At 38.7% G+C, this 114822-nt stretch overlaps 11 protein-coding genes across 13 annotated transcripts; 8 read left to right on the top strand and 3 right to left on the bottom strand.

The window, feature by feature from the left end:
• Nucleotides 1-6479: 6479 nt before the first annotated feature.
• On the top strand, nt 6480-12139 carry LOC116263892 (GDSL esterase/lipase At5g03610-like). The gene is made up of 5 exons (XM_031643707.2): nt 6480-6570; nt 6707-6901; nt 9734-10008; nt 10762-11068; nt 11654-12139. The coding sequence occupies exons 1-5, from the start codon at nt 6525-6527 to the stop codon at nt 11863-11865; spliced, it is 1035 nt and encodes a 344-aa protein (XP_031499567.1). The 5' UTR covers nt 6480-6524; the 3' UTR covers nt 11866-12139.
• Nucleotides 12140-14133: 1994 nt separating this feature from the next.
• LOC116264930 (GDSL esterase/lipase At5g03610-like) lies at nt 14134-18784 on the top strand. Its single transcript, XM_031645394.2, has 5 exons — nt 14134-14266; nt 14391-14597; nt 16729-17003; nt 17093-17399; nt 18241-18784. Exons 1-5 carry the CDS (start codon nt 14221-14223, stop codon nt 18462-18464), a joined length of 1059 nt encoding a protein of 352 aa, XP_031501254.1. The 5' UTR covers nt 14134-14220; the 3' UTR covers nt 18465-18784.
• Nucleotides 18785-21599: 2815 nt separating this feature from the next.
• Nucleotides 21600-25652, top strand: LOC116263722 (GDSL esterase/lipase At5g03610-like). The gene is made up of 5 exons (XM_031643465.2): nt 21600-21747; nt 21860-22072; nt 23128-23399; nt 24259-24550; nt 25247-25652. Exons 1-5 carry the CDS (start codon nt 21702-21704, stop codon nt 25462-25464), a joined length of 1041 nt encoding a protein of 346 aa, XP_031499325.1. The 5' UTR covers nt 21600-21701; the 3' UTR covers nt 25465-25652.
• A 9043-nt stretch (nt 25653-34695) lies between these two features.
• LOC116264272 (cytochrome P450 94C1-like) lies at nt 34696-36454 on the top strand. Its single transcript, XM_050080550.1, has 2 exons — nt 34696-34812; nt 34940-36454. Exons 1-2 carry the CDS (start codon nt 34798-34800, stop codon nt 36452-36454), a joined length of 1530 nt encoding a protein of 509 aa, XP_049936507.1. The 5' UTR covers nt 34696-34797.
• Nucleotides 36455-38568: 2114 nt separating this feature from the next.
• Nucleotides 38569-61813, bottom strand: LOC116264156 (pre-mRNA-splicing factor ATP-dependent RNA helicase DEAH1). 3 transcript variants are annotated; one of them, XM_031644209.2, is made up of 29 exons: nt 61692-61813; nt 61439-61583; nt 58349-58483; nt 58088-58218; nt 56930-57127; nt 56776-56844; nt 56186-56272; nt 55977-56010; nt 55796-55850; nt 55632-55691; nt 55438-55509; nt 53736-53799; nt 52455-52534; nt 52263-52327; nt 51530-51587; nt 49047-49104; nt 48872-48937; nt 45965-46033; nt 44298-44387; nt 43835-43921; nt 43574-43689; nt 42627-42693; nt 41179-42219; nt 41010-41072; nt 40807-40930; nt 40593-40693; nt 39637-39699; nt 39484-39556; nt 38569-39144 (listed from the first exon to the last, which is right to left on the bottom strand). In XM_031644209.2, exons 3-29 carry the CDS (start codon nt 58446-58448, stop codon nt 39092-39094), a joined length of 3144 nt encoding a protein of 1047 aa, XP_031500069.1. In that variant the 5' UTR covers nt 58449-58483; nt 61439-61583; nt 61692-61813; the 3' UTR covers nt 38569-39091. The 3 variants fall into 3 exon arrangements, with proteins under 3 accessions (XP_031500069.1, XP_031500068.1, XP_049936480.1); XM_031644208.2 differs by having other exon boundaries at nt 61548-61583; XM_050080523.1 differs by lacking the exon at nt 61439-61583 and having other exon boundaries at nt 61692-61760.
• A 4674-nt stretch (nt 61814-66487) lies between these two features.
• Nucleotides 66488-72676, top strand: LOC116264566 (subtilisin-like protease SBT4.14). Its single transcript, XM_031644866.2, has 11 exons — nt 66488-66646; nt 66979-67061; nt 67176-67273; nt 67741-67884; nt 67977-68082; nt 68707-69223; nt 69915-70015; nt 70206-70430; nt 70743-70851; nt 71049-71262; nt 71885-72676. The coding sequence occupies exons 1-11, from the start codon at nt 66563-66565 to the stop codon at nt 72430-72432; spliced, it is 2229 nt and encodes a 742-aa protein (XP_031500726.1). The 5' UTR covers nt 66488-66562; the 3' UTR covers nt 72433-72676.
• Nucleotides 72677-73010: 334 nt separating this feature from the next.
• On the bottom strand, nt 73011-74503 carry LOC116264271 (uncharacterized). Its single transcript, XM_031644409.2, has 3 exons — nt 74287-74503; nt 73902-74137; nt 73011-73684 (listed from the first exon to the last, which is right to left on the bottom strand). Exons 1-3 carry the CDS (start codon nt 74462-74464, stop codon nt 73148-73150), a joined length of 951 nt encoding a protein of 316 aa, XP_031500269.2. The 5' UTR covers nt 74465-74503; the 3' UTR covers nt 73011-73147.
• A 1686-nt stretch (nt 74504-76189) lies between these two features.
• Nucleotides 76190-77504, top strand: LOC116264268 (uncharacterized). The gene is made up of 3 exons (XM_031644406.1): nt 76190-76427; nt 76576-76811; nt 76968-77504. The coding sequence occupies exons 1-3, from the start codon at nt 76190-76192 to the stop codon at nt 77502-77504; spliced, it is 1011 nt and encodes a 336-aa protein (XP_031500266.1).
• A 4294-nt stretch (nt 77505-81798) lies between these two features.
• LOC116264267 (uncharacterized) lies at nt 81799-82194 on the top strand. Its single transcript, XM_031644405.1, has one exon. It carries the CDS (start codon nt 81799-81801, stop codon nt 82192-82194), a length of 396 nt encoding a protein of 131 aa, XP_031500265.1.
• A 16246-nt stretch (nt 82195-98440) lies between these two features.
• Nucleotides 98441-99229, top strand: LOC116264266 (uncharacterized). The gene is made up of 2 exons (XM_031644403.1): nt 98441-98503; nt 98723-99229. The coding sequence occupies exons 1-2, from the start codon at nt 98441-98443 to the stop codon at nt 99227-99229; spliced, it is 570 nt and encodes a 189-aa protein (XP_031500263.1).
• Nucleotides 99230-105653: 6424 nt separating this feature from the next.
• Nucleotides 105654-107462, bottom strand: LOC116264265 (uncharacterized). The gene is made up of 3 exons (XM_031644402.1): nt 107246-107462; nt 106389-106624; nt 105654-106184 (listed from the first exon to the last, which is right to left on the bottom strand). The coding sequence occupies exons 1-3, from the start codon at nt 107460-107462 to the stop codon at nt 105654-105656; spliced, it is 984 nt and encodes a 327-aa protein (XP_031500262.1).
• Between the last annotated feature and the right edge of the window lie 7360 nt (nt 107463-114822).

The following is a 114822-nucleotide window of genomic DNA, read 5'->3' as shown; positions in this document are numbered from 1 at the left end:
ACCATGGTACCTGCCAAATAAAATAAATGCATTACATGTATGAGTACTAAACATTTAACTAATAAAGATATATAATAAAAATCAAGGTCTCATGTTTTATAAATGTAAATCCCTAGTTTCTTTATATATATATATATATGAGAGAGAGAGAGAAGAACAGTTGGTCCACTTGGCCTGCACAGCATCTCTAATTCTCTAATCCCAAGATCAACACTTCTCACCATCAAGTTTGGAACGGAAGACGTGTAGGAATTTGATCCTTTTAAGTGTTAGGGGTCTTGTATTTTCAGGTCTTTCACGTGAGTTCAACTCCTGCCGCAACATGGGCAAGTTGATGTTAATCGTTGTTCCGCAGGGTCTCATGCCCTCAGGCCGAAAGTAGTGCAGCTGCTCACAGCAAATCCGCAGAGGCTGCACAATCTGGGCGTGAAGAGGGTGGCCGTGACAAACCTGCAGCCCATAGGCTGCAGTCCAACCCCGACATATTCGACCAACTTCACTCAATGCTCTTCACTCTACAATGGTCTCTCTCAGCTGCACAACCAACTGCTCAACTACTGCTAGAGGGTCCAACAGATCTTTTAAAAGCTTCTAAAGGTCCACACATATATTTGATTTTACGTATATTTGATTCACACCAAATGAGATGGTACATGCCTATATGTAATACATGAGATGTAGGCCCAGTAGGCCCACTGCATAGCTTTTTAGCAACCAAGCGGGGTGTTTGTTATAGTCATTTTTCTTAAAAAAAAAATGCTTCAACAACAATAAAACAGGTCAAACCAACTAGTATGATAGTCGAACAAAACTGTTGAAAATCAGAATCCCTGGACTGCGAGCATAAGATCAAGTTTTCAATACCAATGTTGCAGCAATATACATCAAAATATATACTAAATAATGCAAAAAACAAGAGACACCAATTTATGTGGAAAAACCTCGAATAATAGAGTAAAAAACTAAGGGCAAGAAAGACTTTCTATATATCAAGAAAGAGAGCCAAATACACCAGCAGTAATACCCCTACTGTTTTAAGGAAAACAGTAAATTCAAGAAAACAATAACACTCTTTTATACAAATAAAAGAAAGAGCTCCAAAGAAACAAGAAAGAGATCACCCAATGAAGACTCCCTTCATTTCCTCTTTCTTCTTTGTCTTTTCTCTCTCTTCTTGGCGTACCGATCAACCCACGCAACCTTGCTGCAATTTCTCCTTCTTCTTCTTCTTGCCTCTGCAATTTCTCCTTCTTCTTCTTCTTGCCTTTCTCTTCTTCTTCTCCTCTTGTTGCGTGCAGTCACAAGAAACCTCCTCTTTTCTTTTTCCTCAAGAAAAAAAAAAAAAACCCAAGAGAGAGAGAGAGAAACGTGAGAGAGAAGGGCACCATCGGGTGACCTTACTTTTCCTCCGCCAGTCACTTAAGTGACAGGTCGGATCGAGTCGAGTCCTCTCTTGAGGCTGGACCCAACCCAACAGTGTTGATGGTGTAGTTGACTACTTGTACATCATGGTTTGGTGCGGCACAGTGGACGGCAGTGGGAACAAGCAGTACACGCTCTGCCCCCTCCCGTGGACTACCTTCTGGTGGGACAGCTGCCACCCCAGCCACTTTGCCTGGAAGGCCTTAGTCGAGTACCACCGCCCCAGCCTCGACCAGCTGCTGGCCTGAATCCAAGTTATGCACAACTTATGTATAATAACGTAGTTGAGTCTACTGGATGCATCTGTCAAGAATTGAACTCGCATCATCTTGTAGAATAAATCTAGGCCTTGTGTACCTCTTGGTCGTATGGACCATATAGCTCAATGGAGCCTTCTGAGAATTTTTCCGAGTCCCATAAATTAATAACGAGTTATCCCATCAAAAAAGTTGGGGCATGTATATCTTAAAATTGATCGCGATTGAAGAGATGAGCTTTGTTTTTGTCGTTTTCGATTCATGAGATCAATTATCAATGAAACTTGAAATAGATTGTTGACATTGTAGCATGTAACTCAATTCATCAAACCTCTGTTAGTCGTATCAGTCTCAATTAGCGGGCGTTACATGCTACAATGTAAAAGTTTCATTGTAGCAACATCAAACCTCTTCGCTAGACCTTCTCTCGCTGGTGTATGGTTCTTATTGTGCTAAAAGTTTGTACTCAACTTTTTTTTGCTGTTTGAAGTCGAAATCCAAGAGCATCTAGTTCTATTCAAAACGGGTTTTGCACAGTCAACTTTTTGCAGTTTGAAGTCTAAATCCAAGAGCATCTAGTTCTATTCAAAACGGGTTATGTGCACAAGTTTGCACAGGAAAAATTGTGCCACAGAAGTGTGCAATAACCAAAATACCCCATCGGTAAAAAATTAAAATGAAGGATTTAAAAAATAGAAAGTTTGATTTCAAAATTTTGAAAATACCCAAAACCCCTTTCATTTTTTCTTTAGTGTATGCTTGTCCTTGCACTCAACTCCGTCTCCATCTCTGTTGGATGTCAATTAGGCTTATTACTGTTATTTAGTAAAACGTCAATTTCTAACAAAAAAGAGCGGCCCCCTTTCATGGTTTCTAGTAAAAACCACGTTCGTGATTCCAATGGTCCACACTAATCAAATTCTAGAGGAAAATTCTTTGATGGTAAGAAAAACGGAGGCCAGCCAATGACTGTTCCTTTGTGTCGATCGCCAAATTTCTCCCCCCTTCCGCGTTCTCTTCATTTCCTCTGGTGGGTTCAACGCATGACATGACTTAATAGTATTATTTTTATCTATCCTAAATTCATAATGGTTCAGGAAGTAGCATGGTGTCTCCTGTTCTTGAGCAGTAATAGTGTATTATTGTTTCATGCATTTGGGCCAAAAACGCGAATAGATTTATGAAATATTTGTTAAAGTGTCCAATGCCTCTAAACCAGATGCTTTGATGTTAGTCTCCTCAAAAGACCTTTGAGAGATTAATGCACTCATTAATGCACTCATTCTTCACCCTTTGTTGTGCTGTTCAATGAACAATTAATGGTCCTCACAGTCTAAGTGTACTCAAGATCCTCATTTCATGCATGCTTTTGACTAAAGAATTCATTGTAGAAAGGACGCACTCTATGCGCATTAACAGTCTATAATGCAGGAAAGTTTTTGGTCAAGGCAGACGTTCATCGGCGCAGGCTATGCCCAGCTACTGACTAGCTCTCGCTTTTTCTCTCTCGTTTATGTTTTGATTTTTCGTTTTTGTATGATTTGCTTGTTTTTTTGTATTATAGTGACATCTTGTCACCCATTTTGGTAATGAATTTCCATTTTCTCGGTTGTTTCTCTCTACTTAACATCTGAATCTTACCGTTTAAACTGAATATTACAATTTCAAAATTTTATTTTGTTGAGAAAATTTTGACTTAATATTGCATTTTAAACTGGGCATAGTTACCAAATTGTTTACAAATTCAGATCGCAATGTCAAGAAATTTATTCTTGAATATTTTTTTAAACAAGCTTTTAGTTGGGTCTACAATTTTGTGAAAAACACAAAAATTGAAATTTTAGTGTCTTAACTATATATATATATATATATAAGTTAGCTGCTTGATGTTGCAAGATGACCAAAAACTTTCCTGAAAGGTCTATAAATTTTTCCTAAAACCACCAAAACTGTCGCCATATTACAGACTTCGCTAACACCTTTATGCTATTGATGCCTTTTATTCAGTTCCACTTTTTGATATTTTATTTTGTTAGAGAAGATTTACAGTCTTCATATTTTGTTGTATTTATTTTCGTTTTGAAATGTATACTTATAAATACTTTTTCAAAGGATCTTGCGAAATGATATTGCATGGCATGACCTTATATTATAATATCTTTTGTTGATAGGCTTTTTATAAATAAACTGCTTATCCAATCGAGTTGTGCCCCTGTCAATGACAGGGGCTAAGTAAAAATATATAAATAATGAGATTAAAAATTAATAGCGGCAGAAAGTAGCGTTAGCATCAGGTGGCCGGTGGCAAGTAGCGGACAATGCTTTAGGATCGGCAACATGCAACGTACAAGATGGATTCGAGCTCAACTTGTTTAATAAAAGAGTTGAACTTCATCGTGAGTTAAAAATAGGAGTAATAAATGAGTCCAGTTTGAGTTACATGAGTTCAATTCCGCTTGTGTCTCCTTTATTTATTAATTTTTAGGAGCATGGTGGTAATATTTAATGAATTTTAGCACCAATTTTATGGTTTTCATTTTCACTTAAAGAAAGAAAAATGTATGAGCCAAGCAACGGGAGCTTAAATGAGCTGAGTTTGAGTTTAGACTCGATTTATCTTGTCGAGCCTGAACTCACCTCATAAAGCTCGACTCGAGCTGGAGCCGAGCAATGTGTGACTCAGCGGAGCTGGAGCTCTGCATTCCTGGCAACAGTACCGGCTGCAACTAGCTGATCAGTTCAGGTCGGCTTGAAGAAAAGGAGAAAATGAAAGCAAAGAAAGGAAGAGCTACTTCGAATTTCATCCTCAAAGCAATTCCCTTGTTCCTGAAAATGCAACTCATTCCTTTAAGTCAGGACTCTCCGCACGACTGCTGATCAACCAAGTTCACCATATTTAATTTCTTCCGTTTGACAACTAAGAACGACCGGCCACTGAAGAAGGTCCCCTGCAAGAGAATGAGGATCTCATCACCGGCCTCCTCCATTTCTACATGGAAGTCTGAATTGTATTTGTTGGTGGCAGAGGCGGAGCCTCATACGGGCTGCCCACACCAGCTTCTCAGTATCTTTTCTATTCTCAATTAATAGTTCTAAATATTTGAGTTGTTACGTATGTGAGTGTTCCTCTGGTTCTAAAGCTTAAAACACAAATAATCAAACTGAAAGGTATTCATGACTTGTGAACACATGGATCTTGGTCTCAATTTTGTAAATTTTGAAAAATTTCACTTGTTTTATATTAAAAATTTTGAAAAATGATATTTCAACCTTAATCAAAATTTAGAAACTTTAATTCAACCCTCTCATGAAAAATTTCTGGCTCCACCTCTAAACATGAAGATCCTATAACTAGGTTCTGAGGTCGATCTATTATAGTAGAGCAAGGATTCGACACCAATGAGCCGCACTTCGTAGACGGAGGAAGACGCCTCTTGAGTGCGCTCTAACCGCATTGGCACCGAGAGGTCAGTCAAGCAATTGACGTCTGCTCTCTCTCTCAATAAATTTTTTTTGATCCGCCACTAGTTGATGGGTTGAAAGACTCTGAGTTGAAAACCAGTCCAAACCCTATCATTCCGTTGCCTTGGACTTGTCACGGAGTCGAGGCTTATGGTCATGGCTTCCTCATCATGAAAAAATAATCGTGTTGGAGTTTTGACCTGAATATGATACATACGTGATTCCATTGGTTCCCCTAATTTAATCCTGAAGTCAGATCGGACGGGTAATAATAAATGATCCTACGTCCTTCAAACAAACGGAGGCCGCATTTATTAGCCAATATATATGATTGGTTCGATGCGATAATGGCCGCATTCACCTCTTCGTTTTGCAGCTAAAACTTGAGATCGGTCTCCCTCTCTCCTTATCTTTCTTCTGTTTCCTTTGCCGCCTTCCGGCCATTAACTTCTATCTCTCCTTATCTTTCTTCGCCGCCTTCCGGCCATTAACTTCCTCTGTTTGGACGTAGACAAGACACGACTTCGTCGAATCAATTACTTTATACATTTGAAATAACGAAGGACCCCCAATTCCAAATGACTCCCTGGGCTTCCTTTTATATACATATTCAGAATGCCCCTCTTGTCCCCACTTCATTCACTAAAACTTTACTTGTGCCTCTTTCTTCCTTCCAATGCTTCTGTGTCAAAGGGCTGTGTTAAAACTCGGGCATGACCTCAGGGGTGGATGCTGCGACCCACCCCATATGAACCAACTAGAGTTAAAAGACGCGGCACTCAGGCATGACCTCAGTATATCGTCATCGGGTGGATGCCGCGACCCACCCCATATGGACCAACTAGAGTTAAAGACGCGGCCTTCTACTACGTTTTTGTATCTGTCCAACTAGCTATGTTAAACCCCTCGAGCTATATGTCTCGTTCTTACTCAAATTCCTAACTTTGCGCTACCTAGTGACTTATTTTGCACGTAAAGATTATTGTGGGGATAAAAGTGGGCATGCAGCCACTTATGCCACTTATAATGAGGTGTCGCACCCAATCTCAGCCTTTTTTTTTTTGGTCCACATTGGCCTAGCGCACTAGGCATCATAAAATGATCCATTTTAAAGGAGTGTATGTTTCAAAACCCGTGGTCGCTGTCACAACCCAAGCAAAAATGAGAGGCCAGTTTACTCACGCCTGCAGTCCTCATAATACGTTTCTAAGGACTTGTCTTACAAATATAGGAACATGAGGAACCGGTTACAGGATTCCGGGAAAAAGCCAGGCCCCTAATTGAAATTTTTATACATATATATCCCACCGCACTCCGGGTGCCCTCCTCCAAGTGAAGTCTCCCGCCCTCCCGTCCTTCCTCAAACTCTCTCTCTCTGCGATAATGGCGGCAAGGTTTTTCTTAAGCATCTTTTTGATGCTTCTCTTAGGTAAACTTAGTTCTCTCTCTCTCCCTAATCTTACTCTATGGAAGCCCTGATCTTAGGCATTAATTTGACATTAGGCGTGAAAAGCAATCGCTTGGATCATAATTTTTCGTTTCTTGTTTGAATATATGTATTTCAGGAAGAGGCACAGAAGGGCTTCGCCATCGCCGCCATCACTTACCGAAGAGGCTCTTTGTTTTTGGTGATTCATACGCAGACACAGGCAACATATGGAAGGGGCTGGCCAGTTGCTGGAAGTCCCCCTACGGATCCACCTTCCCCGGCAAGCCAGCCGGCAGGTTTTCCGATGGCCGAGTTATCACCGATTTCGTCGGTACATCTCTGTCTCTCTCTCTCTCATTATTCGGTTCAAGTTTAATGGATTCTCTTTTACTGTGCTTGATTTCTTCGGTGCTCCATAGGAAGGTTCTGAACTTTTTTGAAGTGGGAAAAATTTCTCTCCTAGACCTACCGTTTTCAGAAATACGCTATGTCATGCATTTGTTTCTTCAAAATCGCTGCTACGCGACATCAAGTTCTCTGACTTGCTTACATGAAACAAAGGCGAAGTATGAACCCCATTTCTTCCATTAACAATGGCTGCTGCTTACAATGTAAACATTCTAAGCAGTCCCATCCTCGAAATGCCGATCATCCCGGCGAATACCCTTTATGGCCCAGATCTGCAGTATTCTCTTGGACGACGCAGGGGCTACAAGTGTTTCATGAAGTCTCATGAATCTACCACAGAGATTGGGTAGAAAATCTCAATCTGCCCAATTTTTCCAGCAGATTTATAAAACACTCAGTATAATCACAATCGTTACAGCTGTCCAATCGTTACAGCTGATTTATAAAATAATCACCGATTTTCTTTGATGCCAAACAACCCAGAATATGATCGGTATGCTGCCTCCACATTGGACAAGGGTTTGCTCAAATAGCGTAAGCTTTATTTTTGCGCTTACGGTGGAACTTCCAAATGCCCAAATGACTGGAAACATGGCCTTCAACTTCTACCTAATGCTTTATGCATGAAATTCTTTGCCAAAAGCTGAAATATTCGACGGCAATGCCTCCACTTTGGGTTCTGATTACTCCAAACCTATCAAGTACATACTTCCAAACATTGGCCGCAACTTTACATTTAAAAACAAGTTCTCCTTGTTTTGTAACATCTAGAAGCAATATTGAATCCAAATCTACTGACACGCTCATAAGTAAGAAGTTTTTCTTGGCAACCAACTTCTATAGTGTTTTCACATGTGTACTTTGGGTTCACTTTCAGTGAAAAAAAGGAAGCCCGTTGAATATTTTAGAGTTAGTGCTACAGTTCCTGTATTGAATGCATCATTAGATCTTTAAATACAAGTTGATTGCTAAAGTTTTGACCCAAATCCAAGCTGTGTCCTGCCTTCTTAGATTTAATTGAAAGTTTGCAATTGGAGACGGGGTTGAATTTTTGGGGGAGAGTGTCAGGCTATATTGTTTTTCTCGCCAAAAAAAAAAAAAAAATCAAAAGCAGATGCGTAAAGAATGGACAATAACTGAAAAATTGCAACTTAACTTTTCTTTGTAGTTTTAAAACTTTGAGTCGATTTTTAATTAAGTTAGCGAATGATTACTCTTTTCATCTTAAAACGAACATAAAAAATATATTTAATTTTGCAAGCACGTCATGTTGTTGAAAAAAAAAACACGCGACTGCAGGTCTAATTTTGATAACAAAACAAATAATTTAGATATAGTTTAACATATAATAATATTGTTCAGTATAGTTGAAAATTGCCAAATACAAACTAATCAGCATAAGCTAAGCGTGCGTGTTTTTTGAAAGTTTCAAATAACAAATTACGGTTACAGAGACGTGTGCCAGTGTGGGATTCATCTCCTCTAAAATTAATACTGACATAAAACTATGGTTTCTTCTAGATGCTTCATTTCGATCAGCTTCGGCATCATAAAGAATAACTATTATTTTAATTGTGGTTTAACTAATTCTGCCATGACGATCTACCCAAGAAACACAATTAACAAAAAAAAAAAAAAAAAAACGGGGCCATGGATCAGGTTTTACAAATTAGTAACCATGTGAAAATCCGGTTTCAATTTTCAGTCAACACCTGGTCTCATAAGAACCAGATCCCAACCCAAAAGTTCACATATGGGTCTTTGGGTCATCCACATCACGGGCATAAAAAAAATCTTTAGGTTGCATTTGTCTTTCCATGGGTTTTAGATCGAGGGAATCTCATCGATGATAGTTGAAATCTACAGTTTTATCATACTGTGGATTTCAGTTTTATCAAACTGTGGATTTCAACATCCACACCCAATGTCTATCTCAAATCCATGCTTCAGTTTTTTTTCTTTTCTTTTTTTTTTGGAGGGGCGTTGTCGGAGATCAGAAACTGCAGATCTGAATCCGCATTAATCAAGAGCGGCTTTATCTCTAGTAAAGTGCTGGTTTCTAGCCGACTTGACCATCCCGGCCTTACCCTCATTTATGTTTCTGTTAACGTCTTTGTTTCATTAGGTTAATTATACTTAAAACTTGAGACAGGATGTCCTAGAAATATTCTATCTGCCCATTTAGTCAGCACTATCTTCTTCTGATACACATCTTTACACTACGTATGGGCCACAAAGAGAATGGAGATGCTTCTTAGAAGAAGAGGAGCACTGTGCTTTGGTGGAACCATTCTGCACTTTTATAGAGTGTCAAGTTTAGGCTTCATGAAAGGCTCTTTCTTTTTCCTGGCCAATCGATTCGGGCCACTGAAAGTGCCACCATCTTTTCTCGTTTTGCTCATGGGCTCCGCCACAATCTTCTCCAAAATGGTCCTCCATCATCATCATATCACCGTAAAATTTCTCAGAGCAATATGCTCTCAAACGATGCCACCAATGTTGTTGAAATTGGCCTAACATTACAACCAGTAAGTGGAAAAAGTTAGAGAATCAAATCGCAAAAAGAAAGAAGAAGAAAATTTTATTTGTGTAAAAAACAAGTAAAAATCAAAGAAACGTACCCTGCGTGACTGCGTCTCCATTAAATAGGTTGGTGTATTGAATGAACACGGCTTCTGGTTGGATCATAAATGGGCTGCCACTTCGCATTTGACTTTTAGAACATGAACACCACTTGATTGGCATCTTCATGCAGCTACCTATCTAGGAGTTCCGTCTCCGGTTCCTTACAGATTGAGGCGTCTCGCGGGGGACCGAAGGCGATATGGGATAAACTTTGCTTATGGTGGGACTGGTGTCTTCGACACAATTTACCCTCTGCCAAACATGACAACGCAAATCGACTTCTTGGAGGAGGAGATCAAGGCAGGCACTTACCGGCCCCGGCAACTGAGGTCATCCATGGCTCTTATCTCCCTCGCCGGCGACGATTATGTATCCTACCTCAACTTTCACAACGGCACCGTTGCGGTACGAATTCTGGTCCAATTCTTGATGTCTCGGATATTCTGGTCACGACCCGGTTTCCTTTCAATCTGTTACCAAAAGGGTTCAATTTGAGGTAGTTATGCATCCTGGTCTGTGTGCAGAAATTAATCATAATTTTCTAGAGGCCCTTTTAATTGCAAGAATCAAATTTTTGGACCTCATATATATACAATTACCAGGAACAGAACATGTGCCCCAAGGTCAAAACAGCGTTCACTTCATTTAGTGAATGTAATTTGTTTATCATTAAGAGGTTGTTAGCTAAAATTAACAGTACTTTACTGTCCCAAAGAATGGGGCGGATTCATAGGACACCATAACAAAGTTTCCATGAAGCTGGTACATTTTCTGGCAGATTATGAGACTAACAGTTGTCAAACGACCTCTAAAAAGTTGTTTGGTATGAAAAACACTATAAATGTCTCATAAATTTGTCTAAAAATTAAAGAAGGTTCATGGACCACTATAATTAATATTCCAATAAGATAGTCTAATGTTTAGAACAGATTCTTGAAACACTAGTGTTTGCTTTCCTAAAGATCATGTTTTGCATCATAGTTTTCCAACAAAATCATTCTCTTGTAAGTCGGTAGATTTTAGAAAATTAAAAGCGGTTAAACTTTGATGTCCTTGTTTTTTTCACTCTCATACGCTTAAACATGGAAACGATGTAATTCATGATCTGCTTTTAGACATACATATATATAAGATAATTTTGAAATATTGGCGATCCAGGGCCTGAGGAGCTTCGTACGTTCAGTGGTTGACCAGATTGAAGTGGACCTGCAACGTCTGATCAGGCTAGGAGTAGGACGGATAGGTGTGCTCGGTCTGGGCCCAGCAGGCTGCGTCCCGATCATGACTCAAAACACATCTTACTCCTCATGCATGGAAGCGTTCAATCAAGATGCTGCCTATCACAATGCCCTGCTCCACAAAGCCATCAATGTAATCAATGCTCATCCCAGCCGTCCATCGCGCATTGCGGTATTCGACATGTTCGACACGTTGCAGGCGCTGGTTCACCGCCATAACAAATTGAGTAAGTGTTTTGCCTTATCCAATTATTCAACTCAACCTTGTTCTTGAACGTCAACTTTGTGTCAATTTTAAACACTAGAAAACACTGAGATGCAAGTTGAAGCATAGCATAAAATAGTCGTCCTGTTGAACAGTATACTTCCTCCAAGATGGTTCAACGTCAGACTAGCAACTTGCGGAAGGCCAATCCTTGGTTTGGTTTTGTCATGGTCATGGGCCAATTTTTAGGCAATTCTTTAGACAAAGATTTTCTAAAGAGTACCACTTTCTCACGTCTCCCATACATGTTCTTTCGAAAGGAAACACTGAGATGCAAGCTGAAGCATAGCATAAAATAATCGTAAAGACTTGTTGAACAGTATACTTCCTTCCTCCAAGATCCAAGATGGTTCAACGTCATACTAGCAACTTGCTGGAGGCCAATCCTTGGTTTGGTTTTGTCATGGTCATGGGCCAATTCTTAGGCAATTCTTTAGACAAAGATTTTCTAAAGAGTACCACTTTCTCACGTCTCCCATACATGTTCTTGGAATCCCTTTCCACGTAGAATGAGAAAATTATGAGATCTCTCATGGCTCTTTTGCAGGACAAGGAATTGAGGGTACGCTTCGGCCATGCTGTATTGGAACGGCCGCAGGTAGCAGCTGCGGAGACACCGATGGGAACGGGAAACCGCTATATAAAGTATGTGATGACCCGGGAAAAGCAGTTTTCTGGGACGGCAACCACCCAACTCAGGCTACTTGGACCACAATTTTTCAATCCTTTCGCCCAACTCTTCAACATTTATTCTCTTGAAAAATAATCCAAAAACATGAAGATGAGTTGCGGGTCAGATCTAGTGTGGTCCAAGGCAGCGGTCGGACTCGAGTTTTTTCCATGTAACCTTGTTTAGGATGGTAAAAGTTCTACATTAGGAAGCTTTTCACTAAGTCTTGAGTATCAAATTTTGTGTTGAGCAATTGGTATTGTGGGTACCGTTGGGTCGTTATTGTTGGATCTGAATCTGATTTCTTATGTACTTAATAGATGAGAATAAGCTCAATAAACACTTTTGAGACTTGATACAGTTGATTTTGACCCAAGAGAATGTGAATCCTAATCCAAATTAAAAGAGGAAGACCTCAGCAAAGAAGACATAGCTCTCTGGCTCCGCCACTTGCTGTTGTTACTGCATTTTCATAGGTCAACTCGATCGGTCGACCGCAAGGGCCTCAGTCTACCTCTTGACCAACCCAAGGGTGGGCGCGCTCAGGTAATTCGATGTGTGCTGATCATGAAACTGATCTATGCTCTACATGAGTAATGAGGTCCAAATCACTCATTAATTTTTTAGAGCTTTCTCAAATGAACATGGCTGCAATTCACAGGCAAAATAGCTCCCGTAGTAAGTGGTGGAACCAGAAATTTTTTGGTTAATGGGTATGAATTCAGAAAGTCGCAGACCCTTTAAATAAGTGATAGTCACGAGGGATGTAGCATGGCTGGTATCGTTCATGCTCATCAATTGATTCTATGGACACAACTCTTTTAAACTGCAAACAATAGATGTGCGACACTTTGGTGGTGGGGTTCTGCTTCCCATCCAGATTCCAACGCAACCCTAAACACTAGGAACATGGAAAAAGAAAGAGGAGAGGTTCGGCCTCTTCGGCATATCCTCTTCTCTCCAACACATGATAAAAGGATGGAGAGAAACCACATATAAAAACGTAAATAACTAATTGGAAGTCTTTGAACTGTTAAGCCCCCATAGAAAAAAAAAAGGAATTAGGAAATGAGCTTGATTGAGGCTTTTTCGGGATATGCAAGTCGACAAATGGAAAAGCTGGCGACCCATTTCTCTAAGTCCAAAAGTGTGCTCAAGATTGTCATAGTGTTCATACATTTGCTTTATATCAACAATTATACAATGTAGATAAACGTTAGAGGATTCATGGAGTTGACTGTTTGAAGCGTCAAGCAAGTTGCTGCCCCCGGTAGACTAAGTATGTCATTGTTCTCACTCAATAAGGGCGTTATATGTACACACCAACTCGTCCCTTTCAACATTTAAGTTTGGCTCGCGCTGTCCGGACCACGTACAGCTCACTGCCCGTTGACGCATTCAAGGCTCACGCGCAAATATTGTCGTTGCCCAAATTCATATTGCTGTTTTTGATGACCCATTTAATTATGCAATGGAATATATTATTTATGTCCTGAAATGTTCGATTCAAATCAGATTGCTTCGCAAGTTTTTAAATCAGCAATATGATTTCTTCTGACTTTAAATCCTGTCAACATTTTTAGAAACAACGCTTTTGTTATTCGAATTGTGTATTAGAGAATGTCGAACTCATGCTAAATTATTCGATTAGATTTATCAAAAGTTGTGGGAACTGAATGGAACAACACAATTTAAACGGAGACTTTGTTTGTTTTTTGGTCTCTTTTTTTTTCAATATTAACCTCTCAAGGTCAAAAGTATTGTCTGCTGATAGCTACAAAATATCGTTTTCACGTTTTAAACAGTGTGTTTAATTTTTGTGGGGCATAATACAGTGAGCTTGAAAAGATGGGGAAAATATGATATTTTTTTAAATTTTTAAAAATCTTAAAAAATAGGAAAAAATAGAAACTAGAAAAGGAACATAAAAAATGAATAGATAATCCACAAATAAAAATTAGAAAATAGAAACAGTTTGACATTAAAAAAATGCCTAAAATGATAAAATGAGAGGCAAAAAATGAAAAAGCTCGTTTTTTTTAATGTCTTTTTTATTTTGGTATTTTTTTTTCAAAGAAACGACACTTTTTTTTTTTGCCTTTTTTGGTTGACTTGCTTTGCTCAATCTGAATGCATTTTTTCCAAAAAAAAAAAAAAAAAAAAAACTTGCTTTTTCTTACTACGTGTCTCTTTATTGTTTTGAAATCTAAAGGCAACATATCATTTTCGTTTCACACTTACGATATCATTGTTGCGACGCGCATTTGTAGCTAACAGGTTTAGGACTTGTCTAACTTATTTATACAAGAAACAACTGCAATAGGAGAATCCATAGAAATGTGAAGCCCCTAAATGAAATTTTATAATACTTATATATCTGCTTCACTCCCAGCCCGACCATTCTGCTCCAACTCCAAGCGCCCCTCCCTCTCTCACTTGCCCTGATGGAAGCGAGATTTTTCTTATGCTTCCTTTTGGCGCTTCTATTAGGTAAATCCGGCCCTCTCTCCGTCTCTAATTTTGCTTCATGGAAGCCTTAGATGTTCAGATGTGAGCGTAGGAGCAGTCGCTTTTATCTTAATTTTTCATAACATAATTGTGGATTGTATTTCAGGAAGCGGCACAGAAGGCCATGGCCATCGCCACCACCATCGCCGCCATCATTTAGTAAAGAGGCTCTTCGTGTTTGGCGACTCATATGCAGACACGGGCAACATATGGAGGGGGCTGGCCAATTGCTGGAAGTCTCCCTACGGCTCTACCTTCCCCGGCAAACCGGCCGGCAGGTTTTCCGACGGCAGAGTTATCACCGATTTCGTTGGTACCTCTCTCTCTCTGTCTCTCTCGTTAAGTATTCTCATTTACCGTGCTTGATTTCTCTGGTGCTCGGTAACAACCACCGTTTTCAGAAATGCGTTAAGCTATCGCTGCTTGTAAGCGCAGCATAAAGCTTCATGTAGAGGCCATGAATTGAGTCTCATGGTCAAAATATGTTGAAACGATCTTTATAAGGGCCCGTCTTCTTCTCAATACTCCTCTTGTTTAGGGCATTTTTCATCGGGAAATTGATCGGCCGACATAACAAACAACACACACACAGCAAGGAATCGCGGGGGCGGAGGGATGGGGGGCCGGCTGGGGCCTTGGCCACCTCACATTTTTAAAATTTTAAAAGTTTATTTTAATATATATATATATATATATATAAATTGAAATTTTTTATTTTGTTTCTTGTTAAAATTTTCAAACTATAATTTGGTTGTTGTAATAAAAAATTGCTGGCTTTCTCAAGAAAACGTTGTTAAATAGCTGCACCGGCAGGAACAGGGGCGGGAATGGGAGTAAGGGCAGGGTTAAAAAAATTTGGCAAGAGAGCAATAACTAATTATGTACTGTAATGTAAGATTTTTAAGAGGCACATGTATGTAAATGAGGAAAACTGCATTGTGTGGGCAATTTGCCACACCATGCCCTCTCCACATCTGCCTAGATTTAACCACAAAGCCAACTTTAATATCGAAATCCAATCCGTTCTTCTCACATTTGTTTGCTTTCAATGTCCAACTTTATTCCTCATAAAATTTAAATTTTTGTGCTTCGATTGAAAGTTTAAAAGGAAGGACACGATTGCTTCAAGATTAAATATTAGGCTGATGGACATAGAAAAGGCAAATGGGGATCCTAACACCTAAGTTGAAAAGCGTACTGTATCTCACCTACAGTTTAGAACCTCCCAATTAAAAGGAATTGGGGACGTCCGGGTCTTCTAACTTCCTGCTCACACAAAGAAAAGGGGGCATGATCAGGTAAGATTGATGTTCAGGTGAAGCAAATAGAGTGTGGTGGAGAACGGACCATGAAGGGGACCAGAAATTAAACACAAGCGGTGCCTTTAAATATGAATAAAATGATTCATCGAAAGAGAGTCATTCGTGTGAGACGGACGTGTGGGATCACTTTCAAATAAAAACCGTTGAATTTTATAGAATTATTACTGTTCCCCTGTTCAATGCATTCGAAGAATTTTTATTGGCAGCTGCAAGGTTCAGTCAAACATGACTTGGTGACGTTATTGCCTTCTTAGAAGAGTTGGTGCAACAATCGAGATGAAAGTTATTAGGCAGTGAGTTTTTTTTTTTTAAGTTATCAAAGTATCAACACTACTCTTTCTGCTGCAAAAGAAAAAAAGAAAAAGCTATTTAACATGAATATGTTGAACTAGTTCAAAATATTTGGCAAAGAGTCGGTTTCTCGATGGCTTGGGGCCGAACCTGATTATATGCACATTTACATGGCACAAGGTTTTTAATAGTGCCAAGTAAAGTGATAAAAGTGGGCGAAGATTACAGATATCTTGCCTTATAAGGCGGACAGCCGTGCACGTCACAGCCTCCTCTAAAATAGGCTTCCTTCATCATTTATAATCATAAAAAATGCCAGAAGATGCCACAAATGTTATTAAAAACGGCCTATCAGGAAGTAAACACTAATTAGAAAGATATTAATAATCGACCCTCAGAATCACCCTGCGTAAACCAAGTTAAAATTACACACTTATTCACTAACGAATCAAAAAGCAAAAAAGAATAAGAAAAAAAAATTAAACATACAAAGTCATCGAAAAACACGCCATGTGTCTCCATTCAATGCTGTTTGTTTGGTGTATTTAATGGAGAAAGGTAACCCAAACCTGCCGAGTGGCAAGAAATATGAACACCAGTAAATTTGCTCCACTGTGTGTAATGTATTTTTTTGTAACTACAGTTGCGTATATAATCAACGTTTCTAGATAAAATAGTTTTATATTTTGCAGCAGCGTGTGTCCGTAAAAGTAGAAATATGAGGTGCCATTTTGAAATTAAGCCATGCCGTTTCGTTTTCGATTTTAAAGTTTTAACGTGACCATTCTTTATCCTCAAAACCGTGCAACAATTTTAACATTTTGCATGCAGCCACCTACCTAGGGGTTCCATCTCCTGTTCCTTACAGATTGGAAAGTGTCGCTGGTCACCGAAGCCGATACGGCATAAATTTTGCCTATGGCGGGACGGGTGTGTTCGACACGGCTATCCCTCTGCCCAACATGACGACGCAGATCGACTTCTTGGAGCAGCTCATCAAGGACGGCACTTACGGGCCACGGCAACTGAGATCATCCATGGCCTTCGTCTCCATCGGCGGCAACGATTATTTATCCTACCTTTACTTTGGCAATGGCACCATAGCGGTACGACTTCTAAACCGACTCGGTTTTCTTTCAGTTTGGAGATCTAATATATTTGGATGTTTCATTCTCAAAAAACTTTGGAAAAGCAGCGCTTGAAGAGCTTCATACGTTCAGTGGTTAACCGGGCTGAAGCGGACCTAGAACGCCTGGTCAGGCTAGGAGTGGGACGGATAGGCGTGCTCGGTCTGGGCCCAGTGGGATGCGTCCCGTTTAATACTCAGAACATATCATACTCCTCCTGCGTTGATTTGTTCAACCAAAATGCTGTCTATCACAACGCTCTTCTGCAAAAAGCCGTCGATGCCATCAACGCTCATCCCAGCCATCGATCGCGTGTTGAGATGCTCAGCGTATTTGATGCATGGCAGTCACTGATTCACGGCCCTCAAAAACTGGGTGAGTTTCTTCATCTTGGCCAATGATGTACTCTACTCAATTCCATTAGTGGCGGGCAGGGGTGAACACGCTCATGTTCATTCAGCTCGAGCTCTACTTGACTAATGAAACCTCGAGCTCGAGAATAGCTTGACGGAAGCATCTCGAGCTCGACTCAACAGTTACGTGTTGAACTCGAGGTCAACTCGATTAAGGCTCGATAAACTCATTTGAATAGAATTGATATTTATTATTATGTGTTGAACTCGAGCTCGACTCGATTAAAGCTCAACAAACTTGTAAACTCGTTTAAATATATCGACTTGATTAAGGCTCGACAAACTCGACTAAGACTCGAGGTCGACTCGATAATTACGTGTTGAGCTCGAACTCAACTCGGTTATTTGAACGAGTCGACTCATGAACTCGATCTCAACTCGTTAAGCAAATGACTTGGCTTGAACTCGTTTCCGAGACGAGCTTTAACGAGTCGAGCTCGAGTAGCTCGACCCTTTGTTCACCCCTATTGAAGATAGATGGGGTTTCCTTACGTGGACCTACATCGTGTTTTATGGGCAGTTCGATAAAAGTCGTGACCAATTAAAAATTTGTTAATTGTAGTGCCCTATTTGAACAAAATTCTGGTTTCACTCATGAAATAAAAGCTTTCTTGTTCAACGAAGTCCAATCTTTGTCTCAGGTTTCAGCGATTGCCATGTTCAATCCCTCTATTGAAAACCATTTGAGAAAATGAACAAGGTTCTAAGGGATTCCATTTTCTCACATGTTCCAAACATGTCCTGGAATCACTTTCCATAGAGAGTGCGAAAAAATTAAGCTGATGTTGGTGGCTCATTTGCAGGACAAGAAAGTGAGAATCCACTCAGGCCGTGCTGCATGGGAATCACCCCGTTGAACGGCTGCGGTGACACCGACCAGAACGGAAAACCACTGTATAAAGTATGTGAAGATCCGGAAAAGGCCGTGTTCTGGGACAGTGTGCACCCAACTCAGGCTACCTGGTCCAGAGTTTTCCGATCTTTTCGCCCGACTCTTCAACAACTTGTCTCTTATAGGACTACTTAACCCAATACTTGAAGATGGGTAATAATCGGACACATCTACTGATAGATCTGTTCATGTCGCCTTATCTTTTAAGATGTTAAAAGTAGTTTTCACGATTTGAGTTTCAAACGTTTTTGCATTCAACAAGTTGTGCTATGGGTGCCGCTGGGTTGTTGCACTTTTAGATTTTATTTTGTCTTTTTCTCTTTTGGAGTGTGGAATTTGGGTCTGAATCTGATTCCTTATGTACTTAATAAACGAGAATAAGACCTGTTCTCACCCCCTCACTGTAACATCTGTTTGTTAAAAAGTTGAAGTTATTAGAGAGTTCTTGTCATAAACAGAGGTCTGCATCTTGTACTCAATTTAGAGCTCCTTCTATCGAAAATCCACTGTCGAGAAGTGTTTAAGGTATGCGAAGAAGGTCGCCTTAGTATGCCACTTAAGCCACGCCACAGGTGATTTGAGATGCTAGGATTTTAAATCTCTGGATTTTGAATCCACTGGTTTTAAATGAAAGCCCTAAATCTGTTGTTTGAAAGACGCATGTACATAATGATCGACCTAGGGGAGGGAACATGTGGGCATGTACGGGCAAGCCAATGAAGTATTCATATTTACATATTGGTTGACCTCAAATTTTTGTGTATATATATATATATATATATATATGTGTGTGTGTGTGTGCGCGCCCCTCATCCAAATATGTCCGGCTCCACCACTGGTTAGTCAAGTGATCATAATGGAAGAAGATCGGATAAGGGATCAAGAGGAGCATAAGGAACTCAACTTCATATTCATGCTAGTGGTGGAGTCACATATATGTTGGTGCAATATAAGTGTCTTTTAATCATTTGCTATGTATATACATTTTAATAACTCTAAATGTGAAAGCCTTTTGAATTAGGGAAATTCATCAGCGCAAAATTTTTGGCTCCGCCACTGAATCAAGCAGGCAGCTCTTGCCCTTAGTCTGCATTTTTAGTTAAACCTTGTGCTTCAAGCCAGACTAGTAGCCGTCATGCGCCATGTGTCGCTTTGTCACTGGTTTGTCAATAATAAAGTTATTGGGGATCATACAAAGATTCATAAAGCTTTGGGGCACAAATTCTTGAACAAGCAATCAACCAAGCAAGAGCAAACAAAACAAGAAAAGCAAATGCTAGTAAATTGTGGAAGGAGAGCAATGAATGAGGAACTATCAGCACCCCCACAATGAGTAGGCAGGTCCTACCTAGGGAAAAGGTGAATTGTCATCCTCCAATCGATGAAGAGCTTTTTCTTCACTTAAAAAAAGAAAAGATTAAAAGCAAAACAATAAATAAATGAATAAAATTCTGTCGGCGTTAACCAACAGCATCTCAAATATTGACAAAGTAACAAGAAGTTAATGGTTATACCACGAATGATGAGAAGATATGATATTTTTTAAATGCTTATTTGAAAATGACATATCAATGTTTACAACTCAATCTTGTTATTTTCTTGATATTACTACAATTTATTTATGCTTACGTTGAGGAATTGGTTCGTCCAAGACAAGTTAGACCATGGACAAAACCAGAGAACTCAAATTGCACTCCTGAAGATGCTTTTAACTTCTTCTGAACTATATATCACTATCTTATTTAATAGGAAACCTGTTTTGATACTCAAATTGTTTTAGTATAGAAAAACCTTAAGTTTTTTAAAAAATAAACTTCTGGCGTTACTAGGGATTTAGATTTTTGTATGGCTGAAAATTTGAAGGGTTTCGCATTTCTTCATGCAAAGTTAGTCTTTAAGATCATATACATTAGCAAAAAAAAAAAAAAAACTTCTGTGTCTTGCATATATAATATATATCTCTGCCTAATTTCTTTAGGATATACAAACTCATCTGCTACATTTTACTAAAAAAAATTCTTAATAAAATATAGGATAATCGGTTCAGCAACAATAGCTCTTTGTGCTGGTAATGACTTCAGATTTTCAAAATGTATACTATTCTGGTAGGGATTCCCCTCATGAACATATATAAAAAAAAAAGATAACCGAAAACCCTATAAAACCTGATGCTGCACCAATTCAGCGCAAAATATGATTAAGAAAAGTGAGACTATATGTACTCTAGCGTCTTGGCTTTTGAAGAGTATCATCCTGCAAAGAAACTTAACTGAGGAACACCACCAGCATTAAGAGATAAGCAGCAACTTAATTAAATATCTTCATGATAGAAGCATATGCAGATTAATTTAATGCTGTGAAAGACAAAAAGATATAGCCGTGTTACTAGTTAAATAGGGCCTGCTGGGATGCAAGAATAATGAAGTACGACAACTCATGACAATTACTTTGTGTCATCTGTCTATTCATGAAATGGATGAGATCATTATTCACGTGATGTCTTGTGAAAATGTAATTCCGGAAACCAAGTTTAAACCCTCAATCTAAATCTAGAAAGACTTCTTTTGTTTGAATACTCACAATAGTTCTATTGTGTTTTCACATTTCATGTGGTCCTTCCAGCGGTTCTAACAAATATATAAAAAAGTAAGTATCAAAAAGCAGTGAAAAATCATGATATTTTCCCCCAAAAAATACTATATGATCTATATTTTCCAAAACAAGTTAAGTTCAAATGGGTAGTGTATGTTTTATTTAGTATTCTACTCTATTTTTGGGTGCATATGAGTGCTTCTGATTCCACTTTTTACAGTCAATGGTACTATTGATTTCTGCACCAATTGAACCTTTAGGATGTGAAGTATCACGGGGAGCATCTCTAGCTAGCTAGCTATATCCTCAGGCAATATTCCCTCATTATTTACCAGAAATTCTAGTAATGACTTCACCCTTGTGGCAAATTAAGTTCAGAACTTTAAGACAAATTAACCGTGCTTTACTCCATTATTATTCAAGGAAATCAGATTCACATCAGGACGAACACCAATACAAAGTGGGGATTTGGTTTTGAATCGTGTAAGCGATTACAGTGCTCAAAAAACTTCATCAAGAAGGAAGCTTCGAGATCTCTGCTAAAAAGAAAGTATATAAAATTTGAGAAAACCAACTCTGTGGTCTAAAATATCAACTCTTAAAAAGTTAACAAAGCGTGAATTATTTGGTTGAGGACAACTCATGAGACCTTTTTCAGTATAAAGCCTGTAAAGCACTTTCTTGTATATATCTTATACTATTCTTCAGTTACATTGTCCCTTCGACACTGAGAAGCTCTTTCTATCTCTCTTTCTCTCTCTCTCTCTCTCTCTCCTACTTATGGGTGCAGGGCCGGTTCTAGGCTTACTTCTGGTGCTTCTCTTAGGTAAATTCTTCATTTTGTTAAGAGTTTTCTGATGTAAATCGTCACAAGTGAAGATTGGATTGATGGAGGAATTGTATGTCTCTGATGTCGGTTTTAAAATTCTGATGCTTAGGCACCAAATTGGAAGGTCACAGCCACGGCCATGGTCACCATCAACGCGACGACGGGCCAAGCCGGATGCTCTTTGTTTTTGGAGACTCTTATGTAGACACAGGAAACATTGGGAAATCAGTAGCGAACTCGTGGAAGGATCCTTACGGCATCACTTTTCCGGGGAAACCCACCGGCCGGTTTTCCGACGGCCGCGTCTTGACTGATTTTGTTGGTAACGTCTTTTCTGATCTCTTTATTTTGCTAGCTTTGCTGTGGTGCCTCGATCAACTTCATCTTTTCTTTCTGTTTGGCTTTGAATTGATCACAGAACTCCAAATTAAACCAGCTGCACTGTGTATTGTATAAAAGAAACACCCCCGTTTGTTTTCTGATTGGTGCATTTAGAAAAGTATTTGTTTCTAATCACCGTTCTTTGTTCTTGAGATGCCAATCCATTTAAATAAGGAGCTTCTTGTGCTAGGCAGCTGTTTATGAAGGGCATCTAAGTGGCAAAATAACAAGATTCTTGAAGAAAAGCATTTAGCTTTTGAAAGATTCGATCTAAGGCTTGTTCCTTTAATACTAAATGAATCTGTAGAATTGTTAAGCATGAACTTCACTACTCGCTTGAATTGTCGAAGCTCGAGTTACAGAAGCCTAATACTTCCTGCTTACAGGCACAGTTTGAGGACTATTCCTCAGTAACTACTTGTATCCATGGCTTCCATCTATCTATATATATATATATATATATATATATATATATATATATATATATATATATATATATATATATATGCCCTCAGAAAACTACTAAGATATAGTAGTTGAAAGTTTCTGTCATGCGTGTCAGAATTCAAAATTCGAATGACGCAAAGTAAGACCGAGTCGCCAACTAAACCACTAGTGCTTTATTGCCTTTGTGCTTTTCTTTTCCTCATATTAAAATGAACCGCTGCTTAGTGTTTTTAGTCGAATTCCGAAAGCATGCTGTTTCAGGCCTTCTTTTAGTAAGGAGTTATTCTTAAAGGACAAATTCTGTTGGTCTATTTTGATTTGGAGCAACTTAATTATGGTTCTCGGGTATCGTAACTTGTTCAGACTCTTAATATTTTGGATCTCATTTTGGGGATAAAAGGGTGGCCAACAGTCGGACCCTTGATAACCGGGTCCATACCCGCTTTAGATGAAGCTTCATTTTGGACACAGTTACCATTCAAACCCGGTTTCTGATGTGCTGATCCGCATGATCCTACCTAAACTTAGTGTTTGTTTTCGTGCATGCAGCTTCCTATTTGGGGATCAAATCTCCGATTCCTTACAGAGTGAGACAATTTGCTGGGAATCGGAAGCGGTTCGGTATGAACTTTGCGTTCGGAGGAACCGGCGTCTTCGACACACTTGTCTCTCTGCCAAACATGACCACACAGATTGATCTCTTCCAGCAACTGATTGATGAAGGCGAGTATCAGGAGTGGGAACTCGGATCGTCCATGGCTCTCGTATCGGTTGCAGGCAACGATTACAGTGCATACCTTGCTAGAAATGGCACCATGCAGGTATGCCTATGCAACCACAATCAAATATCAGTAGGACTCGGATTGCCCTGAGTTCAGACCAGTGTGATCTCCACAGTCAGTAGGATATCGGTTCGGTTTTTTGTTAGACTCGGTTCCGGGTATTAGAGTGAGCGTGCTTGGTCCTATTAGTACTGTTCATGTTAAAGGAAGAAGCCGCATATACTTGAAAAACCTCCTATGTATACTTATTTGAGCAATTTACTTTTTTATGAGACATATTTTATATTTTTTTTATCGAACGTAACCGAACCGAGCTCACTTAACTCGAGTTTGACTCGTTTAGGTTGTCAAGTTCATTTTTTAACTCGAACTCGACTTGTTTAATAAACGAGTCAAGTTTATTGAGCGAGGGAGTTCGAGTGGAGCTTGAGTTAACTCGACTCGTTTAACAGCCCAACCCTAATGACGCCTTTCTTATCAAGTTTCTAATTGTTTCTATTCTGGGTACTTTTGGGGTTTTATTGAAATTCAGGTGCAGGTCTTGAAATTTTTTTCGCACCCCAAGAAATTATTTAAAAAAAAGAAAAAGAAAAAAAGAAAACAAATCATGAGGCCCACCATAGTCCTCCCATATACAATAATTTAAAAGGGTAAAGAACACTGCAGTGTAGAAGTGTGTTGCTTTTCCCTTTTTCTTTCTGGGAAACATAATTATTAAAACGATAAAGTGAAACCACCGGATGCAAATCAAATAATAATGGATTTGGTTCGCTCCGGTCCAGATCTAGGGATGCATTAATTGGTTTGGTAAAATTTTCAAGCTTGAATCCGATAAACTGAATTTTTCTCTACGAACATAATTTAATGTGTTTTTTTTTTATATGATTTTAATAATTAGGGTTTGAAGGGGTTTGTGGAGTCGGTGGTGAACCGGACGGCAGCGAACATACAGAGGATAGTGCAAATGGGGGTCCGGAAAGTGGCGGTGGTAGCGCTGCAGCCGGTGGGCTGCCTGCCGACTAATACGCTGCGGACTTCCTACACGGCCTGCGATGACGCCTCGAATCGATACGTGGGCTTCCACAACGCGGCCCTGCGCGCGGCCGTCGATGCGATCAACGCTCGTCTCGGCCGTCCATCTCAAGTTGCGATCCTTGATCTCTACGGCGCCTTTTTGTCCGCATTACAAGGTCTGTGGAACGCGACCTTTCCCTTCTTCTGCCGAAGACGATTTTTTATAAAGCATAATATCGGCCGATAAATTGGCTTGACGGGAGCCGATTTTTTGAAAATGCTGCTGGTTTTGCCCAAATCTGACGCCCTGAATATGGATCGGGTTCGAAATCTTAAGGAAACGGTCGGGCCCAAAGTTTTCTTAAAAATCCGGCCAGTTGGCAGCTAAGAAACACCCGTAAGTGCGTCTTTCTGGCCAAGATGCGAATATTTTAACTTCAAATTCTGGAAATTTTCGTAAATTCGTAAAAAATTTCACATTATTTTCTCTAAATAGATAGAATATACGCATGGGTCGAGTTCTAATTTATACGGTCCAGATTGGAATCGGGTGCACTCTATCATATCAAATGTTTTATATATTGGGATTGCAGATACGCATGAACAAAGGTCTTACCATATCTGAATCTGATCTTTAAATTTACAGCCAAATCAGAATCTGACTTCCAAACCAAATCTAAACCGCATTGCGACATGTTAAGAACCAACTTTCATACATAAAGATATAAGATATTAATTTAAAATTTCATATGAATCCGCCCTATATTCATTTAAATCTGAACTCAAATCTGATGAAATCATGTTAATTCTTAAATTCAAATTCAATCCATGCAATTTCCTAATGCATGTGAAAGTTTTTTTCCATATTGCAGGTTCGAAATTTAAGGACCCACTGAAGCCATGCTGCAGGGGAGTGAGCTCGGCCAGCAATTGCGGCAGCATGGACCAACAAGGGAACAGGCTGTACCAGGTGTGTTCGAGTCCATGGTACACCTTCTTCTGGGACAGCGTGCACCCAACCCAGGCCGGCTGGTCCGTGGTCCTTCCCTCCCTCCGCCCAACTCTCCACCAACTCTTGGCCAGTTTGTGAGAGCCATTGGTGATCTTGTGTAACAAAACGTAGTGCACTCACTCCTTCGTTATTGTTCCCTCTGTACGCTCGTCAGCATGAAGATCGATCCGGCCTCTACTGCTTGCTTCTAATAGATCGGGCATGGACTCTTTGTGCCGCTTTTAATCTGAATTTAAGTATATATTCATGTCTAGATTACAACTTTACACGTCTGTTGTCGACCAGGGCAAATAACATACTTGAATAATTGTATTGCATAGAAAAATATCAAAAAACATATATTATATAAGTAATTTTATCAAAACAACATATATTATATAAGTAATTTAGTAATATAAGATTCTAATTGGGCTCGGGTGTGAGTCGAAACCGCATCCATGTTCGATGCGCACCCAACTCGATGCAGACTCTGGTACGGCAGTAAAATAGAAGAGTTCGGTGACTTAGGTAGCCGCACCTCAAATTAAAAAAGAATGTACATGTAATTTAAAAAGAAATACTTAACCCACAGACAAATTTTCAAAAACTATATTTTGGCTGCTGTTATAATTTTGAAGCTATAATTATTTTATATATATATATATATATATATATATATGTGTGTGTATAAATATATGTGTGTTTACTTTAGGTGACCAGCATATCAGTTGGATACATTTGTCATGACACTGATCCGCCCAGATGTCGTTGTAAGAGTATGCCGGATTTCACCAATTGTCAAGAATATATAATAGCTTATGAGACGCTCATACTATCACTTGCTGAACAACGTCTACGTCTGTAACTGCTGCACTTACGAGGATTGCCGTTTCCTTTATCATTTTCAAGATCAAGCTAAAAACGGGCTCATGTATCAGAGAGGAAGAAGGGAAATGATTCTCGAATGAATTAAAGAAATGCTTTTGAGGCTCAGAGAATTGAATGAAGGGCCAGTATGAACCAAAAATCTCATGTAAGGTTCGATGAGGTACTGAGTAGTGACAAGGTGCAAAGCGGTTCCCCCTGGTTGCAACTTAATGTCTAAGCTTAGTTCCCCCTGGTTGAAACATGTAATCGAATGTTGCCAACTGCGTAGAGAGAAGACTGTATTGCTTTGGGGCAACACTGACGTTACAAAATTGAAGAGAACATGAGGTACATACAACAGAATTCTTCCTCTTGGGACAGATGATAAAATGATGAAGCATATCTGGAATTATTGTTGCAATCTGATGTGTTGTTCAGCCTTTAGATCTTAATTATGTTAGAGAACAGAAGTCTAAATAATGAAGACTGTCAGACGGTTCATTCTTGTTATATTCTTTCTCTTTCTGTACATAGACATTATATTTCTCGACTCATTTTGAATAGAAGGAGGGGATTCTAAACTCCCAGCTCGGACCTGCATCGGATCGGACAACGTACAAAGCCGTTAGTTTCGCTCACATTTTCTACTATCATCACTGATCACCCCAAAACTAAAACCCGCTCTTCCTCATGCAAATTTGTGTAGATCAAATATGCATGACATTGTAGAAGATGCACTGTAGTAGAAATAAAAACTCTTTAATTATTTAGGCGTTGTTTTGCCTACTTTTCCAGGAATCAGATTTACTGAGAATTGTACCCGGAAACATAATCGACCTGGTCCTTTGTCTTAGAAACATGGCAGTTGATCTGGCGGCAGTAAAACCTATGATATGCATAAATAGTTAGGATCACATGAATTACAATTGGCCCAAACTAGCAACTTATTTTCAGTGTCACCGGCTCGCAGAGGCGATTTCAGTAAGAATTGTATATATTGACTATTTTATATATTATCAATAATAAAAGTACCTGCCCTCTGTATTCTCAGCTGTTCAAACTAAGAGAGATTGTGTTCATTTGTCTTATATTGGCGGGCACCTAGTTAAAGGACCAACCAGATTCCATGCATGTTATGCATCTTGGATATGGGACCTTTAGCATGGGAGACTCATTACCAAGAAGAAAGCTGAAGCTTTCATCCTACACCTTATCTTAATCGGCTAGAAGGCCTACTTTTGGTGTCTTAAGGTGATACTTCTGTTATGTTTTAACTTACACACCTGTAACTCCCTCACCCTCGCGCCCTTTTTTTTCTAGCATAGGATCAGTGGCGCCGGCCCCTAACATTTGATGTATATACTGTCCACATAACAGTCGTACCCCAAGCCGTTGCGCCATTCCCCATGAGGATTTTTTAAATTATGTTAAGGAGATGATTTGGATTAATGGGCAGCATTGAAGAGGTTAATCATATGACAAAGTTTAATCTATATATCACGCATTGGGCCCCAAAAAGAATTGCACTTTTTTTTTGTGCATCACTGCTACCAGTTACTAAAAAGTTTTTGCCCATTTCCCAGGAAGGACAAATTAAAGCCCACGAAATTTGAAAATGGTTGGAGATTATTTCTATCTGAATGTTATGCCATTCCTCAAGACTTGAAGACTAAGAAAAAATTGCACCATTCCCAAGTGCAACGTAAATTAATTGAACTGATAACACAATTTACTGCGACAAATTCTTACACAAAAGTAGCAAAGATGCAACTGATGTTAGCGTGATTAATGACGACTAGAAGAACTTTTGTTTTGTAAAAAGTTAAAAACATATATCGACTGAGTTCTGGGCTCTTATGTCAGAACACAAAGGCACGTCGAAGCCTAAAATAAGTAAGTGCACATTATAAAAATTGTTTGACATTTTCATATGTTCATTGCATTCAGCGTGCTTTTGACACTAAGAAAGTTAGCACATGCATTGTTCATGTTGCACTACATTATTGAATTTGGAAGCACCCAACCTACTACATTATTGAATTTGGAAGAAGCACATCAATTTTTTGGAATAAAAGTTGTGGACAAAACATTTTTCTTGGAATTTTTTTTTTTCTTAAGGCATGGATCATCAGATTTCAAATAAGACTGCATTAATTAATGAAATTTAGGAATAGCATACTACCACTTTTTGAATTCGTTTCTACTCGAAATCTAACTGTTTTCAGGAAGGTTGCTGATGAATCTATAACTATTTTGCTCATCATCATTCTTTTTGTGTGCAGTTGCTGATCATCTTTCAAAATCAAGCAGTCATCGTCATTCTCCTTAAATGAATTTGGCAATCTTCTTGCTGAAGCAAACAAGTGTGCTGTGGCAAGGAGATAAAGAAAGTGTATCTTATCTTTCCCTACTTTCCATCTTTCGTGTCCACAAAGTTCCCTTGTTCTTGATACAAAAGCTATTGGTTTGCTTCTTATCTTGCTCTAAATGCTGTTCAAAAATTATTGCAGGCTTTTGGGCATTAGGTGCCCCAATTTTTTAGCTAATAGCATACGTTTCATGCTCATTTGAGTAATAGCAATGAGATTCTCCAATATCATGCTAAGAATAGCTAGGATTTCCAGAAGAAGATGCCATTTATTTGATGAGAAATAAAAAGGAATATCGAAAATTATAGTGGCTAAAGCTGAAGCAGCTACTTTAGAAGTAACAAAAGAAAAGCAACGATTGGAGTGGGAGAGTAGGTAAGTAACTGGGCGACCAAGTAACTGGGAACTGTAATTCTTTAATTTTTATGTGTACTAGAGTAGGTAAGATACGAGACCTACTCCTTAGCTTGTTTTTCTTCTTTAGTATTAAATGCTATTAACGTCTTTAATTAGACGGTAATACTTTTATGCTTTGAGGTTTCTTTCCAAATTTCGTTCATGACCACTTGTGGGCAAACAACAAATCCGTCACTGCCTTACAGCTTACTGCTAAGACAAATTCATTCATGTACGCCTCTGCAATTATACTTGTGAATTGAAACTGCTTCTCTTTCATGGAAATAACACAATCGGACACCCTTATTTTGGAAACAAAGGAATCAAGTCACCGCCTCGTACGCTTAATTCATATTACTATAGCCGAAATATTGTTCACCGCAACATATTACAATCAATTGGCACTTAATTTTGATTGAGAGAGACGTTTCCACTGTGCTCTTCATCAATTGAAAACAAAATTAGAATAAACAACTTTTATTTATCAACATTGTAGTATTTATAACAGTTGATGAACATGTCTATGCCGCTATCAATGATCGCATGCTTCGTTGACTCGTTGTTTCTAGAAAAGTTAGGACATGATAAAGGTATTGGAAGCCACTGCTAGCTTTTGATCTTGCCTGCTGATGGTGGAGGTGATTAATTTTATGATGTTGGTGAGCTCATGTGATGATGTCGATGCAAACGTTGAGGTGCATGATGTCATTAGAATGGCGTAGCCAGGCGCCATAAAAACTAATGAAATTCCTTCTTAATTTTAATGAACTGAAACTTATTCATTTTCATTAATCTGAAAAAACAATTCAGTTTCTAAATATATCATACAACAACTCCATATAACTACTATAATAACTGTAACTTATTGTTAATGGAATTTCTTTAGATAAAAAGTTTTTTTTCTTTTATTTGTATTTAAGAGTTATAGTTATATAGTTAAGTTATTATTATGTGCTAGTGTTAATAGTCATTCGTGATTTTCATTCTAGTATAATGGTAAGATACGGTCTAGCTGGCAAATTTACATATCTCAGAATTAGGTTTGTACAAAACCCATTTATGTAAGAGAACTTAGTTTTAAATTAATGGAATTACCTTTCTGGTTGAAAATTACATTTGCAGTTGATGAACATGTCTACGCTGCTACCAACATATTTAATGGAATGACAAGATCGTGAAGCGGCAAACTTTTCAAAGAATTACCTTTCTGGCTGAATTTTCAAAATGACCTTCAAGGGTTAATTAAGAAACATTTTATGATATATATATATATATATATATATAAGTGATTGTTAGATACCAAACTATTTGGGTAATGAATAAAAAGCAGACCTCTTAAGTTAGTGTTAAAAAGTGTTTTAATTAAAATGTAAACCTTCTAATGTGTTTATAAACACTAACTTAATACAAATCTTTTTTTAATTCAAGCCATTTTAATTTTGTAAAAAAAATGATATTTGTACTATCAAAATTTTGATGTTACAAGAGTCGTCCATTTTTTTACTGTTAAAAATTATTTGAATAAGAAAACGACTAACTGAACATATACATCATAAATTAAAAATATATATTTTAATAATTAATTTTAATGGGTCTGGTTTTATCAATGACCTAAATCTATGGTTTTTACCAACTTATATATAGGGAAATTGGTGGCTCCCAAACCGCTAAATCAGGAATAAAAACCGGACCTTTTAAACTTTTGAATCTTCAGGATCATCTTATTTTTTTGAGGACAGAAAATAAGAAACAATACGAAAACACGAAATAGTAGCTTATTTTGTGGAAAGCCAATTAAAGCAAAGGAAGTTGACATCAAATGTTCAGGACAAAAGGCGTGCAATTCTCCTCATTAAGCTACATTCGTAAATATGACCGCTATGTCCAACAAATCAAATAGATCTTCCCTTGCCTCTTAAAAAAAATACAATTAGTTCAAATTTTGGTCTACACTCGGCCGTCATATTAGAGTTCTAATTGGTAGTAAGATTAACTTAAGATATTCCGTGAAATAGTAAAACTATTTGTCACTTGGACTTTAATTATACCACATGATTTTGGTAGGTTTTTTTGGCTATTATGGCAAACATGATGAGCCCAACTCTTATGTATTTAAATTATTTCAATCCTAACCTTTCATAGTCACAAAAGGGCGACAGGTATTATAAAAATGCATCCACGAATGTCACTTGCTATTAATAAACTTAAACCAACCTATGGAGGCCAAGTTTCCACGTTGACGTAGAGAGAGTGAGGTCAGGCTTATTATGAAAAAAGTGGCTCTGAGAGAAAGCGGTTGGAATATTAATGAAAAAATAATCGCATTAGAATAAAATATAAATGTCGTATGCTATTAATAAATTCAGATGTCATGTGGGCGGCAAGTTCCCACGAACTCAGACTGCATATAATAAGGTGCTATAACAGTTTCCTGGGCTCCAACACTTCAACAGGATAAGCTTTTGATCAAGATATTCCAACGAGAATGTCACTAACTTCGGACAGGATGTACCACCATTCAAACGCATACATATTTTAAAAAGGAGTCACATGTGCTTTCAAGACAGAGAGTAAAGGCAATATTTATTAAACGACTGGCTATCCTCAATTTGCATTCAATAATACGATTTTAAACGTGGGGAATCAGCATCAACTTGTGACTACCCTACCATACTTAAAAGCAATATGGAAGCATAATGTATCAACTTGCAGCCAATCTTACTAACAGAAATATAATTGTTGTGTGTAAAAATATAAACAAATCAGCGTTCAGTAAGAAAGGAGAAGAAAAAAACCCATCCATTGGAAAATTCATTATTGTTGCTAACAAATTAGGAAAGCTCATCATAAAAACTTGTAGTTTCTTGCCTGGGAAAGGTGGCTGTGCTATTGCACAAAGGAGGACCCAAATAGCTAAATTTTATACACAAAGGAAGGAGATATCTTAAACTTTTTCTCTTTAGTTAAATTATATTGGAACCTCAAAAATTAATAATTCAAGTATAATCCCACTTGACATAATCGTTGTTCAAGAAGCAGACTGGTATAGTCGTCATGGCTATTCTCTTCAAATCTCATAACATGCATGCATGAACTGTCAAGAATTTGGCATCTTATTAAACCTTTTCTGTGGTGTGTCACACACATACACACACACTCACACACACACAGAGCACCATAATTCGATTTACATCCAAAAAAAAAGACAGCTAATAACATTGAGTTTGAATTACTAGTTCCTCATGACTATGAATAGTAGGATATCTGTCGATCTAAGTATGTGCAATCATTCACTAAATGGCATTAGGTCTAACTGTATACTAGCAGGGTTCCGACCAAGCTCAATTGGCCTCTCCAAACCTGACCCAGTTTTAATTGGACTGAGCTGACCTCAACCCAAGGTCGGGTCAGCCCCAGACATCCAATAAAATTAGAACGATATAGTCCTATACTGTTAGCATCAAGGACCCAATTTCAGCTCGTTAATGGTATCTTGGTTTCCTGACGTCGGCCCGGTTAGATGAATTTGAATTTGGTCGCTGATCTACCTATACATTCTTTAATATACAACAAATGCATTATTATTATTATTCCACAATTTTCCATAAAATTAACAAGTTTATCTAGGAGGATGTTGTGCTCTATTGCATAGGCCAGAGGAATATTGTCCGGTCAGCGGGAATGAAATAGATGACATGAAATATATATGCTTATTTGTCTGACCAACTATGTTATGTTCTTTGACGTGAACGAACGGGTTCTACCCTTTTTTGACCTAAGAAGAGATGGACTCAACCTGAACAACTTCCTTGAACATTCAAACCTGACTTAAAAATCTACATTGCTGGCTTTAAGCTTCTATACCGTCAAAGTGTATGAACAAGATTTCCTGTATAATGTAGATGTTTATGCATAGGGGAAAGTTTATAAGGTCAAAGACAGAAAAAAAAAAAAAAAAACAATTGATTTTCCAATCCCTTTGGATTTCTATTCAACTCGCTGCACCACAATGGCGTAGCAATGGTGCATATGATTTTCAAGTAGTTCAATTAGATTGTAGACATTGTTCAGCTCCCAACTCAATGTCACCTACTTTCGATCATTCTCAAACAACGACTGTCAACAGATCATTATTGGATCTTGATCCAACTTGCAGTTGATCAGCCTTCAGTTGGTCCATTTACTCATGGTGATTGAAAGTGAGTTTTGTGTGTCACCCTATCTACACAATGAGCGTATGTCGACGGGTGGACCCTAATACTAATATATGAACTTTCATTATTGACCTTTATAACAAAGAAAATATTACTTCAATACTTCGACATTGCATGAGCACATCAGACATTCTTAACATGTGTTTTATCTCATAACATATGAGATAACGACATGGGTATGAGATAACGAAACACCTCTTATAGTGTATGAGATAATGACATGAGTATGAGATAACAAAATGGGTCCTATAAGATCTTAGATAACAAAAGGAGTTTGAGATAACGACGGGGGTATGAGATAATGACAAGGGTGTGAAATAACAACAAATGCAGGACCAAAAAAAGATCTTCTTCCCTTCTCAGTGGGGTATGTTGGTTATCTGACAGAATCATTCTCACCTTCAAAATCAAAAAATTCTTTACCAAGTAAATTCAGCTGCAAATTTCGATTCTATTTTCAAATCCCAAAACGTTAGGTCACCACGCAGCAACATCACAAGCCTATACACGAAATTTTCGTGCACCATAGGGCATATATAACCCGGTCCCACGGTAATCACGTCAAGTTGGAACATGTGGAATTAGATCATGTAAAAAAAATTTCTGTGGTGATTTTTCTGTTGAGCTAGAAAATAGGTCGTTGAATTAATACCTCCAAAAAACTTACATTTTATAAATATATACTCTTCCGAAAAGGGCTACATGAAAAGGGCCTCTTGGCGTTCTCCTCCAACTTATACCTTATTTGTGCGCTGGTGTCATCGATGATGTCATCAACTTAACACACTAGAAGCAAAGGAGAGGAAATAGAAGAACCTTCAATTCCCTTTTTGGGGAGTGATGAACATCTGGCTCACTCACACTGGTATGCTCCTTGTAAAAACTGGTTCCCTCGCGTACTCTCGAGATTAAGGTGAAACAAACACACAATATCAGACAGATTTATCAACAGTCTTCCTGGGTTGAACCTCTACTTAGAAACAAGACAAATATTAGAGATGCTGGCTTCCTTTAAAACAGGAGCCTAAAGCACTACCAGACTAGCGAATTGAAAAATACGATGGTACCCCAGACACAAAAAATTTCATATAAACCAAGGAAAGCCTCCTATGTGGGATCTGGCTCCACACTCCAACAGTTCTTTCGGCTGTGAGGACCCAATGCATTCCATTCCCTGAAAAGGGTTGATGGAAAATGTTGCCATCTTCTTGTTGGTGCCGCAATCAAGCAAAAGTTGCACACGATCATCTCTAAATTGAGCTTTCATTCCTTGTCTACTCCATGCGGTTGGTGCGCAACCAAGAAAGGGGAAACTTTTGTGTTTGTGTTAATTTAATTTTTTTCATTAAGGTTTTTCCTTATTGTCAAAAATATTTTGTTTCCTTCCACTGATAAAGCGTTCGATTCAGGCTTCCCTCTTCCCATGCAAATGCTGAATGAATGAATGAAAATACGGCGTCTGAAATTCCAACCATTCTGTTGATTTGGCAAGAAGAGTAAGAAACTGTGGTTAATTCAAGAGGACCATGTCTGTCTTCGACTCCATCGATCATCTAAGATGAAGACACCCTCTTAATGCACCTAAAATGTTCAAGAAAAAGGTGGAAAGATCTAGAATCCAACAGTTTAGTTATTCTACCCTTATAAGAATCATTTAGTGAGTGAGAGCGTGAGAGAAACATTTAGAGAGAGCGAGAGAGAATGGGAATGAAAGTTTCTTGGTTGCAGTGTATCTTCATTTCGTTGTTGATGTTGCTGCCCCTCTCGGTGGCGCTGTGGCGCAGGGTGAGGCCGTGCAGCATCTGCCGCAGCTACCTGACCGGCAGCTGGACCGCCGAATTTGACAACCTTTCTGACTGGTATTCCTCGCTGCTCAGCAAATCCCCCACGCTCACCATCCACAACCACCTTCTCCGCAGCATCGTCACCGCCAACCCCAAGAACGTCGAGCACATCCTCCGCACCCGCTTCTACAACTACCCCAAGGGCAAGGCTTTCTCCGCCGTGCTCCACGACCTCCTCGGCTGCGGCATCTTCAACGTCGACGGCGACCGTTGGCTCTCCCAGCGCAAGCTCGCCAGCCAAGGCATCGGCAGCGCCAGAGCCAGGGCCGCCTCCTTCGTTGTCCTGCGCGCCCTGGTCCAAGACCGCCTGCTGCCGGCTGTCGCCTCTGCCGCCTGCTTCCCTCACGGGATCGACCTGCAGGATCTGCTCCGCAGCTTCTTCTTCGAGTGCATCTGCAGGTCGTACTTCGGCGTCTCCCCCCAACAGCTGGAGCTAGACCAGCCTGCTCACGTGCTGGCTGACGCCTTTGACTCGGCGTCAAGGATCTCGGCGTGCCGGGGAGCGGCGTGGGCGCCATTCCTGTGGAAGGCGAAACGCCTTCTGTGCGTCGGCTCCGAAAGGGATCTCCAGGAGGCCGTTGGAGTGGTCCAACGGCTTGCGGACGAGATCATCCGCAAACGCCGAGCCCTAACTCAGGCAACAACTATCGGGGACCTTCTCGCGAAATTCATGAGCACGACGAGCGACGACCGCCTGCTTAGGGACATCGTCATCAACTTCATGCTCGCCGGCCGGGACACCGTCGCCTCCGCACTCGCCGCCTTCTTCTGGCTCGTGTCCAGACATCCACACGTCGAGCTCTCAATTCTCGACGAACTACAGCGAGTCGTTACGCAGCCAACCACCACCAACAGTACCACAACACATGAAGCAACTAAAGAAACCATTACCACATACGTTGAAGCGTGCAAGGAGGAGGCCGGCGGCCTCGAGTACGCGCAACTAAAGGATCTCCACTACCTTCAGGCGGCAATTTGCGAGAGCTTGAGGCTGTACCCACCTGTGCAATTCGACTCGAAGAGAGCCGTCGAGGACGACAAGCTGCCGGACGGGACGTTTGTGAGGAGGGGCACTCGAGTGACGTACCACCCTTATGCAATGGGAAGGATGGAGTCCATCTGGGGTGCCGACTGCCACGAGTTTCGGCCGGAGAGATGGCTTAAGGACGGCGAATTCGTGGCGGAGAGCCCCTATAAGTATCCCGTGTTCCAGGCGGGGCGGAGGGTCTGCCTGGGGAAGGAGATCGCCCTCATGCAGATGAAGTGCGTTGCTGCAGCTATCTTTCGGAAGTTCACCTTACAAACTGAGCCTTCTTGCAATCGATTGGACTTCTCCCCTGGCCTCACTTCTAATATTAGAGGTGGCCTTACTGTCATTGTCAAGCCAAGACCTTCGTAATATATAAAGTGTGTGTGCGCGCGCGCGCTCGCTGTGTGTGGAAATTAGATGCCCAGCAGTGTTTGTTTGTCACATCATTGATAATCTCTTCATACTTTTCTGTTTAATTTGGATGTTATTCGATGTTTAAGAGATAGTTAAGAAGGATAGTTGGGGCGGAAATGGGTTTAAGCAGTTGCATTAACCACATGCAATATTCCGTTTGTAGTTACTCCAAAAGTTTGTAGTGTTAAAATGCAAAAGACTGAGTAACTTAATTACAATCAAGCAATCATTGCATGTCCATTTACGTAAAAGCAAAGAAAAAGAAGAGATAATTGATAAACAATAAGCTCAATACTTTCTGATGGTTATAATTATGTGTTTTTACAAGGTACTGTGACAACTCCAACAATGTGTGGGTCATTCATTTGGCACCAACAGATTGGTGCGTAAAGAGTCCAATTTCCGCGTATCTTGTTGAAGATAAGGACAGAATACACGGCGTCTGTTGTTAGAAAGCATTTTGCTGGAATATCTTCTGCATTTGACAATGACAATTGTTTTCATCTTTTCTAAGTAATGGAGTTTGAATTTATTGATGCACCATGCACATGTCCAAGCTGGCCAAGACACAGCAAAAATCGCAGACATTGCGAACTTGCCAGGACCATCAGAAATGATCATGAGCAAAACCTCTTGGACCATGTCACGAAGCAGGGAAAGTCTTGGATCAATATCTAAGAAAGAAAATTTTACACAACATTCGATTTGTGAGAAACTAACAAAAAATATGTAGCGTCTATAGGTAGCTCGGAATGAAGTGCCGCCTTTCACCTTTTCATTGCGTTGTGCCTCCTCCCTTAGACAAACCGAAGGTGCGTTTTGCCTTCTCCCTCGGACAGCACCATCTGCAGGCCTCTATGATACCTAGCCAGTGCACCAACATCAATAGTGTGGGTATCAACAACGCCATTCTTGCCAATGAGATTGTCGATTCTATCCAGAAAAGTTCTTCCAAGACTTGCTGCCTCAAAATTGATTTGGGGAAGGCATACAACCGGGTGAGCTGGTTCTTTCTTCGTAATGCTGTGAAACATTTTGGGTGCGACGTAGCCTTGGTGAATCGGGTCATGGATTGCATTTCTTCAGCTTCGGCCTTGGTGTTTATAAAGGAAAGTCCTGGAGACTGGTTTAAATTCAAAGGGGCACTGAGACAAGGCGATCCCCTCACCTTATCTACTCTTGATTGTTATGGAAGCTTTCTCCGGCCACATTAATCACACACTTGTGATTAAAGGTAAGATCAAACTCCCTAGTTTTCGTAACATTGGCAAATGTCATCCTATCTTTGGCATATGCAGATGATTTACTTAGTAAATTCACCATCTTCGACTACTTCCCACTTATGAAGAATGTGGAAACCAGCGTGGAAGGATAAATGTCCTCTCCTTTACAGGCCGACTCTGTCTTATGTGGCCTGCCAAATAAGAGATGAAGTTATGGCTGCTGACAAGATGCGTCGCAGGAGACTGGCCTGAGATCCCCGATCTAGGAATGTGCGCGCAGATCATCTCAGTGCAGAAAAACAAGAGGTTTGCAGCGTATATCATGAAGAAACAGAAAGAATCTGGCCTTAACGGAATTCGGAGCTACCTCGGGAAGATCTATTGCCAGAAACATCTTCATTACAAGATGTCCTTACTAAAGCTCTCGGGCCTTCCACTTCCGAAATTGTTCTCGTCTCTAAAAATGTCCATTGGTGCCGATGGATCATTGGCAGCGGCGAGGAGAGAGGCTATTTTGTGCAACGGTACTCTCCCTTGGCCTCAATCGTTGACCCTGCTGTTGAAATGCTACAATTTTGGGTGTTATTTAATCGACTTCCTTGTTTTTCCTTTGTTGTACTTGTGGAACCTGTTTTTCCCACTTCTTTTTGTGTAACTCCAGCACGTAAGCTCCGAACTTGAATTTTTAATAAAAGGTCGAAGGCCAACCTCGGGCAAGGATGTTTGTTCATAATAAACATCTAAGATGTCTGCATCTGATGCTTCTCCATAACTGTCATATCTCTTAAGAACTTAAAGGAACCAGTTGTACAACTTACAGATATAAGAGAACCTGCTAACTGCAAGAGAGAAGATAAACTTGAACCCTTTATACATTTGACTGGTCTCCAAGATGACGAACCAATGTTGCAGATTAGCCATACAGATTAAGGAGCACGAGGAGCATCAGGAACGAACTAGACCAAGTGTAACCTCTAAAAGGAGACATTTGATGTATTGATACAAGGAAAATGAATCATAAGCATACAAGCAGCTGCACAGCGCCGGTAGAAGTTAATTGTTACATATACAGCACCAGTAGAAGTTAATTGTTACATATACAGCACCACAGCTTTCTACAAAATATGAATTGATTAATCGGCCACTATTTCTACCTTTTTCTTCATTTTATTGGGTTACGTCTCAAATTTGTACATCAGGAAAACCCCCCGCTTTTAGTAAAACACCGAAGAATGAATGCCCTCACCTTCAGCATTTTAAAGCTTTTTTATCTCCGTCTCCGATCTATAGGAACTCTCCAAGGCAAGGACATCATTGTTGCCAGCACAAAACAAAGCTTAGGCAATGAGATTCGTACACCGAGGATAAACTATGCGTCTGGAGCTGCACGACCTTGCCCACGTGGCAATTTTTGTGTCCCGGCTGTCAATGGAATTAATTAAGAAGAAAAATAAGATATGTAAGTAATAAATAAATTATGATAGTGAATAGCAAACACACACCAAGCAGAGAGAAGGAGAGAGGCCCAACGGGGTTGCCGCAATGACGTTGGCCTTTGCCCGTCAGAAATGCAATGTGGGTTCAAATTTCATAGGTACCACTCTCTATGCAAGCCTAAACATTCATAGGCCTTAAGACTGAAGCTAACCACGGGGTTTTAAGCCACCAGAATTAATTTCATCTTCCAAAGTGACTTTGTCTTCAGAAACACACACACACACACAAACACAGAGATGGAGAGAAAGAGAAAGAGGGACTAACAATCCTCAACATCTTTTAATTGGTAGTAGTGTGGAGCTATTTCAACCAGCCATTCAGGTTTCAGCTCTGTAACCTGCATTCAGTTGGTTCACATCAGAAGCTTTTATTAATTGAAATTATTGACGACACGTATTACAGAAGCCCAATCCATACCTGGCGCATGAACTCTTTCGTTGTTAGCACCAATTCGTGGTAAATTACCCATCTAGGAAGAACCTGAAAAAGACAAATAGACAAGTATTGCCCCCTAAGCGGAACATATAAAAAGAACGTAAATTAAAAAAACCAAGTATCCCAAAGATGGGCCTCAATAACATGAGCACCCCCAAATATAAGCACTAGTTATGCACTAATCTTAACAGTTGACCATGTCAGAATTATGGATAGAAAAATTCCAAATCAAAAGGAATTATGGTTAAAAGAACTCTGACTCAAGAAAATTACCAAAAAAGGTGATAGTTGACCTTTTAGAAGCTATTCTAAACGTGTATGATTGGGTGGTTAAAACTAGTGCACATAAGTGCCCATATTTGAGGAGCTCATATTCTAAGAAATCTCCTAATCTTATAGCATAAGGGTTAAGATACAGTAATACAATTATATCCTAAGAGCGCCAGAAAATTGTAAGAATCAGACTCGCCAGGAGGACTACCCAATTCCCCAGAAGTTTAGCTTCACCTAGAAAAATGCCTTAATTCTAGGGGCAAATAAAACTCCACACTTCCAAACCATTTCACAGTCGGTCCTTTTATCTTATGATGGTTCTAACAGGTTTACTTCCAAGCTATTCCACAAACAATCGATCCCTTCTAATCCTATCAAGGACTAGCTGCTACACTGGTCCAATTGGGTAAAGGGTGGTTGGACATTTCCATCTCATACAGCCACAGGCGGGTCATAAGTTAATACTGGCTTTCGACCACCTTCTACAGGGGAAGTATTCCTCCACCAAAATTAGCTTGCATTTGTCAAAAACATATACAAATATAGTCAGTTTCCTTGTTCTGGACAAGGTTGAGACCGTCTCGAAAATATTATTATTCCAGAAAAATGTTGTGAATATGTATGTGCGTGTGTAGTTTACATAAAGAAAAAGAAATAGTGAATACCTGTGCTAGACCAGAGGTTGGATGTATATGTACAGTTTGCGGGTTTTTTACAGTACGATATGCCCCAGTCTTTTGCAGTTTTGCTGAGTTGTGAAAAAAACCTAGACAAGAAAAAACAAAAAATAAAAGAAAAAGATTAGGCAGAGTAACAACGATTGCAGCATTTTATACACTTTACAATAAAATAGTCCAAGTAAATAGTTACTATACAAACCTGATGTTATGGCCTTCTTTATAGAGTCAAGATCATTTGGGTTAGAGGTAAGTTCAATCTCCACCCTCTCTAACAGTCCTTGCAACTGATCTCGAATATCTCTAGCACGTTTCATACTCCTCACCTGGCATTGACAAAGATTACATGTCTATGACTAACAACCAGTACCAAGAAATAGTAAAACAAAAGTGAACCAATACTACCTGAATATAATTTTCGTAACACCATTGAGTAGAAAAGTTTGTTTCTTTCCACGAATCATAAACCTATAACAGCAAAATGAGGCCAAGAAAATAAGTATGGCCAATTACTTCATTAAGGTAAAAAGAAGTGTGAGTTACCCTATCAAAAATACATCAAAATAAAAAGCACCTTTAGCAAGGCAATATGGTCACCAACATTGCCCATATGGAAGTTCATTCTTGCATTATCAGCATGCACTTGCTTATCCTTTGGACGGTAAAAGATGGAGTTGCCAACAGAAAGCATTGCAGCTATTGAAATGATCTCTTCAGAACACTTGTATTTATCAGAAGCAACGATCATCTTGGAGAGCATGGGATCAAGAGGAAACTCTGCCATCCTCCTTCCTGTCTTTGTCAGCTCCCCTTTGTTATTGAGTGCACCAAGAGCATAAAGTTGCTCAAGTGCCTTAAGTAATGCCTCGGAAGGAGGGGGATCCATAAAATCAAAATTAACTAGGTCATTGATGCCCATTGTTTTGAGCATTAGTGCAACATTTGCAAGATTAGTTCTCTGTATCTCAGGAACCGTGTTGTCTTCCAAATCTTGGTGATAGTTATATGCAGTGTACAGACGAAAGCATTTCCCAGGGCCAGTACGCCCAGACCTACCAGCCCTCTGCAAAGCAGATGCTTTAGAGATAGGAGTAATCAGCAATGACTCCATACCTGTTCTTGGATTATAAGAATTCAATTTACAAAATCCAGGATCAATAACATATTTTATTCCATCAATTGTAAGTGATGTCTCTGCAATATTTGTTGCCAAGACAACTTTTCGAGCACCTTCAGGAGTTGGTTCAAATATCTTAGCTTGAAGATCTGTTGGAAGGTTGGCATAAATCGGGCATATGATGAGCTCCGCAATTCTTGTTCCCAAGCCCCTTGTTCTGTGTTTCAGAATCTCTTCTGCTGTTTCTATTTCTTCTTGTCCCGTAAGGAAAACAAGAATATCACCTGCTGGCTGTGTCACGTGGATCTGCAACACAGTAACAATAGCAGCATCCAAATAATCTGCTTCTGGAGCTTTTGTATAATGAATATCAACCGGGAAACGTCTTCCTGGTATTTTGAAAATAGGAGCAGAATCAAAATAATCACTGAACTTCTCGGCATCAAGGGTTGCACTCGATATAAGAAGCTTTAAATCAGGCCGGAAACGTGATATATCCTAATCAAGCAATTCAAGAAGCATAGATCAGGCCAAAAACATGCTATATCCTAATGGAGTAATTCAACAGCTATGTTAACAGAACGCCATGATATTTCAATGTGTAAATCCTCATCATGGCATCCAAATTTTTGGGAAATTAAGCACATTAAGAGTTAAGAAGCATCACTGCGCTTTAAACAAGAACGTGTAATGACAGTGCAAAATGCAATCACTACCAAAGTCCAAAAATGGTTTTCAATAACGCCATGAATCACGGGTAAATTTTTTGTACAAGGAAAAAAGAACAAACCTATGCAACAAAGCATAAAGCACGGAATTGCTTGCAACAGTCTGGTGATCGCTAAAGAGCATGTTTTCTAAGAAAAAGAATCAGCAACATATGATGGGAAAGCAATGTCACATACCTTGACTAAACCAAACAAAATATCTGTTGACAGGGTTCTCTCATGAGCCTCATCCACCATGATGACACTGCAGAAAAAAGAACAGGAGCATTAATTAATTTCGCCACTTTACCAATAAGAACAAAATCAAGAAAATTATTCAACTATACCCTACACCATCAAAAGCTCGCCAAAGAGTTAGACTCAGTCTCTTTAGGGTCCCTAAGCCAGCTTGGCCACCTAGGCTTAATGTCTATGGGTAGTGAAAACAACTAAGCACACCCAGGAGAAGGCCAGTCTATGCTTGGTGAAACAAAAGCTCAATTTTTCTTACCTTTATGTGTTTTTAAACTGGTTCAATTTTAGATATTGCACTTCTGTTAGTTATTTTCTAACATTAGTCATCTATGGGTACTTCTTAACAGAATATACTGGCCATATTTGTTCCCCTGTACAGTTCTTAGTGACATGATTATGATTTAGTGTTGCTAAATACCCACATGTATGGAGTTTTCAATTATGTAACATGCCTTTTTTGTAAAATTTGCATTGTGCATATATGTATGAATGTATCAATTTTGTTTATTTTCTTTTTGAGATTAGTCTACTATGTGCTAAGTTCTTATATCATTTCCTAGACTTGTTGGACAGGTTGTGTTTGTATTTGTTTTACATATAACATCATACATGTTTGTTAATGATTTTAACATTTGTTCAAGAAAACTTCTTTTCACTTCTTTGCATTTTTCTGTGAGCTGCCTAGTCCCATCTAGTCTGGACTAGTTCCTAAGAAAGGGCCAGCACCTGAAAACCACCTAATGTTTTTTACTTCATAGGCCATACACAACCAAAAAAAAAATAGTGAAACATCATGTTACAATTATAAATTCACCAAAAGAAACCCAAAAAAAAAAAACCTTGAACAACTGAGAGAATAAATACCACATGGAATTTGTGTATGTAGATACCTGTAGCTTGATAGATCAGGTTCACCTAGAAGCTCCCTGAGCAGCATCCCATCTGTCATATACTTCAAAAGTGTACGATCTGAAGTACAATCTTCAAAACGAATTGAATATCCAACCTACAAAAATTTCATTAAAGATTGAAATTGCATTTTTTCAAGCTTGACGCTCAGATAGAAAAGATGAAATAAATAAATATAGACAAAAAGTCAACAGTTATAAAATACAAATAAATCAGTGTGAAGTACATGGTATGCATACAACCTCATGCCCAAGCTTGACCCCCATCTCCTGGGCAACTCGTGCGGCCACACTCATTGCTGCAACACGGCGTGGCTGCGTGCAACCAACCTGGGAACAAGTTAGAAATGATTATCTTATCCATCACGGAATATTGCACAAAATAGTCCAGTACATGCAATCTGTATGGGCAGAAAAAATGGGTGTCCTCTCATATGTACCCAGCAAACATATCTATGGGATGTGTGTGTGTGGGGTGGGGTGGGGGGGGGGGGGGGGAGGGGGGATAGAGAGAGAGAACTATTGAGCTCAACCAACTGGATGAAAGACAGTCTTTCAGCCCTCCATAAAATTTTCCAACAAAACTTCGGACATTAAGAGAGAGCAACCAAATACTATATTAAACATCAGTAGACTGTAAGTAACATTCAGTTTCACCTCATAGAATTCTCAATCATTATATCCAACAGAAGTAGTCTAATGTTACCTTTCCCTTTTTTGTGTAACCAGCTTCATGAAGGTATTGAGGAATCTGAGTAGTCTTCCCTGAGCCTGTCTCACCAACAATTACAAGAACCTGGAAGCCATAAAAGATGCAAATTGAGAAACTTAACCATCTATATGTAAAGTCTTCAAGCATAACTGTTAGGAAATATGCCTCGGTAATTTATAATTGCTCTGCAATCCCTGCGCTGCTTAGTACAAACAAATTTGTGATTCCGAAGAAAAAAAGATAATACCATAATAAAGTTGCAAACTCATAAGGTCAACAAAGGCAAAAATATATTATATTACAACAAAAGGATTAGGCAATTTATTAACTTGTTAATGTATTACTATTAGGACACTGATAAAACATCAAACAAAATTATAGATAAAATATGATAAAAAAAATCAGGAAAAAAAAATCATTCCTGCAGTGAGAGACCTGATGATAGATATGTTTTTGGCACTTCATCTACTATTGGAAGTCGATGATAACAACAAGAAATTTTCAGAATCTGCAACACTTCTGAATGTAATTCAAGTTTTGATGCTCACTATAGTATGTCAGAGAGGTTATCAAAGTTTTTCTCTTTGTATGTGGTCCATTTACTTTCTGCATGAATTCGAAAAATATGATCGCTGTTTATGTATTTACTAGACGTAAGTTGTCATAAAGATATAAAACACTTATACAAAGTTCAATAAATGCAATTTACAGACTATGAACATGTACTATTTGATCTGCACAAATAAGTTTCAACATAAATCAAATCATGTATAACCTAAACCAATTTTTGTAGTATAGGGAGTTCAGGTGATACCAAGCTCTCTCTCTCTCCCCACCTTCCCCTCCCCCCCCCCCCCCCCCCCCAAACAAACAATTCAATGGTACTCTCTTCCACTCTCTCTCAGAGAAGATGTGAGCAAGATTTATTATTCGGCTGTTGTCGCATTCATGGTAATGTCTTGTCTTGTGACATTTTAATTGCCCAATTTCTTCGCACGCACATTCATTCAGTAACTTCATAATTCATATAGCCCAATTAGTAACAATAAAGAACCTATTACCTTATTAACCTTTAACAAGGAACTTCAAATCCCTGGATACAGTCAGAAACTGGAACAGGGAAGAATACAAGTGAACCACTCAAAGCATGTGTTACAAGCCAGATAATGCCAAGGAGAAAACGAACTGCATTAATTAGAAAGTGACTGCCAGGAACTTGGATAGTCTTCCAAGGAAAGATTTAATAATGTTGTTTACGTACAATTAAATCACAATAAAAAATGTTGTTCCATTGTCCAACCACATTGACTAGATTAGGAATAGAAGCATGTGGAGCATTCAGAATACAAACACAAGATTAGGCAGTATAGTTATATAAACAAAGACTGATTGAGGAGTAGTTAACACCCTGAATGAAAGAAGCAATTGAGACGAGTGAAAGGACAAACTCTGAACAATGGCCAACTTTTCGTTGAAAGAACACCTCAAATGGAGTGTGGAATCAACAATAACCATAATCCATCATGTTAAGAAAAGGAAACATAAATACAGCCCACTCAAGACTTTTTTATAACAATAGGTACTAATGTGTTGGAGATGCATGCATGCAAGATCCAGAAATATGCAGAGCAAAAGCAACTAAAGAAGCAAAGAACACAGACCTGATGATCTTCAACAGCCTGAAGTAACTCCTCCCGATAAGGATAGATGGGCAAGGTTTTCCTGTCATTCTGTAGACAAAAAATAAAAGAAATAAGAATCAAAACCCACCAATGAACTAAATGCAGATTGTCTTATTTATATTAACTTGCATCTATGCATGTGCTGTCTTCTAACATCAGCAAGATAGTTACAATATTTTTCGCACACACACATATATATAGGGAAAATGGGAAAATCCAGTCCACCCACCCCCCCCCACCCAAAGCACTCTTTTCACTCATTCTGTCTCCCCTCCCTCTCCATTCCTCTCTACACCTCTCCTCCCAACATTTATGTGCCCTTTGATTAATGGAGAGGAAGAAGGGATAGATAAGAGGAAAGGGGAAGAATAAATCAGACGGAAGAGACGCAGAGGAGAGAGAGGGGGACTCGAAAATCTAATCACACAATAGGGTACCCTCAGGCAACTTTTTTAAATTCTAGAAAAATAAAGGTCTTCCTTCCCAGCCACAACAACAAATCAAAGTTGTAAAAGCTGTATCATATGGTGTATCAGTCGGGCCGAACTATACATGCATCGTAAAAATTTATTTTTTTTATTCAGTAAAAAATAAAAAGTAGATAAAAAATCAGAAAAATCAGGACAAACAAAACAAAATATTTTCTATATAAAACATCTCATCACAGTACGTCAGTCACATAATAAACATTCATAATTCGTCATCAACACACATAATAATGACATCGATATGATAAGCATGATAAAGTTTAAAGTCTTAAAGTCTTTTACAGTAAAAGTTTTACTGTTTTACATCATACCATCAAGAACTAAGAATCTATTTATTCATCTTCATTATAATTATATAATCTATCTATTCATTTTTTTCATCGTCATTATAATCTTCATCCTTAATGCAGCAATTTCTCATTTCTCCCTTCAATCGTCGATTTTTTGGCAATTTCTCTCCAAAATGGCAAAAGCACTTACTCCCACAACTCTTAGGCATGTTGGAAATGAAAGGGAGGTGCAGGTTTTAAACATAAAATGTTTGAAAAAGGGCATCGCGCAACTTTAAGAAAAAAGACAGGCCCATATCATAAGAGAGGCCATATCACCACATCATACAATACATACGATACGGGCCATGTATCGTATCATTTTTTCGTACGATACGGGTCCATATTGTACGATACGGATAACACTGCCACAATATTGTTATCAGGTTTTCAATGGTGAGGTTTCCTCAAGTATGTTTTTGGCAAAATTATTTTTCCCAAAAAATCTCAGGATGACATCCGCAATTTTTTTAAACAATAAAAAAAAACCTTAAAAATTAGGTAAAGTAAAATAAATGGAAAACTAATAAGACATAAAGTAGATAAATCATAAAATGACAAAAAATAATGTTTTACTGATGGTGAATGATGATAAATGATTTAATTTAAGTTTAAACTTTAAAATTTAGTTTATGATGGCCTATGTTGTTGAGGTGTGCCTGGCGTTACTCCACTTGCATCGCCCTAGTCCAAGTACATAGGCGAGGCAAGGTCATAGTGTGCCTATTGTTGTTATATGTCTATAAATTATATAATATTGACCATTGTGGATTGTTGTTATACGACTATAACACTATTAGTCATATTATATAACTTAATATATATAGTAGTTGTTTCCATACATTTATAAAGAGTCCAACAGTCGCCTAACTGCACCTAGGCATGCCTAGGCGCTAGGCACAGACATAGCCTGCACACTAGGCTGTGCCTAGCGACTTTGATAACATCGATGATGACATTAACTTTTAAAAAAGTGACGACAATGCAGTAAATTTCTTTTTTTTTTTGCCTTTTCTAATGCTAATATCATGTTTTTTCTTAAAAAGAATGTGATATCACTGGCTATCTTCCCAGCTGGGCTTTAGTATTCAGATGACCGACCTTTTTTTTTTAATTAAAATCCTATTAAAATAAAGATAAAATTATCAATCAATGAATTGTATATTAAAGAAAAAAATATCATATTCTTAACCTTCTTTGCAAAATTTCAAAAAAAAAAACTGTTAAAAAGGAACTGAAGGACTGTTTGTGTTCTCCTGACACTTGTATTCAATGAAATAAAAAGGAATACACATAGGCTTAAAGCCTTAAACCAAGAGAACATCCTCCCAATTTAAACTCATTTGTAAAAGAAGAGGGGAAAGCAAAAACGAGGTTTTGTTAAACTTCCATGGTGGCCAAAAGGAGATAGGAAGACAAGATTTCATAACATGGAAGCAATCAAGAGATGAGAATTTGCATAAAGACATTCTCATTTGCATAAAGACATGGTATTCCTTAGAACAGGACGACAAATCACTTTACGAGTGTGAAGTACAATTGTTCATCTGACAAAAACCATAAATGCAAAGCAAATCAAAATTACGCAACTTATCTTTTACATGTAATGCAAAATTAAGTACATAATTTTCTGTTGTACACATTTTTTTCATAAGTAATAGCCAAGAATATTAGAATAATAAAACCCATCAGCAAGATGTTGTAGGCAACCTTTTAGATGTCAGAAATAATGTGTCATTTGAATTACACAACAAAAGAAGATCACTAGAATCCAACAACTTTCCTGCATAGACCAATTACCTCCAAACAAAATATTGTAAATGGAAAAGGTGATGAATTTGGGGCTTTAAGGCAGATTTATAATTGTCTTATATGATGCCAATCTATTTTCCAAGACATTTTTATTTTTCAACAACTTTGAGACACATGGAAAGATACATATTCGCATGCATGTGCATGCACATGTTTGTATAAGCAACCAGCAAAGCACTAGGTGGGACTAAAGCTGCACAAAGCAACAGTATGAAAGGATCTCTGTTTATAACATGTTATTCAAAGAAAACAAATACCTGCAGTTTTTGTAGCAAAGTTTTGGCAACTGAATCCTCAACCTCCATAGGTAATTCATCTTCATACTGCATTCAAAAAACCACAAGAAAGCAAATTAAACAATTTACAAAGGCAGTCATATCACAGAGGATAAGAACTTCTAAGAAGTTGCCACAACTTTGGGATGGAAGATACCTTCACTCCATCCATGACAGATGCCTTGATGAACTCAATCTGATCCTCAAAGACATACCTAATAATATTAACAAAAGTTATAAAAAATGAATTTAACAAGAATAAATTAATGATAATGAATGATATACAGTTTACTTAGACCTCACAATAACTTCATCTATCAACTAGGATGAAAATTATGAAATTTGATCTGTACATCCATGGAATCTTCTACAAGCGGAGGCAGAGACAGGAAAAATACTAGGAGGCCACAACTATTCCAAAATTTTAGGTGGCTCAAAGAAGTTTTCTTTAAAAGAAAATCAATCTGAAATTTTAGTTTTTTAGGGTTAATAAATGGAATAGAAAACAAAAATGAAGTAGGAATCAAGCACACTAAACACTTAAAACATATTCTTCCCTAGTTGACAGCAAAATTATATTAGAAAATGGTTCAAAATTTGATTTATGCCACAAAATTACCAATATTATTAACGTTCACAAAAAAAAATGATATATCGAAACTCTTTTCCATTGATTAGTTCTACCTCAAAATTATTATTGGTTCTTCAAGCCAAGTTCCTACACTACCAAGACTACAGAGGTTTGCAAGATGCCATGTCATTCGTGTTGCTAAATTGCTACATCAGCTAACAAGGTGGGTTACTCTACAGTGTAGCAGGTTATGTAAAAACCTACCTACAAGCAGCTTGTTCAAGTAGACAAGCACTAGTTTAACAAAGTGACAGAAACCTTACCAAAACCTAGCCTGTTTACCTCTATGAAAAAGCACTCATCTATCCAGCTGTGTTACATAGTCACGAATATCATTCTTGGGTACCATCGGTAAGGTTTCTCTAGGGTATCTTTAGGAAAAGTTGGTTTTTTTTTTTCTTTTGGAAAAACTCAGAGATTTTATACATACATATATATATATATATATATATATATATATATATATATATATATATATATAATCAAAATGTTAGGTAAAAATACAATAAATAAGAAACTAATGATAAGACAGAAAAAAAAACCATCTAGTTAAAATGATAAAGTAATAAGCATTGTATAGCATCTAGAAGGTCATATTAAATACCTAAAACAAGTAGAAATAAACAATGAAACAGAAGTTGAAAAAAATGCAAACTGGCAATGAAATAAAAAATAAAAGAAAAAATCATGATAAAATGATATTTACGTTTTTTTTCAAAGATCATGATTTGTGCCTTTTTTGTTTTTTGGATTTTTTTCATTAATATTGCTCAACATTTTCAAAAATACTGTGATATTTGTATCAATGGTCTGTTACACACATATAACATACATAAGCACGTACATATTGTCTATTTACTATTATCTGCTTATCTTTCTTGTGTACACTCTTATGTTGTTCCGGTATCTCACATTAAGAGTTGTCCTCAACCACTGGATACACATAATTTTTCCTCAAAAGCAATTCAAAATAGAAATTCAGTCACATAAAGTTGCTGACCTTTAGGACTTGACAAGTAAAACTGGTCCCTGTGGTCAGCTTAGAAACCAGGTGATATTTAACATCATGAGAAGACTAGAGTTATTTTCTAAATCAAATTTAGTGAATGCAGGAAAATTTCAAGGATACAAGAACATTGCTTAAGAGAGCCTAAACTAAAATCTTCAACAGTTCACAGGTGGCCACCCTGGCCCAATCACGTCTCAATGGATTTTTAGAAAAATACTACTAGTATCTGGTGATTGGAGAATCAAAAAATGGATGCAATAATAATAGGAAAAACATGGAGAACATTGGTTTCTATATTAATTGTTTCTAGTCATTACTGTTATCCAATACTGATACTTTTTTATCAAGACATTTACAGGTGTCTTACTATATGTCTGGTATAATTGTACACTTCTGTACCCTTTAGGGTAAAGTATAAAACATTACATAGCCATAATTTAGAAACAACAATAATGATAACCAAAAATATCTGAAAAAAAGGAGAAAGCTAAAAGAAAAGAAAACCTGGCTGTTTTATTCCCAGTTTCCAGGAGCTTCATTTCCAAAAGCAATTTGTTTTGCTTTCAGACTCTGGTGTAGTACTAGCACTGGAATATACCAGCCCATATGTATGTGAGAGAGAGGGAGATGGGGGAAGCCAATCACGACCATAACTGCAGACTCAACTCATCTCAATCTAAGTTTCAAGAATTTTACAGAGTGAAAATGAAATTCAATGACAAATCAAGTAACAGGTAGCAATATGTTCTCCAACTCCCCTAAAACTTCTTATCAACATTTTCACCAAGTGGAAACCAGAAAATCTGAAGTCCCAACTAATTTTTGAGATTCCAATAACCTCTTTTTTGTGTAAATATATGTTCTTACTTCTTAAGAATCCTGTCAGTGGTGTTCTAGCATCCACCAACAAGTGCTGGATAATATCAAGATCCTCAAGCATCTCTGATATAAGAATCCACACCCAAACAAGACCATATACTGTCAAATGATGAGAACTTACTCATAGTCATCTGTTTGTTTCGTCCGGTCTAGCGCTCCAAACTTTAGGGTTGCTTTTCCTGTGGAAATTGAGGCTTAACTGTGAGAAAAGGAGGCATAAGATCCGAGGCTGCATAAAAAGATGTGTTTTGGGTGGGAGATCCCAGTTTGTTTAAACCGAGGATCTCAATAGCATGGATGTTAAATCCATGCTACATGTTAAAAACCATAGATTTAAGGTCGGAATTTGGAGGGGTGGTGATCTGACCTTAAATTCATGGATCTCACCGCAGATCTCAGATCCATGGTGAAACAAACACAACCTAATTTTTTGTAAGAGAGTTAGCAGAAAACTCATAGGTTCATACTTTTCTAATTATTTACCGAGGATCTCAATAGCATGGATGTTAAATCCATGCTACATGTTAAAAACCATATATTTAAGGTCGGAATTTGGAGGGGTGGTGATCTGACCTTAAATTCATGGATCTCACTGCAGATCTCAGATCCATGGTGAAACAAACACAACCTAATTTTTTGTAAGAGAGTTAGCAGAAAACTCATAGTTTCATACTTTTCTAATTATTTCCTAATTTTAATAAGAAAACCTTCCATTAGAAACCTCAGAATGATGTTGATGACAGTATTTAATCAATTCTAGCCCATCTTATACCAATATAGAAAGTTATCATTTTAGTGTCAATGTGACAAAATATCTAGTTCCACAAACAAGCAAGGCCGAAATTAGAATTTACCTATTTGATGCTCTTCCCATGCTTCCTGTTCTGCAAATGGGTTCATCTTCTCACCAACATTATCCCTGCTCACATGAGAAACAATTACCTTTCGAAGCCGATAACAAAATACCTTTCCACACAAAGCAGGATAACTTGTGATTCCCAGGAGAACCATAGGAAAATACTCACTTATATTTTCTAGAGACTCACCTGTAACGCTGCATTGCGACGGAGAATCTTTTCTCTTGATTTACACCACCATCAACATCATATGCTTCTGGCATCTTGTACTGTTATTAAGAAAAAAAATTGACTAAGATACATAATTAAAACCATAATTAAGACATAACAGACCAAAAGACAAAAAAGCTTCAGGTAAGCTCTTGTCATCATAAAGGATCAGCATCATCAATGGCAATAATGACACTTCAGATTCAGAGATTAACATCTCATAAATGTCTATCCACCAAACCTCTACCTTTTCAGGAACACCAGTTTATATGAAATGAATATATAAATGAGAAGTCTGCAAACTACAGTGTTCTGAGCTTTGTGCTTAAGTACTCTCTTGCTTAGTTCCAGTATCTATAAAGATCAGCTCATTTAACCTTATATCATCCAATGGATACTAGCCATAACCTATCCCACATATGTGGACAAGAATGGTCCTGTGGAATCAAATTAAAGCAGCCAAACTGTATTGCATGTATTAGCTTTATCCTTCAACATGAGGAGCAAATAAGTGTCTCCATATTGATAGTCCTACTGACCATCTGAACAAATGTTACTGTGATGTCAATGACAGTGATAAAAATGGCATCAGCTAAATCAAAGTAACACTGAACAAGGCCTGCTTAAGCTATAACCAAGAAATATTATCTTAGCACACTAAAAAGATAATATTATCTGAGAACTATAAATAAATGTCTGTTTCATCCACATAATTTCATAACCTAAAATATATAATAACAAGATCATATAGAATAGTTTCTTATGTTCACAATCATCATAAGCCTGTTTTGCTCAATTATGTTTTCCCCCTGATCCAGATGATCCCAATGGCAGCAGTCAAGTCTAAGAACGCTGTACTTATAATAAAATTGTGGAATGCATCACAAAACAAACTAAGGAGTTGCAACAAAGACAAGGCATAGTCGTATTTTTCCATAATGCAGAAGACGATGTCCATCCGGGTAAGTATACCAACATTCATGTCTATCTTGGTAAATACCAGAAACATTGATATACAAGTTTCATTACAAACTCCTTGCAGCTTAGAGTACGAAACAGCACCAAACTATCTAAAGGAAGAAGTAAAGCTCATTCATTCTTGTAACAGTCACGAAACTTATCTTGTGGAGCAAGACAAATATCTGATTCACATGCTTGCACTCAATAAAAGAAACAAAATAAAAGGTGGAAGGCAAATATTTATAGCCGCGAACATAAGAACTAATTTGCCAAGATCGTATAAGATGCCATAAAGCACACCTCCATGATCTCGTCCACCTCTTCAACTCGTTTCTTTGCAAGTCCATATATTTCTTTCTTATACCTGAACATACACAAACTCCAATCATATCCTTCATAATCAATGGCATAAAATACCAAAAATTTGAAAATTGGCATGGTACAAAAATTAGAACATGCGTTTTTTTTTTTTTGGTTCATCACTTTTCTCTTAATTAAAAAGAACAGCATCTAACAATATTACTACATAATAGTCGAACATTAGGTAAAGCCAGAAAATTACTTATAGCAGTCATGAAGCCTAAGTCCAATGCCAAGAAATGCACGGCCTCATGTTTACTACAGTATTGTCACATAGGTACTGCTGTAAAGGCAGCGTACCCATACCGGTCAGGTATGACACCGGTACTGCTGTCCCATGTACTTCTTGGGTACTGGTCAAACAATACCGCCATACCGGATATGGTCAATGAACCCAGGACCGTATCCATCTGATTAGGACTTTGTCAAAGTTGACTGAGTCCTTACCTAACCAAAATTTTGGATTTCTGTTTTTTTCCTTTACACCATTTATACTCAGGAAATGCATGCAAAGCTGTGTTTTCATATTTTGTTCAAGTATCTTTTTCAGAATCTATAAATTTTGAATCATGTTATGAATGTGTTATTTTGTTTGTTGGAATTCTAAATTCATGTTATATATATATACACACACACAGCCGCAACCCCACACCCATGTTTTTTGAAAATAGTCTGAAACCGTATGCATACCAGCATCCATACCGGCACCCATACACGTACCTATGTGACATAGACAGTAAGTCGATACTATATTCCTAAAAGACGATGAAAATAGAATTCAGTTTCCAACTAAAATATCAAACCAACTTGACTATGCCATTTACTGTCATTTTGAAGAAGGAAAAGAATCAGTCAGTGGAAACATATGAAAGAATATCAGATCAATGAAGTTTTATGTTTTTAACATAGACCTAAGAAGAAATTCCCAGTTAACATGCCTATTTCAATATGCATAAACTAAACTATAACCTTGGTACAAACTACTTGCATATGTATCACTTGGATCTATCTCTCACATGCACACACAAGCAGACACATCAAAGCCATTTATTCTAGATTTTGAAATGTTTTTCATGTGTATTGACAACAGTGCCTGAAATCAATAGGATACAACAGCATTAAGTAACAGATTTAGAAGCAATATGATTAACAAGGAAGAAAAGACACACATATACATGCCATTGTGGGTCATACATATGTATGTGTGTGTAGATACACATATTGTACGTGGATATACATTATACCCATATTTTATAATTGCACAGAACAGTGCTGCAGGTAGCAGTGCATATCGTGCAATATACGACAAGAGTAAGTCAACTTTCTAAGTGGAATGTGCTATGCTCCTAAAACCACCGGTAATCACTGTATCACATGATCTGGCTCATCACACCAGCGCAGGATACGGGTGTGGCATATAAATTGTCCATTGCCGCACCACAACCACGCTTAAGTCAGTGTGTTGTTTAGATCACTATTGGCCTGACCAACAAACATTATGTTCTGCACTTTGCAACATTAGCATATATATCTTATGTATATCCCAAAAAAAAAGGATCTAAAAGGGACGAAATACAAAAGAAAAAGAAATAACGGAACTAAATTTTCAGAACATATACATACATCCCACGATCCAAATTACCTCATTTCTTCACGCTCCTTTTCTGTCACATGTACGCCTTCAAAAAGATATGCTTCATCTTCAATATCATCTCTAAGAGTGGAAGCAGAAAGTTTAGACAAAAAATTGGAAGCTCAAAATTTTATCTTAAAATTAACAAAATGATGTAGATTCAACAACTATCATCTCGGCAAATCAATGCTGAGGAAACATACCTAAGCTCATCTAATTTTTTCAGCTCTCTTTTCTTTAGATATTCTTGCCTTGAAACTTTTCTGCAACCAATAAAAAGCATATTATCACCAGATGAAGTCTATTATCTGGACATGAAACTTTAATCTACAAGCAAATACTGTAACTGAGATGCTAAGGTTGGAACCTTAAGTTTGAAATATCATTATCCTCTAGGGCTTTTGATCTCCGAATTGCTTCCTCTGTTATTTATAACATAGGTCAAAACATAGGACAAACAATTATATATAGAGATCCAAAATAATAAAATTCACAACTTATTGGCTTGTAAGGATTCAGAATTATGAATTCATAATTTATAGACTTACCTTCCTCTTTCCGGGTTAGAGTTGGCTCCATAAACTGCAACAAAAGAGAAAATTATGCACTTTGTATGACAACCAGTGAATGAATATCCGTGAATGGGAGAAAAAGCTAACCAAGACAATAAAATAAGAACGTTTATAAAAAAAATCCAGTCCTGGACTTGTTAAATGGCAAATAAAATAGATCAAAAATATGTCCAAGGGCCATTCACCTTCCGTGTTGCAGCTGCATCCTTTTCTCTGAGCCTTTTTTCCAATTCCATTCGCTCCTGCTGATCACGTAGTCTAACTTCCTCTAGCTAGAATATGAATTACACAGGTAAGATTCAAGACTGAGAAAGGCATAATATTCAATATCTTGTCACACTTCCAAAATGAAATTGGTGTTGCTGAGAATATGCATATGTAAAACTCTGACAATGACACATTCATCTGAAGCAAAATAAGCATTGGGGTGCCAATAATAAATTGGAAGTGCCATAAAAATGAAAGTAGTAACACAAACATGACCATAATGTATGAATCACATTGTGCCTAAAACTCAATGTCAAGCATAGGTTCAAAACCTTTTTATGGTTCCTGACATTCCATCAATCAACTGCATGTATAAGACAACATTGCGTACAAAATTGTAGACCATGTACTGCATGAAGAACAGTCTGATGCACAGTTTTCATGTTACAGCCTCAGGTGTGTCTGTAACCTTTGAGACATGAATAATCCAAAATAAAAGAAGCCAGGAAGAAGAGATTAGGGACATAAACAACACTCATTCCCTACTTCTTAAATCTACATGATATACCTCTCTTTCATCATCATCATCATCATCAGAGTATCGATCTTCTTTTCTGCTAACTGCTGGCACATTCACCTTCAGCATTAAATGAAATGTTACTATAACAACTTACAGGACCAAGCAAGATACAATACGCATAAGATGTAATATGGTTGTATACCTCTTCACGATCGTCTTCTTCTTCCTCATCATGCTTCCGCCTCTTTTTCCTAATATGCTTAGATCGAGCACCAGGACCCTTGGATGGAATATCTGAAACTGTAGATACTTGATCTTCTTCATCATCAGCATCTAGAAGAGTGTATTCAATTTGCCTCCTAGCAAATAGTGCAGCTTCTTTCTCTGCTTTTTGGTAACTCTAAAAAGAAATAAATCATGGTTCAGATGTGCAACCATTACTAGATAATAAAAGTACAACTAAGTTTATGTTTTCTTTGTTATAGCTGTGGTGACAGGAAATCAGGCCTGATAGAATTAACGAACTTATGGAACATGTTTTATAATGCAAGTGAATCATCATATAAGTTCTCCAACAAATATGCTACTTGAGCTCCCAAAGACACCAGTATCAGAATCCACAGGAAAGGGCCTACTATATACACTACAGATCTTCTCTATATAAATTTTTTTCTTCCTTTTCAGACCATTTTTCCACAGGCAGACCTTTCAGACATGCCTTACAAGGTCTCAAACAAAAATACCATTAAAATATATCTTTCATTTGTTTTTATATTTTGCACTTTCCAATGTAAAAATTGTCCAAATGAACTCTATAAGGAAACCCAATTTTAAAACAATTCAAGAACAATATTTCTGAATTTACATTGAAGTATATTAGGGAATACAAATCGTGTTATGAGTCCCCCAAGAATATGAATTTTCGACAGTTATGAATTTTTATGCTTATATGAGAATTTATATTATTTCCTAAACAATTCAATGCATCATTCAGCAGATCCTGAATCCTGCAAAGTCTTGAAATACAATTTCGCCATATTAGCCCCCTACTGATTCCCAAAATACCTAGGAGAATGTCTCAATCTTGATGATTTACTTTCAATCGAATTACAATCATCAAAATACTAGCCTCCCAGGTCATAGTAGTAATTCAACACAAAGCAGGAAATATAGACAGAAAATAAGATATTCTATTGCCACTTTAAGATACATACACGCAGTCCATTGGAAGGGTGTTGTGTCATATGGTAGTGAAGGTTAAAACCATTTCATTATGCAAACAATGGCAAAGATTTAACACAGAGATAGTTAGTGAAAAAACTAAAGCACTGATTGGCAAGTATGGCAGCATAAATCTTACATTTAAACCAGCAGCCTTATGTGGAACTTTAGAATAGATCTCTTCAGCAAAATTTTTTGTCTCTGTTGACGATGAGAAGCCATTCTCAATGAGTTTCTGAACCACATCAGTTGGTGAAGCAGATTTTTTTGCTACATAAGTTTATACATCAGGGAATTAGATATATGCCCCAATTCCAAACTGAGTTTCAAGGAGGAAAAAAAATAACTAAAAAAAATGTTATTTCAAGCTTGAACTCGAATATATAATGGTTTAACATACAAAGTCCAATAACAAAGGTGACCACTGCTGGCTGCGAGTAGCCCAAGAGTGAGAACAGCTTCTCAGAAACCCACGTCCGTAAATGGGCATCGTCTCCCATTTCTTATATTTGAATGTGTGGTACAATTGGATGAGCTAATGCAAATCAAGGAAAACAAGGAAATTAGCTTGAACCTAAATGAGTTGGTCATGTGGAAAGAGACGAAATAAAGTGATCATTCATATAAAGCAAAATGAAAAAGTTCTAGCAGAGATAGCAATACAAATCATGATAAGGACATATAAAAAAAAAAAAAAAAAAGGAAAACAAAGAACTCATAGACAAAATAGGTAATATATTAAAAGAATCAAATGGTTGAGGGTTGTTGAGGCTCATCTTGCATCTATTATTGTAATGACGAAAAGAACGAAGTAGGTGAAGCATGCATTAATGCTGATGGTGACCTACAATGATTGGAAACTTTTTTTGAATGATGACAATGTGAAGGTCCAAGAAATTAAAAAAAAACATTTAGTTGATTTATGATGGGACAAGATTATCAATATATATTTTCTTCAGTTTAAAGAACCTATTTGGAGATGCTGAGAGAAGTTGATAGAAAGGCTATGCTTCATAAAGTTTATGATATGCGGAATAACATGATTAAAAAAATCAAAGCATATCAAACGTCAAAAGAAGAACGTTGCACTAGATAATTTCCAGTTTCTCAATCATGTGCAGAAAAATTTAATAAAAAGATGGGATAAAACAATACCGATTTGATTGTATGGCACACTCCCTAAGTTCTAAATATTATAGACAAACATAGTTGTCATGAGGTATTGGTCGAATTCCTCCTAATCATAGCCACAAATATCATTCTTAGGATTTCATCGGTGAGGTTTTTCTTGGGTATTTATCGAAAAGTTGTTCTTTTCGAAAAAAAATCTCAGGAAAATCTCAGAGTTCTTTAAGAAAATAAAAAATTTAAAAAGTTAGGTAAAAATACAAGAAATGAAAAACTAATAAGTATTGTATTGCAGTTAAGAGGTCAAGTTAAATACATAAAAAAAGAGGAATAAAACAATGAAACACAAGTTGAAAAACATAAAAACAGAAAATGGAATAAAATCTAAATGAAAAAACGTGATAAATTCATTTTTAACATTTTTTTCAATATACCGCGATATTTTCCCGTTTTTAATCGTTTTCTTTGTTTTTCTTGTTAATATCGCAATATTTTTTAAAATATCACGATACTTTGGCTATGCTCCTAATCAAACTCCAGACATAATAAACAATAGGGACATATGTTTGGGGAGACTTTTTAGTGTTCGTCATATGCTGAAGATAATAAATAGTGAGTTTACGAGCTTCTCATATGGAAGAAATGATTCATTGATGATTGCAATAGAAAAGATGAAGAAGATCCTATTAAGTATTAACTAATGATTATATTTTGGAGCATGGATACCAAATCTCCAACGGCTTACATTTGAAATTATCATATCAACTTGCATCCTCATCATGTTGTGAAATAAAGTAGAGCATGCATTACCAAATTCACAACATCAAAAGCAATAAACCCACTAGTGGGCAAGCAAAAGATTTAGTTTATGTTCACTACAACATCCGCTCACTTTCACACACTTTGGATGCTTATAGGTACTATTTTAATTTTTATCTTTGATATCTACAAATCTATTGATTGGTTTCTTGAAGTTAAATATTAACTTAAATCATATCGTATTTTTGTTGCAAGTTGTAGTTCGGCAACATTCAAGTATTATGATGTTAATCCAGATGATGCTCACGTGGATCTTGAAGGAATACATGATTCGCATGCTCAAACTATGGACCTTGTGAAGCATGTCGTTCCTTCTTATCTTGATGATGGAATTGAGAAGGATCAATAAAGCTAATCTATTTTGGATTTTTTGTATGTTTGTTACTTTCATACTTTGTTCATTAGTTTCTTCTTCATAATCTGTAAATTTTGAATCATGAATGTGTTGTTTTGTTTGTTAACTTTGTTTAATTGTTATTTCTTGTTATACATATAATATGCATGGTAGTGTCTTGGAAATGCTCTACATCCGTACCTATACCAGCACCCAACAGAGTTTTTCACTTTGAAAGAACTAACATTAATGAAAAAGGAAATCAATGAAAGCATTATAGCAGTATATTAGTCCATCTTAACATTATAACAGCATATAATTTGCAGAAACCAACATCAACGAAAATGAAAATGTACTACTAACAAATTATGACCTGTTGAAGCCTTCAGATATGCACATTTCATTAAAGAAAAGAAAAAAAGAAAGCATGTGGCCTACATAAAGGAGTTCCACGACTAGCAGGTTGCAGCACAACGAGAATTTTTAAGTACCCTAACTATCTTATAAAGTTCTATGGGGTCCAATAATGTTAAAAAATTAAGGTTGCTTAAAAAAATAATACTTCATGGAACTTAATTGATTCAATTATCACACTAAAAAGTAAGCAAGACAATATGAAGTGTGAACTGTGAACTATAGCAAAGAATCCCCCAGTACCAAAGTTCACTTTTCCTATTGATTTCTTAGATGGAAGACATGACCATGCTAACTTTTTCTGGTTCGAAAATCACAGTCGTCCAACTTCAACTGCAGTATTGATCAGAAGCTCAATAAATGCAAAGGTAATCCATAATATTATATGAATTTCAAAGAATAGCTTTCACATTGCATTAAAAGAGATTTGCAGAAACCACTTCAACCACCATATAAGAGACAGCAGAGGTAAAAAAAAATAGAACTTTATCTTTCGGATGTCAATTTCTCCCAATTTGAAGCTCAGAATTCCGCAAAAGGAAAAAAGCAAACCTATAACAAGAGAAATGGGCATTTTGTCCTCATTCTATTTTTCAGCATCTAATAGAAAAGGAGGAACTAACGAAATAGAAGAAAAAAACACACGTTTCCGATATTGAAGCGGAAAATCCAGTTATGAACAGTAGTTAATACTGGCAAAACTGTGGCCTCCGGGTAGAGGAAAGTGAATTGACTCTGAGCCCTCTTTTGTTATTGCTTTGAAAAAGAAGGCACAGAAATTAATCAAACACGCACCATTCATCAAGAAATTCAGCTCTTCCTGGACTGAACCAATTCAATATCATGCGAATAAAGAAACATGAAGACACCCGACAGGGAAAACGTCAAGAAAAATGGCCCGTACAAGAAAGATGACGGGAATTCCAAGGGATGCGCTCGCCTGGCAAATAGAACTCGATATTAGGGCACAAACAGGAGGAAGCAGCAGGAAGGATTTTCAGAAAAATGCCAACCCTGGCTCGGGAGGGGGGGAAGAGAGAAAGAGTACCGTGGATGCAAGACCGCCGTCGGAGGCAGGCAGGGGGGGGGAAAAGAGAGCGGACTTGGGAAGTAGGGATCTCCGAGCTTCTTCGAGACCGACGTCCAAAATCAGTTTCGCGCGTATAAAACTGCAAACCGCGGTTTGGTTTGAGTGGAAATTTTACAAAAACAAGTCTCGTTAACGGGAATATAACAAAGACAGGCACATGTTTCAACGTATTCAATTAACTGCCTGGGGTGAAGATTCTAGTTGCAGAAATAAGCTTCAAGATTGAAATTATCTTTTTACCCCGAAAATGTTACGGACTGCTATCGCAAGAACAATAGTGGCTATTCACCACCTGACCTAAACATCCTTCAAAATATATATATATATATATATATATATATATATATATATATATATATATAACTAATAAGATACCGTCCTAGCACATCCTTAACAGAAATAAGTCGTTTCCAGATTAGAGTCATTTGAGATTAATATGCATGATTTGGGGTTTTATTAAAAGATAAAACTAATAAGCTTCTTTTCTGGTGGACGGAGGCATTGGAGGTGCTGTGAATGTGGTTGTGAGGAGATTTCTCCTTGGGTGTTGATAGAACGAGAAGAGTTTAGGTTGCAATCATCTGCAGATTTTGAGATATTTGTGAAGTTGGTTTTATCTGTTTTCATTCTTTCTGCCTATCTCGGTAAAGTAAGATCGATGGCTACGTAAACCAATGTCTAGATCTATAAAAAAGTGCAGGAAAGCAAGAACCAATATGCAGGAAAAAAATTTCTGTTTGCAAGCAAATGAAATCTTTCTGCCACACGATGCTTTTTGGGGGTGTTCGGACGTGCAAAATCTTTTCCATGCATCATGGAATCATCCTTCGCCCCTTCCATCGTTAAAGCCTTGATTTTATCTCTAATACAATATTGAAAATTGAAACGGCTCCTTCCATTTAATTCATGTCTAAAGGGTGTTTGATGAGGCTGGAACTGGATGATCCTAAAATTAAAAATTCTCATTTTGTATTTGTGTTATTAAGCAAAGAATTTTGATTCCGAAATTATAGAATCATTCTTGAATCAAAATTCTGGAGCGATGATTTTACCTTGAAGGGTGAAATTATGATTGCAGAATTTTATAATTTTTTGCATGTATACTTAAGACATGTCATAACATGCCTTAGCCTCTTATACGTGCCCCAACATACAAACTCATCCAAATAACATAAGATAGAAATATGTTTAAAAAACTGGCATGTAAATTTGTTTAACCATATGAATAACTATCAACCGATTGTTGACAACAAATAACCTGAACATATGCCACAGGTAAAAGTTTGCACTCGTGGTTACGCTTCATTTGCTGACAAACATCTCATGAATGACAGGAAAGACAATGACATTTCAGGTTGTCCTAAAAAATGATCAAAACTTAGCTCTGCACTTACCGAGACATCTCTTGGAAGCTCACCGGGTAGATCTCATCTACCTGTGGGAAAGGCTCAAGTAGTTCCTGGAAAGGTTTTGGACAGGACTTTCTTGAAAAGTCAGGATTCTGACGGTAGTGCGATAAGCTCATAAGTTCTCGGGCATCTTCTAATGTCATTCACGCTTCTTCTTGTCCTTCTTCAAGAACTTTCCAATAGCAATTGTATGTCATTTTTTATACAACAAATTGTATGTCATTAGTGTTCACAAAAAGAATGAAGATCAATGACAATTGTCCATCAATATGAGTTTCCTTCTCCATAGTCTTGAAGGGTCATTACGGGACCAATGAAAGTGGGCAGGTGTTGAAACGTAGTTCTGCAACTTGCAAGTTTACATGCAACCAGTCTATATCCCTGATGAAATGTCCACGTTAATTTGTCTGCCCTATTGGAGAAGTATCGCATATCCTTTAATGCTGACATAGTCAATTTCACGTTTTATATGTGCCCCTCGACTATTTTGTAACTTAACTAGCTAGCTTACTTGATGTAGAATGAAAGCAGAACCAAATCTTGTAACTGGATCTAGTTAGTTTTCATACTTATAAATGGATCCAGATCTGTAATCCATCCATTTCTCTATATAAAGGGACGCTGGTTCATTTTGTACACAGCTCAAAAGTTAAAAAAAAATGAAGTGCAAGTTTGTTAGTTTTCTTCTGTTCTTCTTGTTCTATCGTTTAATCATTTGCTTGAGTTTTAGCTAGTTTAAGTTTAGTTTTAGTTTAGTTGAGAGTGCAGATGGATTAAGATTAGTTAATCTTAATCCTTCTTGCATTATTAGCCCTTAGAATGAAATCCAAGTTCTTTGCCTGCAAACAAAGAAGATCAATCTATACATGGTTTAAAACAATTCCCGGGTGCTTGGTATGCAAAGCTCAATGAATTCCCCCATTTGAAAGGGTTTCCTATGCTTTTGGACTGATAACCTCTTATTTTTTGAAAGAAAAAGCTTTTTTCCGTTGTTCTTCTTATATATATATTGCACATTAATATCACAAGAAATGGCCAAATTAACCAAAATAAATGGGTTTCTAGTTTATCACTATCAAATATTTTACATTAAAGATTTAGGAGGACTTAGATATTTTCTTGGTATTGGAATTACTTGTTCAAAATATTGAAAAGAGCAAAAATTGTGGAAACCAAGCCAGCTGATGCTTCTTTCGGGATGAATCACAGATGGTATGGTGATGACAGGAACAGAGGTAGGTGTGGGCATAGCGTAGGCAACTGCCCACACAAGCCCACAAAAATGTTTATGCTTTTATTAAAATTGCATGGCAGTTTTTCTCATTCATGCGGGTGCTCTTCAGAAATTTAAAATTATATAACAAGTGCCCTTAACCAAAATTTTCTGGCTCCACCTCTGGGTGATGATGAGTTTTCTGGCAATGTAATACGGCAAAACTTGTGTATTCAACTTTCAACACTTTTGTCAGCTGTTTGAGGTTCTGAAATCAGTGTCAGTGACACGAGATCATTTCATCTTGGTGAGATGTAACTGTTGAAGATGGAAATGGTGGCTTCACAAATGAGAATTGGTGAGGAACCTATATCTTCTGAGGGTCTCAATTTGTTGGCTAACCCATAAAGGTTTAGATTCCTGTTTCCCGTAAACAAAAAAGAAAGCACTGCTGATATTATTTAGCCAAAATTGAAGAAGTTATCTTTCTTTTGCGATATAGTAGCCTTGCAAAATTCAAGATTATGATATTATTTAGCCAACATTGAAGAAGTTATCTTTCTTTTGCGATATAGTAGCCTTGCAAAATTCAAGATTATGATATTATTTAGCCAACATTGAAGAAGTTATCTTTCTTTTGCGATATAGTAGCCTTGCAAAATTCAAGATTACACTCTTATGTTTGAGAGCATGAAATGTTCCATTACTGAGAACAAAAAATTTCAAGAAAAATTTAGTAGGGAGCTTGTAACTCCCACTGAAAATTTTGGAAAGGCCGTATAGTTGCATGTAAAACAGAAAATTCACCTTTTTTTTAACCGGAGGAAGGACTAAAAGTATACATGAAGTTTTACCTGATTGACTCTGGTCTAAATCCTCAGGATTTAAAAACCGCAGATTTATGATTAGACATTCCTTTCTCTGACTTTAAATCAAACTTCTCCTTAATACCAAAAAAAAAAAAAAGATTTCAAATGTTGTTTTTAGGCCATACCTAAGATCCTCAGTTTGATGAACTATAAATTTTGCCATAAATCTTTTGCTACACTCTCAGAAGCATGTCGCTTCAGATCCACATAAGATCAATGGATTTTAAATATGAAGTAGTCGATCAAACAACCCCTAAAGTTAAGGGTATTATTATATTAATGAATCCATTAAGGCGCCCTTGGTTGGGTGGGGTGGTGTATATATGTGTTTGAGAGAGAGAGAGAGAGAGGGAGAGAATTTGAAAAATGAAACCATATCATTTAACTCTTATTTGTACCAGGGTTGAAAAATAAAACCACGAAACCGACTAAAAGATTTAACCAGGTAACAAACTTCCTAGAGAAAAATGAGAAGGAAGAGAGGTTGGCCCAACGCACATCTTGGATCGAGAAAAATGGTCGAATAACAACTCTTAGTGCTTTGATTTTTTTGTAATAATTAAACCAGTTGGAAAGTTACAATAGAATGCATAACTTTGTATCAATTAGAATTACAAAAGATGTTCTTCCAATATATCCATACCGCGATTTCCAAAGAAAGGGGCATCACTGGTTCGCTCATTTTCGGCCAAATTGAAATCAGAGTCCAACTTTGTATAGGTGGATTGGATCCCGACTGCTCGTAAACTCCAAATCAAATCCGGGTCTGAATCTCTGCTTGCTTCACAAACTTAAATACAATGTTCCGTCAATCAGCAGATTTGCGTCCGTTTCGTTCAGAGCTGGTTCAATGGACAATCCATGATCAGAGTTATTTGGGTCTCTCCCAAGCCAAACTTGACCCAAACAATCTGCCCAAGCTAATCCAAGTCAATCAAATGGGTTCTGATACCTAGTAATCTGACCCGAAATCCTATGCCAAACCTAAATCTCTTGGTCAAACCAAAAACGGCAGCAGCATGATAACCGAATCATGCAAATCATTTTTCATGCGCTCAGGCGCAGACTAGGTCGTATGCATCAAATCGGCTGTAAAATGTCCGGAATTAGTGGATCGACATTCCCTCTTGTGAACACGATGAAATCCCCCTTTTTGCCAATATTTGCGTGTCCAAGGGCATGATTAGGAGTTTAAACAAGTGGAAAATCTCCCGAAAATCCATGGTTTAAGGCTGAAGTATCTCAACGGCAAATGGCCCAGTGGTTCTATTAATACCCTTTCTCTCTCGCGTAGCGTGTTCTTTCCATTTGTTCTTCATTGCTGGCCCAGAAAATAAGATGGGCATTCCAATGATGTCTCCTTTAGCCTCTCTCTTCTTAGCTCTAATGGTGGCCCTGTGCAGTGGGGCAGTCGAAAAGCAGGTTTGCATCAGACACATCTCATCTAATTTCCACGATTCAATCTTTTCTGATGGCTCATGTGTGTTTGTTCTGTTCTGTTTATATAATTGTTTGGTGTCTCGCTTTTCTGGTTGCCAAGAGAAACCAAACCGGGAGTTTTTTTCGACTTCTTGATAGAAACTCGCTTCTTGGAAAGATGCACATTGTTCATGCAATACATCATGAAAGGAAATGGACGTAAAAGCATTTGAATTTTGTAGTTCATGTTACATCGTGATCTGTTGATCCCCGAGTGTTTGAAAGATGTATATATTCATGTCAGTTCCATTCTTGCATATAAATATGTGTTTCAGACTTACGTGGTGTACATGGGAGACGCACCGATCTCTTTCACAGCCAACATGCACCATGACATTCTTGCTTCTGTGACCGGAAGGTCGGCCTCTCTCTCTCTCTCTCTCTTTTTCTTTCTTTCGTACTTACAAGCAGAAATCTGGCTTCTATTGGGCACTTAAAGAAAATTTCCTCACGCTGTTTCACCTCTCGGCAGCCATGAAATCGCAAAAGAATCCATGGTTTACAGTTACAGCAGAAGTTTCAACGCATTCGCCGCGAAGCTGTCGCCGGAAGAAGCAAAAACTTTAGCGGGTTAGTGATATGAATTTCTTGCAGATAAATTTCGTTCTGCGCAACATGAATGCAACTATGATCGGTTTCTAGATCGTTCATATCCTTCATCTCCCCGATGAGGATCATTCTAATGGGCCTCGCAATGTAGAAGAGAATGATTGACGAGGTTAAATAGCTGAAATCCCACGGTAGATGGAAAAGAAAAACATTTTTCTTGTGATAACACGGAAAGGTGTTCTAATTTTTCCGCAACATGGATCATCATTCTAGCGGCTGTAGGATCTTGATCCCTATCTAAAGCTGGAAAAACGCGAATAGTTAGTTGGATTTTCTTTTTCAACATTCTAAAGGCAGTGGGATCTTGATCTGAAACTGGCGAAACTTGATTAGTTAGTTGGAATCTGTTTCCCCTTTTTGCTAGATCCGGATTTTTCTGCTTACAGTTTTAAGTTAACCACTGAGAGTTTCGTTTCTTGAAAGTGCAGGAACAGAGGGGGTGGTGTCTGTGTTTCCGAATACTCGGCGCAAGCTCCACACCACAGATTCTTGGGATTTTGTGGGCCTTCCTCTGAAAATGAGGAGGAGCATCAAGTTTGAAAGGGATGTCATCATTGGGATGTTCGACACAGGTAGCCATATATGCTGCCATTTCTCATAAGAACAGAATATAAACACTTTTCATTAATTTGATGCCATGGTTCCAAAACTAAATTGTTGTTAGGTATAACCCCAACTTCAAGGAGTTTCAGAGACGATCGTCTTGGTCCACCTCCCGCCAAATGGACAGGCAAATGTGAAAAAGCAAAAGCCTTTAGCGGATGCAACAAGTGAATCTCTCTCTACATCTCTCCATATCTCTCTGTTTCATTTGATTGTCTATATCCTTAAAATATATGCTTTTTGTCACCAGTTGTCAGATTTAAGGACCGATTTGTTCAAATATATGTTTTATTGTCGAAATTTAATTATATACATGTTACAGTTTACAACTGAAAAATCGATTCACAAACCGTTTCAATTGTAAAGACAAAAAACTCGGAGAGATATTCTCTGTACCGGCATTCTGTTAGTTATATAGTATCTCATTTCCACTGCCAACTTGAACTTTCTATTAGGCGGCATAGGAAATATGAAAAAAAAAAAAAGAAATGAGATTTTCCGAAATATAAAATTTACATCAGTACACATAATGCTTCCCCCGACTTTTGAATATTAAGATCATTAGAGCCAAATCTAACCCATTTTCCTGGTTATCTCATGAAAAGATGCACACTACTAAAGTTGACGAAGACTTTCATTCGAAGCTTGATTTTGACCTTGTCACTGGTTAACTTTCCCGGTAGAACAAACATGCTAGATATAGCGTGTGCACACACGCTCACTCACCTACACATAAGCAAGCACGAAGAGAGATGAGAAGATTTTTGAACAGCAGTGATCTTGATGAACAGCAAGCTTATTGGAGCGAAGTACTATAGGCTGGACGGGTCGAAGCCCAGCAAACCGGAAATACTATCGCCGATCGACGTGGCGGGTCACGGCACGCACACGGCGTCGACGGCAGCAGGGAAGCCGGTCCGCCGCGCAAGTCTATACGGGCTGGCGAACGGCACGGCCAGGGGCGCAGTCCCGGGAGCTCGGCTTGCGGCGTACAAGGTTTGCTGGGCCGACGCTGGGTGCCCCGACGTCGACATACTCGCGGCCTTCGATGATGCCATATCAGATGGGGTCGACGTCATCTCCATGTCCGTTGGCGGCCCGCCCCTTGCCTACTTCTCCGATTCCTTGGCCATTGGAGCGTTCCACGCCATGAAGAAGGGAGTTCTCACCGTGATGTCCGCCGGCAATGACGGGCCGAGCCCTGGGACGACAGAGAACGTCGCTCCCTGGATTTTCACAGTGGGAGCGACCACCACAGGTCGGCACTTCAAAACCAAAGTTTCTCTCGGCAATGGCAAAGTGATAACTGTACGTTTCTGATCTCTCTCTCTCTCTCCATATATATATATATCTAAAAATACAATATTATTCGAAGCTGGTTATGTGCATATCACGTGCACAAAAAATTATGCGCACGAGTGTGTAAGGAAACCCTTGACTAATTAGAAAAATGTGTTTTTTTTTTTAAGGATAAGAATGGCTATGAAAAAGCTAAAAAGTTTAAAATATACATTACTTTATAATTTAAACAAAATACTCCAACTCATTCTTCATTTTTCTTAAATATATATTTGTTTTTCCACACCCTTGTGCATGCAACTTGATTTATGCACTATCATTGCATTATAAACTATCGGTAATGCCCTTCTAGTGTCTTTTTTCTAGTAACAGGCATATAAACATTTTTTTCTTATTAACATCTGACATCCACCAATTCAAATGTGTATATATATATAATGAAAGGTTACGCTGGCTTTAAGAGTCTTTCAAACATCTAATCAAAATTGTCAATTTGAAGTAGTTGGATGATTTTATCATAACTAACCACCATGTTAGATTGGACTGCCCTGACTTGATGGCCATGTGACTCTTATAGTTAAAGTACAATATATATATATATATATATATATATATATATATATATATATATATATATATATTCTGTTGCATGGATATTGCTTGTAATATTAACTTGTGTCTTTTCTCCAAAAAATGGCAGGGAGTATCAGTGAACACCTTTGCACCAAGTAAGCAATATTACCCACTCATTAGCGGGCTGCAGGCGGCAAACCAGTCGTATGATCCTTGGTTGCATCCAATGTAAGATGAAGACTAGAATGCTCGTCCATGCTTGATTTTAGACAAAAATCAATAATTTGATTTTAAAAGTTACTTTTACGTAAGATCTGATGCATGTCCTGAGAAAGGCGCGTGCTGCCCACAGTGAAACATGCGAATATCGGACGCAGTTGAATTAACGGTTCTGACCAGGCAAGCTTTTTACGTGCAGTGCTTGCGATTCTGGGTCTCTAGATGCAAACAAGGTGAAGGGTAAGGTAATCTTCTGCATGCCTGAGTATGGTGATGTCGATTCGACCGTCAAAGACTTGGGAGCGGCAGGATTCATCGGGCAGTACGATTATGGTCTGGACACGGGCTTCAGTTTTGTCCTCCCATCAGTTCAGCTGGACGCCATCAGATCACAGTTAATCCAGAGATACATCAATTCCACTAGGTAAGCGATCAAGAATGAGATTGAGTTCATATGGCGTTTACAAGCTTTATTGGGTATTAGGAATAATATTCAGTAGAATCTGAAGGAATGTTTTCCTTCATGAATCATCATAGTAATGCATGTTATAGAAAAAGATTGTTGTATAATACAGATTTATAGCCATACTTGATCTTCAATAAAGATTGAAGATTAAGGGAAGTGTTTCCTTCCTTACCTTTCACCATGTAAGGGAAATGCAATCACGCAGTATTAGATTTCTTGTCACTACTTCTTTTTCCAGATCTTATGTTGCATTTCTTCTGCTTCCTGTAGTTCACCTCGAGCAATTATTCACAAGACATTTGCTACCAATGCGACCGTTGCACACGTTGCATCTTTCTCCTCTCGCGGCCCGAATCCGATCTCAAGGACGATACTCAAGGTGAAGTTACGAGAGAAACATACAATTCTTGTCTGTTTATTTTTTATAATGTTTGCCTGTGTATCTTTAATAATATTTATAAAGTTCGGACTTTGCCAAGCAGAAACAAAACTGAAATTTTGTTATAACTTGTTCTATTTTTTCTCCTTGTTCTCATATTAAAATTTTTTTCTGGCTAACGGCACTCTTAATTACAGCCTGACATTGTAGCCCCCGGGGTGGATATACTGGCTGCCTATACAAGGCTTTCTTCGATGACTGGAGTGGATGATGATGATCGGTTCGTGAACTATAACATAATGTCTGGAACTTCCATGGCGTGCCCACATGTAAGCGGTTCTGTTGCTTATGTCAAGTCGTTCCACTCTGATTGGTCTCCTGCTGCAATCAAATCTGCCCTTATGACTACAGGTATGCTTGGCCCATCTCTTCTTTATATATATATATAGTCACTTGGATGGTGAAGAGAAAAACAAAAAATATATATATAAACTAGTATTGGATGATAAAAATACTCATCACTTTTTCTCATTGTTTTTCTTTTAACCATTCATCATTGAACGGTCTTGAATAGATGGCTGAGTGACTCTAAAATGCCAAAGTCACCATTAAGTTTTCTTTTCCTTGAATGATTAAGAAGGTATTATATACTGAACAAGAAGTATCTAACTTCTCCTTTCTTTGCATGATTTCACTGGATTAGATGAAGAGAATATAGAAAGGGTAGTTAGGTAGGGAGTGACATGTATGTTGAGATCAGTATCTAATTACTTTCTCTTACTCTCTCCTAACACACACACACACACATATATATATATAGTCACACACACACAAAAGAACCTGATAAACTGAAGAATAGAAACATGAGCCCAATGGCATTATTTTCGATAGGGCTTGAATAGTGATTCTAGTCTTGGTCTAGATGCATGTCTGCTCAAGTTTGCCATAACAATATGTCTGATAAGTCACAGAAAGTTAATGATCAAAGGCACATTTAAATCATTACATCACTAAGCATGCTTTCTACTTTCAGCCAAAGAGATGATCCCAAGATCACATGATCGTGCTGAATTCTCCTATGGCGCCGGTATGCTCAATCCAAGCAAGGCACTTAATCCGGGCCTAATCTATGACATGGACGAAATGTCATACATACAGTTCCTTTGTAAGGAAGGCATCAACGCAAGCCAATTGAGGATTCTTACCTCAGGCGAGTTTAGCAATTGCTCGGCGGTGCCGCCGGGACTCGGCTACGACGGCATCAACTATCCGGCGATGCAGGTCTATGTTAAAACCTCAGGCGAACCAATTGACGCTGCGTTCCATCGGACCGTGACCAATGTGGGTTCGGTGAAATCCGTGTACAGGGCAAGAGTCAAGGCACCAACCGGGCTCAACGTCACTGTATCGCCACAAACACTCTCCTTTACGGCTCTCAATCAAAGCCTTTCCTTTGAAGTTAAGGTGATCGGCGAGCCTCTCGGTACCAAGCCCGTGATTTCTGCTTCGCTTGTTTGGGATGATGTGAGGCACAAGGTCAGAAGTCCCATAGTGGTTTACCAATTTACTGCTACGGGTTGAAGCTTCTCCTAGTATTTTTTTTTCGTCTCTAGACCACCTGCTGCGTCAGGTTGAAATTTGACAAGGGATCGAAGGGCTGGCGTCCAGGCAAAGGTTTCCACTGTTAGATTTTGAGTTCTTGCTTAACGTCATCCTTGTTGGGCCTAAGCTTTTAATTATATTATTCAGTCTTTAGGTTAGAATAGATTGTGGGGATAACTGGTAGGCATTTTTCTCTGTTATTTTTAAGATTCTTTTAATAATATGTGCTAGTGGCTTCCATTTTCTTTTGCTTTGTGTGTGTGTGTTTCTGCAACGGGAAAAGACAAAGCAATTACATAATGGAGTCAAGAACAATGCTGTCAAGTTCCACACTCTAAATCCCATGTAGCTGATGACAACTTTCTTGGTGTGTGTGTTCCACATCAAATACGAACCACACCTCTAAAAGTCGAGGGCGTACCATTTCTTCTTGATCCTTAAAAACAGGAAGTTTTGCTTGCTTTGTTTCTGAACTAATTAGATAAATAATGGGGTACGCACAGAAGATCAGCCCTTTTCTTCTGAGAAGGAAAATTTATTACATCTTGAATTCCAGCCTTGCCATTCTTCAACCAAGCATTTGCATATTCATTTATATATCAAACGAAAGAAAGCCTCTTATTCGGGTCCAGAAGCGAATCACAAAGAAAGTAAAACAAAGGACCGACAGTAACTTGTCCTTTTGGAGCTCTCCTCATTTCTTGCATACAATCCCACGACCATTCAAGCTGCTCTTGCATTCGAGTTCCTCATGATGATCAACACCACCCTCCATGATGATGCGTCCTGTGCTCTTAAACTGTGCCGCTGCGCAATCGGTGGCGAAGAGCCCCGAAGACAAGAACTCGCGATCGCCGCCGAGCACTGGCATCTTCACGCCCATCTTGGCTCTGCTTTTGTAGTTGTCTGCGTAGGTTTGACCCAGCACCCCATTGACGGCGCCACTGAGAGAGTAGAACCTGAAGCTGAGGTCGAGATGAGCGAAGCAGTCATCGTCGGTTATGCCATAGTTGTGGATCCTGGACTCCTCCTTACCTATGGGAACCACTTTGGCTGTGATTTTGAACTGGTTGGCTGCTTCCACTACGATCTCATTAGCTCTGCCTGAACGAGTGATGGTGAGGGCAGAAGCCGCAGATGTCCATTGGGCATCCTCTGTGGTAGGTAGGAACACAGGCTCTCCATCGAAAGCAATGGCTAATTGATCAATGGCATCATCCCATTGGGCAACCTATGTTATATACATTATGCAATTGTTAATATAAGATGATTAAAACCGTAAAACTCTTTCTCTCAAAATCCCAATTTCTTAAACTGGCCTTTTTCTAAATAGATAATTATAAAAAAACCTGCAGAACAGTCTCTCTGCCTTTATTTTGGCGCTGTTATTCGTTTCATAATACATAATTGATCATATCCTTAATTACGAGAGATGCTAGAACCGTTACCTTCTTGGCACCAATGAAGAGCTTGTGGCCGTCGAAGAGGAGGCCGATGGATTGAACCCACGTGAAATCACGCTTCATGCCGTCCCCTCTCTTGCCGATGAAGTGGCCATTGATGTGAAGGTTGGTGTCGGAGACCAAGCAGAAATCTCTGTCCTTCTGGCCGTGGAAATAGAAGGTGATGCCGTCACCACCAATAAAGCGTGGGTCATCGCAGACTGCACCCGGCCTGTCACATTCTGCAAATATCACCACGCAAAAAATTTTCATAAGCAAATTATTCAGATCAGCCTCATTTATGCGGGTCTCCTTGGTGAACCTATATACATAAACATCGCAATTAATTGGTTTAACGGATGAGTGTGCATGTGTAGAAATTGACAGTTACCGCAGACAGGCTTGCACTGGCCGCAATCGACTTTGCAGGTTCTAGGGCAGGCAGCAGGGCATGAGTGCACCTGTCCATGGCATTCCTTGAACTCCTTGTGCCTGCAGGACACCTTCTTGCATCCGGACTTGTCGGATCCACCGGATTCGGATTTGGATTTGTCATCTGCAGCTGCCATCTGAACGATGATGAGCAGGATGAGAACGCAGACGCCTATGCTCTTCCATGACAAGGCCATGTTTCTTGATTTTAGCTCTCTCTAACTCTTAAGCTTGCCTACAATGACTTCTAACTTGATGTGTGATTACAACTCCATGAGTTGCTATCTATTTATAGAGTAGTTGAGAGGTTGCAGTGCTACAGTAGGACAATTGTGTTTGGATGGCACGTCAATTAACAAAAAATTATTTATTTAACGACCTTCTAGATAGTTAGAATGTTCATGCCTTGCACGTCTACTATCTTACATTGTTTAAAAAGGTAGATCAGTTTATGTTGGAGAAAACATGTGGACGCAATATCTAGGCCTTCTTTTAATAGTATATGGTAATAGAAAAATATGTGGACGCAATATCGATTAGCTGAATGTGGTAATCAGCAACAGATCCAGACAAGATTGACATAGATAAGTGTCATATAAGATCCCATTCCAAATTAGGTACGTTTCCTGCCTTCATAATTCATATAGCTAATCCAGGTACTTAAGATGACTTCTCTTGGAAATATTGATTAGTCTTTCGATATTGCACTATAACACTTGCGTGGATCACAGTCTGAAGGACTCAGATTTTGATGATGGGGCCGCATTATGCTTCTCTAACTAGTGAAGTTAATTATTATAAGCAACTAGATTAATTATTAGCTATAAAAGAATATGATAGACGTGCTTTAAGAATACCATCTTCTGGGTCATTATCAAATTAATTTTGCTTAAGTACCTGGTTTGACTTCTTTAACTCCAAGGACTAGGTAGCCCTTCAAATAAAATATATATGGAATGTCCAGGACCGCATGCCCCTTTTATTCAACAAGAGGGGCGATGTCCTGCTTGTAAAGGCATCCAGTTTCACTCAGCCATTATTACCACATCACATTAGCGGATTGATTGCAAATTTCATAGAGAAGAAATCTTTGCTGACGTCCAATTAGTAGGGAATTGAAATCAGCTGGGCCAGATGTTGCTGGGTAATTACTAATTGAAAAGCTTAAAAATTTGTCAAAAGTCATTACCCACAGGAGCATTAGTGACACTTTGGTAGTTTAGTGGTGGTTTATAGTACTTTAATTTAGTTATGGTGTTCTAGTGAGGGTTTAATTTTTCTTGCCTTATGGCGGCCGACTGATTTCAATTCTATCCATCAATTTACTTGATCGGACTTTAAGGAGTCGCTTATCAAATGGAAAACTTTGTGTCATGAATTTACCCCCAAAGATGGGAGTGAATTCATGAAACACTAGAACTATGTTTCTATGAATTTGCTTGGATTTTTAAGGCAGTTTCATGGAATTACACTTACTAAGTGTTTCATTTGCTAAACAACCTCTAAACGTTTAAATTAAAGTACTAAAAGAGTTAATGATCGCATTAAGATAGAACCACAAAAGTCCCTGACTTGGCTGTGTTAGATTCATGCAAGCTCATCCCCACAAGGTGTTGAGCAGAGACCATATAATATAAAAGGATACATTCTGTCAAATCTTAGTTTTTAAAATGTTGTACTGATCGTGCAATGCATACATACATATAAATATATATATATATATATTTATATATATATATAATTGACGTGCACACCAAACCCCAACCTCTCAAGTACTATAAATAGATAGGGACTGATCAGAGTTGCAATCACATATCAGATTGGAAACCATTAAGGGTTAAAGAGAGTTAAAGTTAAGAAAGATGGCCTCGTCAAGGAAGAGCATGGGTGTGTCCATTCTCATCCTGCTCATCATTGTGCAGGTGGCAGCTGCAGGTGACAAATCCAAATCCGAATCCGGTGGATCCGACAAGTCCGGTTGCAAGAAGGTGTCTTGCAGGCACAAGGAGTTCAAGGAATGCCATGGACAGGTGCACTCATGCCCTGCTGCCTGCCCTAGAACATGCAAAGTCGATTGCGGCCAGTGCAAGCCTGTCTGCGGTAACTGCCAATTTCTACACATGCAGAATCATCCAATAAACCAATTAATTGCAATGTTTATGTATATACGTTCACAAGGAGATCCGCATAAATGAAGCTGATCTGAATAATTTGCTCATGAAAATTTTTTGGGTGATGATATTTGCAGAATGTGACAGGCCAGGTGCAGTCTGCGATGACCCACGCTTTATTGGTGGTGACGGCATCACCTTCTACTTCCACGGCCAGAAGGATAGAGATTTCTGCTTGGTCTCCGACACCAACCTTCACATCAACGGCCACTTCATCGGCAAGAGAGGGGACGGCATGAAGCGTGATTTCACGTGGGTTCAATCCATCGGCCTCCTTTTGGATGACCACAAGCTATTCATTGGTGCCAAGAAGGTAAAACTGATCAAATTGCAGAAATGATCAAAGCTTGATCCGCATCAATTTTACAATTAGCTGTTAAAAAAAACCCAGTTTATTTAAGTAGGGGATTTAAGAGAAAGTGTCACGTGATTTTAATTAACAATTGCATTCTCTCTACACATCATATAGGTTGCCCAGTGGGACGATGCCATTGATCAACTAGCCATTGCTTTCGATGGAGAGCCTGTGTTCCTACCTAACATAGAGGATGCCCAATGGACATCTGCAGCTTCTACCTTCACCATCACTCGCTCGGGTAGAACTAATGAGATCGTAGTGGAAGCAGTCAACAAGTTCAAAATCACAGCCAAAGTGGTTCCCATCGGCAAGGAGGAATCCAAGATCCACAACTACGGCATAACCGACGATGACTGCTTCGCTCATCTCGACCTCAGCTTCAGGTTCTACTCTCTCAGCGGCGCCGTCAATGGGGTGCTGGGTCAGACGTATGCAGACAACTACAAGAGCAGAGCCAAGATGGGCGTGAAGATGCCGGTGCTCGGCGGCGAGCGCGAGTTCTTGTCTTCGGGGCTCTTCGCCACCGATTGTGCAGCGGCACAGTTTAAAAGCACAGGACGCATCATCATGGAGGGTGGTGTTGACCATCATGAGGAACTTGAGTGCAAGAGCAGCATGAATGGTCGCGGCATTGTCTGCAAAAAGTGAAGAGAGCTCCAAATGCATAAGCCGTGCATGTCTTTCTTTTCTACTTCTTGCCTTTTACGCTGGAATAAAAGATTGGCAAGGGAGAGTGTGTGCGTCTCTTCTGTTTAAGGTGTCATTTGTGATTCATGTTTTTCAACCATTCAATTCCGCCATGTCCTTTCGTTGTCATAACATAAAAAATTTCGAATATGTGTGACCAATAAGTTGTGGTGGGGAAATTGAGCTTGTTTACTACAAGCTTTCATCTCAAGAACTTCATGTACCTCAAAGATGATCAAAAGTTGTGTCATTGTTCAAATCTGAAGCACGAGAGCTGAACAACATAGCAACGACAAGAATCTTCTAAGTGTTGGTTGAATAGAACAGAGCAAAAAGCCTATGAAGGCATGAAAAATCAACCTCCTAAAATAAGATAAAAAGCAGATCATTTGAAGGCCAAATAGAACCAGAGCATTCGGCGAACTCATGACATCTGAAACCCTTCATTCATTAACTGTAACTAGGACACTTGGAAGCAACATTGTCCATTATCTCAAGTTGAATGGACGGGTTTTGTCCAATAATTGAATGGAAAAGTGAATAATGCACTATTGGACTTGATTGAAATATTACTCCCTGCATTTAACATGCAAGACACACTCAATCATCGTGAGATATTTGTCCCTGCATTTGACATCGAAAATGTCATTCATCACGAGATATTAAACTATGCAAGGTATCCTACCTAACATAGAGGATACCCAATGGACATCTGCGGCTTCTACCCTCACCATCACTCGCTCGGGCAGAACTAATCAGATCGTAGTGGAAGCAGTCAACAAGTTCAAAATCACAGCCAAAGTGGTTCCCATCGGCAAGGAGGAATCCAGGATCCACAACTACGGCATAACCGACGATGACTGCTTCGCTCATCTCGACCTCAGCTTCAGGTTCTACTCTCTCAGCGGCGCCGTCAATGGGGTGCTGGGTCAGACCTATGCAGACAACTACAAGAGCAGAGCCAAGATGGGCGTGAAGATGTCGGTGCTCGACGGCGAGCGCGAGTTCTTGTCTTCGGGGCTCTTCGCCACCGATTGTTCAGCGGCACAATTTAAAAGCACAGGACGCATCATCATGGAGGGTGGTGTTGACCATCATGAGGAACTTGAGTGCAAGAGCAGCATGAATGGTCGCGGCATTGTCTGCAAAAAGTGAAGAGAGCTTCAAATGCATAAGCCGTGCATGTCTTTCTTTTCTACTTCTTGCCTTTTACGCTGGAATAAAAGATTGGCAAGGGAGAGTGTGTGCGTCTCTTCTGTTTAAGGTGTCATTTGTGATTCATGTTTTTCAACCATTCAATTCCGCCATGTCCTTTCGTTGTCATAACATAAAAAATTTCGAATATGTGTGACCAATAAGTTGTGGCGGGGAAATTGAGCTTGTTTATTACAAGCTTTCATCTCAAGAACTTCATGTACCTCAAAGATGATCAAAAGTTGTGTTATTGTTCAAATCTGAAGCACGAGAGCTGAACAACATAGCAACGACAAGAATCTTCTAAGTGTTGGTTGAATAGAACAGAGCAAAAAATCTATGGAGGCATGAAAAATCAACCTCCCAAAACAAGATAAAAAAGCAGATCATTTGAAGGTCAAATAGAACCAGAGCATTCGGCGAACTCATGACATCTGAAACCCTTCATTCATTAATTGTAACTAGGACACTTGGAAGCAACATTGTCCATTATCTCAAGTTGAATGGATGGGTTTTGTCCAATAATTGAATGGAAAAGTGAATAATGCACTATTGGACTTGATTGAAATATTACTCCCTGCATTTAACATGGAAGACACACTCAATCATCGTGAGATATTTGTCCCTGCATTCGACATCGAAAATGCCGTTCATCACGAGATATTAAACTATGCAAGGTATCCTACCTAACATAGAGGATGCCCAATGGACATCTGCGGCTTCTACCCTCACCATCACTCGCTCGGGCAGAACTAATCAGATCGTAGTGGAAGCAGTCAACAAGTTCAAAATCACAGCCAAAGTGGTTCCCATCGGCAAGGAGGAATCCAGGATCCACAACTACGGCATAACCGACGATGACTGCTTCGCTCATCTCGACCTCAGCTTCAGGTTCTACTCTCTCAGCGGCGCCATCAATGGGGTGCTGGGTCAGACCTATGCAGACAACTACAAGAGCAGAGCCAAGATGGGCGTGAAGATGTCGGTGCTCGACGGCGAGCGCGAGTTCTTGTCTTCGGGGCTCTTCGCCACCGATTGTTCAGCGGCACAATTTAAAAGCACAGGACGCATCATCATGGAGGGTGGTGTTGACCATCATGAGGAACTTGAGTGCAAGAGCAGCATGAATGGTCGCGGCATTGTCTGCAAAAAGTGAAGAGAGCTTCAAATGCATAAGCCGTGCATGTCTTTCTTTTCTACTTCTTGCCTTTTACGCTGGAATAAAAGATTGGCAAGGGAGAGTGTGTGCGTCTCTTCTGTTTAAGGTGTCATTTGTGATTCATGTTTTTCAACCATTCAATTCCGCCATGTCCTTTCGTTGTCATAACATAAAAAATTTCGAATATGTGTGACCAATAAGTTGTGGCGGGGAAATTGAGCTTGTTTATTACAAGCTTTCATCTCAAGAACTTCATGTACCTCAAAGATGATCAAAAGTTGTGTTATTGTTCAAATCTGAAGCACGAGAGCTGAACAACATAGCAACGACAAGAATCTTCTAAGTGTTGGTTGAATAGAACAGAGCAAAAAATCTATGGAGGCATGAAAAATCAACCTCCCAAAACAAGATAAAAAAGCAGATCATTTGAAGGTCAAATAGAACCAGAGCATTCGGCGAACTCATGACATCTGAAACCCTTCATTCATTAATTGTAACTAGGACACTTGGAAGCAACATTGTCCATTATCTCAAGTTGAATGGACGGGTTTTGTCCAATAATTGAATGGAAAAGTGAATAATGCACTATTGGACTTGATTGAAATATTACTCCCTGCATTTAACATGGAAGACACACTCAATCATCGTGAGATATTTGTCCCTGCATTCGACATCGAAAATGCCATTCATCACGAGATATTAAACTATGCAAGGTATCCTACCTAACATAGAGGATGCCCAATGGACATCTGCGGCTTCTACCCTCACCATCACTCGCTCGGGCAGAACTAATCAGATCGTAGTGGAAGCAGTCAACAAGTTCAAAATCACAGCCAAAGTGGTTCCCATCGGCAAGGAGGAGTCCAGGATCCACAACTACGACATAACCGACGATGACTGCTTCGCTCATCTCGACCTCAACTTCAGGTTCTACTCTCTCAGCGGCGGCGTCAATGGGGTGCTAGGTCAGACCTAGGCAGACAACAACAAGAGCAGAGCCAAGATGGGCGTGAAGATGCCGGTGCTCGGCGGCGAGCTCGAGTTCTTGTCTTCGGGGCTCTTTGCCACCAATTGTGCAGCAAACACAGTTTAAAAGCACAGGACGCTTCATCATGGAGGGTGGTGTTGACCATCATGAGGAACTTGAGTGCAAGAGCAGCTTGAATGGTCGCGGTATTGTCTACAAAAAGTGAAGAGAGCTCCAAATGCACAAGCTGTGCATGTCTTTCTTTTCTACTTCTTGCCTTTTACGGTGGAATAAAAGATTGGCAGGGGAGAGTGTGCATGTCTCTTCTGTTTAACGTGTCATCTGTGATTCATGTTTTTCAACCATTCAATTCCGCCATGTACTTTCGTAGTCATAACATAAAAAATTTCGAATATGTGTGACCAATAAGTTGTGGTGGGGAAATTGAGCTTGTTTACTACAAGCTTTCATCTCAAGAACTTCATGTACCTCAAAGATGATCAAAAGTTGTGTCATTGTTCAAATCTGAAGCACGAGAGCTGAACAACATAGCAACGACAAGAATCTTCTAAGTGTTGGTTGAATAGAACAGAGCAAAAAATCTATGGAAGCATGAAAAATCAAACTCCCAAAACAAGATAAAAAAACAGATCATTAGAAGGCCAAATAGAACCAGAGCATTCGGCGAACTGATGTCATCTGAAACCCTTCATTCATTAACTGTAACTAGGACACTTGAAAGCAACATTGTCCATTATCTCAAGTTGAATGGACGGGTTTTTTCCAATAATTGAATAAAAAAGTGAATAATGCACTATTGGACTTGATTGAAATATTACTCTCTGCATTTAACATGCAAGAAGCACTCAATCATAGTGAGATATTTGTCCCTGCATTTGACATCCAAAATGGCATTCATCGCGGGATATTAAACTATGCAAGATATCCTACCTAACATAGAGGATGCCCAATGGACATCTAAGGCTTCTACCCTCACCATCACTCGCTCGGGCAGAACTAGTGAGATCGTAGTGAAAACAGTCAACAAGTTCAAAATCACAGCCAATGTGGTTCCCATCGGCAAGGAGGAGTCCAGGATCCACAACTACGGCATAACCGACGATGACTGCTTCGCTCATCTCGACCTCAGCTTCTGGTTCTACACTCTCAACGGCGCCGTCAATGGGGTGCTGGGTCAGACCTACGCAGACAACTACAAGACTAGAGCCAAGATGGGCGTGAAGATGTCGGTGCTCGGCGGCGAGCGCGAGTTTTTGTCTTCGGGGCTCTTCGCCACTGATTGTGCAGTGGCACAGTTTAAAAGCACATGACGCATCATCATGGAGGGTGGTGTTGACATCATGAGGAACTTGAGTGCAAGAGCAGCTTGAATGGTCGCGGCATTGTCTACAAAAAGTGAAGAGAGCTCCAAATGCACAAGCCGTGCTTGTCTTTCTTTTCTACTTCTTGCCTTTTATGTTGGAATAAAAGATTGGCAGGGGAGAGTGTGCGCACCTTTTCTGTTTAAGGTGTCATCTGTGATTCATGTTTTTCAACCATTCAATTGCGCCATGTCCTTTCGTTGTCATAACATAAAAAATTTCAAATATGTGTGACCAATAAGTTGTGGTGGGGAAATTGAGCTTGTTTACTACAAGCTTTCCCCTCAAGAACTTCATGTACCTCAAAGATGATCAAAAGTTATGTTATTGTTCAAATCTGAAGCACGAAAGCTAAACAACATAGCAACGATAGGAATCTTCTACCTGTTGGTTGAATAAAACAGAGCAAAAAGCCTATGGAGCCATGAAAAATCAACCTCCCAAAACAAGATAAAAAGCAGATCATTAGAAGGCCAAATAGATACAGAGCATTCGGCAAACTAATGACATCTGAAACCCCTCATTCATTAACTGTAACTAGGACACTTGGAAGCAACATTATCCATTATCTCAAGTTGAATGGACGGGTTTTGTCCAATAATTGAATAGAAAAGTGAATAATGCACTATTGGACTTCATCGAAATATTACTCCCTGCATTTAACATGCAAGAAGCACTCAATCATCGTGAGATATTTGTCCCTGCATTTGACATGGAAAATGTCATTCATCGCGGGATATTAAACTATGCAAGGTATCCTACTTAACATAGAGAATGCCCAATGGACATCTGCGGCTTCTACCATCACCATGACTCGCTCGGGCAGAACTAATGAGATCGTAGTGAAAGCAGTCAACAAGTTCAAAATCACAGCCAAAGTGGTTCCCATCGACAAGGAGGAGTCCAGGATCCACAACTACGACATAACCGACGATGACTGCTTCGCTCATCTCGACCTCAACTTCAGGTTCTACTCTCTCAGCGGCGCCGTCAATGGGGTGCTAGGTCAGACCTAGGCAGACAACTACAAGAGCAGAGCCAAGATGGGCGTGAAGATGCCGGTGCTCGGTGGTGAGCTCGAGTTCTTGTCTTCGGGGCTCTTTGCCACTGATTGTGCAGCGGCACAGTTTAAAAGCACAGGACGCTTCATCATGGAGGGTGGTGTTGACCATCACGAGGAACTTGAGTGCAAGAGCAGCTTGAATGGTTGCGACATTGTCTGCAAAAAGTGAAGAGAGCTCCAAATGCACAAGCCGTGCATATCTTTCTTTTCTACTTCTTGCCTTTTATGCTGGAATAAAAGATTGGCAGGGGAGAGTGTGCGCGCCTCTTCTGTTTAAGGTGTCATTTGTGATTCATGTTTTTCAACCATTCAATTCCGCCATGTCCTTTCGTTGTCATAACATAAAAAATTTCGAATATGTGTGACTAATAAGTTGTGGTGGGGAAATTGAGCTTGTTTACTACAAGCTTTCATCTCAAGAACTTCATGTACCTCAAAGATGATCAAAAGTTGTGTTATTGTTCAAATCTGAAGCACGAGAGCTGAACAACATAGCAACGACAAGAATCTTCTAACTGTTGGTTGAATAGAACAGAGCAAAAAGCCTATGGAGGCATGAAAAATCAACCTCCCAAAATAAGATAAAAAGCAGATCATTGAAAGGCCAAATAGAACCAGAGCATTCGGCAAACTGATGACATTTGAAGCCCTTCATTCATTAACTGTAACTAGGACACTTGGAAGCAACATTGTCCTTTATCTCAAGTTGAATGGACAGATTTTGTCCAATAATTGAATAGAAAAGTGAATAATGCACTATTGGACTTGATTGAAATATTGCTCCCTGCATTTAACATGCAAGACGCACTCAATCGTCGTGAGATATTTGCTTTCTGTATTTGACATGCAAAATGTCATTCATCGCGAGATATTAAACTATGCAAGGTATCCTACCTAACATAGAGGATGCCCAATGGACATCTGCGGCTTCTGCCCTCACCATCACTCGCTCGGGCTAATGAGATCGTAGTGGAAGCAGTCAACAAGTTCAAAATCACAGCCAAAGTGGTTCCCCTCGGCAAGGAGGAGTCCACGATCCACAACTACGGCATAACCGACGATGACTGCTTCGCTCATCTCGACCTCAGCTTCAGGTTCTACTCTCTCAGCGGTGCCGTCAATGGGGTGCTGGGTCAGACCTACGCAGACAACTATAAGACCAGAGCCAAGATGGGCGTGAAGATGTCGGTGCTCGGCGGCGAGCGCGAGTTCTTGTCTTCGGGGCTCTTCGCCACCGATTGTGCAGCGGCACAGTTTAAAAGCACAAGACGCATCATCATGGACGGTGGTGTTGACATCATGAGGAACTTGAGTACAAGAGCAGCTTGAATGGTCGCGGCATTGTCTGCAAAAAGTGAAGAGAGCTCCAAATGCACAAGCCGTGCATGTCTTTTTTTTCTACTTCTTGCCTTTTACGCTGGAATAAAAGATTGGCAAGGGAGAGTGTGCGCGTCTCTTCTGTTTAAGGTGTCATCTGTGATTCATGTTTTTCAATCATTCAATTCCGCCATGTCCTTTCGTTGTCATAACATAAAAAATTTCGAATATGTGTGACCAATAAGTTGTGGTGGGGAAATTGAGCTTGTTTACTACAAGCTTTCCTTTTAAGAACTTCATTTACCTCAAAGATGATCAAAAGTTGTGTTATTGTTCAAATTGAAGCACGAAAGGTGAACAACATTGCAACGATAAGAATCTTCTAACTGTTAGTTGAATAGGGCAGAGCAAAAAGCCTATGGAGGCATGAAAAATCAACCTCCAAAACAAAATAAAAAAACAGATCATTGGAAGGCCAAATAGAACCAGAACATTCGGCAAACTGATGACTTCTGAAACCCTTCATTCATTAACTGTAACTAGGACACTTGGAAGCAACATTGTCCATTATGTCAAGTTGTATGGACGGGTTTTGTCCAATAATTGAATAGAAAAGTGAATAATGCACTATTAGACTTGATTGAAATATTACTCTATGCATTTAACATGCAAGACGCACTCAATCATCGTGAGATATTTGTTCCTGCATTTGACATGCAAAATGCCATTCATCGCGAGATATTAAACTATGCAAGATATTAGGCTATGAAGCAAGGTGTCGTTCATCCTAAAATATAAGGTAAGATTGTGAGTAGATTAGATTTGAATTAGATGTACCCTTTAACGCTTTTTTAGATATTCAGATGTCCACATTCAAATTTAAATTTGAATACAAACAAATAAAAGTTATATCTGAATCTGAAATCCGATGTCACAATCTCAATCTGTTTTGAATGCGATTTTTACATTTATATATGAATCATGATGTAAATTTTGAACTAAATTTGATTGATATATAGAATGCAAGAGCATTAGATATATGATATTTGTTTAAAAATAAATTTGATTCAAATCCACATCCAAATCCAACAAAATATTTATGTATATCCAAATCCGATCGAATGCTATTTTTTAAATCTGAATCTAATCTGATTTCTTAATCAGATTTTTTTTTTCATATCCATTTTTTTTCGAATGATTTAGACGAATATTTGATTTAAAATCCCTAACTAGAGATAAAAATGTACGATAATATCCAATTGTGATATGCAAGTAAATGTGGTCATTCATATCATGAGATTGATAACACATTTATACTTTTGCAATTGTAGTTTAGTCATTCGTTCTTGATAATGCTTCTTTAGCTTTAGTTTTAACATATTGTGTTCACATATATTAAGAAATAGGAATGAAAGTGACTATCCAAACCTTAAATTTTTTGCAATGAAAATCATCAACGAGATACCCAGTGCATTAACTAGACTAGATGTGAAAGAAATTTTGACAAATTACCTAAAAGAAGAAATAATTTAAAACAGAAGCAGTGGAACGACGTCATTTGTGCTCCCAATATGTGATTGAGATAAAGGCAATAAACTAATTCTGATAAGTTAATACACTAATAGGTAGGTGGAAAGCATCAGATTGGTTGTAACCGTAGAACGACGTTTCTTTCTTAGGCGGGAGCGAGGTTTTTATCTTGGGCGTGGAAGTCTTTGAGCGAGGTTTCTTCCTTCCATGGGGATTGCTTGGCATTGCCCTGATCTCTGCAGCCGGAGTTTGCCATGATCGGGTGGAGTTTTGTTCCGAACGGTCTTCGACGGGCGAACGCCTGCTAAGAAGCATCGGGCGCACGAAATCAACGCCTCTGCGTCGTCGATCACAGAGGAGAAGAATGTCGCCCTCGAAACACAGGGCGATGCTTCCGGTACAAGCGGCGAGAAGACGGAGTGGCTGCATTTCGTCGGTGTGGGGGGCAACGGCCTGTCCACCATCGCGATGCTCGCTCTGCGGCAGGCAAGCGACTCTCTCTCTTTCTCTATGCAATGAGTGCTTCTATGTTGCTTAAACGCGAACCGAGAGGGAATATTTATACGGACTCTTTTTCTTGGGTTCTTGATAACTTCATCTCCGGTTGGCGTTTTTGTTTGAAGAAATCAATATAAGAATGAATCAGTTGCACTTTTTCTAGGGTTCTTCCGTGTGTTTCTTTCTTTTCTGTCACGGATCGTTGATTTGGGTTGCTACGTTGATAGCAGAAAATTTTTTAAAAGGGAAAGTTGGGTGGTAACGCAGGGGTTCAAGGTCTTCTGCTTGGATTGGAGAAAGCAGGGGCGACATTGCAGCGGGGCCACTCATCGTCAAATTTGGGTGACTACGATGGATTGGTTGCACCTGCTGCAGTCATCAAGTCTAGTGCGGTTCCTGCTAACAACGAGAGATTGTGCAGGCAGAGGCATCTGGCATACCTGTGTTAGTGTGACCTGATGTTTCTTTTTTTCCTGTTCGATCTTCTTCTCTTGCTCACTTTTGCTGTGAAGTGTAGTAATTCCTGATATTACTAGTTCGTACTAAATTCAAGTATTGTTTCTAGAATGGCATGCATTTGATTTCTTGACAAGAATGCAGTTTGTTGACATTTTTGTTAGAAGTATGAGATTATTTGAAATTTATGGCATCGATGTTCATTATACTTGTATTCTTGATGGAGAAGAAATTTTGTATGGGGTTCATGTTTCGCTATATTAGTATCCTTAATGGAGAAAGAATTCGGATTGATGCTTCCAGTTCTTACTGGTGATGAAGGGATTCAATGGACCCCTGTTGGTAGTAATGATTCTGAATCTATGATTCTAATACATGTTGAATGTGGAAACAATTTGGAGAATGTTTTGAATCTTTTGTTATCAGGGTGATTAAGTTGCATTCAGCTTCGTCCTTTAGGACTTTGCTTTTTTACTTTTTTTAAGATTGTTACCGACTTTTGGGGATGATTTCAGGTTACATTAATATTCTTCCTGAACCACATAGTTGCCGTAATGTGTAGCATGCTTGTATACTGGTGCGTCAGTTGTTGTTTTTCTAGCTCCTATTCTTCTCAGTCAACAGAAGCTCCATCTACTACACTGAATTAGTGTCAGGATTATGTGATGGTCCTACATGGAGCTTGTGAATAATATTACAAGGATATAACATTAAAACTTCCCAATCCAAGTAATTTTATAAAGCATTTTTTGCAGCAGTTAGGAACGCCATATCAGAAGTTCTTGAAATTTAGATTGCAATTATGTTCTTTAGATGCTTCCAGTGCTTGTGAAATCGTTTTCTAGCATAATTGCTAGGTAGGTTGTGAATGCTTATGTGTTTAAGTTATACTACTCTGTCACTTGGTTCACTTCAAGAGAGATTGCTGTGTTTTTAGTTGTATTGTAAGACACTCACTCTTCAAGATACTGGCTTTTTGAAGGCCTTGTTCAACACGACATATATGTTGCTCTGGGACCATCTGAATGTGAAGTGGCTGAATGCTTTACACTGCTTATAAGACTTTGGAGTCTGAACGAATCAAATTATGAACATGAAATCCTCCAAGAGGTATCTTTTCTCCTATTTTTGTCTCTTATTATTCTCTTTCTTGAACATTAATATTAGGATGACAGAATTGATCCCTTACAGTTAACCTAATGTGTATCACTGTTTATTACCTCTATAAAGAACGATTTAAATCTCCAGTTCATACAGTTAAAAATGGAATCTATGCGTTAGTTTCATCCCTAGTAATTCAACTTGTCGTTACATTTATAGTACGCGATATAAGCGATTGAAATCAGTTGTTCATATAAACACGAGTGGGATTTAAGCGATTCATTTGATCACACATATTTAATTGAATGTTTTTAACTTGTTAGTACATCCATTTTGAATGATTTATTTGATCGAAATCACAAGTTTGTATGAGAATGAATAAGATTCAAGTCATTAATTTGCTCCCTTATATTTAAGCTAATGTGTTTCACTTGTTATTACATGTGTAATGAACGATTTGAATGATTGAAATCACAAGTTCATATGGATACAAGTGGGATCTATGCTTTTGTTTAACCCCTTTTACTTAATTCAATAAAACAAAAAGTTCTACTTATTGGACTAACTACAAGCATCAAACTAATCTATACACCAGATTTGTGTCCATATGAATTGGTGATTTCAATCATTTAAATCGTTACTTATACATGTAATAACAAGTGAAACACATTAGATTAACTATAAAAGAGCAAATGAACCACTTGAATTTTGTTCATTTTCATGCAAACTTGTGATTTAAATCTACTAAATCTTTCAACGTGGATGTAGCAACATGTTAATCACATTCAATGAAATATGCGTGCTCAGATGAATCGCTTAAATCTCACTCGTATTGATACAAACTTGTGATTTCAATTCATTAGATGCTTACTATTGATGTAACTACAAGTTCAACTCATTGGATTGACTACAAGAGATCAAACTAATGCATAGATCCCACTTGCATCCATTTGAACTTGTGATTTCAATCAACAAAATCAATCATTGTACATGTAAGAAGAAGTGAAACGCATTAGGCTAATGATAAGCGATCAAACGAATGACGTGAATCTCATTTTTTCGTACAAACTTTTAGTTTGAACCATTGAAATCATTCGTTATAGATGTAATGTTTAATTATAAAATCTGTTATTTCACATAAAGCTTCTCACGATTAAAAAATTTTACCCATTTTGAAGCCTTGGGACTAGTAATTCTGAGACTTGCAAAACTTCCTTCAGGCTCACAATTATGTTGTGGATTTAATGTAGAAAGGAGGCCAGGTATACATGTAATGCCTTTGGAAATTGTATTTGAAGCAAATGACAATAAACATGATCCATCCCACCAGAATTTGAGAATCTTAGTAGCGTTCAAGGCATGTAAGCTAGATATTCATTTTGATAGTGATTTTGTAGTTTTGTCTATCTATTTATTGTTTTAAAATTAAAGGGTGTCATGGGCATTATCTAATGGAAATTCTAAATTTTGTAGACAACAATGTGGAAGGTGTGATCCTATATGGAATTAGTAAGTTGCAGAGTATAGTTGCCTTGTAAGATCATTCATCCCATAATTTCAGATTCTTCTTTTGATCTATGTTAATTGGTATCACCACTATTTCATCCAGATCTCTTGTTTCTCATGTTAGTTGCTCTACAGTCATTGCGACCTTCATGGTTTTGTACAGAATAACTACTAGTCATGTTTGATCAACATTGATGTTTATAGTGATTTCTATAGCTGATATTTGGGCAGTACTGCATCAGTTGCATTAATGATTACCAATCAAGGATGCACTTCCTGCATCACATACTGGCGGGATTTCTCGTGGCTTGCTTTGTCATAATGCATCTGCATCATTGATAACATTTATTGATAGATTATCTGAGCATGAAATGGTTGTTTTCTTGTAGTGATAATTGTAAATTCTGTATTTTCTTGTAATTCTTGTTGATGTATATGTTTTTCCTTGATGTTGAAGTTGTAATGAAATCCCAAGTTACTGTGCTAAAATAAGCTAAGAACAATTTCTCAAACACTTGGTGTTGGCAAACAAGGAAATGTGAATTGAAATTCTTATTGAGTATGATCAGGATATTTCAAGGAACAGAAATTGGGCGAAAACCTATATCAAAGAATAATAATAGAAAGAAGAGGGAGTCTTCTATTTATAGAGGAAGCAAGAGAGCTTATAGTTGGAGTAGTTCCGATGGCTAGAAATCTAGCCATTGGAGCTAGTCAACAATGAGCTCAATGCTGCTTTATGGAGCATAAAAACAAAAGCAAATAAAAAGGTACATGTATGTTAACATCCTGCTGAAGTTCATTTTCATTACTCATGTCCTTTCAACTTGTTTATTGTTATGCTTTGGAGATCCCCCACATGATGCCGAAAAGTGGATCATAGATCCCGATCCTACACTTAAACGCAAATCCAAGCACAACATTTAAATATGATCATATTAGACTTGTGACCTACCCTTTTGTTGCAAAATCCAAATCCAACACCTAAAGGGAGACAAATAAGACCTTTGGTCCAGACCCAACATATTAATCATGTTAAGCGTCTTATTCAAATTATTGATCCCAAACGAAAATCCAACACTTAAGCCGGATCGGATTAGACTTCTCATTCAAACCGAGATATTAAATCTGAGTTCAACACCTTGTTTGGGTCAGACCTCTGATCCAAATTCCATATGGCATTTTCTATCATTTTATGATATTTTTTTTTGTCAAATAAATGTTGGACGTATATTGATGGTTCAAGAAGTAGATTGTGGACTATTTTAGAAAAAGAGATGTATACTGTATGAAGAATTTGTGAGCTTCAATGATTCTTTGGATTGTTTTGTCAAAAAAATTGATATAAATATTTGAATAATGGATTAGGATATTCCAACGTTGCCAAGGACCGCATGCGCCCCTTTTATTCAACAAGAGGGGCCCATCTCCTGCTTATAAATGCATCAAGTTTCACTCAGCCATTACCACGTCACATTAGCCGATTGATTGCAAATTTCATAGAGAAGAAATCTTTCGTGACGTCCAATTAGTTGGGAATTGAAATCAGCTGGGGCAGATGTTGCTGGATAATTACTAATTGAAAAGCTTAAAACTTTGCCAAAAGTCACTACTCACAGGACCATTACTGACACTTTTATGGTTTAGTGATGGTTCAAAGTACTTTAATTTAGTTATGGTGTTCTAGTGTGGGTTTAAATTTTTTTGCCTTATGGCGGCTGACTGATTTCAATTACATCCATCAATTTAAACAATCGGGCTTTAAGGAGTCGTTTATCAAATGAAACACTTTGTGTCATGAATCTAACCCCAAAGAAGGGAGTGAATTTATGAAATACTAGAACTATGTTTCCATGAATTTGCTTCGATTTTCAAGGCAGTTTCATGGAATTACACTTACGAAGTGTTTCATTTGCTCAACGACCCTTAAACGTTTATATTAAGGGGCCGTTTGATGGTCAGAAAAAAGTTTCTGGAAAAAAATTTCTAGAAAAAAATTTCTGGAATTGAAGAAACGGAAAATTTTTTCCGTTTTTTCAAAACCAGTTTGTGTTTGTTATGGAGGAATTATTTTTCTAGAAAAAAATTTCTTTGTTTGATGGGAATGGTGAGGAAGAAGGAGGAAGAAGAGAAGGAGGGAGGAGGGAGAAAAAATTTCCTCCTCCAACGGTCACAAAAAAATTTCTGGAAAAATTTCTCCACCCCTCTGGCTGGAGAAATTTTTCCGGAAATATTTTTCCAGAATCATCTCCAACGGTCCAAATTTTTTTTCCATGTTTGATGAAATGGAAAAGTTTTAAAAATTTGAATTTTTTTTCCTGTTGAACAGTGCTTTTCCTGCCAACCAAACGCCCCCTAAAGTACTTAAAGATCTAATAATCACATTAAGATAGAACCACAAAGTCCCTGACTTGGTTGTGTTAGATTCAAGCAAGCTAATCCCCACAAGGTCAGCGACCATATAATATAAAAGGATAGGTTGGGTCAAATCATATTTTTCAAAATGCTGTACTGATCGTGCAATGCATATATATATATATATATATATATATATATATATATATAGTTGACGTGCATACCAAACCGCAACCTCTCAAGTACTATAAATAGATAGGGACTGATAGAGTTGCAATCACACATGAGATTGGAAATTATTAAGGGTTAAAGTTAAGAAAGATGGCCTCGTCAAGGAAGAGCGTGGGTGTGTGCATTCTCATCCTGCTCATCATCATGCAGGTGACAGCTGCAGATGACAAATCCAAATCCAAATCTGGCGGATCCGACAAGTCCAGTTGCAAGAAGGTGTCCTGCAGGCACAAGGAGTTCAAGGAATGCCATGGACGGGTGCACTCATGCCCTGCTGCCTGCCCTAGAACATGCAAAGTCGATTGTGGCCAGTGCAAGCCTGTGTGTGGTAATTGTCAATTTCTGCACATGCACACTCATCCATTTAATCAATTAATTACAATGTTTATGTATATACGTTCCCAAGGAGATCCGCATAAATGAAGCTGATCTGAATAATTTGCTGATGACAATTTTTTGGGTGGTGATACTTGCAAAATGTGACAGGCCCGGTGAAGTATGCGGTGACCCACGGTTCATTGGTGGTGACGACATCGCCTTCTACTTCCATGGCCAGAAGGACAATTTCGAAAAAATATAAAAGAAGCAAAGTAAACAAACAAATGAAATGAATAGATTATTTTCATTAAACATGCATGGTTTTTTACAATGAAAGGCCGTTATGAGCCTTGATTAAACAATGCAAAAAAACAACTTAAATAGGCGACATTGGCATCCATTTGACGATAAACATGAAAACTAAATCTGATTTTTTTAGAAAGATTTTCTTTCTCTTTATCATTTAATTTTGATTTATCCTGTAGAGATTCTTTCCTGAATCTCTTTAGAAATGGTTGTCTTTCAATCTTATCGTTAACATCCTCCCTCAAACTGGACGATGGATCTGAAAGTTCAAGTTTGTTGCTGAACTTTGTAAAAGCTGATCATTCCATCTCTTTGGCGGTGATTGGGCGAGCCCAAATTTGCTTCATGAAGTTTTGCTTCAAAAGGATATAGTTTTTGCTTTGATGAAGAAGGCAGTGATCTCTTTGGTCGTATTCTGGCCATCTTTGGGCTTCGATCTTCTTTTCCTACTCTGATACCAAACTTTGGGCTAGCTAAGCTTTTATGCACGCTCCAGCCCAAACATCACTTCTACAATCTCAACTCCTGTCTCCAAGTTGCCTGCCCAGTCACCTGCAACAGCAGCAGTTGCTTCTGCAGTCCCAGGGGATACCTAGTATAATGCAAAACCAGCAGCAGCAGCAGCCAGTTCAACAAATAAATATTCAGAGGCAGCAGCAAGACATGATACCAGTCCAAATCATCCTTTTGCAACAGCAGGCACTGAGCCACCAAGCCGTCCAGCAACTACCACAACACATGTAGTAGCTGCAGCAGTCTGAACAACAGATTCAGTTGCAATTATTGCAAAAACTTCAGCAACAGTAGCTGATGTCACAATCTACTGTCACACAGTCTCAAACAACCCAGTTGCTTGAGCAACAAAGGCAGCTTTTGTTGGACACACCACAACTTCCACAAGTGCAGTTGATGGCTCAGTAGCAAACGCAGCAAGTGACGCCGGTGCAGCAACAGCAGGATGCGGCAAAGAACTCACAGACAGGGGTCCAAACATCGCAACCTCTGCAGCAAAAATGTCAGCAGCAACCAAGCCTGTTGACAGACATGGCTGGATTGGTGCTGCCATCAGCAACTAATTTTATGTCAATGTCTGCTAATAGTGTATTGGCCAATGGGACACCATCCGCAGATGATGTGCCATCTTGTTGTACATCACCTTCCACAAACAGTGCTACTTTAGCTAATCAGTCAACCATCACAAAGAGTTGTCGAAGTACTGGTTTCAAAGTAACCATTAATGCGTCTATGTTCTCATTCATTTTTCTCAAGAAACGGAGACAGAAACTGATAAAGGACTTCCAGTTGAGCATTCATCGTCATCATCATCAGAAGTCATATCAACAGCAGCTTCATATGACAAATCCTCCAACAAGGCAGTGGAACAGAAAATGATATGACTAACCAAACTTCTGTAGAACTGCTTTTGTAGATGACGTGTCTGATATGGAGAGCCTTCTTAAAAGAACTATGCCATGGCTTAATGAGGAAATTTGCATGAAGGATTCTCAAACTCATAATTCCATCATCCCTGGCTTAATCCTGGTTCAGTGGATGAGCATGTATCAAAACTCGCAGCTTCGAAATGTGGCCCTCCAGCCTGACTACCTACGGCAATTAGCATCACCATTTTCACCAGTATAACAAGGCGTTGGGAACACAGCTGATGTGTCAAGACAGCTGGGCTTGCAATCTCAAATGTTGCAGCAGAACAATTTCTAGCTCAACCCTGCAAAACTGCAACAACCAGAACAGGTTGATCAATTGCAGAAGCTACCACCCACAGTAAGCCAGCTTGGGGCAGTAAATCGTCCTCAGCAGCAACTGCAGCAAATAGATGAAATTAATCAACAACAGCAGCAGAAGCGACAATGTTTGGCTAGCCAAGCTTTTATGCAGGCTCCAGCCCAAACACAACTTCTACAATCTCAACTCCCGTCTCCAAGTCACCTGCCCAGTGACTTGCAACAGCAACAGTTGCTTCTGCAGTCCCAAGAGATACCTAGTATAATGCAAAACCACCACCAGCAGCAGCCAGTTCAACAAATAAATGTTCAGAGCCAGCAGCAAGACAGGATCCAGTCCAAACCATCCTTTTGCAACAGCAGGCACTGGGCCACCAAGCCGTCCAGCAACTACCACAACACATGCAGCAGCTGCAGCAGTCTGAATAACAAATTCAGTTGCAATTATTGCAAAAACTTCAGCAACATTCGCTGATGTCACAATCTACTGTCACACAGACTCAAACAACCCAGTTGCTTGAGCAACAAAGGCAGCTTTTGTTGGACACACCACAACTTTCACAAGTGCAGTTGATGGCTCAACAGCAAACCGAGCAAGTGACACCGGTGCAGCAACAGCAGGATGCAGCAAAGAACTCACAGACAGGGGTCCAAACATCGCAACCTCTGCAGCAAAAATGTCAGCAGCAACCAAGCCTGTTGACAGACAGGGCTGGATTGGTGCTGCCATCAGCAACTAATTTTATGTCAATGTCTGCTAATAGTGTATTGGCCAATGGGACACCATCCGCAGATGATGTGCCATCTTGTTCTACATCACCTTCCACAAACATAGCTCCTTTATCTAATCAGTCAACCATCACAAAGAGTAGTCGAAGTACTGGTTTCGAAGTAACCATCAATGCGTCTATGTTCTCATTCATTTTTCTCACGAAACAGAGACAGAAACTGATAAAGGACTTCCAGTTGAGCATTCATCGTCGTCATCATCATAAGTCATATCAACTGCAGCTTCAAATGACAAATCCTCCAACATGGCGGTGGAACAGGAAATGATATGAGAACTGCTTTTGTAGAAGACGAGTCTGATATGGAGAGCCTTCTTAAAAGAACTATGCCATGGCCTAATGAGGAAATTTGCATAAAGGATTCTCAAAGTCAGAATTCCATCATCCCTGGCTTAAGTCTGGTTCAGTGGATGAGCATGCAGCAAAACTTGCAGCTTCCAAATGTGACCCTCCAGCCTGACTACCTATGGCAATTAGCATCACCATTTTCACACGTATTACAAGGCATTGGGAACACAGCTGATGTGTTAAGACAGCTGGGCTTGCAATCTTAGATGTTGCAGCAGAACAATTTGCAGCTCAACCCTCCAAAGCTGCAACAACCACAACAGGTTGATCAATTGCAGAAGCTACCACCCACAGTAAGCCAGCCTGGGGCAAGAAGTCGTCCTCAGCAGCAACTGCAACAAATAGATGAAATTAATCAACAGCGGCAGCAGAAGCAACAATGTTTGGCTAGCCAAGCTTTTATGCAGGCTCCAGCCCAAACACAACTTCTACAATCTCAACTCCCGTCTCCAAGTCACCTGCCCCGTCACCTGCAACAGCAACTGTTGCTTCTGCAGTCCCAGGAGATACCTAGTATAATGCAAAACCAGCAACAGCAGTAGCCAGTTCAACAAATAAATGTTCAGAGCCAGCAGCAAGACAAGATCCCAGTCTCCTTTTTCAACAGCAGGCATTGACCCTCCAAGCCGTTCAGCAACAACCACAACACATGCAGCAGCTGCAGCAGTTTGAACAACAGATTCAGTTGCAATTATTGCAAAAACTTCAGCAACACTCGCTGATGTCACAATCTACTGTCACAAAGTTTCAAAAAACCCAGTTGCTTAAGCAACAAAGGCAGCTTTTGTTGGACACACCACAACTTTCACAAGTGCATTTGATGGCTCAACAGCAAACCCAGCAAGTGACACTGGTGCAGCAACAACAGGATGCTGCCAAGAACTCAGACAGGGGTCCAACCTTGTCAACTTCTGCAGCAAAAATTTCAACAGCAACTGGCTGGATTGGTGCTGCCATCAGCAACTAATTTTATGTCAATGTCTGCTAATAGTGTAATGGCCAATGGGGCACCATCCATAGTCACAGATGATGTGCCATCTTGTTCTACATCACCTTCCGCAAACAGTGCTCCTTTATCTAATCAGTCAACCATCACAGAGAGTAGTCGAAGTACTGGTTTCAAAGTAACCGTCAGTGCGTCTATGTTCTCCTTCATTTTCTGAAGAAACAAAGACAAAAAACTGATAAAGGACTTCCAGTTGAGCATTCGTCGTCATCATCATCTGAAGTCATATCAACAGCAGCTTCATATGACAGATCCTTCAACATGGCAGTGGAATAGTTCAATTGTTTGTCACGTAATTTCTGGAGATTTAAAAACCTTGTTGGAAAGCGCCTCTTCGAGATTTTTTCATGCTCATAAGCAACTTGGTCACCATAGTCCAATCCTTTGCAATCCCTTGATGTGGAAATGTCCATCGTTTCACCCTTTCTTGATGAACATGCATCAACATTGGTTATTTCTGAATGATGACTATAAGCATCTCTTGATAAACATCTTGAGGAAATCGTACTTCGATGGACGACTTTCTTCTGCCCTATGGTTCTCTCTGCCCTTGAATTTCCGCATCCTCTCGATGGATGCAATCTCAGTAAAGTCATATTCGACATTGAAATCGAAGACCGAATGGTCCTTCCGCGACTCACTCCTCATCAATGGACGACTGGGTTCAATTTCTGGCGGTAGAGGAGGTCATTGGCCAGAGATCGATAATTGACCGACTTCCTAGCGAGAGGGACCCGAAAAGACAACGCCGTGATATTCAAGTAACCCTGAATTCCTGGCGGACCTCGCTTTCTCTCTCTCCGTTTAAATGGCTGGTGGGAATTATTTTCATTCGACATGGATGGTTTTTCACCATGGAAGGCCATCATGAGCCTTGATTATACAATGCGAAGAAAGAGAAGATAAATATGGAAACTAAATCTGACTTTGTAGAAAGATTTTTTTTTTCTTTATCATTTAATTTTGATTTATCTTGCTGGAATTCTTTTCTTGAATCTTTTTAGAAGTGATTGTCTTTCAATTTTATCGTTAACATCTCCCTCAAACTGGACGATGGATCTGAAATTTTATGTTTATTGCAGAACTTTGTAAAAGGTAGTCATTCCATTTCTTTGGTAGTGATTTGACGAGCCTAAATTTGCTTTTTGAAGTTTTGCTTCAAAAGGATCAAGTCTTTGCGCTGATGAAGAACACAGCGATCTCTTTGGTTGTCTGCAGGCCATCTTTGGGCTTCGATCTTCTTCTCTGCTTTAATATCATGTTGAAAAAATATAAAAAAGCAAACAAATGTAATGAAAAGATTATTTTCATTAAACATGCATGGTTTTCACTGGAAAAGGCCATCATGAGTCTTAATTACACAATGCAAAGAAATAGCTTAAATAGGCAACATTGGCATCCATTTGACGATAAACATGGAAACTAAATCTGATTTAGTAGAAAGATTTTTTTCCCTTTATCATTTAATTTTTATTTATCTTGTTGAGATTCTTTCCTTGAATCTCTTTAGAAGTGATTGTCTTTCCACCTTATCGTTAACAGACAAAGATTTTGCTTGATCTCCAACATCAACCTTCACATCAACGGCCACTTCATCGACAAGAGAGGGGATAGTGTGAAGCATGATGTCATGTGGGTTCAATCCATCGGCTTCCTCTTCGACCACCACAAGCTCTTCATTGGTGCCAAGAAGGTAACGATTCCAGCAGCTCTGATAATTAAGGATATGATCAATTATGTATGAAACAAATAATAGCGCCAAAATAAGGGTAAAGAGACTGATCAAATTCTGCAGTTTTTTTTTATAATTAGCTGTCAAGAAAAAAGCCAGTCTATGAAATTGGGATTTTGAGAGAAAGTGTTTTACAGTTTTAATCATCTTATATTAACTTACGTACTGTATATATCATAGATTGCCCAATGGGATGATGCCATTGATCAATTAGCCATTGCTTTCGATGGAGAGCCTTTGTTCCTACCTACCACAAAGGATGCCCAATGGACATCTGCGGCTTCTGCCCTCACCATCACTCGCTCAGGCAGAGCTAATGAGATCTTAGTGGAAGCAGCCAACGAGTTCAAAATCACAGCCAAAGTGGTTCCCATAGGCAAGGAGGAATCCAAGATCCACAACTACGGCATAACTGACGATGACTACATCGCTCATCTCGACCTCAGCTTCAGGTTCTACTCTCTCAGCAGCGCCGTCAATGGGGTGCTGGGTCAGACCTATGCAGACAACTACAAGAGAAGAGCCAAGATGGGCGTGAAGATGCTGGTGCTCGGCGGCGATCGCGAGTTCTTGTCTTCGGGGCTCTTCGCCACCGATTGTGCAGCGGCACAGTTTAAGAGCACTGGACGCATCATGATGGAGGAGGTGTTCACCATGATGAGGAACTTGAGTGCAAGAACAGCTTGAATGGTCACGGCATTGTCTGCAAAAAGTGAAGAGACTTCCAAATGCATATGCCGTGCATGTCTTTCTTTTCTTCTTCTTGGCTTTTACGGTGGAATAAAAGATTGGCAGGGGAGATTGTGCGTGCCATTTCTATTTAAGGTGTCATCTGTGATTCATGTATTTCAACCATTTCCATTCGTAGTCATAACATAAATAATTTTAAGAATATGGTGGTGGGGAAATTGAGCTTGTTTGCCACAAGCTGTCCCCTCAAGAATTTCATGTACCTCAAAGATGATATAAAGTTGTGTTATTGATCAAATCTGAAAAACAAAAGCTGAACAGCACAACAACGATAGAAATCTTCTAATTGTTCGTTAAATAGAACAGAGCAAAAGCCTATGGAGGCATGATCATGAAAAATCAACCTCCGAGAACAAGATAAAAAAATAAATCATTAGAAGGCCAAATAGAACCAGAACATTCGGCGAACTGATGACATCTGAAACCCTTCATTCATTAACTGTAACTAGGACACTTGGAAGCTATGTCACAATGGTACCGGTACGGGTATGGCGACTATTATATATAATTAATTCAAAAAAATAATTATTATATATAATTAAACCACAAGTTGTAACAAAAATGTCAATAAAAAGAGGCTCATAATGAATAAATTGTCAATGTTTTATCTTGTTAATGAGACTTCTTATGTTAAAGTATAAAAAAAAAATGAAGAATAAGTAATTTTTGACTTTTTTTTAGTTATAATGTAGTTTGCATCTGGATCCGACCCGGATCCAGATCCAAACGTACCGGGCCGTACCACCGTAACAGTACCACCGTACCGGTACGTGGTATGCCCCCAATTGGAGGTACCATTGTGACATAGCTTAGAAGCAACATTATCTATTATCTCAAGTTGAATGGACTAGTTTTGTCCAATAATTGAATAGAAAAATGAATAATGCACCATTGAGCTTGATTGAAATATTACTCCCTGCATTTAACATGCAAGACGCACTCAATCATCGTGAGATATTTGTCCCTATATTTAGGGCTGAACACGAGCCGAGTCGAGCCCGAGCTCGGTCAGCTCGTACTCGGCTCGACTAAGTAAGACATGAGCTCGACTCGGCTCGAGCTCGAATATAGCTTGACTATCCTGGCTCGAACTCGACTCGATAGTCACTTGTCGAGCTCGAGCTTGACTCGATCAAGTTCGATAAGCTCGTTTACAGTCATCCAGACTTGTTGAGCTCGAGCTCGACCATGAGCTCGACGAAGGCTCGAATACGTGAGCTCGACTAAGGTTCGAATACGTGAGCTCGATTAAGGCTCGACTAAGGCTCAAACCGGTTTTTTTAAAACCGATATTTTAATGACGAGCCAAGTTGGGCTTTAACGAGTCCACTTGAGTGAACTCGAACTCGACTCGATTAGTTAAACGAGTCGGCTCGTGAACTCGAGCTCGATTTGTTTAACTAATGAAGCAGCTTGAACTCGCTTATGAGTCGAGCTTAACGAGCTCGAGTAGCTCGACTCGTTGTACACCCCTACCTATATTTGACATGCAAAATGCCATTCATCGTGAGATATTGGACCATGGAAGGTATTAGGCTATGAAGCAAGGCGGCTCATCCTGATATAGGGTTGTCAGTATATCAGGTTTGAATTAGATGTACCCTTTAATGGTGTCCGTTTTTTAGATATTCAGATATCCATATTCAAATTCGAATTTGAATACTAACAAATAAAAGTCATATCTGAATTTGAATCCGGAATCCGATGTCACAATGTCAATCTGTTATGAATGCGATTTTTACATACATATCTGGATCTAAATTTTGAACTGAATTTGATTGATTTTCAAAATGTAAGGGCATTAGATATATGATATTTGTTTAAAAATAAATTTGATTTAAATACACATCCAAATCCAAAATATTTATGTATATCCAAATTCGATCGGATGTTATTTTTTAAATCTACATCTGATCTGATTTCTTAATCAGATTTTTTTTCATATCCAACTTTTTTGGAATGGTTTAGTTGAATATCCGATTCAAAATCAGATACATTGTCATCCCTATCTCGAGATAAAAATGTACGATAATATCCTTTGTGATACGCAAGTAAATGTGGTCATTCATGTCATGAGATTGATAACGCATTTATACTTTTGCAATTGTAGTTTAGTCATTCATTCTTGAAAATGCTTCTTTAGCTTTAGTTTTATCATATTGTGTTCACATATATTAGAAAATAGGAATGAAAGTGACTATCCAACCTTAAATTTTTGCAATCCAAACCTTATATATATACTTGTAAATCTGTGAGAAAATTTTGGTCAAACTTAAACTTTTCAGGGCTTTAATCAGACTTTGTAGAATATTTCTTCATTTTGGAAGACGTAAATTTTTCAAAATTTTTTTAAAACAAATTTTCATCCTTTTTTCTTCCTTTGCCAAATAGTTGTGATAACATCTTAATCTTTTTGCAATTTTTATGCTTTTCTTCAATCTTTCGCTGAAAGTTATTCTAAAGCTTCGTAAATTTTCTCAATTTTTGAATTTTATGAACATTTCTTTTTGTCAGATTTTGTTTATTTTTGAACTATAGTAGAAACATTTGAAACTTTACTTTTCAACGTCCTTTACATCAATGAGCATTCCTGGAGTTTTGCGGTTATATATATTTTCAATGTTGTGTGAAATTTTTTGTCAAAACTTAAATTTTGAAAGATGCTTATCAAAACTTTTTTAAAACGTATTCTGTTTTGATTAAATGAAATTTTTGGGAGACGGACTATTATATTCTTTTTTTCTTTTTCTATAAATTTGAAAGCATTTCTTGATTTTGGTTGACATGAGTTTTTAGGAAGTTTTTGAAAAAAACTGATTGTCATTCTTTTTTTCTTTGGCCAAATATTTCGAAACGTTCTCCATTCTTTTGCATTCTTATGTGTTCTTTCTAAAGTTTTCATCAAAAATATTATAAAGTGCCACAAATATTTAAAATTGTGTCTTGCTTGCATTTCTTTTCTGAAGTTTTGATTTTTTAAACCTGCAGTTGGATAAATTTCAAAATTTTATCAGAGTTTTAAAATTTTTGTCACTAATTAGTGTTCATGATGTTTTGGGTGCATATATATGCACGGCTGGTTCCCTAAGGAGATTAGGTGTGTGTTTAGCAATATCAAAAAGTTCTGGTATGATTTAAAAAATTACCAGCTTTTTTCTTGTTTGAGAATTATTTTTATAATTTGTTAAATAAAAGCTGAAGACGTACCCTGCGACAGGCCTCCTCCCAACAGACCTTACTTATGATTTAATTGGAAAATTATAATAAAGCCCAAACAGGCATAAATCCCCAGAACAAACCGAATAGTTTGTACAGAGCAAACCCCTGGATTCCCCTCAATAAATCATACATGAATTCAGACCCAATTCATCGTAAATGTTGATCATCTATAATCATTCACGAATAATGCTTGATCACCGAGAACAACCAACATGCCCTTCGTTTAATGGCATTTTCACACATTTTAAGTAAAAAGACAAATAACAATTAAGGTTGATTTCATGTAAACTGACACAGAACTTCCATGATGCACAAGTTTCTATATTTGTTATCAAAGATTTTAGAGAAGTTCAAACTTTGTGCTGATTAAGTTATTTAAAAATTCCAAGACATAGAGAAAGCTTATTTGTTTCAATAACTGTCTATTGACAGTAATTTACCTTACCATTTCTGAGTTTTTTATGGAACATACATTTTGTAGGTAGCATAGGCAACATTTAAATGTTATTTTTAAGTTTATGCATTTCATGTTGATGGAGAGAAAAATTTCTTATTTTTTTTTATCTTATTTCCATGTGTTTTTTATTTTCTTAAATGTCTTTGGTGAATTTTTTATATTTGAAAGTTAAATGTGCTATTTTTTTCCATTTCGTGTGTAACTTTGAATCCGGCATTATGGGTCGCATTATGCATTTTTACGACATTGCTTGTGTGTCTTGAATGTCGAACAAGTATAGTTGATTGCTGCTGAAGTGAACCGCAGTTCGATCAGCCATTAGGAAGAAGAATCGGGTCAGTTCACAATTCATTTCGTCTAGATTGACTCTTGTAAATTGTTGCTCACAGCAAAGTTCTGGTTTTGATTTTGAAAAAGTATCCTAGTTAGTCTGTAAGTTGACGATGCTCACTGAGTAGGCCATCGTAATCCAATTGTTGAGTTAGAAGCGAGACAAATTATGTTCAACCATAATTTGTTTCAGATACTAGTTGAGTCGAGTCTGAGTTCAGCCAGCTCAAGCTCGGCTCGACTCGGTTCGAGCTCGAGAATAGCTCCATGGAAGCAGCTAGAGCTCGAGTTGGTAGTTACGTGTTGAGCTCGAGCTCGACAAAACTCATTTGAATAGAATTGGAATTCATTGTTACGTGTTGAGCTTGAACTCAACTCGATTAAGGCTCGACAAATTCGTTTGAATAAAATTGGTATTCATCGTTGCCTATTGAGCTTGAGCTCGACTCAATTAAGGCTCGACACACTCGTAAACTCATTTGAATCTATTGACTTGATTAAGACTTCACAAACTCGATTAAGGCTTGAGCTCAACTCGGCAGTTGTGTGTTGAGCTTGAAGTCAACTCGATTATTTGAACGAGTCAACTCATGAACTCGAACTCGACTCGTTAAGCAAGCAAATGACTCGGCTCAAACTCGTTTACACGCCAGTGTTGTTCACCCCTATGCACTATCTCATAAAAACCTTTCTATCTGGGAGAGGGAGAGAGGCTCCGACTCATACCTGGTTTCTGTGAACCTCTTCTACATTCTGTGCATGAGAAATGAGCAAAGATGCTAGAAAGAGAAAGAGAGAGAGAGAGAGAGTATGTTGGGAGAATTTTTTTCTATTTTCAAGATTTTCTTGTTTCTTTGTGTTTTTTCCGTTTTTTTAAAGTTTTTTGGGTGAATTATTATTATTGAAAAGTTGAATTCCCTCTTTATACTACGTGCGTAGTTTCGAAGTACCCCACCAACATGGGCCACATTTTTTATTTTGAGTTTTCAATATCGACAAGTTTAGTTGATTGCCGCTGAACCGCAGTTCAGATGTATTTCTTTTTAAATTTTCAATTCATGAATCCGTGTTTAAAGCGAAAAAGTATTTTGATATATTAAATTGTCGGTTTAATGTTTACTTTTTTACTACGAAATCTCTTGCTCTTGCAATTTTTGAATTATAGGACAAGGGAAGGACTACGTAAATGCATTGGTGGACTCGAATCTCGATCTGAAACTGGATGCTTTTAGTTGGATGTTGCAAGGCAAAAAATTTGAATCGTAGTTTGGGAGTTTATGTGCTTCATGTAATCAAACCCTAGTTTGAATCCAGAATTCAATGAATCTGCAATCCAATGATGCATATGAGTTTGAACCTTCCTTCTGTCGGATCTAGATTCGATTTAATTTTCATGTCTGAATTCAAATTTGATTCTTATTGAGGAAAATCTCTTTAATAGGATGGGGTGAAGGGCAGGTAGGTATGAATAGAAAGTATGCAAACGTTCTTCCCTTATTTTTAATCCCTCCAAAAATCGAGACTCGTGGGAAAGGAAAGACTTTATTTAAAGTAGGAAATTATTTTTTGATATTATTCATTTGCTTTGTTGCATATCATTTATTTTTTAGTTGTTGCATTTTGGTTAGTTATTTTTTAATATTTTATTTTATGTTTTACAATAAGGCAGTAGGTTTTATTTAGGATAAAAAAATATTCATAATCAATTCATAAGGCTTTTATTCTTCTGATAATAAGTGTCACCTGTGATCTGAAGCGGAGGTGTGCCCTCTACGTCGTTCACAAAAAACTGGCCTAGCAGTTTCCTCACAATATTATATGTCATTGAAATAGTAATCTTTTCTATCTTAATAGAGTGAGTCAAACCACATGCTTAAGCTTGACGTATACTTTTTAATATGGTAAATGACCCTCAAGATCCCATGCATAAGGCAGAGTTCTTACCTTATTATAGCTAATCCAGGTATTATGACTTCTCATTTATAATATCATTACGACGCCTCTTGAATCTTGCATCTTGCTGTTGTTAGTAAGGCAAAGCCTGGTGCACGTACATTCTTTTTAATGTGAGAGTGTTCACAGCACGTTTTTCATATATGAGCACGACAGTGTCGAGAGGGATGTGCCCACATTGGTAGATGGTTAATTTTCTCTTAATATAGCAAAAACTAATAATAAATTGCACATGCATCTAAGAAAACACTAAAGCGCACCAATTAAGCTTCATATATATATATATATATATATAGACGCACACACCCCATTAGGCAAAGAAAAGTTCTTCCATTTCAGAAGTTGGCGTCCACACCGTGCCATTTATTCACCAAAATAAGAAACAAAGGTTTGGGGATAAGCTCATTTCTTACAGATTACACGCCCAGTGAAGCTGCTTTTGCACTGGATGTCTTCATGATCAACAGCACCCTCCATGACGGCGCGTTCTGAGCCTTTGAACCGTGCGACCGCGCAATCGGCAGCGAAGAGTCCCGAAGACAAGAACTCCCGATCTCCGCCCAGCACCGGCATCTTCATACCCACCACGGCCCTGCTCCTATAGTTGTCCGCATAGGTCTGCCCCAGCACCCCATGGACGCTGCCGCTCAACGAGTAGAACTTGAACCCGAGGTCCAGATGGGCAAAGCAATCATCAGCAGTAATGCCGTAGTTGTGGATCCTGGATTCCTCCTTGCTGATGGGAACCACCTTGGCCGTGATCTTGAACTTGTTGACAGCTTCCACTACGATCTCATTAGCTCTGCTTGAGCGAGTGATGATAAGGACAGAAGCCGGAGGTGCCCACTGGGCCTCCTCTTTGGTGGGGAGGAACACGGGCTCGCCATCGAAAGCAATGGCCAGTTGATCAATAGAATCATCCCATTGTGCAACCTGTATGTACTATGTCTTTAATTTACCAGTGAAATTAGGTGATTTGCAATCATAAAGCACTTTCTATCAATGTGTCAACTAATTAATTAACTAGAATCCCTGAGTTGCCAATTAGACTTGTTAATAGAAATCATCTTGAATTTCTGTGTCTCGACAGTGTATTAAATTGCTGCATAGTTCTGTTCTGTCCTTCAGAACAGTTACCTTCTTGGCACCAATGAAGAGCTTGTGGTCGTCAAAGAGGACGCCGATGGATTGAACCCACGTGAAGTCACGCTTCATGCCATCCCCTCTCTTGCCGATGAAGTGGCCATTGATGTGCAGATTGGTTTCGGAGACCAAGCAGAAATCTCTGTCCTTCTGGCCGTGGAAGTAGAAGGTGATGCCATCCCCACCAATGAAGCGGGGGTCGTCGCATACTGCACCTGGCTTGTCACAGTCTGAGAAACCATCAAATATTTTCATAAGTTCGTCATCTGAAAATTGACCTTGGACTATAATTATGGGGAGAAACACCAATTATGGCCAGATCTTGTTAGATTCGAAAATAAGTTTTGATATTGTTGTTCCAAATTATACTAGTACTACCGGATCTCTTGTACAGAAATGGTGGTAATATTGGATCTCAGTTCGGACTCATGCGCTAGAAATTTTGATCTGAATACTGTATCCAATTTAGCAAAAAAGTCTGAACTTGATCCAAATTATACAATTGGGATCTAGCAATGAATTTGATTCAGATGGGATATCCAAATACTAAACTGAGCCTCCTTGCAGTTTTCCTTTTCCATTCGGAACGAATTCAAAGGCAAATTCAGGCCTCAATTCTTTTGGGGCAAATTTTGCTAAAGCGCTTGCTCTGTGACCTACCTAAGTCTTAATCACAGGTTGCATTCTAGTGCTTGACAATGCCAAACATGCCAGACCAAGATAGCAAAAGTCGTATTTACCTCGTGAAGACTCATGCTCGTGAATCGCCAACTACAAAAATTCAATAGTACTCGAAGTTTAAAAAACTGAAAACTTGTGGGACTTTAACCCGCTCAAGACCTAACACTTACAGCAGACAGGCTTGCAGGTCCTGCAATCGATTTTGCAGGTTTCAGGGCAGGCTGCAGGACAGTTATGAACTATTCCGTGGCATCCCTTGAACTCTCTCCGCCTGCAGGCGACCCTCTTGCAGCCAGACACGCTTTTAGCAGCCATTGATATGAAGATGAAGATGAGGAGGAGGAGAATGGAGATGCTACGCATGTTTCTTGAGCAAGGAGCTGCCATACTGTCGTAATTGTCTGTTGGAGGAAGCGGCTTTCAAAGTTTTTGTTTGTGTGATTTGTAGGCTCTTCGGCTCATGCTTTTATAGAGGTTGAGGTGCATGCGAAGATATGCTCTATGGACATCAAAAGGTCAATTATTCATTTACAAAATGAGAAGTCTACTGGAGTGTGGCTTGCACGAACACAAACAACCATGCAACTCCTTTCTGCTGGTTTTCTAGATTAAAGACGGCGTAACGTCGAGGAACCCAGTTTTGGATCATTCTATGGGCACTGCCATTAAAGGATCAAACTCATGGGATTTAAATTTCGATCCGACGCTTTTCACTAAGGCTCGTGCCGAATTCCCATGCTTAAATTTGGATTTGAGCTGCATGATTAGGCTTCTTAACTTTGAGCAGGTTATGGTCAACGATATTGTTTTTCACCTACTTCCCTCTCTCCCTCCCTCCTACCCTCTCTTTCTACTTCCCTTCCATTTTTTCTTTCTTCGTGCCAAAAAGGGTGTAGCATAGCTGTCTGGCAAGTCTCTTGTCAATTTTAGTCGGCTGTATGCCGAGAGTTGAGCTAAGAGAGTTCTCTCTCTCTCTCTCTCTCTCTCTCTCTCTCTGACGTCTAAAGAACAATTGTTGAATGCCGTTTAAATTTTATGACCCTCACTTTTTGTTAAATTTAGAACAAATTCTCGTGTATCAATCTAACTCTCTCTCTTTTTCATGCCGGCCTATAAATTTGTATCTATCCTCTGGCCAACAGCTAGCCTTGGTTTCATTCGAGTTATTGAAGAACGTCATCAAAATGTCCCTCGTATCCCGATTGTTGTTGGAAAACAGTACCCTCAAAAGAAAAATTAATTGTAAATATTAAAATATCATATCAGTGCTATTGGCAATATTACAATGTCGATAAACATTTATATGTTAAGATATTTTCTTTTAAGAGGTGGAGGCTGAAATACGACTTAACTTGCCAAACATTCTTTTAATATGCATATTTTCTGCGTTTCTTCAGTAAAATAATACAGATTTGTGCTTTCCTACTTAAATTTTTGGCATATTTGTCTCTACCAAGCAAAGAAGGCACTGGTTTTTTTTCCGACAGGCAAGTTAAATCAAAGAAAAATGATTGAGGTTGGTTTCTCCCTTTTTATTTGTTTTTTCAATAGATTGGGGAAAATATCATCTTCAAATGAAAGCATAACTTTACAATGTCAGAGCTTCATATGCATGGACTGTAATTTTGTAAAGTCATTGACCTAGGCTGACAGTACTACACCCAAGTGGTTGGCACTTTTTTAAACTACAGAAAGTGGTATGTGAAAGTTTTGTAATAAGATTGAGAGGGATCTTGGAAAACATTTAACAAGGCTGGTTAAAAGATAAAATGTCATGATTATTAGCCCTTTTGTGAAATGAACTAAATTGATAGAGGACAGAGTAGAATCTACCATAGAAAATGGGGCCAAAGGACTTGAAGGACAAGGACAGAGCCAGGATTGTCTTTTCGAGGAACAAGAGATTAAATAAAACTTTTAATTAAAAACTGTATTTGATTTTTAAATGTGTTTAAATCTAGAACCAATTACGTTCTTCGAAACTTCTAATGTCCAAAGATTTTAAGGGGTAAAATTTTGAAGGATACGGATTTCAAGCTAGTCTGTGGTGTTCGTAGGCTCTTGGACTCATCTATGGTGTGTGTCCTACCAAGTAGGATGCGTTTTTTAAGCCCCGCACCCGCGTCAACACGATGCGGGTGCTGGTGCAACCCAGATTCACACCCCACAAGCACCCTACTGAAGGTAAGTGCAGCTGCCCACTCCAACATCCATCCCATTTCCTCCTCTACTCCACCAGAAAGTACACTGTCAGCCTCCTCAAGCCCAACCAGCGTTTCGGCCGCCTACAAGACGCATTCCCTTCCCTGGCCGGGTCTCCCACTGACTCCCACCAACGACTGTGTGCGGTTCTGCAAAGGAGAGAGAGAAAGAGTGCGGCGCTTGTTTGAAACTTGAAAGGGGAAGAAGACCACTGAATGGGGGTTAGGATTAGCTTACTTACTTATAAGTCCTTCAACTTTTTAGTATTTACCCAAAAAATGAAACCATCGATTAAACGGTAGTATGGATTTCGGATCAAATCTGAAGTCTATCCAACTTAGAAGTCTACCCAACTTAACCTTAATCCTCAGAAAATCAGCCAATGCTTCTTTAATCACTGAGCACTGGTTTTGTTTTCCAATGGCAGAGGTTGAGTTACACTTGTCTTTATTAAATTGTTAATGCAGGGTCATCATTGTTAATATATATTATAAATTAATAATAATAATAATAAATACTCTTGCCGCACTGCCGCACCTAAATTTTTTGAGATGTAGTGCACCGATACCAACACCCACACCAGCACCCGCACCCCACACTTTGGTGACATAGGTGTCCGACCGCTGAACGAAAAGAACTTTCCTTGTTGTGTAGATCTTGAAAAAACTGTAATTTGCTCAATCACCTTGTTGGCACTCATTTGGTGACCGTCAAAGAGTACCGCAATGGGTTGAACCCATGTGAAGTCTCGGGACTGAAGAAACGACACAGGCAAGTGGGTAAATCTCTTGTTGTGCATTTTGCAAGAGTTTTCACTGTATTTATAATGTTTACACGGTTGATACAGAAATGGTAACTAGATACAACGTGATGAGGCAACTATACATATGGTAAGGAGTTACATCATTTGAAAATCTTCATTCGCTGGAATGAATCTTCACACGGCAATTCCTGATTGCCAATCTTCATTTTCTTGCCTTATTTCTCCACACGGTAATCCTTGATTGCCTCTTTCCTTAATGCTTCACACGGTTTGACATCTGTTTCCTTAACATGCTCCCTCAAGCTGAACGTTGGATCAGCCACGTTTAGCTTGTCTCGAAATGATTGAAATAAACCAGTGCTGAGAGCTTTCGTCATTCCATTAGCCACTTGCTCAGCGGAGCGTATGAATTTAACTTGGATATTTCCTTGATTGACATGATCTCAAACAAAATGAAAATCCACTTCCACATGTTTAGTTCTAGCATGAAAGACTGGATTAGCTGCAAGGTATAATGCTCCAATGTTGTCACACCAGAGAACAGGTGAAGATGAAGAATTTATCCCTAATTCTTTGAGAAGAGCTTTTAACCAAAGCAGTTCAGCAGCTGCACATGCTAGGGATTTGTATTCCGCTTCAGTGCTGGATCGGGCTACAGTTCTTTGTTTTCTAGAAGCCCAAGATATGACATTTTCTCCTAGGAACACAACAAATCCACCTGTAGATTTTCGATCTTCTGGGCTTCCGGCCCAATCAGCATCTGCAAAAGCACAGAGTTGCAATGTTGACGATCTTTTGAAGTGCAAAGCATAGTGACTGGTGCCACTCAAGTATCGCAAGACTCTCTTCACCATGATCCAATGATTCATTGTAGGAGAATGCATGAATTGACATGCTAGATTAACAGCAAATGCTATATCCGGTCTAGTAAGGGTTGCATACTGTAACGCCCCTACCACACTTCGATACAATGAAGGATCATCAAAGGACGTCGGAGATGATGCTTTGTCTTTACTAGTACTCATCGGTGAAGCAGTAGGCTTAGCCCTGGCCATATTGGTACGTTTGATGATGTTGGTGATATAAGAATGTTGGCATAGATATAATGAGTGTGCTGTCCTTTTGACTTCAATCCCAAGAAAGTACGATAAGGGTCCAAGATCCTTTACTGAAAATGTAACCTGGAGTTGTCGAATAACCCAATCAATAAGAGATGGAGACGAGCCAGTAACAATTATGTCATCAACATAAACAAGTATGTAAATGTTATGTTTGTCTTTGGAATAGATAAACAGTGATGCATCCGATTGTGAGATGAAGAAACCAAGCTTTTGAAGATGACAACTGAGCCATTGATACCACGCTCGGGGTGCTTGTTTGAGACCATAGATAGCTTTTTCCAGTTTGCATACATAAGTAGGATGTTCTTGATCTTCAAATCCTTCAGGTTGAGTCATATAGACATCTTCATGAAGGTAGCCATTAAGAAAAGCATTGTCAAAATCAAGTTGACGAAGAGGCCACCCATATTGTATGGCTAAGGAAAGTAAAACCCTAATAGTAGTGGGTTTTATTGTTGGACTGAATGTTTCCGAGTAGTCGATGCCTTCTTCTTGAAGAAAACCACGAGCAACAAGACGTGCCTTATGTCTAGCGATGGTCCCATCAACATTCCGCTTAATCTTGTACACCCATTTTGAGCTAATGACATGAAGGTCAGAACGTGGGGGAATGAGTCGCCACGTTTTATTTTCTTTGAGCGCCTTGATCTCATGCTTCATTGCTTGCTGCCAATCACCATGTTTAATTGCTTCTCTGAAAGAGGATGGTTCCTTTTGATCGAATATAGCACAAAAAGTTTTTGGTATCAAGGAACCGGTCATCGATCTGGTGACCATAGGGTGAGTATGCTGAGCTGGTCGAGTGATAGATGAGCTTTCAGCAAGTTCATGTATTGCTCCATTTTCAGCCTCGTGTGTGCATAAGATTATTTACCAGTGACAACGGGCTTGGTTGTCGTGGTATGAATGTAGTTTCAGCAAGATCTTGTAAAGGAGAGACAGACATGTCTGAATGAGAGGCTGGAAGTTCAACAATGCGTGGCACAAAAGAACTTTGGTGATGAGATGGTGATGATGCAGGATTGACTAATGAAAGCAGATGATCTTGATATGTCGGCTCGACTAGTGAAGTGCTCATGTTGTGAGAGTTGCTGTGGTCAAGATCGAACGTACCTTGATCAATTTGAGCCATGGGCATCCATAGAGAAGAATCAAAAGTTGGTGGTGAATGCCCAATATGCAAACTTTCATCAAAAATTACATGTCGAGATATAAGAGTCCTTTGAAGTGTAGTATCATAACAGAGATACCCTTTATGTCTGCTTGCATAGCCAAGAAAAATGCATCGAGTGGTCTTTGGTTGGAATTTGGTGCTGTTTGATAGAGAAAGCAGTGGATAACATATGGCTCCAAAAACTCGTAGATGAGTATAATCAGGTACTTTGTCAAACACCAATTGAAAAGGAGTCTTTCGTTTGAGCTTGAGATTCGGGAGCCGATTAATAATATATACTGCCGTTCTGAAAGATTCGACCCAAAACTTATAATCGAGGCCAAAGTCATGTATCATACTCAAACCAGTTTCAACAACATGTCGATTTTTCCTTTCCACTATGCCATTTTGCTCAGGCGTATATGGACATGAAAATCGATGAAGAATTCCATTTTCTTCACAGAATGACTCCAACACCTTGTTGCAAAATTCTCCTCCATTGTCTGACTGAATGGTGGCAATTTTAGAACTTAATTGATTTTCCACCAAGACCTTAAAATTGCAAACACAGTCAACCACTTCTGATTTTGTCTTTAAAGGAAATAACCATGAGTAGCGAGAGAAATTGTCAACTATTAGAAGAAAATATTTGAAACCATCCTTGGAGAGTACTGGAGCCGGTCTCCAAACGTCCATGTGCAAAACTTCAAGAACTCGAGAAGCATGAAAATCAGAAGAAGGAAATGGTTGTTTATGCATTTTGCCAACAAGACATGATTCACAGATCTCTTTTCGAGATGAAGAATTTATTGAAATCAAACAACTAGTATTCAAAAGATTCACAATCCTTTTATTCGCATGTCCTAACCGGCGATGCCATAATTCATATGAGGCTGCATTATTTTGACGTGAAAACCAACTGCTGAAGGCAGCTCTTTCTTGATTCTCGCTAGCTCGCTTAAGCGCAATGGGATAGAGTCCATTACGCTTCTTTGGTCCCTGAAGAAGAATCCTGTTTGTTCGCCGATCCTTGATCACAAATTCATATGGTGAGAACTCAAAAATACAGTCATTATCAGTAGTAAATTTTCCGACTGATAACAAATTGTGAGCAATAGTGGGAACATGGAGAGTATTCTTTAGTTTAAAGGAATTCCCATCAACATCAACTAATAGATCACCAGTATGTTTAATAGAAAGGCGAGAGCCATTACCAATCATGACGTTTTCTTGTCCATCCTGAAGAGCTTTGTTGTGCATCATATCATCACTTGCTACAATATGGTTTGTAGCCCCTGTGTCTGGGTACCAGTATTCATTTAATGAGTCCTGCAGACTCATGGCAGAGTAGGCTTGTGGAATGTCATAGCATGTGCGAGCTGAGTGCCCCTTCCGTCCACAATATTGACAAACAATAGGAGGACGTTGGTATTGTAAATTGGTCGTACCAGGTTGTATTTGTGACTGAGGCCGATTTCCACGTCCCTGAAATTGATATCCACGACCACCTTGATTTCTTCCTCCTCGACCACGAAAAAATCCTCGGCCTCGGCGTTGCCCACGAAAAACATTGAATGCAGTTTGGTTGACAATCTGCGATGCTGGCTGAACAAATTCAGTCGAGTTTATTGAAGTGGACTTAAGTAGGGCAAGCCGTTTTTCTTGATTGAGCAGAAGATCAAAAAGTTCAGAAAATGAAAGATTTGATGATGATGGGCCAGTAAGCATGGTTATAAAACTTTCATATGCGGACGATAATCCATTAAGTGTGACTTGTACTAAATCTTGATCAGAAATTTCTTGACCAGCAGTAGATAAAGTATCCGAAAGAAATCTGATTTGATCTAGATAAGCTTGCATAGACATACTTCCCTTCTTGATAAGAAGCAACTCTTTACGCAGCAACATGATTCTCAAAGGAGACTGAGAACCATATGATTTCTCAAGAGTCGACCAAGCATCATAGGCAGTTTTGGCACGCATAATCTGCCCCAAGACAGCTTCAGTGACCGTTGCCTTGATCCAGCTTAATGCAAGTCGATCCAGCTTTCTCCATGCTATAAAATCTGGATTTACTTCAGATTTGCCGTCCTTTGTTATCTCCTTTGGTGGTTCGACTTGAGTCCCATCAACAAATTGAAGAAGATCTTGAGAGTCCATTACAGACTCTAGTTGACTTCGCCATAACAAGTAGTTATCTCGATTGAGTTTGATGGAGACCAACGCTGCAGCAGCGTTCCATTGTATAGGCGACGGAGCAGCCATGGTACTTAGACACCAATGAAGTCCAAAATCGACAATATGTGCTTAATATAATGTCCAAAAGAAAAATAGGGTGCCGCAGCCAAAGGGAAGGAAAAACCTTAATACGAGAAGGAAGCGGAAGCGAAAAGGGCAAGGATTAGTGGTCTGCCAGGAGCTTGTCGGCCAAGGGGGCGAGCAGTGGGCAGGGCTCGTGAGGCAAGGGGCGAGCGGTGGGCGGATGACGGCAAGGGCGAGCGGTGGGCG

The sequence above is a fragment of the Nymphaea colorata genome, chromosome 11, assembly GCF_008831285.2.
Source record: "Nymphaea colorata isolate Beijing-Zhang1983 chromosome 11, ASM883128v2, whole genome shotgun sequence".
Lineage (NCBI taxonomy): Eukaryota > Viridiplantae > Streptophyta > Magnoliopsida > Nymphaeales > Nymphaeaceae > Nymphaea > Nymphaea colorata.
Note: the sequence above shows the minus strand (reverse complement) of the source record. Positions and strands in the feature narration are given on the sequence as shown.

Excerpts from the sequence above, each read along its gene's own strand:
- LOC116264266 (XM_031644403.1), top strand. The coding sequence starts at position 98,441 with ATGTGGGTTCAATCCATCGGCTTCCTCTTCGACCACCACAAGCTCTTC. Across the intron at positions 98,504-98,722 it reads TCTTCATTGGTGCCAAGAAG|ATTGCCCAATGGGATGATGC; the intron begins GTAACGATTCCA and ends TATATATCATAG.
- LOC116264566 (XM_031644866.2), top strand. The coding sequence starts at position 66,563 with ATGGGCATTCCAATGATGTCTCCTTTAGCCTCTCTCTTCTTAGCTCTA. Across the intron at positions 67,885-67,976 it reads CATTGGGATGTTCGACACAG|GTATAACCCCAACTTCAAGG; the intron begins GTAGCCATATAT and ends AATTGTTGTTAG. Across the intron at positions 70,852-71,048 it reads TCTCAAGGACGATACTCAAG|CCTGACATTGTAGCCCCCGG; the intron begins GTGAAGTTACGA and ends TCTTAATTACAG.
- LOC116263722 (XM_031643465.2), top strand. The coding sequence starts at position 21,702 with ATGGGTGCAGGGCCGGTTCTAGGCTTACTTCTGGTGCTTCTCTTAG. Across the intron at positions 21,748-21,859 it reads ACTTCTGGTGCTTCTCTTAG|GCACCAAATTGGAAGGTCAC; the intron begins GTAAATTCTTCA and ends TCTGATGCTTAG. Across the intron at positions 23,400-24,258 it reads CTAGAAATGGCACCATGCAG|GGTTTGAAGGGGTTTGTGGA; the intron begins GTATGCCTATGC and ends TTTAATAATTAG.
- LOC116264267 (XM_031644405.1), top strand. The coding sequence starts at position 81,799 with ATGCAAGATATCCTACCTAACATAGAGGATGCCCAATGGACATCTAAG.
- LOC116264156 (XM_031644209.2), bottom strand. The coding sequence starts at position 58,448 with ATGGGAGACGATGCCCATTTACGGACGTGGGTTTCTGAGAAGCTGTTC. Across the intron at positions 39,700-40,592 it reads CAACCTCTGGTCTAGCACAG|GTTCTTCCTAGATGGGTAAT; the intron begins GTATTCACTATT and ends TGTCTTTTTCAG. Across the intron at positions 39,145-39,483 it reads ATTAAAAGATGTTGAGGATT|CCGGGACACAAAAATTGCCA; the intron begins GTTAGTCCCTCT and ends TTCCATTGACAG.
- LOC116264265 (XM_031644402.1), bottom strand. The coding sequence starts at position 107,462 with ATGGCAGCTCCTTGCTCAAGAAACATGCGTAGCATCTCCATTCTCCTC. Across the intron at positions 106,625-107,245 it reads GACCTGCAAGCCTGTCTGCT|ACTGTGACAAGCCAGGTGCA; the intron begins GTAAGTGTTAGG and ends ATGGTTTCTCAG. Across the intron at positions 106,185-106,388 it reads TCTTCATTGGTGCCAAGAAG|GTTGCACAATGGGATGATTC; the intron begins GTAACTGTTCTG and ends TAGTACATACAG.
- LOC116264268 (XM_031644406.1), top strand. The coding sequence starts at position 76,190 with ATGGCCTCGTCAAGGAAGAGCATGGGTGTGTCCATTCTCATCCTGCTC. Across the intron at positions 76,428-76,575 it reads CCAGTGCAAGCCTGTCTGCG|AATGTGACAGGCCAGGTGCA; the intron begins GTAACTGCCAAT and ends TGATATTTGCAG. Across the intron at positions 76,812-76,967 it reads TATTCATTGGTGCCAAGAAG|GTTGCCCAGTGGGACGATGC; the intron begins GTAAAACTGATC and ends CACATCATATAG.
- LOC116264271 (XM_031644409.2), bottom strand. The coding sequence starts at position 74,464 with ATGGCAGCTGCAGATGACAAATCCAAATCCGAATCCGGTGGATCCGAC. Across the intron at positions 74,138-74,286 it reads CCAGTGCAAGCCTGTCTGCG|AATGTGACAGGCCGGGTGCA; the intron begins GTAACTGTCAAT and ends TGATATTTGCAG. Across the intron at positions 73,685-73,901 it reads TCTTCATTGGTGCCAAGAAG|GTTGCCCAATGGGATGATGC; the intron begins GTAACGGTTCTA and ends TATATAACATAG.
- LOC116264930 (XM_031645394.2), top strand. The coding sequence starts at position 14,221 with ATGGAAGCGAGATTTTTCTTATGCTTCCTTTTGGCGCTTCTATTAG. Across the intron at positions 14,267-14,390 it reads CCTTTTGGCGCTTCTATTAG|GAAGCGGCACAGAAGGCCAT; the intron begins GTAAATCCGGCC and ends ATTGTATTTCAG. Across the intron at positions 17,004-17,092 it reads TTGGCAATGGCACCATAGCG|CGCTTGAAGAGCTTCATACG; the intron begins GTACGACTTCTA and ends TTGGAAAAGCAG.
- LOC116263892 (XM_031643707.2), top strand. The coding sequence starts at position 6,525 with ATGGCGGCAAGGTTTTTCTTAAGCATCTTTTTGATGCTTCTCTTAG. Across the intron at positions 10,009-10,761 it reads TTCACAACGGCACCGTTGCG|GGCCTGAGGAGCTTCGTACG; the intron begins GTACGAATTCTG and ends TTGGCGATCCAG. Across the intron at positions 11,069-11,653 it reads TCACCGCCATAACAAATTGA|GACAAGGAATTGAGGGTACG; the intron begins GTAAGTGTTTTG and ends GCTCTTTTGCAG.